This window comes from Dasypus novemcinctus, chromosome 10, assembly GCF_030445035.2.
Source record: "Dasypus novemcinctus isolate mDasNov1 chromosome 10, mDasNov1.1.hap2, whole genome shotgun sequence".
NCBI lineage: Eukaryota > Metazoa > Chordata > Mammalia > Cingulata > Dasypodidae > Dasypus > Dasypus novemcinctus.
Genome location: NC_080682.1, coordinates 88,981,730 through 89,125,908, shown reverse-complemented (window position 1 = coordinate 89,125,908; position 144,179 = coordinate 88,981,730). Strand labels below are relative to the sequence as shown.

Here is a 144,179-nt window from a genome sequence, read left to right as displayed (position 1 = left end):
GTTGTAGATACTCTTTGTTTTTTTGGATGGGGGTTGTCTATCATTATCATTTTGTTAGTTGTCCTGGGTGAGTCCATTGAACCAAAGAGTAGATATTAGCTGCAACTCTGTTGAGATTCAGGGCACAACTGGCAGATGAACAGACTGAAGATTTAAGTCTCTGGGACATATATTCAGTGGATATAGTGCTAATTGTAGGTTTAAATAAAAGGGTTAGAAGAATCAAGTGTAAGGAAATTATAAATGCATCTAAATCAGTTACATTAGGGAAATAGGTTATCATATATTCCAAGGTAAAACCCACTAACAGGGTACTGGTTTCATGGGGTTGTGTGCCTTGCCTATTGTGTTCATATGACTCTAGAGCCCTCAACAGCACCCTTGTTTGGGGCTTTGTTTGGTATGACAGTTAATGAGATCTACCTGAAATGTGCATAAGTGTAACCTCTGGAATGACCTCCTGATTCACTTTGAAATCTCTTAGCCATAAAAACTTTTTGGATTTAATTTTCCCTTTTTTGGTCAAGGTCTTTTTCCAAATGCATCTCTGGTTGGTGCTTAGTCATAATACCTCAGTGCCAGGGAAGCTCACCCCTAGAGTCATGTCCCATTCCTGGAGGAAAGTAGTATGCTTATTTGCTGAGATTGGCTTAGAGAAGGGTCACATTTGAGTAACAAAAAAGGTTTTTAGGAGGTAACTCTTAGACAATAGATATTATTAGGCTAAGTTTCAATTTTACAAGAATAAGGTTCATAAGTACAAGCATTAATATCAAGGGCCTGGCATATTGGTCTGTTCTCTTGTATTAGCACTGCCTATATACTCTAGAAATTCTTGCTGCTCTATTAGAGAACACAGGAAGACTCCTCAGAATAGGAATTTAATATTTTATTGTTTATTGTGTGGGTCTCCACCCACTGAGATAACAACCCTATTACCACATGAGCACATTCATATTCCATAGAGGCATGTCCCAGGTGCAACCTCCCCTGTTCATCCCCCCACGACCAACACCCTGCACCAGGGACCTTCCCCTGCCATAGTTGCCAAAAGAATACTCCCATGATTGTATTCTCAACCACAATCCTCTACCTCCCCAAATTCACCTGTTCCATCCTCCAACCCTCTCCCTCAGTTCTATGGATAGTGAGACCCACACCCTCAACCCTGCTCACCCTCACACTCCAGCATCATCATCCCCATTCACATAACTGCAACACCATCATCCCCATCCATTGCCAAACCTCCTCTATCCACCTTATCATATATTCTGTCCAGATTGAGCATTGGCTCACCACTCTCTACTGCCTTTCTATCTCTTGGTAACCTATCTTCCAGACTCTACCTCTGTGAGCCTGTTCAATATCCTTAGTTCATAGCAGTGAGATCATGCAATATTTGTCTTTTAGTTACTGGCTTACTTCACTCAACATTAGGTCTTTGAGGTTCATCCATGTTGTCACTTGTGTAAATACTTTATTCCTTCTTATAGCTGAGTATTCCATCATAGGTATATACTATATTTTGTTTTCCCATTTATCCACTGATGAAGAAAGTTGGCCCACTTCCAACTTTTGGCAATTATGCATAATGCTGTAATGAACATTGTATGCATATATCTGTTTGTGTCCCTGCTTTCATTTCTTCTGGGTATGTTCCTAGTAATGGGATTGCTGAACCATATAGCAATTCTATACTTAGCTCCCTCAGGAAATGCCAAACCATCCTCCAGAGTGGCTGCACCATTCTACATTCCCACCAGCAGTCAATGAGTGTCCCTATTCCTCCACATCCTCTCCAATACTTGTAGTTTTCTGATTTTTTAATAAGTGTAAGATGATATCTCATTGTAGTTTTGATTTGCATTTCCCTAATAGCTAATGATGTTGATCATCTTTTCATGTGCTTTTTAGCCATTTGCATTTCTTCTTTGGAAAACTGTCTATTCAAATCTCTTTCCCATATTGTAAATGGATTGTCTTTTTATTCTTGAGATGTAAGATTTCTTTATATATGCTGGAGTCAGATGTGTTTTTAATCTTATTCATTGTGTCTTTCATTCTCATAATACTTTTGCTTTTCTTTGCAGGTTTTCAAATTGTTCTTTATGCTCACCCAGTGTCTTCTTAGTATCCTTTTATATCTTTATTCATATTTTCATTCAATTCCTTTGTTTAGGAGATTTGTGTTATAATCATTGATTAGTTTTCCTAAGTCCTGTGTCTCAGCCATCTCTTCCTGTTTCTTAGTATGGCTTGTAATTTTTTACTAATGTTTATGCATCTGAATATGTTGGGGAATTTCCTCTGATGGTCAGTTTCTCTCTCTTGCCTAGTAGTTTTGTTTCATGGCTCTTCTTTGATTTTTGGTTCAACTTATTCTAAGTTTTTAGAAATTTCCAACTTAAGTCATCAAAATAGGGCCAGGGACTCACAAATGGGGCAAAGACCTGCTCTGAGGTGACTGGGAATAGAGAACCCTAAAAGGAGTTTTTCTCATTGCAGTTTCCTGGCCAATCAGGAAATAGCACTCATAGGCAAATCTTTCCACAGAAGCGTCTCTTTCAGCTACCACTTACTTGTGATTCTGTTCTGGCCAGAGCCCAGATTCAAATCACACTCTGCTGGCCAAATTCACTGAAGAGAAACCACTCTCCACCCTCTGCCATACACTCCCTCTTCCCACAGAGGAAGATGTTTGTTCCCCTTCTCAATTGTCTGCAGTGAGACACAAATTTTATCCAAGCTGTTTGCTTTGAGGGTTGGGGATAGGTATTGTTTCCAAACCCCAGGATTAGTAACTCACAGTTTTCATTTCAGCTTCTTCATCTCTCTGTCCCACATCCTACTAGAGAATATACAAACTGTTCTGGCCCTGCAGATCCCCAAAGCAGCTCCCTGAGGCAGCTTTTGCCCTTGCTCTTTTGCGTGTGTGTGTTTGGGTGTATGTGAGAGAGAGTGGAGCCCTGCATACCTATTTTGATCTTTCCTTTTATATCTTTAAACTCACTTTCTATGCTTTGCATCTTCTCATTTTAAAATGTCTACACCACCTTAAAACCAACAGAGCAGAACAAAAACAAACAAATAAAATCCTTTCAATTCTACTACCTATAGCAATTATAATTCTCTTTCATCTCCTTCCCAGCCAAACTTCTTGAAGGCTTTGTCCATATGGCTCACTACCACTCATTCCTCAACTCCTCGCAATCTGGCCATGGTTCTCACATCTATAGTGAAATAACTCTAAACAATCCACTGCCTCATTGTTAGTAAACCTAACTGATATTTTCCAGCCCTTATCTTCCTTTATCTTATCTCCTGTGGTGTTTGACACTGTCCCTCTTTTCTTGTTGTAATTTCCTCTCTTGGCTTTCAAGACACTAATGATTTTCCTCCTCCATTGTTGGCAGCTCTTTCTTAGTATCTGCTCATCTGCCCATCCTTTACTTGATATTGTTCCTCAGGGTTCTTGTCTTCTATTATCTCTTCACTGATGATCTCAAGCCTATATATCTTTCTTAAATTCCAGACCTGTGAGACATCTCCATTTGTATGGCTCATAGGCTCTTCCAACTCAGTGCAGTGAAGAGCACTATAATCCACCAAATTCTCCTAACTTGCCTTCTCTCTTCTCCCATACTCTGTATCCCATCAGTGACTAAGGTATCCTGCTAGTAGTTATCCAGTACTCATTCATCCTTTCTTCACTGATGGCCACCTAAACTTTATATTGTATATCTCTTTGTAACTAAGTATTGGCCAATGGGATGTCGATAGAAATAATGTATATCACTTTCCAGTGTTTCCCTTCAAAGAGCTGAGCACCATTCTCCTAGAACCTGACCCTCTCTACACTAACAATGCAACTGGAGTAGTTGCACTGTGCCATAAGTGGGAGCCAGTGCTGAGAATGAAAGTGCCTATGAATCCTTGACCACCCATTTACATCTGGACTGTTTATGACAAATAAATTTCAATCCTATTTAAGCTACTTGTTAAATTTATTTGATATTACTGCTTGACCTATATCTTAATAGTCACCAAATTCTTTAGACTCTTCCTTCCTACCTATCTCCACATATGTCCATCCTTACCAGTACTGCTATATTTCTGGTTACCATTGTTCCCTTAGATTACTTCAACTAATGTCTCTAACTTGACCATATCTTTTAAAATGTAGCTAGCAGATCTTTCTGAAATACAAATTTTGACATGCAAATGCTTATACTCTTCAAAGACTCCCCATGGATTTTCTGATAAAATCTGAACTCTGAAACATAACTTACGCTGCCTTTCATATTTTAACCCTTGCTATGTGTTCTCTTGTCACTGTCCTTCTTGTACTCCACATGTCAATCATGCAAACTTCTGGCTCCCCCACCATCTCCTATGCTTTTCCAAGGTTTTCCCTATGTTATCCTATTTATGACACACTTTTCCCAATACCCTCTTTACTGAGATAATTTTACTTCTTTAAAATAACTAAAAATATTTCTTCCTCTAGGAAGTCTCCTATGACAGGCCAAGAAGATCCTTTTACATGCTAAGGTCCACATACCTTTTATACCACTTACAAGAATTCAATTATAGTTATCTATTTATTTGCCTGAATCCCTTCACTACTTAGTATGTTTTTGAGGGCAAAATACTGTATATTGTTTACTATCATACCTCTGACTCCTATAAAGTACCTGATATAAAAGTGACAAATAATAAATAGTATTGAATAAATGGGTATGAAATAGACTTGAATTTAATCATCCTTTTATATTTGATATTCTTGAGTCTCAGAAGGAAAATGATTTGTCCAAAGTTACATCATATAATAGTTCATTTTCTCATTATTTACTAAATTCTTTTGATGCGCCAAAAATTAGAGAAACAAAGTCCCTGTTCTCAAAAAGCTCAGTGATGAAGGAAGACCTGGATTAAAACTAGCATTTTGGCTCCCAGGCTTGCATGTCTTTCTTCTGTAACTCCTTAAGAGAAAGATATTTTATGAAATTTTTATAAGTACTAGGATGGAGAAACTGTGAGCTTACTGCTCAGCAGTACAGTAGAGGGAGGGGTGGAAGAGGAAGGCTGGAATAGGGAGGCCTGCCTGTTCTAGCTCCCAAGTAGAGTCAAAGCTTCTGATTTTCCCTTCATTCTCCTCAATTTTGTTGTCAGTGTGGCGTTAGAGGATCATTGGTGCTTCCTATCTTGTTATATTCACATAATTTTAGCTAAATCCTTACTGTGAATTTCCTATTGTTTGTTTTTCTTTTCCTAGGATCCAAGAATTCTCTTCCCTCTTCTGCGTCCCCCCACCCCCAGTTGTCTGGCACCTGTCAACTTCTCTTCCATATTCAAATAACTGCTAAGTGACATGTACTGCAGAGTTCACAGGATTGGCCATAATGGCAAAAAGAAGCCACCCACTGAGTAGTAACAAATCATGATATGCTTCAGGTGGTTATAAAGTCAAAGGATTATTGAGCCGATGAAGAAAAAGATAAACCATGAGATCCACTAGATGGCAGTAACATACAAGCTATTTATTGGGACAATGCTTTGACAGGTTGCTTAGGAGGAGATCATCTTCCAAAGGCTTCAGCACAAGGAAGTCACCAAAGGGGAGGAGGACAGGAAAAATTCCCCGAGGAAGAGAAGCGAGGGTAGTGGTAGTGGTGGTGATAATGTATCTAGGTGATGTCTAAGAGTGAGCATGTGTAGATCTCTGGGTTAGAGAGTTCTGAGGGGCAGAAGCTAATGTTGGGTACAGTTTCACAGGGAATGCAAAACAGATTCATTGTAATGGCTATATGGGGTATTTTAAAAGCAATTGGATATATCAGAATTTGAGTTTGCCACTGGCCAGCTTTTGAGGCTAATAGGCCCAGGCTGCTGTGAAGACATAAAACACAGGCCATCTTTGGCTTATTCATATACAATTTCTATGGGACCAAGTGGCCTGCAAAGACTTACAGATAGAGGAAAATCCTATCTTTTCAGAAAAACAGAAAAAACACAGTAAAGCATTTAACCCAAGGCAGGATGGAAAGGACATGTAATCCCACAAGTAGAGTGAGTAAAACACATGATATTTAGTGATGAGGAGGAAAATGATGGGATCCTAGACTATTTTAGTTGAAGCAGAGAATCTGGGAAAGTGACATATCAGAGTAATGTTTTTGGAAAATAAATCTGGGGGTGAGACCAGTTTGGGTTTCATGCAGGAGATTAGGTAAGAGGTAATAAAAGACTGAGTAAGTGTGAGTCTGGGAAAATTACAAAGAGAATCATCGCGTATAGATAATAATGATAGGTTGAAAAAGAACATGGGCTCAGAATATAAGAAATATTGACAGATCTGCTTTTATCACTTGGCTGCATGACATAACCAATCACTTATTTTCTTTTGTCCCCAATTTCTCTACATGTAAAATAGGAAGTAGGTCAGGACTGGAAACAGTATTTGGGAATCAATCAAAATAACTAAAAGCATTAAATGGAATTACCATGGGAAACAGGCAGTTTTCCTAGTACTGTATTAGTTTCCTAATTCTGTACAAAGTGACTTAAAAACAACAAAAAGTTATTATTTTACAGTTCTGTAAGTCAGAAGTCTGAAATGGCTCTTACTGGGCTAAAATCAAGGTGTCAGCAAGGCTGTGTTCCTTTTGGAGTCTCTAGAGAAGAATCTGTTTTCTTGCCTTTTTCTGTTTCTAGAGGCTGCCTGCAGTCCTTGGTTGGTGGCCCCCTTTCACCTTCAAAGCCAGCAATGACTGGCCTAGTCTTTCTCACATCATATTTGTCTTAACACTCAATCTCTGCCTCCCTCTTTCACTTATGGGTACCCACCCAGAAAATCCAGGATAATTTCATCTCAGGATCATCTGATTAGCAAACTTAGTTCCATTTGCAACCTTAATTTATGCTATCTATTTTCAATATTCATCACTTAAACATTCCTGATATGTCAGTACCATGCAAGAAGCTAGATATACCCCAGGAACTCATAAAACCTAAACATATGAACTCATACAGGGTGGTAGGTGCTACACAACTGATGTAGAAGCACAGGACTCCAGAGACCAAGTTTGACAAAGAAGTTTGTGAAATGGTTTGAAGTTTTTTTTTAAAAAAGGAGAGTAGATGCCTTTATTTTTCCCATCTATCATTAGACTAAAAGAAGAAAGTAAAGATTCTTAGAGAGTTATTCCAAAATAAACTTATATGCAAAAGTGTATTCAAAAGCCCTGTGGCAATACTCTTAAAAACGTGAATGTCTGTGAGTGTTTGTGTTTATGCATGTGAATACAGTCTTAGAAAGGACAGCACATATGGAACAGACCAAGGCAGTTAATTCAAAAACAGTAAAACTTAGCAAAAACTAACAATTGGGGGCATAGTCACCAGTTGCCTGACAGTCTAAAAGTTGGTAGCAAATATGCTGATGATATGCATCTGCCCTACCAAGAGCCAAGAGAAGAGCACAGGGGCCTTTTGCCCACTGGAAGAAAAAAACCAAAGGCAGATAGACATTTGGTCTAATATTAATCTATGCACTTCATAGAGGAAATTTAAAAAAGACAGGAGAAAAAATGGTTGGGGGAAGAAAAGGAGGAGGCTATTGGAAGATGCTTCAAAGAATAACAAATTTCCTTTACATCTTCATGGATTCAAAATGGTAACATCTGAGTATGACTTCTGAATGAAAGTCAATAATTTTTGGAATCAGTAAAAGTAAAAATAATCACTATTATGCATCAGCTATTAATACTATTTATTTCATTCTTTAATCCTAAGATATTTCCCCCATGCTTGCCATTTGTTGTATAATAGAATACTGGAGAGAAAAAACTGATATGAGGATTACTTGTAGAATGTACATAATGAGACTTACACTTGACACTAACTGTAACTGTTTAAAGTTCTTTTATGAATCCCAAAGAAAAAGATGTTTTTGAACTATTCCATTCCTGTGGGTATAGGTCCCTTTTGATTGGACTACATTAATGAGGTGTGACAAAAGTTGGGTTTCTGCTCTCTTTCTGGGTCTTATATGAGTGGAGATACAGAGAGACACACACAAAAGGGAACTGTACCATTTTTGGCCCTGCCACGTGAGAGAAGGCTCGAGGATTGCTACAGCAGATGAAGCTGAAGCATGAAGCCCCAAAGAGGCTGAGCCCCCTGAGCAACTCAAGGCTAAAGAGACAAGCCCTATGCATGGTTGCCCATAGCTGTCCTCTTCTGGAGGAGATGACAGAGACCTTGGCTGAGATTGACTGCCATCTTTGCTATGTGGTAGAACATCAGGATCACCCGTAGCTGACTTTGGTGAGAAAGCATCTCTGATAGTGCCTTGATTTGGATATTTCACAGGCTCAGAACTGTAAGCTTTTACCCCTAAAAGATTTCCCAATATAAAAGCCAACCTATTTCTGGTACTTTGTATCAGCAGCCTTGTGGCAAACTAAAACAGTAAACGTTTTAAAATTTAATTTCTTGACAATTTCACTATGAACATAGTATTTAAGAACATAGAGTGCTATTGTTTAAAGAGAAAGGGAATTTCTAGGTCAACTTTCTCTTCCTACAAATCAGCTTTCACATAAAATCAACTGGAAATGTTATTTCTATATGGGACCTCTGTAAAATTTTTAGTGGAGTCTTTGCTCCTAAAACCCCAGAATTCTAAGATTTTTTTTTTCCCTTTTCTAAATGCATTTGAAAATGTTAAGTACGGTGACCCTGTCTCTTCAACAATATCCATCTCTTTATTATTATTATTATTAAAATTAATTGATCACAAAGAATGTTACATTAAAAAATATAAGCGGTTCCCATATAACCCACAACCCATCGTTTTTGAAAATTGTATTTTTTGAAGGTATATACATCTCAAAAAATGTTACATTAAAAACATAAGAGGTTCCCATATACCCCCCCACCTCCTCACCCCACTCCTCCCACACCAACAACCTCCCCCATTATTGTGGCACACTCATCACACTCAGCAAACACATTTCGGAGCACTGCTGCACCACATGGATAATAGTTTACCCTGAAGTTCACACTCTTCCCCAGTACATTCAGTGGGTTATGGCAGGATATATAATGTCCAGCATCTGACTCTTCAGTATCATTTAGAACAATTTAAAGTCCTAAAAATGCCCTTCTTCCCTCTCCCTGCTCTCAGCAACTACTGTGACCACTTTCTCCACCTCAATGCTACAATTTCTTCTATTATTAGTCACAATAGTTTTATAGCAGTATATCAGTAAGTTCACTCTAATCCATATTTTATTCTTCCATTCTGTGGACCCTGGGATGGTGATGTCCCCTCCACCTCTAGATCAAGAGGGGGCTTAGATTCCACATAGATGATGGATGCAATTCTTTTGCTTGCAGTTGTAGGCACTCTTGATTCCCTGGTATGGTGGTTGACCATCTTCAACTCCCTGTTAGCGGACCTGGGTAAGTCCAATGAGCCAGAGAGTAGGAGATGCAACTCTGCTGAGGCTCAGGGCCTAGCTGGCATGGCACATGGGCAGTCCAGAGATTCAAGTCCCCTGAGTATACACCATCCCTAGCACCAACTACAGGTGCAGTAAAAGTGACAAGAGGAGGCATGAGTAGAAAGGTCACATCTGAATCCAGCTCCATCATACTCAGGAGCACAAATTCCAAAGTAGGGCCCTCTGACATGGCACAGAACTCCAAATCCATCTGCCATGACCATATACTCTGTGGGTCTCCATAGCCTTCAGGAGAACCAGTACCTGAGGTTGTATCTACTTTGGCTTTTTCTGGGGTCCTGCTGAGGTGTGCCTAAGCACAACCCCTCTGATGACCTCCTAACTTTTTTTTGAAAACTCTTAGCCATATAAACTCATTTGTCTTTGCCATTTCCCCTTTTTATTCAAGGTCAAAAAGCAGTTTTTAACACATGACCCTACATGTAGGTTGAGATATTCTGCTGGTTTGCGTTGACCCTTTTATTCAAGGTCTCTTTCTAGTTGCACCACCAGCTAATGATTGGTTATAATCCCTCGGTGCCAGGAAGGCTCATCCCTGGGAGTCATGTCCCATGCTGGAGGGAAGGTAATGCATTTACTTGCTGAGCTTGGCTTAGAGAGTAGTCACATTTAGCAATATGGAGGCTCTCAGGAGATAACTCTTAGGTACCCTGCAGCTCCAGGCCTAGTGCATATTGCAGGCACAAGGGTCACAAACATAGTCATCAGTATCAAGGGCTCATTATTGGACCATCCTTCCTCGTTGGTCTTTGCCATTGCACTTTGGGGATTATTGCTGTTCCACTGGGGAATGTGACAGAGCTCCCCTGGGTAGGAAGTCAGTACTTCCTCAGTTGATGTTTGTAACTGTAACTACTATGAAAATACCCAACATATATCCAAACATTTTTATGTCCCCTATATACATGCCCCAGAGAACTCCCTCCCACCCATGTGCCCCCCATCAATAACACCCCACACCAGTGTTCCCCCCTTGCCATAATTGAACATCTCTGTAGTCTAAAACTTCAACAATGAAGCCTAATATATTGCCAAATTCAAGTAATAGGAAATTGAAATATAGCGATGGGTTTAAAGTTTAGAAATAGAATACATACTAATTTAGAAATACTAAAATAAAGTAAAAATAAATTGGTATATTAAAAATGAAAAAATATTTTAAAGCTTTGTTTTTAACATTTTGCCTTTCATCATTGTAATAGGTATTGCCCTGTTTGTACAGTGGCAAGGCACTTTCTTTCATTTCTTCCTCAGTGTCTACATCCCTTCTTTCTTTCTTTTTCTTCTAATTTTTAGTTTTATCTTCAAAAAGTTTTAGATCACAGTAATTCACATATATAATATAGGGGACTCCCATATATCCAACATCAAACCCTTTTCCCCTTTCCCCAGCAATGATCTTTTTACATGTTCATATTATATTTGCTACAGCTGATGTACAGATTTTGAAACATAGCTATCAAATATGGTTCCATTTGGTTTACATTATGGTTTATATTTTAGACTGTACACATTTTAAAATTTTTAGTTTCCTTATGGTTTACATTATGGTTTACATTTTAGCTTATAGACTTTTATACACTTTTGGTATAGGTTAACATATCCTATATCCATGATTTTGTGGAGCACTTCCATTGTCCCCAACAACATCCATCTCTTAAACATTTCCTGTCAGTACTGTGCTAGAAGCTGGAGACACTCCAGCAGCTTATAATAGTTAAACATACAGATCCATACAAGGTGGTAGGTGATATACAAGTGATGTGGAAGCACAGAACTCAGGAGAAGAGGTTTGGCAAAGAAGTTTAAGACCCAGTTTGGGGTCAAGATCTTGGAGGTCACTCTGAATCTGCATTTCAGCCTGAAGAAGAAATGCCTACTGACATGGGCACTGGCTGGGAATGTTTCCACAGCTATCCCTCCTTCTCTATGCAGGAATCCTCTCCTAGGAAAGGGAGGAGTAGGTAGAAGGCAGAGAAGGAAGAAAAGAGCACATGAACAGTCCCTTTTATAGTCTGAAGTGATCAGTTTTCTAGAATTGAACATGTATTATCTGATCTGGACCCTCAGCCCTCAAGATAGATCTCAAACCATCCCTCTTAGAATAAAATGTTCCCTGGACCATTTTGGTGTTCTGAGCTCACTGTTTGCAACTCCAACCTCAGCCTACCTCACTTTATTCTGGACTAAGACTAGAACTACTCTCTCTGGAAAGCATTCCCTGACTCTGTGGGAAAATAGCTTGAATTTGAATGTGGAAACCTGGCTTGAAGTTGAAATGTTTCCATAACGCAGATAAGAAGTATGGGCTTAGGAACACCGACCTTGACTAGATGGAATTCTGTCTGGTCAACACAAAAATTATTTGCATGCGGAGGCATTTGAACTCTGTATGGCCTGTTCCCTAGTATTGCAGGTGCTATAACTTCAATAACAAGCAGCCTTGAAAGTAAACATAGATAACTACTGCTTTGTAATTCCTAATAAATATGATGTGGAAACTAGGGTCGAGGCTCTCAGTTCCAGAAGCTGTTGAGTTCCCTGGTCCCATCTTTATTTTCTCTCTTGTGTCTTTCTTTCTGTCCTTTTATTTCTTCAGTTCTGTATCGCCTTCCCTTTGGGCAAACCTCTTGCTGAACTGGTCTCAGCATGACTCCCTAAAAGTTGGCTTAACTATTCTCATGGCACAATTCGAACTATATATTATCTCTAAAAGCAATCCAGGAGAAAATGTCCAAGTACTTTAAAAGTAGCTCGAATTTCTAGCATGGAATTTAGGAATCTTGAGATTCTGGGACATTTGAACCTGTCCAACTTTTTTCAGTAATCCCCACTGTGAAATCATTAATCAGGATAGGCTCATATCCTGTCCTTAAAACACTGTGCCCTCAATTGTAAGCTTTATATAAGCAATTACTCTTGCCTGTAAACTATTTTTGTTTCTTCTTTATTTATTAAAATATTACCTGAATTCCAATTTAAAAGCCACCTTCTGATATACCCTTTTTCTTCTCATATAGTGATCATACTCTAAATAAATCCAAAATTTGATTCTTTCTCATCACTTCCACAGTTAATACCCTGTCAATACCTTATCTCTCAAGGGGATTACTGTAATACCACCTAATAGGAATCTGGCTTTGATTCCATTATCTTCTACTTTCAACTAATTCTCAACACAGCACTCAGTATGAACCTATTAACATTTAAGTTAATTCATGTCATTCAAAACCTGCTAATGGCTTTTCATTTCGCTCAGAGAAAAAGACTAAGTCCTTACAATGACTTATTGAATTGACCTAATATTACCTATAATCTCATTCTCTATTTTCCTCCTTCCTCATTTTTGCAATATGCTCTTAGCCTCAAAGCCTTTGCACTTGCCCTACCCTCTGCATGGAGTACTGTTTCCCTGGGTAGCTCCATAACTCTGGATAACTTGCTCTCCCTCTGCTTTCAGGTCTTTCCTGAAATGTCTACTTAGTGAGGCTATCCCTAAACACTCTATCCAAAACTGCAAACTTTCCTACCTACCTGACACTTTCAATTTCAATATTCCAATTCCTTGTTTTATTTTTCTCACTGTTCTATCCCAGAACAGGACCTGTCATATAGTTAAGTGTACAATCAATATTAAATGAATTGTTGGAAAAGTGATATCTATGATGAAGAAATGGAGAATATGGTAGGCTACCTTGCCATAATAGCTCTTATGTCATGAATATTCCCACACATAACTTAAGACTTATTTTCAGGCTTGAAAATTTCCCCTCTCCCCTCATTATCAGGAACACATAGTGTGCCCCAGAATCTCCCCTTGTATTGCCCTTGTATTCACCTTCTGCTTCTGTATAGTTTTATCAAGATGAGTTAGAGTGAGTTGAAGTGAAGGGAATTCAAAGAATTTATCATACAAGCCAGGAAACTTTGGACATGAAAGAGGCTATCATTAATAGTTATACTAGGACAATGAGCAAAACTGAGGTTGTCTCAGAAAAACCATTAAAGGTTTTGTTTTTCTTTTCTCATACAGTCCCTACTAGGTATATTATACAAAATATGAAAATATTTTGGTGTGTCAGATAAGGAAGATTAAATGCACTTATGATTGATAGCTCATTTTGCAGGAAGTTGACAAAGAAATGACTCATCATTCTTGCTTCAAAAATGAATTTCTGTTGAAAACCTATTTGATTACATGTATTTGGGTATCTTAGATCAGCTTATTAGAACTGTTCAAAATGAATGGTTATATACTTCAAAACTTGATCTAGAGTATTTCCTTGAACCATATAAAATTTTGCCATTTTTGTAGATCAAAAACAATCGATGAATATTAGCAATTTCATATGGTTCAACCTAATAAAAGTACTAGCATAGAAGATTTTTGGTTTTGTTCCTCAGAATCATTTTTTAAAAGAATTATTTATAATCATAGGATTTTTTTTTTATAGAAAGGAAACTGGAGATAATCTAGGCCAAATTTCTCATTTTTATCATTAAGGAAACAGGTCCCTTATGTTAGGTAAATTGTTTAGGAATATACTTCCAGTTAGCAGAGACACTAAAAATTACATCCAGCCTTCTTTATAGTACTGGGGTCTTTCAACAACATCAAAACTGTTCCTTCAAGAATTAAAAATATAGAATTTTTTTCATAGTTCCAAAGTAAGAGTAAGAAAGATTTCTAAGATATTATATGAAATAGGGCTATAGGAATGAGCATTTAGACTAAAGAGAGTTTATAAATCATCTAGCTTCTGCTTATTCTATTAAACACAATAAAGTTTTGATATACTAAATAACAGGCCAACTGTATAAATCTGGAAGAAGCCTAGATTTTTATTCTGTCTTCCTGTTCACTAATGTCTACCACTTTTATCCTTAAAAATAATGCTCTGGCTTACCCTTTACTATGAAGTCTTCTTTACCCTTCTTAGACAGAATTACTCCCTTATTTGATTAACTTTGTGCCTTTATTACAAGTTTAACTTTCAACTTCATTTATCTATTTCATCTAGACTTATTAAAGCCACTGCTGGGCACCAAATCTGTCTTTTCCATCTTATAGCTCAGTGTCTAGCACATAAACCTGTTGTCAGTATATGTTAATAACAGATTATTATCTTCTAGAAGGAAGTCAATATCTTTAAAAACTTTATATACTCCTTATTTCAAAAAGGGAGAGAGGAAATGGAAAGAAAGGAAGAGAAAAGTATAGTGAATATAAGGCCTGATGAGTATATATCTATTCTGACCACCTAATTCTGAGTTTCATAGATCCTTCCTTTTTTCCCCCTTAAATTATCTGAACAGTAGGCATTACCAGTAACATGAACTGTGAAAATCTGTAAGAGCTTTGCTATTTTGATATTCTTAAAAATGAGACCTTTTTTAAATTTTCCTTTTTTAAATATATTCTTTTCTGGTCATTCCATCAATTATATCAACTAAAAACTTGTTAGAATAGTCTGGATATGGAGCCCAATAATATCCAGAAGACATTTAGCCAATTAGCAGAAGACATTTAACATGAAGGGGGTAAACTGAATAACTAACAGACAGTCTGCATGTTAAGGATCTGAAATATAATCCTGTTTGGAGAGAGTTGAAAAGTGGCCTATTAGTTTTCTAGGACTTTGGAAATGGAAACTTACATACCTAGTTGAGAGGAAATTTAAGGCAAAAGAAATACTAAGTACAGAATAACTTATATGGGCTTTAATTGCATGTGTGATACAGAATCTGCCTTATTAGGAAAAAGACCTAATCACGTAAATGTAACTTATATCACAAAATAAAATTCACACAAAATAACAGCTAATGACTCATCCTTTAATATGGTAGGCTGAATAATAGGTCCCAAATGTGTCCAAATCTTAATCCTCAGGATCTGTAAATGTTGTTTTAAAGGTAAAAAGGAAGTAAGTTAAGGATCTTGAGATGGAGAGGCTTTCCCAGAATATCTGGATGGGGCCTAAAGGTAATCACAAGTGCCCTTATGCAAGGCAGAGGAAGATTTGGCTACAGAAGAGGCACAGGTATGATGGAAGCAGAGATTGGAGTGATGTGGCCATAAACCACAGAATGCTGGCAGCCAGCAAAAACTGAAAGAGGCAAGGAAGAGATTCTCTTCTCAGAGCCTCGAGGAGGAGCCAGCCCTGCAGATACCTTGACCGTAGCCCAGTGAGGCTGATTTCAGACTTCTGATGTCCAGAACTGTAAAAGAATAAATTTGTATTGTTTAATCCACTAAATTTGTGAGAAATTTGTTATAGCAGTAAAACGAAATTGATACCAGATGACCACATGTTAAGTAAAATTTAGACAGACAGTATGAAGCCAAATAAGGAATGGACCTATGGTGGTCCTCTGGATAGAATCGAGGTGGGTCCAGGAATAATTATAAATATGTAAGGTTTATTGGCTTTGAATGGAGGAGTAAGAAACAGCACCACAGATGGATAAAGACTATCAAATCCCAGTTTCATGGATGAATAAGCATGAGAATACTGGAAGACTGAGCATTATTTAATAAATAAAAGGACATTAAAAAAGACATACCTTTAAAATGGGAACTTTGTAAAGGTTTATGAGATGGAGATGGTATCAGAGGAGATAAGCACCCCTATTTAGGGATTTTGAGGGTGATTTGCAAATACCACTGCTTGATTATGAAGACTAATTTTGCTGTCCAGGTAGGGGCCCCTTCCCCCTCACAATTCCACATATGTTCCTCCTAAAGCTCAAAGAAAATTATTTTCTCAAGTAGGAAATCATTCTTCTATCATTCTTCAACATTATCTTGAAGGAAAAAAGTGGTGCTTGTGATGTCTGTCTGCAGAGTCAAGAAATTGAAGCAGGGAAGCGGATTTGGCTCAACTGATAAAGCGTTCACTACCATATGGAGTTCAAACCCAGGGCTTCCTGACCTGTGTGATGAGCTGGCCCACACGCAGTGCTGATGTATGCAAGGAGTGCCATGTCACGCAGGGATGTCCCCCACGTAGGGGAGCCCCATGCGCAAGAAGTATGCCCCTGCAAGGAGAGCCGCCCTGTGCGATAAAAGTGCAGCCTACCCAGGAGTGGCACCACACACACAGAGAGCTAGCACGGCAAGATGACACAACAAAAAGAGACACAGATTTCTGCTGCCCCTGACAAGAATGCAAGCAAACACAGAACACACAGCAAATGGGCACAGAGAGCAGACAACAGGTGAAGGTGGGGAAGGGGGGAAAAATAAATGAAAAATAAATTAAAAACAAAAAGAAAAGAACCCATTTGTAGATTTGAGAGAGAGTCCATTAAAAAAAAAGTTGAAGCATGCACTGCATGATCTAAAGAATAGTAAAATCTCAAAACCACTTTTATACCCTTGAACAAGTTTCTCCAAACTGAGTAGGTGTTTGTTTGGTTGTTTGACCACTGATAAAACTATGAAACAGATGCATGTGGTCCATAACCAATGAGCCAGGATTAACAGATGTCACAGCCATATCACTCATGTTATCACCAAAATGTCCTTGGATCTACCTTTCTTTCCATCTCTCCTCCCCGCCTCTGTCCTGTCCTCCCTTCTTTCCTCTCTACCTTTTTTTAATAATGAAAGTTCTTAAGGCCCTGGAATGTGACCCAAGTACAATTTTGGGGTCATTACCACAGTTTTGATATGTAATATTCTCTTTTTCAACATTTTCTGAACAATGTGACTGCATTTTTATTTCTTCCTCCTTTGGTTAATATGTAATGATGATAAATAATGTGCAAATAAATTCACATTTTCTTCAGGGAACAAGCAGCTAGGAAAAAATTTTGATCAAACTCCATTAATGACTTTTTTCTTCTATATCTTATGTTGAGAGACTGTAACATAGAGCTTTAATTTTGAGCTTTGGAGGTTTTCTCAATGCTATATGATTAGATTCTGGAAATGTTCTGTGAGCACTTTAAAATAATCTTTATTATCTGTGCAGTACAAATTTTGATTTATACCTGGCCATTTAAAATATTAATTCAAAGATTAATTTTCAAGGAACCTAAGCAGGAGTCAGTAAACTATGGCCTGCAGGCCAAATACAGCCTGCCATCAGTTACTGTACAGCCTGAAAGCTAGAGTGCTGTTTACATGTATAAATGGTTGGGAAAAAAATCAAAATAATATTTTATGACAGGAAAATTAAATGAAATTCAAATTTCAGTGTCTGTAAGTAAAGCTTTATTGGAACACAGGAGTGCTTATTCATTTACTTATGTTCTACTTCTGCTGTCCTGCTACAATAGCAGAGTTGGGTAATTGCAACAGAGACCATAGAGCTCATGAAAACTAAAATGCTGTCTGGCCCTTTATAGAAAAATTGTTGACTCCTGGTCTAAATCTTATATGACTTGATCTTTCCCAATCTCAATATGTATTTTTATCAATTATCTTTATTTCTATCATTCCTAACAGTTTTTAAAATGTATTTGATTACTACATTATTTGATAATTGAAGTTTAATTGCGGTCACCCCTCCGGCTGAAGTGTGGTTTGCTGGCCTGGCGGGGGAGCAGCCGCGGCAGGCCAAGCCGCTGCCCCCATAATAGGGTGGCTGGTCGGACTCACCGCCACCCCTGAAGGGAGCTCGGCATGGGTGCAGAGTGCCCTCGGGTCTCCCCTTCTCAGCAGCCATGCTTCCGCGGCCGCCCCTCCTCCCGGATGGCGCCACACGATGCCTGTGGGGCGGCACCCTTCTTCTTCTTTCTCCCTGCGCAGGCGCAGGGCGGAAAAATCCAGTCTGCCCTTTTCCCTCCCCCCGACAGCAGCAACAGCCAGGCGTGGGCGGAAAAATCCAGTCTGCCCTTTTCCCTCCCCCTGGACAGCAGCAACAGCCAGGCGTGGGCGGGAAACTCAAGTCTGCCCTCCACCCCAGCAACAGCAGCCACCAATCACTAAACCCTGCCCCTTCCCCCAGCAACAGCGACAGCCAATCCCTAACCACCACCCCTCCCCCGTCCAGCACCGCCCACTGACCTTTCTCCGGCAACCAATCAGAACAGGGCGTGGCTTCGACCAATCAGCCTTCCCCAGCCCCTATAAAACTGTTGCCTCTCCCTCAATAAAGTGGACTTGCCTGTTTACCTTGTCTCTGCGGTAGTTCTTCTGCTGTGCGCCCTCCAGTCCTGAGAGCCCCCGACAAGGGCCTGGCCTACCTTGTCCCCAGTTCGTCGCCTGCTTCTCTGGGTGACCCCTTCGTCGCCGGCTTCGCCGGGCGACCCCGTCAGCCGAACCGCGCAACCCCTTGTGAGACCGACCCCTCATCTGCTGCCGGACCGACCCCTCGTCCCAAGCAGGACCGACCCCTCGTCCTGAGCTGGACCGACCCCTCGTCCGCAGCCAGACCCCACCTCTACCGACCGAGCAAGCCGCCGCATTTAATGTTTTAATTTAGAACTTTAAATTTGACTTTTTACTTGATACAAAATAACCTTTGGCTTCTTTTTAATTAATTTTTCTTTCACTTTCTTATTGTCACTCTTTATTTTTGGACAAGTTTGCCAGGTTTTTCTTTACTTATTGTTTGTTTCTAAACTCTGTTTCTCATTTTGAATGTCTCTACTAAGTAGTGCCTTTGTATTTTTATATATTATTAAATTTAAGAAATATGGTACAAACTAATATATAAAATGTGACATAAACGTTATCAAACTTGTAGAGAAGAGACAGTAAGGGATTAGACCTAAATATTATAGATGTCTGTTTTTGAGTTGTGGGGTTGATACTTTTATTTTCTTTTAGTGCCTATGTTTCTGAGATTTACTGTGATAGCACAATGATAAAGATAAAAAAAATAATAGTGGAAACTGCCCTCTATTGTAAAAGCTCACTGACAGTACAGTTGTCTTGTCTCCTGTATGGTCTTGTGACTTTCATTATTGATCATTCTCTTTTCCTTGCCCCACATCCATTCTCCAAACCACTGTCAGAGTCATCTTTTCAAAGAGCTTGGCAAAGGAGGTCCTTCGTGATCTGGATACACTCTAACCTCTGTTTTCACTTTACACTTTGTAACTCCAAAAATGCAAGGCTATTTGTGATTGACTGTATATATCATGTAATCCTACTGTTCTACTTCTTTGCACAATTAATACCTTCTGCATTATAACTTTAACACAATAATTCCAATGCAGAAAATTATTATAAAAATTTACCTAAAACATTGGGAAGCTTCATACATAATGACTTTGATAATAAAAAAAAACAGCCTAAATTCCTGATAATTTAGGGATAACTAAATATTATGGTACAGCCACACAATGAAACATCATGCAACCATTAAGATTCTAAATGAATTTGTATACAAAAATCATTTTTGTGAAAATAGACACCAATAAAAATTTTAAAATACAGAAAAGTATAAAGAAAGTAAAAATAAATACAAGCCATCTTACCAAAAAGACCCATTAATAGCATTTTTAAATATATCTAATATTTTTCCTATGGAAATCTCCATTAAATAAATTTATATATATAAGTAGACTCTTAGCCCATATATAAGTTCTCTATCTTGTACTTTTCACATAACATCATAAGTATATTCTTATCATTACAATATTCTTGGAAAATACATGTTTTAGTGACTGCATAATATTCTATCATGTAGAGTATTATAACTTATTTAACCGTTCCTTCTTACATTTGGGGGAGGAGATAGCATAAGTAATATTGCAATAAATGTCTTGAACACTTATCTTTGTGTATATCTAAATGTAGTTCGGAAAGCTTGGCTCAAACCACCATTTCCTGGGGAAAGCTACTTGAACTTCAGCTCTTTATGTCTGCTACATGTTTTATCACCTCACCTCTGGTCATATCTGAAGGGACCATAGTGGACATTGGTATAAAGTTAGTCAATCCAAAAGCTTACCAATAGCCTATGGTTTTGCCTGGCCTCAAAGGCTTGTCCAGAGGTAATTATAAGCTAAGCCAAGTAACTTCTCCTTCTCAGAATTTGAAGAGAGACCCAGAGAGGGGTTACAAGTTAGTTATGGGCAATGGATCTGAATAAACATAGATTCAGGACTGTGACGGCAATTATAAGCCATACACAAAGCAAGTAAATAGGAAGACAACCTTTGGAGAGGAAAGAGAGGATACCCAGAGAAAAATAGTAATATAAACAGAAAACATAAGTTCTTGAGAGAGTAGCCTCATTGTGTAATGGCTCTCTAGTGAAAGTTTCCATGTTGAAGTTTCACTGGATTTTTTGTGAGGTTTTACTATGTAATGTTATATAACCCCATTCTTTCCATGAGATAACTTGAGTAGGTCTGTTCTAAGCAAATTAAAGTGCCCCAACTACACATAACTCTGATTATTTCTATAGGATATATTCCTAGATATGGAATTACTATGGCAAAGAGTATCAGCAATTTTAAGGTTTATGAATGGCAGCCAGTGCTTTTCCAAAAAGTCTAACAATTTGACCTCAATATAACTAATGTATAAGAATACATTACTCTGTCATCTCACTGAAAACAGTTAATATTATTTTAGTTAATGATCAAAGTGGTACTTGTTTTCTGCCTTTTCCTTTTTAATTTGTGCTGATGCTGCCCCACTCTCATCAGCCACCAGTCTACTGTAACCCATGCCTTCTATTAAGTTGCAGAGTTCTTATGAAGAAATATTTGAAGTTGATGTGGAAATTGCCAAACAATCTCTGTGTGTGTGTGTGTATATATATATTTGTGTGTGTGTGTGTGTATATATATATGTATATGTAATTTTTTTTAAAAATTATCATTCAGACTTCCATGTTGGATTTTGGGAATGAATGATGAAGGAGATGATGACTTAGTTCCTCTACCAAATGATAATGCAGCAATATTTTTAAAAGGTCCCTCAGTAGCACACCCACCACAGAGTCGACCCTCCTCCTCCTGAGGGTGATGAGAACAAAGAAAAGCAAACAGATATCCTTGTTTGGGACAATAATTTCTGAAAATTGACCAGGAAACACTTTTTTAACTTATTTTGGCTGCAAACTACTTAGCCATCAAAGATTTGCTTGATGTTATAGGCAAGACTGTTGGGAATATGACCAGGGGAAAACTCCTGAGGAGATTCACAAGAACTTTAATATAAAAATGATATTACTGAAGAGGAGGAAGCCTAGGTATGCAAAGTGAACCAGTCATGTGAAAAGAAGAATTGTGCCAGACGCTTTGACTATTTTATATTTAATTTATAATATTATAATCAATATTATTTTGTCATATTTTTAAAATTTGTAATAGCATATAATTAAAATTTTAATCCAATCTGAGTTTTCAAAAAAATTTTAATGGGAGATTTAAACTATTTAGACAACATTGGTTTTCTCTCATTTTGCTCTCTGTTCTCTAATATTTTTTTTGGTCCATCTTTTTGTGTTCTTTGTATTTTGTCTTTTTTTAAAGGGACTGAATATTCTTTGCTTTTATCTTCTCTCCTGGTTTGAAAATTTATGTCTTATTTAATGTTTTATTTCTTGTGATTTCTACATTTGTAAACACAATATTTTAGACCTTTATTTCCTTGAATTATTAAGGTCAAGGAAATGTTATGAATCCCTGTGATTTAAGATCAGAAGTTTAGCACTCTTTCTTTTGCTATCATTAACCCAAGGGTTGCCAGAATTACATATATAAACACAGAACATCCAATTATTTGAATTACAAATAAACAAATAATTTTTAGTGTAAGTTCCATGCAATATTTGGGAGATATTTATACTGAAAAATTATTCCTTACAACCAGGAAGATGGTGGGAGAGTAAGGAACTGCTAAAGTCAGCTCATGCTAGAGGGCAATTAGTAATCAACCAGAGCTGTGTAGAGCACCTATTTGGGGACTCCAGGAGACCAGAAGAGCATCCTGCAACATCCTTGAAAGAATGGAAGGAGGAAACTGCCCCTGCAGAGAAGATTCATAAATAGAGCGCTCCATACCGTGAAGGCCAGTGCCCATTTTCCAATGGAGGCACAAGCCACCTCAGTAGCTATTCCGCAGCAGGAACTAGAAGCTCAACTTCCCAAAAATGGGGGAGAAAGAGACATTTGGGCACCAATCTCAGCTACTGAATTGTAAATTCAAAGGGCTAAAGTATAATCCTAAGAACAGCTAAAGTTTGAACCTGTATAAGTTGGAAAAATGCCGATAGCCTCCATTTCTACTCCACCCCCAGTGTGAGGGGAAGCCAGACTGACTGAAAATCACAGTGACAGTAGAGACCTGTTTCTTTCACCCAGATCAGCCTGCAGCCATAGCCCAGTCTTCAGTCCCACCTCTAACAGGGAGGATGCTGGCGGGCCCTGCACCAGCCTATCCAGGTAACTGCAGGAACATTTGGCTGGCACAGACTGAGTTATCAGAAGTCCATTGGGGCAACTGCACTCATCTTGGACCTGCACTGCATAGATTACTGCCAATACCTGCAGCTCCATCTCTGTACCAGGCAGGGGGTGTGAAGTTTCATCAGTCTCTGGTTAACTAAAGTCTAGGCCTGGAAGACTTGGATTATTCCACACAGCTGTGGCTCTGTCCTACCCCTGGCAAAGGATAAAGTTGGAAGAAGTTTCATTAGTCGCTGGGGAAATGAGGGCAGTTTCAGCCTCCATAGCATATAGCACCAACTATATCCTTGGCTCCTACTACACAACTAGTAAGGGAGAAGGGGCAAGAATCCCTAAACTAAAGATAAAAATTGCACCCAAAATAAATACTCTAGTAAGCCAGATGCCAAGATACCAACAAAAATTACAATCCACACCAAAAAACAGGAAGATATGGCCCGGTTAAAGGAACAAGATAAGCCTCCAGATGATATAAAGGAGTTGAGACAACTAATCACAAATGTTCAAACAAATCTCCTTAATAAATTCAATGAGATAGCTAAAGAAATTAAGGATATTAAGAAGATATTGGATAAGCAAAAGGAAGAATTTGAAAACAAACAGAAAAATAAGCAGATTTTATGGGAATGAAAGGACAATAAATGAAATTTAAAATACACTGGAATCACAATAGCAGTTTTGAGGAGACAGAAGAAAGGATTGATGAGCTCTGAAAGAAATGCCCTCTGAAAGAAAACATACAAAAGAACAGATGAAGAAAACAATGGAAAAAACTGAACAAGGTCTCAGGGAACTAAATGACAGAAAGAGTTGTGCAAACATATGTGTCATGGGTGTCCCAGAAGGAGAAGAGAAGGGAATAGGGGCAGAAAGAATATCTGAATAAATACTGGTAGAAAATTTCCCAACCCTATTGAAGAATACAGATATCCATGTCCAAGAAGCATAATGTACTCCCATCTGAAAAAATCCAAATAGACCAACTCTGAGACACATACTCATCAGAATGTCAAATGCCAAAGACAAAGAGAGAATTCTAAGAGCAGCAAGATAAAAGCAATGCAAAACATATAAGGGATACCCAATTAGATTAAGTGCTGATTTCTCACCAGAAATCATGGAGGTAAGAAGAAAGTGGTTTGAGATATTTAAGATACTGCAAGAGAAAAGCTTCCAGCCAAGAATGTTACATCTGGCAAGACTGTCTTTCAAAAATGAGGGTGAGTTTTGAATATTCACGGATAAACAGAAACAGAGAGAGTTTGTAACCTAGAGACCAGCTTTGCAGGAAATACTAGCGAGTGTGCTATAGCCTGAAAAGAAAAGACAGAAGAGAGAGAAATGGAAGAGAATCTATAAATGAAGATTATACCAATAAAAGTACCTGAAAGTGCCAAAAGAGTGGTGAAAATAAAATATGACAGATAAAACCCAAATATTCAGGAATAAACTTAACCGACAATGTAAAGCACTTGTATTTGGAAAACTACAACTCATTGTTAAAAGAAATCAAAAAAGATCCAAATAATTGGAAGAACATTCCATGCTCATGGATTGGAAGACTAAATATCATTAAGATGTCAATTCCACTCAAATTGATATACAGATTCAATGCAATCCTGATAAAAATTCTACCAGCATTTTAAAAATAAATGGAAAACATGATTATTAAATTTATTTGGAAGGTTAAGGGGTCTTGAATAGCCACAAACATCTTAAAAAGGAAAAGTGAAGTTGGAGGACTTTGATTTCTGGGTTTCAAATCATACTACCTAGCTATGAGGAAAAAACAGCATGGTACTGGCATAAAGACAGACACATAGACCAATGGAACTGAATTGATGATTCAGAAACAGACCCTCACATGTATGGTCAAATGAGTTTTGACTAGCCTGTCAAACCCACCCAGCTTGGGCAGAACAATCCATTCAACAAATGTTGCTGAAAGACCTGGGTAACGATAGCCAAAAGAAGGAAAGAGGGCCCCTACCTCACACCTTACACAAAAGCTAAAGCAAAATGAATCAAAAACCTAAATATAAAACTAAGAACCATAAAACTTCTAGAGTAAATTATAGGAAAATATCTTCAATCCCTGTTGATAGGTGGCGGATTTTTAAAGGAGATAAGAGGAGGACTGAGATAGACTTCTGATGTTTAATGCATGTAGGGGTTTTAATTAGCATTACTGTAAAAGTATGGAAATGTACAGAATTGATAGTAACACTTTATAGCGAGTAACAGCTGCTTTATAAATGGGAACTTGGCTGAAAATGGTAGTCTAAGGATGTAAATGCCAAATGACAGAATGCTAGAGAATAATCTAGGGACTGAAAAACACAGTAAACCCAGAGTTGGATGAGAATTGTGGTTGATGGTATAGTGTCCTCTGTGAGCTAGAGCAAATGTACATTACTATTGCAGGGTGGTGGGAATGTGGAGAAGCATAGGAAAAATACAACTGGTGTGACCTTTGGACTGTGATTAACAGTAATAATGTAATATTCTTGCATCTCTGCCAAAGATGTACTGTGTTGATAATGGGGGAATGTGAAAAATGTGTGCCAAATATACGCTATGGACCTGGTAATAATTGGATGATATTATTTCATAATCTGTAACAAATTTTCCACCATGGTATGGTGTTTTGTTAGTTGAGTGTTGTTTAAGAATTCTGTACATGTGCATGATTGTTTTGTAAGTTTACAACTTATGCCACAAAAATATATTAAAACAATAATAATAGGGTGGATTTGGGGGAAAATACACCAAATATAAGGATTATAATTAGTAGTAAGATTTTGACAATATTCTTTCAAAATTTGTAACAAATATCTTGCAACAATGCAAGATGTTGTTGGAGGGTTGATATATGGGACTCCTGTATGACGTTATGCATGTTTGCTTTGTAATTTCACAACTTTTACTATATACTTGTTTATGTATATTCATGTATAAATGATATAAAAATAATAATAGGGTGGGTTGGGAGAAAAATACTTTGGTCAGTAGTAATATGTTGAGATGCTCTTTAATCATTAGTTAAAATGTTTAACAACAATGTAAGGTATGATGTTATGTATATTTGTTTTGTAAGTTCACAGCTATTACTATACACTTACTGTTTATGTATGTTCATGAGTGATATACTTCAAAAAATTTTTTTAAATGGAACAGTTTAGAAAACTGAAATGTCTGGCATAGTAAAGCAAAAGTAATATATAAAAGTAATAAGCTGGGTTTTTTTCTGTTGTGATTTATTTATTTACCATAGGTAATAGAATGTTACAGCTAGGCTACTCCTTCCTCCACTATTTTGTTCATCCTGCATGGTATCTATTGGCAACCCCTGTTAAGGTTCCTTTTTTTTCTATCACATTTAATTTCTACGTCTTTATTGTGTTTAAGGATTTTACTCTAATTAACTTGGTTCAGGAGGTAATGCTGTATGCTCCTCTGACATAAGCAGATATTGGGTTGCCCATAATAATTTCATTTTCTATTAAGCAAGCTGTGTTACAAAAGGACCTGAAAGAGTGGAATACACTGATTAATAACCTAATCTCACTGTATTTTCCCAATTTGTACTGTTAGAGGAATAGAGAGGCTTGGGAATGAATTATAAATTGAATGTGCATATGCAAGTCCCATTCAGCAACATAACAAAAACAATCAGGTACTCAAGCTCTCTAATAGTTTTCAATTGCTGCAGAATGATATTATTCCCTACCTACAGTGAGTGGTTATTTTGATCCTGTTCTATTCACAACCATCTTTTTCCAAACTTCCATAACATGACACCATTCTACAGTGAATATTTTACATGAAAACACTCTACAAAGAGAATATATTTTACAATGACCTAAGACAAATAAATCCTTGCTTTTGTTTATAGTTGTTTTTGCTCTTAAAGTAGGAAAAATTAAAACCTAGTCAGAATCTCCCTTCCATACCCTGTCAGTTTTCCTTCACTTTTTTTCAGAGCCTTTCTGCAGAATCTGATGTCCCCAGGCTGTTTGTCTCAGGGCTAGCCAGGGTCCCTGTAATGTCTTATGCTTTGAAATGTATAAACTCTTGTCATCAAAACTTTTCTGTTAAATATCCATTTGTGTAGCATTCTTTTTAATTTAATAAACTTTTCCATTCTAAAAAAAATTCCTTGTTTACTTGAAATTCAAATTTAAGTGGATATCCTTCCTTTTATCTGGTAACCCTAATCTCCCCTCCAGACCTTTATATATAATGCTTTTACGCTCAGCATTTGTATATTAAATATTTTCTAGCATGAACATTTAAATTTTTAAAATTTGTGTAAGCAAATTATTAATATATTTAATATATATTAAATATATAATTATCATTCAGACTTTCCTGCATCTTTAACTAACTTCATTACTCATCACCAGTCCTTTTGACTTCCACATTGTTGAACTCTATTTAAGAAAGGCAAATATATGGTATGTTTTATTTTGTTTATCTAAAATATTTGTTATCACACATATAAAAGAAAATTTGGATTAAAAAAAACTCATGTCATTAAACTTTTTAATCTCAGAAATCTGAAGGTGTTATTCCATTGCCTTCTGGAATTTACTGTTGCAGACTACTCTATCCATTCTTCCTTTTTGGTTTTTCTAGATAACTATAATTTCTCTTACTAGGTGTTTCAACTGTTCTTATTTTCCTAAGTTGTTTCTAAACATAGTTTCTAATATTGATTCGGCCTAAAATCTAAGGGGCATTATTTTTAGCTTAAAAAAGTCTTAATTTGATTATTGAATCTTGATTATTATCTTCCTTAGAAACATCTGTAATTTTTACATTGGATAACCAGTCCCTGCTCTTCAGCTGTTTTGTCTCAGTTTCCAGTTCTTGCATATTTATCCTTTTCTTACACATTTAAGAACTGGTTTTTTTCAGTAATTGATATTCTGCAGTGTTAATTCTGCTGCTTATTGCCTTTTAATTTGATATAGCACATTTCTCTGCAGCCCTTCCTCACGTATCTTAGAGGCTTTCTCTACATATGGATTTATTGAATTCAGGTTTTCTGTAATGTTCCTGAGGACATCATTTTTTTTAAAAAATATTCTTCTGGAGACTGAAATACCTAATTTTCAGCTATAGGTTTCTAAGTCTTCAGGAAGATAGTCCCCTTTTTAAAATATATTTTTAAATTTTCTTCCTTCCCTAAACAGGCCCACGTTTTCACTCTTATTAGTGTTTCTTCACCCTTTTTCTACCTCCCATACTTTACTTAGGGAAACTAAGTATTCCATTTCTTATTACTTGGTGTTTTAACCTATGAAGAAACATAGGAAATGGGAAGGGGAGGAATCAGACTGCATCATGGTCACCTCAAAGTGCAGCACTGCTGTAACAGCAGGATGGTTCCTGAGTTTTCTGGTTGGCAGAGATTACATCTAAGATACACTATGGTGGATACAAGATTACTGTTTTCCTATCTTTTATCAGGTGGCCTTTGTTTCACAGGCAATTAAATTGTGTACAGACAGGCCATATAGTTAATTCTTCCTATTTGAATAAATTGTCTGCCAGTTTGAGTTTCAAGTTTTATGTGTTTTCATCTTTTTCTGTGGCTTCCCAGGGATTTTACAGGGAAGTAAAGAGATGCTGTTTCGGAGCTTGTTCGTCAGTTTCAAGTCAAAATTTAAATAAATGTTTTTTTTTTAAGTTAGTGAAAATGAAAAGTTGAAAATATAGTATGATTTCAAGCAAAGAAATGCAAAGAAAAAACAACTAGAATGAAACAGGATAACGTTTTCCTATCCAATTTTTAATGTATTTTATAATGACTATTACAGTTGTAGTAGAAAAAAGAAAGTAACACTTCAATTTTAAATATATAGGAATTCTCCAAAGGATCTCCTCTTGAACCAAATGATTCTTAGTGGGATTTAGAGGTGACTATAAATATTGATTGGGATTACGTGGATTATTTATAGGATTTCCTTCCCACAGCACTTATTGGATTTAAAGTGTCAGGTCTGATTGAAACTATTAACTAAATGAACAAAATTATAGGGTTTCTCTTCTGTAATTATTGTGAAGATGTGAATTCTGATCAACTCCCTTGTAATACTCATGGTATTTATGAGATTTCTCTCCTGTGTGGACTCTTTGATGAATTCGAAGAGCTGAGCTATGACTGAAACCCTTACCACATTTAGGACATTGATAAGGCTTCTCTCCTGTATGTACCCTCTGATGAATGTGAAGATTTGAGCTGTGACTAAAGCCCTTTCCACAATCATCACATTTATAGGGTTTTTCTCCTGTGTGGACTCTCTGATGAATGAGAAGATGTGAACGCTGACTGAATCCTTTACCACACTCTTCACATTTGTAGGGTTTCTCTCCAGTATGTACTCTTTGATGAGTGTGAAGCTTTGAACTCTTGCTGAAGCCCTTACCACATTCTCGACAAGTATAGGGTTTCTCTCCTGTATGGACCCTCTGATGGATACGAAGATCTGAGCTGTGACTAAAGTCCTTTCCACAGCAATCACATTTATAAGGTTTCTCTCCTGTATGCACTCTCTGATGAATTTGAAGATTTGAGCGCTGAGTAAAGCCTTTACCACAGTCATCACATTTATAGGACTTCTCTCCTGTGTGGACTAACTGATGAATTCGAAGATTTGAGCTCTGACTGAAACCCTTACCACACTCATCACACTTATATGGTTTTTCTCCTGTGTGAACTCTCTGATGAACATGAAGTACTGAACTCCGACTAAAACTCTTACCACACTGATCACACTTAAAAGGTTTCTCTCCTATGTGAAGCCTCTGGTGAAAGTGAAGTAATGAATTTCTACTGAGGTCTTTATCATACTCAAGTTTATAGAGTTTCTCTGCTATGTGGACTTGTTGATGATTATGAAAACTGGAGATCTGACTGAAGCTCTTACCACATGCATTACATATATAAGGTACCAACCCTGCATGGACTGTCTGATGAAAGTGCATACCTGAGCTCTGACTGAAGTTCTTGTCTACTTCATCACATCCATACAGTTGCTTACCTATGTGGTTTCTTGGATGTCTATATAAGTCTGATCTGTGAGAGAAGCATGCTGTGCTGATGGAGCACTGATAAAGCTTTTCTCTAAATTGATTTCTCTTGTGGAGAACACATTGTGAGTTCCAAAAATAAATTTCTTTACATTTACTACATCCACAGAATTTCTGCTCCGTGGAGCCTTTCAGTACATCATTTTGGCATATCTCACCAATGTACTCTGGAAGAGCTTCTTCTATTGGGGCATAAGAATGCTTAACTATGAGCTTGTGTTCTTTTTCCTTGGAGACATGTTCCCTCAATATAGCAAGATGGTGTCTGCTTCCCTGAAGAACATGTGAATCACTCATGTAGATTCCTCTCCCATAGTCTTGAGCATTTTTTATTTCTAAGGACTGCCAAGGTGAAAACTTTTTATATTTTATGTTCCTGGGACTTTTACCTTCAAATGTCAATTCATAGTTCCCATATCCTGGTACTTGTGCAGAGAGTATTAACCATTTTTGACAGTGGGAAAGGTCTTGCTGCTTTAGGTCCTTAGAATCTACCTCTTGAACAGTTTCCACATAATTCTGATTCTCATGTATTGGAGTGCCAGCATTCCTCCAGCCTTGCAGTAAAGAAAGTTTTTCTTGTTCTAAATATCTGAATCTTTCTTCTTGGGATTTGTAGCTTTCATTCCAGATTCCTAGGAGATTAAGAAGATAGCTCAGTGGTGAGATGAAAGCTGTGCTAAAAATTTCCAAATATCTTAACCAATGACTTCTAGAATGGCAGGAAGAGTTTTAACATTTTATTTAAGTAGGGACATGATTTGTATTATTTGTCCTTAGTGATTGGTCATTTGCATATCTGAGAGTAAGAAATTAATATTCAGGCTCCCACTTGCCATAAAAGGTTAATATTTAATTGTATTCTCCCCAGATTCTTTCAATGGAGTCTCAAAAATATAATGGACAGAAAATAATGGGAAATAACCCCCAAAATTTTGATAGGTAGGAGTAAAATAATTCATTTCTGTATTGCCACAAACCATTACATTCACAGTGATCCTTGTTGAATGAATGAAATCAGCAATATATCAAAAGTTAAGTGTGGTAAAAACAAACTCATTGAGAAAGATAAAAATTTGTATACTGAATATATGTGTGGCTGTGGGTGGGAAAGAAGAGGCATGACTTTGCTCAATTGGGTCCAAAATATAATTATTTGTTCATTCATTCATGTTATGTATTCATTCACTCCATTCATTTTACAAACATCTTGCATGTATACTACTTATTGGATACTGTTCAGAAATAAAAAAGTGAAGGCTAACTGCTTCACATAGTCTTAAAGAATGAAATTTAGTTAGATTATTTGTGGCATTATTATAAGAAATAAAATAAAATGTTGCTCCCATTTTTCTCTTCTAGAATACTATGGTAGAGTGTATGCAAAAATGGCTGCATTTACTCTCTACCTTTATCTCCTTTCACAATTACTTGGGCTTGGCTGTGCAATGTGCTTTCATCACTGGGACAATAATATAAGTGACACAAGCAGAAACTAGAAAAATGCTTCCAAATTGGGGCTTGCCCTTTCTCTCACTGCTTTTGAAAATCCTGGGACCACCACCAAGTACATGAGCCTGAACTAGCCTGCTTGAAGATGGTCAACACATCCCTGTTACTCCTGTGATATAAAGTCAACTGCCAAATATGTGGGTTAGGCTATCCAGACCTACTTTAGACCACCTAACCCAACCAAGCCATTCCATGACAGAAAAACCATACAGGTAATTAACAATAATAAAAAATAGGGTTTTTTTGTTTGTTTGTTTGAAGTTAGTAAGTTTGGAATTATTTGTTATATAGCAAAAGCAAACCCAAACAAATAGAAAGAACAAACTTAGGGCCACATAAAACCAATTATGTATGAAGATGTGTCCTTTAAGTGTAATCCAGAAAATGACTAAAAATATATAATCACCAAAAAATCTATTAATTACATAGCCCAGGTTTCTTAGAAGATGTCTTGCTCTGTTTATCTTCTACTTGCCATCTGATTTAAGATACATTTTTAAGAAAACCTCTTCCACCACCCTCAAAACAACTCCCAGATAAAGGACCAACACCCTCAACAAAACTGGTTCCAAACAAAACTAAGTCTATTCTCTAAGAGCTAGGATAACTTTACCTACTGACATGACATTTGTGTAGTTCTCCCACATGACCTCCCTGTACAGCTTCTTTTGAGAAGAATCCAGGAAATTCCACTCCTCCCAAGTAAAAATAACAGTCACATCTTCAAATGTTATTGCCATCTGGTCAAAGATCAGGCTTTCCAGAAATAAGTCTAAGTGAGAAGATGGACAAAGAAAAATACTTTCAATGGGTAACATAAGTGGCAAGCCAAATAGAAAAAGAAAGAACCAATAAGGGAAAAAAACAAGAAATGTAAGGGCATTCATGATAGTAGTCAAACAACTGAATAATGTTTCTAATCATTGAATATCGTCACCGTCAAATATTTTTAAGACATTTGCTAAACACTGGGCTAAATGTGTCACATATATTCAATTAACCCACAGTAATCCTGTTGCAGGTACTACTGTAATCCCCACTTAACAACTTGGTAATGTTGGAAGAGATTGAGTAAATTCCCGAAATCATGGAACTAGAAGGTACAGAGCAGGGATATAGACCCAAGTCTGCATACTTCAGACTAGAATCATTTGCCAACAATAACAATGTTGCTCAAAATTGCTTGTAATACCACATTTCATGGTTGATCAGACTATCTATTTACTTCTTGCTGTGACATGAGGCTTTAGATCCTACCCTCCAAACCTCCACTGATCTTTCTGATACAATTTTATCACTATATTTTAGTTAAATCAAAAGCACTTATATAATTTTGACTATGATTATATACAAGCTTTTTGGCATGATTGTCTGTTTTATATTTAATATATTTTCTAGCCTCATATTCTTAATTATCTTGAAAGGCTCTATATAAGCTATTTTATCAAGCCTCTCACACCACCACCACCACTACCACTCCCTTTTTATTTTGAACATGTCCATTTTCTTATTCCAATTTGGGATGACTACTATTTTGTGCTCCATTTTCATGATTATATGATTCTTCTTTTGTGATTTACTCCCTTATTTTGGAAAGGCACACCCACATAAGCTCAATCAAACTTAGAAATGTTAAGCCATGGACTTTTCAGTTACTCACTTATTGTGGAACAGTGCACCCAAATAAATTTAATCAAACCTATGAATGCTTAGCCCATAGCCACTGGGAAAAAAGCAATGGTGAGAAACAAGAAAGATATTCTGCAAGACACACATTTGGTCTAAAGGAAGACCTCCAAGCATGGTTACTAGGAATAAGTCCCAGGAATCATGTGAATCACTGTAGGTCTGAAGTCTTTTTTAATTAATTAATTAATTTTATTAAATTGTCCTTTTTTAAAGATACACAGATGACAAAAAATGTTACATTAAAAAATATAAGAGGTTCCCACATACCCCACACCCAACTCCCCCACTCCTCCCACATCAACAACCTCTTTCATCATTGTGGCACATTCATTGCATTTGGTGAATACATTTTGGAACATTGCTGCACCAGATGGATTATAGTTTACATTGTAGTTTACACTCTCCCCCAGTATAATCAGTGGGTTATGGCAAGATATATAATGTCCAGCATCTCACCCTGGATATCATTTAGGACAACTCCAAGTCCTGAAAATGCCCCACATCTCATCTTTTCTTCCCTCTCCCTGCCCTCAGCAACTACTGCGGCCACTTTCTCCACATCAATGATACAGTTTCTTCCATTACTAGTCACAATAGTTCTATAGTAGAATACCAGAAAGTTCACTCTAATCCATATTTTATTCCTCCATCCTGCGGACCTTGGGTGATCATATAGTGGTTAGTACTCTGTGTTGTGGCCTGAAGTCTTTTTTATCCCCCTCACAATTGGCTCGGTACAGAATTGTAGAGTTAAGTTTTTTCTTTCTCAGAATTGTTCCACTGTTTATAAGCATTCAGTGTTGCCGCTAAGAAGTCTGATTTTTAAAAAATTTTAAACCTTTGTGGGTAACATTTTGTTTGCTTCCTCTCTGGAAGTTTTAAGATCATCTTTTTAACCCTGATTCCTTGGTTTGCATCTTTTTTCATTAGGCATTCAATGAGCATTGCAATCAGGAGACTTCTGTTCGACATTTCTATCAAACTTTCTTCTATTTCTTGGAAAACTTCCTTTTCCCTCTGATTTCTCTCTTCCAGAACTCTGTCCTTATATTTGGTTCCCTATGAGTCATATATCATCCTTCTGGATGATCTCTTTAGGCTTTTTCCATTTTCTCTTATTTTTTCTTTGTACTATCATCTCAGAGACTTCCTCAATTTGATCTTCCAAAATTTCCATTACATTTTTAATTTTAGTAATGTTTTAAGAAATTATTCTCATTCTCTCATGGTTACTTTTCTTAGTATCATAATCTAGTTTTATAGATACTTTTAAAATCTTCCTGAGAATATTAATAAGAGTTTTATGGATATAATGTCTTCTTTAAATACTTTAAGAATACTAAAGTTTGTATTAAGTTCTTTTATGTTGTCTGCATTGACCTTATGAGTCACACCCTCCCCCCCACACACACATTTACCTTAGCTTCTCTCTCTAAAGTTGGAGATTTTATTCAAATATCTGATGGTTGAATGTTCATTGATATTTAAGAACAAGGCAATGAAAGGCTGACTGGAAGCTGTGCAGGTGATTTAAATGCCAAAATTTCAGAAAAATAGATGTCTAATTTCCTGTTTGGGCGGATAGGTGCCTGACTACTGCTGCCCTATATTTAGAGTGGGATTAACCATTCCATAGACAGACCTCAAGCTAATCCCTTTCTTTTCATGTTTACATCTCAGCCTGACCTCTTGCTCAACTGGTACAGATGTGTCCTCAGCCTCTCTGAAGTTTAGAGGGCTCAGCAGTTCCTTTCTGGTTTATATTCCCATGTGTGAGCATTCTAGGATGTAGTATCTTCAGCCCTGTGGCGCTTAACACATTAGTCTTCCTTTTGTCTTCCAGAATTCTGATGAAATTTCTCATTTGCTAATGGCTCTTCACTTCGTCATGGCAGGTTCATTTCTTATTTTTTTTTTTTTAATTATCATCCAAGTTTAGGAGGGAGAAGAGATAAATACATGCTTTCAAACTGCCTAAAAATATTTCTTTTAATGGAAAGAACAAATCAAAGTTGCTTATTTGACAAATTCACTTTATTTCTTTGATAACACATTCTCAATTCTAAAATTCAAATGAAAACATTCAGTAAAAAGTGTTCAGTAAATATTAAGAATAAGGGAATTAGATACTTTAATGAGTTTACAATAAAGTGGAAGGAAACTAGAGTGCTATGATATTACCATAATCACAGCACAGCTTATATTACTGAGCATTTATTACATAAACAGGGTTACATTATCTCATTAATTCTCATTAGCAATTATATAAGGTATTATTACCCACACTTAAGGAGAAAAGAAACTAACACTTAGTAAGAATAAGTACCTTGTACAAGGTCATGCTGTTATAATGTGGTGGCTTTTAAACCCAGGCCTGCCTATTAAGTGTAAGTGAGAGAAGTTGAAAACAACTTGATGAAGAGTAGTAAATCAAGATTTCCAGAGAGAGGCATACTGTGTTAATGTAGAAGGGCAAAAGTAAGATGTGCTGAAATATTTAAGAATTCAAAATATACCACACAAGTACCAAAACAAAACAACATGAAACTCCAAGCTTAAACAATGAAACATTAATCACCAATAAGAACTCAAGAATGAGAAAATTTGGTGCTGTATATTTAAATATCTAGTGGATTATCTAAAAATGCTTATAAAATAAATTTAAAACATTTAAAGATAACATATTCTATTTTAATGAACAAAATGGATACATAATAAGAAAATTGGGATGCCCAGAAGCCCTAACTAAAGGACTACAAACCATGGCATCTATATCTAAAGTAAATGACTACTCTGCCTCATTTTGTAAAAAGCACAGTAAAAATAAAACCCACTGTTACTGGCCTCGATTGTTATTAAGAATTTCTTTTAAAAATGTATTAGAGATTAAGCTTATATTTTACTGAAAATAAATTCATGAAATTTTAAAATACTGACTGAAGTAATAGAAATAAAAATTAAAAGCCTACCTTCCTCCAAACTCCCAGTCTGAAAAAAAAAAAACTATAAAATTTCCATTGTCCTGACCTTTTCTCATGTATATACACAAACATATGAAACACCTCACTGATTTTTTTTCTTAACAAAGATATGATAACTTTGCAATATCATTTAATATATAGCATACAATTTCCCATTGCAGTGCATACTGACCTATCTTATTTATGGTGGCTTTGAACTGTCCACAAATTATTTGATACTCTCTACTTTAAGAAGTGGAACCTAATTCCCCACCCCTTGAATATGGGCTGGACTTAGCAACTTGCTTCTTAGGACAAGGGGAAAAAGAGGGAGGGTTAAATAATGGTGTGTAACTTTTCTGAACAAAGTCCTAAAATGCACTGCAGCTTCCTCCTATGCTCTCTCTTGGATCACTGCTCTGGGAGAAGCTAACTGCCATGTTCTGAGGACACTTAGGCAGCCTTGTGGAGAGGTCCACATGGAGAGGAACAGCAGCCTTCTTCCAAGTAAGAACAAAATGAAACATCTTGCCAATAGCCATATTAAAAAGTCATCTTAGAAGCTGATCCTTCAGCCCCAGTGAAGCTTGCAGATGAGTCTGTCCTGGCTGACAGCTTGACTGCAATCTCATAAGAGACCCTGGGCCACAGCTACCCAGCTATGCTACTCCAAGATTCCTGACCCTTAATGTGTGGTAAAAAAAATATGTTTGTTGTTTTAAGTTGCTACAGCTTAGGCTAATTTGTTTTGCAACAATCGATCACTAATTTATTATTTGTTAAAGTTGCATTGTACTTCATCTTATGGTGTTCCAAGATTTAAGTTATTTATGGAAATTAAGATTATTTCCAGTTTTTTGGCTATCACTGTATATTAGTGAACAATTCCCCTGAATAAACAACCTGAGTATTCAGGTGAAATAATATTTCTTGAAATAATATTTTTATAAGGTAAATTTGAAATAATCTTGAAATACTATTGAATTTTTGAATATTTCAAAATATATTTTGAAATATTATTTCTTGAAATAATATTTCTATAAGATAAATTTCCAGAAATGAAATTGCCAGGCATATGCATTTTAAATTACTAAAAAATACGATGAAACTTTCCTCCAAAATACTTAAAAAGGAGTAGGTACAGTAATTCTATAGAGAAAAGTAAAAGTAAAGAAAATAATTATACAAAGAACAAAATAAGAAGACTTAATATGTAAGTTTATTAATAGAAAAAATGATACTAAAGATGAATTTTAAACAAACTAGCATATTGCTAATAAGATACACACCCCTAACCACTGGATTCTGAAACACTGAAAATAAAAGACTAGGCTATAACAGAAATACGGAAAAAAAATAAAGACAGTTTGCAGTATTAATATTAGACAAGTTACAATCCAAGATAAAGCATTACACTGGATAACCAGAGTCATTGTGTTTTACGAGAAATAAAATAACCAACCTTTAGGTACCACCACTGAGAGAACTGATTTGCAGTCATGAACATATTATGAAATTTTGCAAAACACTCCCAGAGTAAAGAAAATAGTGTAATGAACTTCCATATAGTTCTTCAACAATTATCAACATTTTGTCAATCTTATTTCAATCCTCTGCTTCCCACGTTAAGTGTGGTGGTAATTTATGTTATAATTGCTACTGGCTGGACATTTTAAAGCAAATCCCAGGCATAATGTAACTTCACTTATAATTATTTCAGTAGTATTTCAATATGTATCTTTCATTAACCTTTAAAACATAAATGCCTGAAAAATTTAATATTTAAAACTTCTAACTTCAAATTAAAATTTTCTGGTTGTTGTAAAATCCAATTATTTTTACAGTTGATTATTCTGAATCAGGATCCAAAAAAAAGTCCACAATTATATTTGTTTCCTGTTATATTTCTTAAATATAACAACACTTAAGGGGGTGTCTAGTTTGGCCCACTTTTAGGATTGCTAAACTTATCAATGGGTTCAAGTGCTGTCAGTTCAATCCTTCAATTGTAACATCCCCCATCAACCCTTCACCAAAAGTTTTAGCAGCAAATTATCATTTCTTAAGTATCATTTCATGAAGCATTGCAAATTGGTTTTCTAATTCTATCATTCCTTGTGCATCTATAAACTATAATTCTTCTATAATGAGGAATTTTCCATCACAGATTTTCTGGTTATCCTGAAAAGTTGTGCAAACAAAAATGGCAGGATGTGTGATGAACCCAGACCCTTTCAAATATCAATTTTCAGAGTAATGAGATGGGGCAAAGCAACTACCAATTATGACCAAAAGGATTTGCATTATTTTACTTTTTAGTATCTTTATAATAAAAACTTATAGATTTTTATATAATTGATGTGTTTCAATCAACTCAGTCAGTTTATTCTTTTAAATGTTCAAAAGTCCCCCATCTTAGATAGTGGATTCCTTATAGGTTGGCTCCTAATATTGTGACATGAACATTTTAGTCTTTGAGAATTTCCTTGTTATCTGGCACAAAAAAACATCTGAAGTTCATTCTTGTTGCATTTCCTGCATCAACTGGGAATCACAATTTCTCCAAGGAGTTTTATAATCAATATTTTATTCTTTGCTTCCATCATTTTTAGGGGTATATAAATTAACTCTCCCCCAAAACAATATTATATAAAATTGATATACCTTTTATCTTTCTTTCCATGAACATAGTTCTCTCTCCAAAGTTCTCTTTAATATCCTTTTCAAGAAAGACCTGTTAATACCATTCTCTATGAATCTGGAGTTTGGACTCCTTCTTATAATTTTGTCAGGAATTGTTGTATATGATTTGAAACACATTCTTAGTTACATATAAATTAATTTACCTCCTTGATGATATATTAATGGATCTTTAACATTATGTAACCATTATTTAACCTTTTTGTAGCATAATTTTAGGTGCATCTCCTATACCCAGCAAAGAGCAAGATTTTTTTTAATTTTTTCATCCAATTTGTATAACTCAGTCTATTTATAGGTAAATTCATCCATTTTTATTTATTATGATTATTGATTCATTTGGACTTATTTGTAAAATCTTATTTTTTATTTTTTTAAAATTTCCCTCATCCCTTCCTGTCTTCTCTTAGATTGATAGTTGTATTTCTTAATTCCTTTCTACCTCCACTTTTCTCTCTATGATTTCAATATTTTTTAACAATGAACCTAAATATTTTTTAAACATAAACACTTACCTCTCTATTTTTCTATCAAGTCAATTAGGAAGAAAAACAAATCCAGGAAAGGCTGCATGAGATACGATAAGGAAAGGTGATCAAATACCTTGGCAAAGTTTATTGTTATCACAAAGCAAAACAAATGAAAAACCCTATGATCAAATAAGAAAGGAAAAAAAAGCATATCTATACATACACTGAACTACAAATATTGAAAATACAAATATGATGAAGGGAAGTAAAAAAAAAGGGACATTAGAGTGTGCTAAAGTACTTGTTTTATTAGGGAAATGACCTAGAGATTAATAATTTTAAGAAATTAATAGAGGCAAATAAAAATCAATGTGAGTTTCAGGCTAAGGGTAACCACCATAAGAACCAAAACAGAATTTATAAAAACAAAATAGAAGGCAACCTATTCCAAAGAAAAGGAAAAAATGAGAAAAAGAGAAACAATATGAAAAAAATAATATACCAGTAATTATAATATAAATATAAATATCTTACCAATTAAAAGACAATTAGATTTAAAGATAAGATTCAACAATATGTGCTCTAGAAAAATACATAGGAAATAAAGGGATGGAAGAAGATATACCACCAAATAAGAACCAAAAGAAAGCTGGAATAGAAAATTTAATTTCAGTTGAGATAAAATTTATGACAAAAGCTCATAAGGGACAAATAGGGTATTTTTAAATATACTAGTAAGTAAACACAAAGACAAAAATCATATCCAAAGTAAACTGCACCTACAAATAAAGTTTCAAAATGTATCAAGCAAAAACTGTACTAAGTACAAAGGGGAAAATATATATACCATCAGTTTTAATAAGGAATATGAATGCATCCCTCTGAGAAAATGATAGTTCAAGCAAGCAAACAAAAAACAACGATATGAAAACTGCAATTAATAAGCTTCAGTTATTTTATCTTTGTTGAATACTATACTCACAAAATCCACATTCTTTTCATGAATATATGCATGGTTACAAGATAAACTGTGTAACTGTCCAAAAAAGAAATCTCAATGAATTCTAAAAGATTGACATTGTAAAGAATACAAATTCCAGCTACAGAGTAATAAAATTAGAAACTAATAACAGTAAAAATAAAAAAATAAAAAAACACACTTCTGGAACCCAAGTAACATATTATTAATCAGTTCTTATATTACAAATGAAAACAACAGTTAAGAAAAATATGAACTGAATAATAATCATTAAAATTTGGATACCCAGGTAAAGCAATTCTTAAAGAAAGTAAGAATGCCCAGAAATAACCAAACTAAGCATTCAAATCAGGAAGTTAGAAAAGAGTAATCCTCCTCCCTCTAAAAAACCAGCAACATCAACATGTAAGACAAATAAAGCTAAAATTAAAGATGTAAGAAACAAATAGATAGAAAAATGAATACAGCGAAAATATGTTCTTTAAAATTTAGTAAGACAGATTTCTGCAAGACTGAATTTAAAAAAGAGAGATGATTTTAAAGCAAAATGGGGAAATAAGTCAAGGAGTCCATGGAATGATTTCAAGGGTCCTCGAGCGTGAATTGAAAAAAGTCAACTTAATTATCTTTATTTTCTCCGACCTCTAACTGAAATTCTCCTTCACTTATGAATGTATGCAATAAATAAATTATAGCAGTATTCATTTCACCTGACTGGCAAATGGATCCAAGGAACAAAAAAAAGATTAAGAACCCCTGAACTATAGATACAAGATTTTAAACTACAAAGTTGTTATGAGATACATGCAAACACTGATGAAAATCTTATTAAGGGGACAAATACATAAACCAGTATTAAAGAGGCTGACATGGTAGCCAGATTTCTCCCTCCCACCCCCAAAATTCAAGACCTACTTGTTTTTTTTGTTTTTGTCTTTTTAATATCCTTTATTTGTACATCCATATTTTCCTTCATATCCCTTTATTGATTTAGGAGATTTTTTTCTTTTTTTCCTCACTTTATTATTTTTTTAATTATTTATTTATTTTTTTAAAGTTACATTAAAAAAATATGAGGTCCCATTCAACCCCCCCGCTCCCACCCCCCCCACTCCCCCCACTCCCCCCACAGCAACACTCTCTCCCATCATCGTGACACATCCATTGCACCTGGTAAGTACATCTCTGAGCATACTGCACCCCTAGTCAATGGTCCACATCATAGCCCACACTCTCCCATGTTCCATCCAGTAAGACCTACTTGTTTTATAGATGAATTCTAGCAAACATTCAAGTAACAGTTAATTACTCTCACAATAAAATTGTTTTAGAAAACAGAAAAAGAGTGAAAATTGCTAGCTCATTTTATGCGACTAGTGTAATCTTGAACCCAAACCAGGTAAGGACAATACAGGAAAAATCAATCACAGACCCATCTGTAAATTTTGTAAAAATGCAAAGATCATAAATAACATATTAGCTAACTGAATTCAGTAATGTGTTAAAATATGCATCATGATCAAGCAGAATTTATTCCAGGAATGCAAAAAGAGTTCAACATGAGATAATCTATCAACATAATCCATTATATTAACAGACTACAGAAAAAAACCACAATTATTTAAACCAATGCAGAAAAATCATGTGATAAAATTCAACCCCTAAAGATGGTTTTCAAAAAATATATTTTTAGCAAACAAGGAATAAAAGGAAATATCCTAGACTGGTATAAGTTCAATATATTTAGAACGTACATCAAACATTAAGCTTAATGGAGAAACTTTGTATTCCCTTTAAGATAGCAGATAAAAATGACAACCATCACTGCTAATTTCAATGAAGTACTAGAGGTCCTGACCAATACCAAAAAGAAAGAAAAAGAAATAAGAGGCACAAGTATTATAAGAAAGCACATAAAATGTCATTATTTGTATATAATATGGCCATCAACTGAAAAAAACCAAGAGTATAAGATGAACCATAAATAAGGGAGTTCAGCAAAATTTCCAGGTACAGTAGAGCAACAGCATAGCTATATCAGCAATAAAATACTAGAAAACAAGACACCATTACAACAGCAAAAAAAAAAAGAAAGAAAAAAACCTTCCTTTATCAAAAATACAAAAAAAACTTTGAAGAAAACTTCAAATTCCAATCAAGAAGAAAGATAATCTTTCCGGATCAAAGGAGAAACATGTTTCCATGTCCTTGGATGGCATGATTTAAATTTAATACATTTCCAGTCAAATTTCTAGCTGGATTTTTTGAGGAACAAAATATATACTCTTCCTGAAACTTATTTGGAAGGTAAAAGTCCGTATATACTTAAGTAAACCAAACAGCATGTCTTTCCCTATTAGATATTTACATACCACCAAATTATATTAGTAAAATCATAAGAGACAAATGACAATAGAATAGAGGGTTTAAAATTTTTAACCCATGCGCTTGTTTATATATATGGAAACATAATAATAAAAAAGGTGGCGTTGACAATCGAAGAAAGGAAGAATCACTTACTAGTGTTGCAAAAACTGATTAAGTATATGAGGAAAAATAAAACTCTTCCAACTGAATACCACCTACAAAAGAGGACACTACCTGAATTAAACACTTAAATGTTAAAAAGAAAGTTATAAGGCTAGTAGAAGAAAATGTTGGAATTGAAATATATTTGCTATTGTTAAATGAATCCAAGAGACAGTTCTTTTAGGGAAAAATAAACAATAAAATAGATTAAATCACCAGCTAGCTAATCAAAGGAATAAGAAAAAAGGAGTGAGTGCAATTAGAAGAAAATAGAAATTACATTGGGAAATAGCAAGGAGAAAATTTTTAATGAATGTTAGTTGGACATTTTACATGATTTTTAAAAATAAATTTGAAAATGTGAATGGGAAATATACATTTTCCTAGAAAATCATTCAATATGGCCCTAAGAGAAAAAAGCCTGAATAAGTCATATATTATGAAAGAAATTTGTCAAATTATCAACAAACTATGACCACCAAAATAACTGTTAACCATAGTCTGCAGGTCACACCAATTGGAATTTTCCCATGTTTCTCCATATCCCCATCTATACATCTGTATGATTGTTTTGCAAGTTCACAATATCTGTAACAAAAATACATTTAAAAAAATAGTATGGGTTGGTGGAAAAAATACACCAAATGTAAGATAAGGACTATAGTTAGTAGAAATATTTTGACGATGCTCTTGCATAGTTTGTAACAAATGTTTCACATCAATGCAAAGAGTTGGTGGAGGGCTGATATATGAGACCCCCTGTGATGTTATGTATGTTTATTTTGTAAGTTTGCAATCTTTACTATATACTTACTGTTTATGTGTGTTCATGTATGAATGATATATTTCAAAAAAAAAGAAAAAAAAACAACTGGATTATAAGCACATGAAAAAATGTTCAATATCATTAGGAAATGCAAATCAAAATCACAATGAGATACCACTTCACATTTATTGGATAGCTACACAAAAAAAGAAAGAAAGAAAGAAAATAAGCATTGGCAAGGATTTGTAGAAACTGGAACGTTCAAACATTGTTGGTGACAATGTAAAGTCATGTAGCCGTTATGGGAAACTGGTGGTTCGTGAGGAAATATAGAATTATCATATGAACAATTGAAAGCAGAGACTCAAACAAATATTTGCACACTAATGTTCATAGCAGCATTATTTACAGTTGTCAAAGGACAGAAGCAACCCAAGTGTCAATCATTAGATGAATGGACAAACAAAATGTGGTATAGCCATTCAATGGATTATTATTCAGCCATTAAAAGTTCTGATACATGGATGAACCTTGAAAACATAAGTAAAAAAAGCCAGACACAAAAGGACAAATGTACAATTCCACTTATATGCAACCTTTAGAATAAACAAATTCATAAAGACAGAAAGATTAGCAATTACCAAGAGCTGGGGGGGAAAGAAAGTTATTACTTAATAGGCACAGAGTGATGGGGTGATGAAAAATTTCTGGAAATGGTGCTGATGCTTGCATAGCATTGTGAATGTAACTAATGCCACTGAATTGTACACTTAAAAATGATTAAAGTGGAAGTTTTATGTTACATATACTTGACTAACAAAAAACAAAAATAACTGGCCCAAAACTTTTTTTCAAATGAATTCTCGCAAATTTTCAAAGAACAGATTATTTGATTCTATTAAATTGTTCCAAGGCATATACAAAAAGAAAGACCAGCAAAACAATTTTGAAAAGGGTAGAAAACACTGAGACAGCAAGTTAGAAAACCATAGATCTGTTTTACTAAAGGATACTGATGTAAACATCAGAAATAAAGTGAAATATAATGCCAATTAAATCCAGCAATATATCTATATTCATAATGTATTGCTATACAGTTAATTACTCCAAAGTATTTATTTATAAATTATAAAGATAATTATTATCTTCATGGTTTCTCTAGGTCAGGAATTCAAGAGTGACTTGGTTAAGTGGTTGCAGCCCAGATCTCTCAAGAGATAGTTGTGAGTTGTCAGCTAAGACTGCAGTCATGTAACAGCTTGATTGTACTGAAGAATTCACTTCCAGAGTAGTTGACTCACATGGCTTGCAGGTTGGTGTAGACTGCTAAGGAGAGGTCTCAGTTTCTTTCCACTAGGTCCTTTCATGTAGCCTGGATTACCTTCTCAACATGGTGGCAAGATTCCCGAGAGAGAGACAAGCAAAAGCTGCATCCTTTTTATGAAATATTTGGAAATCACATAGCATCTTTTCTGCTGTACTCAATTGGCCAAGGCAATCTCAAGCCCCAGAGATTTGAGAGGAGGGGATACAAACCATTCCCTTCAAGAGAGGAGTGTCAGTCACATTATAAGAAGAATATGAAGGATAGAATAAATCATAGGTGTAGCTTTCTTTGAAATATTCAATCTATTATAATACCAAAGCATATTATAATATGAAAGAGGGGCTTTATTCCAGAAGGTAAAGGAAGGTTTAAAATAGTAAATCTATTAACAAAACCTTCCTTATTAATGTCAAATAAGAAAAGCCTTATCATTATTTTAGTTGATACCAAAAGATTCTTCTTAAAATTCAACATCAACAAAGCAATTTAATAAAATACTAAAGACACCCAGATATATCTCAAAGAAAAATGTAAAACATTAAAGGTATTCTCAAGGGAAGGGAGAGGGAAGAAGAGATGTGATGTGGGGGCATTTTTGGGATTTTGAGTTGGCATAAATGATATTGCAGGGTCAGATGCTGGACTTTATATGTCCTGCCATAACCCACTGAATGTACTGGGGGAGAGACGAACTATAGGGTAAACTATTATCTATGTAGTGCAGCAGTGCCCCAAAATATGTTCACTGAGTGCGATGAGTGTGCCACAATGATAGCGGAGGTTGTTGGTGTGGGAGGAGTAGGCTGGGGGTGAGGGGTATATGGGGAACCGCTTATATTTTTTAATGTAACATTTTTTATGTGATGTATGTATCTTCAAAAAAATACAATTTACAATTGATGTGGGAGGTGATGTGGGAGGTGAGGAGTGGGTTATATGGGAAAAAAATAAATTTTTTAAAAAAAATTTAGCATTTGCTTCAGCAAAGGTTGTAAGAGATAAAATCCGCAAATTTTTCTTGAGAATCATATTATCTGCCTTCAAACTAACCTAGCCATATACGTATTATCAAACAATGATTCTTAATGTTATGACTTTTTAGGTGCTCAAAAGAGCATTATTGTTCAAAAGGTACTTAAAAATAAAGATTTCATATGGTATGTTTAAAAAGTTAAATAGAAGAAATACGTAAGTAGCCTGAATCATACTGTGTGAATTTTACATATTGAATTGGGAATAAACATTTCATTATGACACATACAGAATTGAATATGTACAATAAATATTTCATAACATCTCATAAAAAATTGTTTTAAAAACTTAAAAAAAGGTATTCACATTAAAACTGGAAATTCCACAAAGACATTGTAAATCCACTATTTTTAAACCATCAGTTTGAAATTTTTTACCAATGCAACTAGACAAAATTATCTGTAGAGATTATCATTGTATATCTGGGAAACCCAGGAAAATCAGTAGAACTATTAGCAATTATGAATGAATTCAATATACCAGCAATTCCAGTACTGGGTTTACCTTCGAGAAACTTACACATGTATACCAGAAGATATATAACAAGAACTTAAGAGTCTAACTGTTGTAATAGCAAAAAAAACCAAAACAAAACAGAAACAACCCAAAATGCCCAATAACAACAGGATTTGGGGACGAAAAAGAGGTTTAAAAGCATATAACCATATGAGTAAAAACAAATTAGATTTCACTTTATATAAATTTAAAATTTAAATAAAGAAATCCTTAAATGTAAAAGACATGATAAACTAGAAGAAATAGTTACAGCATATATGACAAATGTTACATCTTTAGTTACGAAGAGTACCTACTACCAAAGGAAATAAAATATTCAGGATGATAAGAAATGTCAAGAGGTAATTTATTAAAGAAAGTATGCAAATATTCAATAAATATGTTTAAAAATGGTTAACCTTACTAAAGATAAAAAGGATGCAAATGAAGGCAAAATTTTAAAAATAATACTCAATAATATGCAGTACCCTAGCAAGATAGGATCTCTCATAAAATTGTTGTAGGAGTTTAAGTTCTTTTATTTCTCAAAAAGAACTTGGCAATATTTTTCAGAAGCCTAAAAAACATTTATATCCTTTGACTGTCATTCTATTTATCAGAGTATGTCTTGAGGAAATAGTTAATGGATTATACATAAGGATATTTATGTTTATAGTAGCAAAATATTAGGGAATACTTAAAATTTTCCTGAATAAAAGAAAATTTAAATAAAGCATGGTATATAGCTAGAATAGAACACTATGTAGTCATTAAAACTAATGCTACCAAAAAATACTCAGAAAAATGTTAATTATATAGTAAATGAAAAAAACTACAAAAATTATACCTGTAACAGCCATTCATTCAACAAATATTTACTGGCCTACTATAGGCCAGCACAGTTCAATAAACTGGGAATGCTCCCTGCCCTCATGGAGGCTATTTGTCATGATTCTAATTTTTTATATATTTTAATCTTTCTATATACATTTATCTTTAAGAAACCTTTGTGTATGTATATGGACATGAACATATCTGTATTTGGCATATATATATACATATAAATTTATGCATACATACTAATGTTTGTATGGATTTGTGAGTACATATACACATTAAATATTAGATAAGACTGTAATACTTCACTTGCCTAAATGCCAATAATGACTACCACCATTTGATGTGAAGGGTACTCTAAATGGTACACGAGAATAAATAATCAATGAACACAGCTGTTCACAATGTGGTCTCATCTTATACATTCATACTTAAAAAGAAATGTTCTACTGCAACTTACTCAGTTTCCTTATTTGTCCCCTCAAATTCTGAGACTAAATGATGTCTACCTGTCTGGAGTGATGTATCCCATTCACTAGTCAAATCTGAGTTTCTGGTTCCTGTATTCTAAATGCCACTTATTCTGGCACTATTTAATGTACAGTAACTTCTGGAATTATTATTAACCTAATATGATGTAGTTCCTCAATGTTAAGGAAAGACATTCTTATATTCTTTTACCTTACAGCACCCAGAACAGTGCTAATTATATAGTAGACTTGAATGACTGGATGAACAAATGAATATACACTGGGAAAAGACACCAGGTAGGTAATGTGGGCATGCTGCATAGGAGGCTTGGAAACCTCTCAGGCCAGTGAGGAACATTTTCTGTACAGTCTGGTCCATCTAAAACCGTCACAACTTCCAGTACTCCTCTGGACCTATGGAGAATTCATTTTATAAACAAGAGAAGACAATGCTACTCACCTAGGATCAGACTTCTAGGAAAACAGTGTACTTTCCTTCCTCTCCTGAGGAAGGGTGGAGTGTTGAAAAGGCTGAGCAGAGGGAGAAGAAAGGAGGAATGAAAGACTAGGCATGATGAAATTGCCAAACTCACTAAAATGCCCACATAATAAGCATAACCCCTAAATCTCCAAAAAAGAAGTCAAAAAAAGCTCAATAACATTCAAGGATCAGAAAGAAGAGCTATCAGCATTGGTACCTTGGACTTTATTTATAATGCTTTAGAAACCCCAAAGGATACAATTCTAATTTGGGCAGGAGAACACAGAATTTGATTTCACAGTTTAGTCTCTGAAAGGATGTAGATGTTCTGTGTAACTTAACCACTTTGAGCCTCAAGGCCTTCCTAGTTTATTATTAATAACAAGGACGATAAAAATAACAGCAATACATTTAAACAGTTCTTTTCAATTCTTAAGTATATTCTTATTTATTCAATGCATTTAAGTAGAAAAATAATTCCACTGCCCTCCCCTACTTGTTGCAACAGAGACTCTATAGTTTCCATCAGAGAGTATAGGAGTATTAGAGAATCCTAGATCCCAGACCTAGGGTTTCAAGGACTTGATCATAGTCTCAACCCTTCCACCAAGATTTGAAGGACTTTGAGAAAATCCTATTTCTAGACATCCCAGGGCTTCAGTTTCCTCACCTGTAAAACGGGGGCATGAACCTTTACCACGTTGGGCCCGTCTTGGCAATCACAGGTCCCTGGGGAAAAAAGATAATTAGTTTAAAATCCCTCTTTCTCCAGAGAGAAAAACTATTCATACGTGTTCCAAGAACAGAACAGGTTTGGTCCCCCGCAACGCACCACTGGCAGCCCGAGCGTATGCATAGGATTCAGTCATACCAACAGTTCTTGAGGAGCGGGCTCCGCGCATCTCAGGGACAAGCCTCTGCGCAGCCTTTGCTTCTGCAGAGAAGACGCGCGCGGGCCCTCCTTCTGCATCCACACCCTAGGATCGAGCGCCGCTCCAATACCTGGCAAGCACGAACACTCCGGCCGCAGGGCCCAAGATGCTTCTGCCCTCCTCTCTCCTTCCCTTATTCAGTCTTAACGTGTGAAGAACGACTGTGAAAAAAACACCACCCTGGGACTCCAGGATTTCGAAGTCACTCCATTTTCGGGCACAGACCCTCCCTTTTCTGCCACTCTTTCTTCACCCACAGCTCTTCCCGCCCTTATCCCCTTCTGGTTTTGTCCTCCCGAGAGCCCGCGTCACTTACGGAGCCCCTTAAAGAGGACGGACACCGGCCAAAAGATTCCTCTCACATCAACAATGGCCGCAGCCCGGCTAGACCGAAACGGAAGTTCCTGGCCTCTGAGTAGACACTCCGCGCGTTTCCATGGAGACGGGAGGGGCGGGACGGCGCCCTGCGAGAACGTGGCTCTGGATTGGCCGGGAAGGTCGGCCGCGCAGCCCTTCCCTTAGCCGCCTGGGTTCCCCGCTGAGGGCCCTCCTGGAAGAGCCGAGAGTGGGACCGAGATAGCCCCGTACTCATGTCCTAGGACTGCTCTTGGAGCTTTCAGGTCTCCGGGAAGGGTATGTGATTGGGTTTCAGGGAAATGTAGCGACCAGCCTCGGAGAGTTTTGGGAATCGCACACAACACGCGAGTGCGGAAACCCCAATCAGAACCTAAGGAAACAGCTGTCAGGTTGTTCAGAGGCCCTAGCATCGTCCCTAAACTCGAGGTTGCGGTCACGCAGCCGATAGGAGGGGTTTTCATTCCATTTTTATCTTTGCAGGGAACCGGCCTCGCTTCTGCAAACGGTCTGGTCGGATCGGGGTTTGGTTTCCACCCTCTCCTTTCTTGCCCAGCCATATGCTGGCACAGATGGGAAAGGAGAGGAGGGGCTGAGGTGGAACCGCGGGAAGGGCCACCTCTGTGTCCTGGGAGAACAGAGAAGTTCCGAACTCTTGCTCTTCTGTTATCTAGTTGAGTGTAGTTTCGCTTCCCCGAGTCCTTTCTCTCAACTGAATTTAAGGATGTGGGCTAGTCAGTTGTAGTCAATCTTTTCCTTAGGTGAGGAACCTTTGCTAGCGTAGTGGTTAACAGCAAGGCACCCCTTTCATCCGAAGGTGACTCACTAGTGATGTGACCTTGGCTAAATTCCTTAACCTTTTTTGGCTCAGCTTCTCTACTTTTAAATTAAGTATAATCGTAGCTATTTCACAGGCTTGTCTACATTAAATGAGTTAATGTACTTAATGTGCTTAAAAAATGGCCTCTGGCACATGAGAAGTACTCTTGTTACTAATTGGTAACTAATTAGTCAGTTTTTATTTAGCCCGGGTGGGTGGCCCAGAGCTTATCCATCTGGGCCCCATCACAGAATGAGCCCTTGAATTTCTTATTCCTAAGACCATATTTTGAAAATTATTGTGCATAAACTCCTCTCTACCTTGAACATTGGGAGCCAATATGGAAAAGCGTTTAGGAATTTCGGCTTTGTTATCTGACACACCTGACTTTAAAATCTGTCATTTTACTCAGTACACAATTTATTTAACTTCTCAGCCTCAGTTTTCTCTCCTGTAAGATGAAGATATAATAATGCCTACTCTTGACTGATGTAAACAGAGATGATAGTAAAAATATAAGTGCACAGAAATTAACTCCCAAGAGCGAACACTGGAGGAATGCTGTTCTGATGTTGGGCTATTCTGTGATGTGGCTTCCAAACTGTAGAATATTAGTCCTGATTGTTAAGAAATAGATGGGATAATTCATGCAGTGTACTTTTCAGCATTTGTGGCACATAAGAACATCAAATGTTGGCTGTTGATGTTGTTACTTAATTTATATTCTCCTTTTAAGAGAAGAATGATTTTCCTCCTTCCAGCTGCAGGGGAATTAGGGGACACCTTTGAAAATTTTCTTTGATGCTGTTTTGCTAGTATTTGTTAGTAAGAAGACATATTTCTGTTGTTTTTTTTTAAAGAAGCTTTAGATAACATAAATGTTACATAAAAAATACAAGGGATTCCCATGTGCCCCACCCCTCCCCTCACATATACTTCCCACATTAACAACATCTTTCACTAGTGTGGTACATTTTTTAGAATTAATGAACACATATTGAAGCATTGCTACTAACCATGGACTTTAGTTTACATTATAGTTTACACTCTGCCCTGCACAATTTTATAGGTTATGACAAAATGTATAATGGCCTGTATCTGTCATTATAATGCCATGCAGGACAATTCCAATGTCCCAAAAATGCCCCATGTTACATCTATTATTCCCTATCCTTCCCCTAGGAATGACTGTGGCCTCTTCCTTTATATTGATGATAAAATGTTTTCCACTGCTAGAATAAAAACAAGTCTATAATAGAATAATAATAAGTCAACTTTAGTCCATTGTTCATTCCCCAATCTTGAGGATTTGGGAATAGTGATGCCCATTCTGTTTCAAACTGAGAGGGACTTAGATCCCATGGGGCAGATGGACAGAACTATCTTGCTTGCAGTTGCAGACACTCTATTCCTTGAGATGGGCATTGCCCATCATTATGTCCTTGTTAGTTGTCCTGGGTGAGTCCAATGGACTAGAGAGTAGGTGCAGCAACTCTGCTGAGATTCAGGGCTCAACCAACACATGAACAGACCAAAGATTTAAGTCTTTGTGACAAAGAGTCAACAAGTATAGTGCTAATTATAGGTTCAAATAAAAGGGGTAGAAGAGCCATATATAGGGAAACTATGAATTCTAACTCTGTTACACTGGGCCTTGTAAATTCCAAAGTAAGGCCAACTGACAGGATACCAAATTCTTGAGCTTGTCTGCACTGCTTATAGTGTCTAGCTGTCTCTAGAACTCTCAGGAGCCCCAATGTTTAAAACACTGTTTACTGTGGCAGTCAATGAGATCCTGCTGAGATGTGGATAAGCATAACCTCTGAAATGACCTCCCAACTCACTTTGAAAATTCTTAGACATAAAAACTCATTTGTATTTAATATTTCTTCCATTGGGTCAAGGTCTTTTTCCAGATGCATTGCTACTTGTTGCTGTAGTAATTCCTCAGTGCCAGTGAGGTTCATCCCTGGGAGTCATGTCCCACACCAGGAAGGGGAAGGTAGTGCATTTTTGTGAGTTTGGCTTAGAGGGAGGCCACCTTTGAGCAATGGAGAGGCTTTCAGGGGGTAATTCTTAGGCAATATATAATACTAAGCTAAGTTGCAGTTTCACAAGAAAAGGTCTATAAGTATAATCATCAATATCAAGGGCCTGGTGTAATGATCTGTATTCCTTCACTAGCTACTGCCCATGTACTCCAGAGATTCTTGTCATTTTATTAGAGAATGTAACAGAACTCCCCAGGATGGGGATTCAGTATTCTTTTGGTTATTGTGTGGGTCTCCACCACCAAGACAGTACCCCATAAACACTTGATCATATTCATATGCCTTAAAGGAATGCCCCAGGTACACCTGTCTCCACATATCTTCCCATCAACAACAGTCCACACCAGTGATCCTCTCCTGCCACAGTTGTGAACCTTCTGTGATCTAAACCTCTCCCAAAATGAAGCCAACAAAATAACCAAATAAAATTAATAAGAAAATGAAATGGTAATAATACTTTTAAAAATAACATAAAATACAAAAATTAAAAATTAAAAAATTGAAATAATATAAAAACATTTTAGATAGTATATCCTTCTTCACTGTAAGATCTGTTATCTTATACATACAGTGACAATTTCTTCCTTATACTCCCCAGTGTCTTATTTTTTCATTTTATTTTCAAAGAAGTTTTAGGTTTCAGAAAAGCCACATGGAAAATATATGGGATTCCCATTTAACCAATGCCCTTCCCATTTTCCACTCTCCCCTATTAATAACATTTTATATGTGGATTATACATTTGTTACGATTGATGTACAAATATTGAAGTATTGCTCCTAACCATGGTCAGTGGTTTAGCTTTTGCACTATACACTTTTATAGGTTTTGATGAAATTTAAAATGACCCTTATCTGTAATTGCAAGATAATGCAATTCTAATGCCCTAAAAATGCCATTCCATGTATTCTATTCCCGCTCCTGCCCACCCCCCCCCAGATCCTATGGTAACCATTAAGTTTCAATTTTTGAAGAAAAAGATTCATAGTTACTTACAATAATATTTAGGGCTTGACATATTGGTCTGTTTTCTTTTATTAGGCACTACCTATTTTCTTGAGGGTTTCTTGTCCCTCTAATTGAGAACATAGCAGGATTCCTCAGGATGGGAGTTTAATATTTTTTGTTTATTGTGTGGGTCTCTATCCACTGACAGAACGTACTATGACAAGATGAAACCTTAGATATTCCATAGAGGCATGGCCTAGGTGCACCTTATCCTGCATATCCCCCCACACCCGATACCCTACACCAGTAACCTTCCCCTGCCTTATTTGCTAAAAGAATATTCCTACCATTTTAGTTTTAACCACAAACCTGCAAAACCCCAGAGTTCACTTGCTTCTTCCTCTAAGCCTCCCCCCCAATTCCATGGATAGTCCAACCCAACCCCCCCACAACCAACTCCTCACAGACCAGCAGAGGGGAACCAGTCACATCACTGCACCACTCTCATTCCCAACCACTGCCCAACCACACACTTCCACCTTATCATAGATTTTGCCCATTGGGCATTAGCTCACCACCCTCTACTCCCTTTCTATCTCCTGTTAACCTGTCTTCCAGACTCTAGCTCTGTGAATCAGCTCATTTTTATTAAGTCATATCAATGAGGTCATGGAGTATTTGTCTTTCAGTGCCTGGCTTGCTTTACTCAACCTATGGTTTTCAAGATTCATCCATGTTATCCTGTGTGTTAATACTGCATTTCTTTTTAAACTGTGTAATAGTCCATTGTATGTCTATACCACAGTTTGCTTATCCATCCATCTGTTGATGGACATTTGGGTTGCTTCCAACTTTGACAATAGTAAATAATGCCACTGTGAACATTTGTGTGCATGGATCTGTTCATGTCCCTGCTTTCAATTCTTCTGGGTATATACCCAGCAGTGGGATTGCTGGATCATATGGGAGTTCTATAGTTAGCTTCCGGAGAACCCCCAGACTGTCTTCCACAATGGGTGCACCATTCTACATTCCCACCAGCAGTGGATAAGCGTTCCCTTTCCTCCACATCCTCTCCAACAGTTGTAGTCCTCTGTTTTTTAATAGCTGCCAGTCTAATACCTGTAAGATGATATCTCATTGTAGTTTAGATTTGCATTTCCCTAATAGTGATGTTGAGCATATTTTCATTTGCTTTTTAGCCATTTGTATTCCTTCTTTTGAGAAGTATGTATTCAAATCTTTTGCCCATTTTTAAAAAAGATTTATTTATTTATTTCTCTCCTTTCCCCCTCCCCCAGGTTTTCTGCTCTCTGTGTCCACTCACTGTGTGTTCTTCTGTGACAACTTCTATCCTAATCAGCAGCACCGGGAATCTGTGTTTTTGTTGCGTATCTTGTTGTGTCAGCTTTCCATGTGTGCGGCACCTGTTTTGGGCAGGCTGCACTTTTTCACGCTGGGCAGCTCTCTTGATGGGGCGCATACCTTGCACATGGGGCTCCTCTACACGGGGGACACCCCCGCGTGGCAGGGCACTCCTTGTGCACATCAGCACTGTGTATGGGTCAACTGCACACGGGTCAAGGAGGCCCAGGGTTTGAACCATAGACCTCCCATGTGGTAGGCGGACGCCCTATCCATTGGACCAAGTCTGATTCCCTACAAGAGCACTTTTTAATGAATTGGAAAAACTAATTTTGAAATTTATTTGGAAGGGTCAAGGGGCACTGATTAGCCAAAGAAATTTGGAAAAGAAAAACAAAATTAGAGGAATCGCACTACCTGGCTTTAAAACATACTACAAAGCTACAGTTATCAAAACTGCATAGTATTGGCACAAGGACAGATATATTGACCAATGGAACAGAATTGAGAGTTCTGATATAGATCTTCATATATACGACCAACTGATATTCGACAAGGCCACCAAGCCCACTGAACTGGGACAGAATGGCCTCTTCAGCAACTGGTGCTTGGAGAACTGAATATCCGTATTAAAAAAAAAAAAAGAGAGAGAGAGAGGATTACCATCTCATGTTCTATACAAAAATTAACTCAAGATGGATCAAAGATATAAATATAAAAACTAACAACATAAAGCTCCTAGAAGATAATTTAGGGAAGCATCTTCAAGATCTCATAGTACGAAATGGTTTCATAAACTTTACACTGAAAGCTCCATGCTTTACATAAACTTTACACTGAGAAGCCCCACACACAGGAGTGCGCCCCGTAAGGAGAACCACCCAGCATGAAAGAAAGTGCAGCCTGCCCGAGAAAGGTGCCACACACATGGAGAGCTGACACAAGATGACGCAACAAAAAAAAGAAACACAGATTCTCGGTGCCACCGAGAAGAAGAGGTCACAGAAGAACACACAGTGAGTGGACAAAGAGAGCAGACAACCTGGGGGGGGGGGGGGGGGAAGGGAGAGAAATAAGTAAAAAATAAAAAAATCTTTTTAAAAAAAAGTGCTCTTGTAATTTTTACTAGGATTATGTTCAATCTGTAAATCAATTTGGGTAGGACAGACATCTTAATGTTTAGTCGTCCAGTTCATCAACATGGAATATTCTTCCATTTATATAGGTCTTCTTTGAGTTCCTTTCACAGTGTTGTGTAGTTTTCTGCATACAATCCTATACATCTTTAGTTAAGTTTATTCCTAGGTATTTGATTCTTTTAGTTGCTATTGTAAATGGAATTTTTTTCTTGATTTCCTCCTCAGATTGCTCATTGGTGTACAGAAATGCTACTGATTTTTGCATCTTAATCTTATATCCTACCACTTTACTGAACTCGTTTATCAGTTCTAGAAGCTTTGTTGCAGATTTCTCAGGGCTTTCTGTGTATAGGATCATGTCATCTACATACATTGAAATTTTTACTTCTTCCTTTCCAATTTGAATGCCTTTTATATCTTTTCCTTGCCTAAGTGCTCAAACAAGTACTTCTAACAATATTAAATAAGAGCAGTGACAGTGGGCATCCTTGTCTTGTTCCAGATCTTAGAGGGAAAGCCTTTAGCATTTCACCATTGAATATGATGCTAGCTATGGATTTTTCATAGATATCCTTTATTATGTTGACGAAGTTTCCTTTTATTCCTATTTTTAAGTGTCTTTATCAAGAAAGTGTGCTGTATTTTGTCATGATTTTCTGCATGAATAGAGATGATTATGTGATTTTTTTTCTTTCAATCTGTTAATGTGGTGTATTACAATGATTAATTTTCTTATGTTGGGGCTTAAGATATATCTAGGGGATTTGAATCTCTGGACTGACAATATGATAGCCAGGCCCTGAGCCTCAACAGACTTCAGCTCCTACACTCTGATCTATTGGACTTACTCCACTCAGCTAACATGGAGTTGAAGAATGTCAACCAACACACCATGGAGCCTAGAGTGCCTACAACTCAAAGCAGGAGGATTACATCCAATATCCATGTGGAATCTAAACCCCCTCTTGACATAGATGTGGAATGGACACAACCAAGCCAAGGTCCACAGGAAGGAGGAATACAGTAAGGATCAGAGTGGACTTAATGATATTCTATTCATGAACTATTGTGGTTAATAATCAAGAAAATGTGGCATCGATGTGGAAAAAGTGGCCATGGTGGCTGCTGGGTGCAGGGAAGGGGAGGAAGAGAAGAGATGTGGAGGCATCCTCGGGACTTGGAGTTGTCCTGGGTGGTGCCCCAGGGACAACTGCCGATGTTGTATGTCCTCCCATGGCCCACTGGATGGAACTTGGGAAAGTGTGGGCTATGGTGTGGAACACGGGACATGAGGTGCAGCAATGCCCAGAGATGTACTCACCAGATGCAATGGATATGACATGATGATGGGGGAGAGTGTTATTGGGGGGGGAGTGGTGGGGTGGGGGTGAATGGGGACCTCATATTTTTTTAATATCTTTTTAAAAAATGAATAAATTGAGTTGAATTTGAAAAAAAATTTTTTTTCTTAAGTTGAACCATCCTTGCACACTAGGGATAAAACCCACTTGCTCATGGTTTATAATTCATTTGATATGTCTTTGAATACAATTAGCAAGTATTTTGTTGAGCATTTTAGCATCCAGATTCATTAGAGAGATTAGTCTGTAATTTTCCTTTCCTTTCTTGGTATTAGGGTGATTTTGGCATCATGGAATGAGTTAGGCAATGCTCCCTCTACTTCTATTTTTTAAGAGTTTAAGCAGAATTGTGTTAGTTTTTTCTAGGATAATCAGTAGATTTCACCTGTGACGCCATCTGATCCTGAGTTCTTCTAGGTTAGGAGCTTTTAATGACCAATTCAATCTCATTACTTGTGATTGGTCTGTTGAGTTCATCGATTTCTTCTTTCATCAAAGTAGGCTGCATGTGTGTTTCTAGAAATTTGCCCATTGCATCTATGTTATCCATCTTGTTGGCATCCAATTTTTCAAATTATCTTCTTATAATACTCTTTATTTCTGTGGGATCAGTGGTGATATCCCCTTCCCCCTTCCTCATTTCTTATTTGTATATATTTGCATCTTCTCTTTTTTTTTTCTTTGCTAGTCTAGCTAAGGGTTTGTCAATTTTATTAATCATCTCAAAGAATCATCGTTTGGTTTTCTGGTGTTTTCTTATTTCAAATTTCATTTAGCTCTGCTCTAATCAATGTTATTTCTTTTTTTCTATTTGCTTTGGGATTAGTTTATTGTTCTTTTTCTAATTCCTCCTGGTGTGCAGTTAGGTCTTTAATTTTAGCCTTTTCTTTTTTAATCTAGTCATTTATGGCTATAAATTTCCCTCTCAGCACTGCTTTTGCTGACTCCCATAGGTTTTGATACATTGTATTCTCAATTTCATTTGTTTTAAGGTAGTTAGTGATTTCTTTTGCAATTTTCTCCTTGATCTACTGATTTTTGTCTAAGAATATGTTGCTTAACTTCCATATCTTTGTTCCTAATCTGGTTCTCTGCCTCTTACTGATTTCCAGCTTCATTCCATTGTGGTCAGAGAAATTACTTTGGATAATTTCAATCTTTTTTAATTCATTGAGAGTTGTTCTGTGGCCTAGCATGTGGTCTATCCTGGAGAATTATCCATATGCACTCAAGAAGAATGTATATCCCACTCTATTTGGGTGTAATGTTCTGTATATGTCTATTAGGTCTAGATCTTCTAATGTATTAGTCAAGGTCTCTTTCTTATTGATGCCCTGTTGAAATGTTCTGTCTAATGGAAATAATGGTGTATTAAAGTCCCCCATTATAATTATAGAGGTATCTATTTATTCACTTAGTTTTTCCAGTTTGGGCCTCATATATTTTGAGGTGCCCTGGTTTGTGATTTTTTTTTCTTCTTGATAAATGACCTATTTTATTAATGTGTAATGTCTTTGTTTGTCTCTTACAAGAGTTTCGCATTTAAAGTCTATTTTGTCCTATATTAATATAGCTACTCCCACGCATTTTTGGTTATTGTTTGTATGTAAAATCATTTTCCAACCATTCACTGGCAACCTCCTTGCATCCCTGGATCTAACGTGAGCTTCTTGTAGACAACATATAGATGGGTCATATTTCCTTATCCATTCTGCCAACTTGTGTCTCTTCATTGGAGAGTTTAATCCATTAACATTCAATGTTATTATTGTCAAGGCATTACTTACATTAGACATATTTTCTTCAGGTTTGTATATGTCATATGTTGTTTGTATTTCTCTTATATGTTTTTAATTATTCTTACTAATAATCTTCCTTCCTACACTCTCCTTCAACCATTTCTCTCCTGTTTTTTTCCTTTCAACCTGGAGAATGCCCTTTAGTATTTCTTGAAGGGCAGGGTCCTTGTTGACAGACTCTCTTAATTTCTGTTTACCTATGAATATTTTGAGCTCTCCCTCATTTTTGAATGCCAGGTTTGCTGGAATTCTTGGCTGACAATTTTTTTTTTTTTTTTAGCAACTTAACTATGTCTTATGATGGCCTCCTTTCCTCCATGGTTTCATATGAGAAATCAGCACTTAATCTTATTGAGCTTCCCTTGTATGTGATAGATCTCTTTTCTCTTGCTTCTTTCAGTACTCTCTCTTTGTCCTGAGCATTGGACAATTTGATAACTATATGTCTCAGGGCACGCCTGTTAGGATTTATACTGTTTGTAGTACAGTATGCTTTCTGGACATGTATGTCCATGTCTCTCAAAAGATTTGGGTATCTTTCAGCATTATTTCATCCAACACTCCTTCTGCCCCCTTTCCCTTTTCTTCTTCCTCTTGGATGTCTATAATTGTATGTTGGTACCTTTCATGTTGTCATTCAAATCCCTGAGTCCCTGCTGAGTATTTTCTCTTTTTATCCATCTGTTCTATCTGTCTGATTTCAGATGTACTGTCTTCAATGTTACTGATTCTTTCCTCTCTCTGTTCAAATATGCTGTTATGTGCTTCCAGCATATTTTTTATTTCTTGCATTGTCCCTTTCATCACCATCACCATCAGATCTGTTAATCTTTTTTGTATGTTTATGATTTCTTCAGTATGTTCCTTTAGTGTCTTCTTAATATCTTTTATTTCTTACTTGACTTCATTAAGCTTATTCATGATATTTTGGACAGCCTTGATTAGTTGTTCCACATTCTGCACACCCTCCTGTTTTTCAGTTTGTCCATTACTCTGGGCCATGTCTTCCTGTTTCTTGTAATTTTTGTTGGTTTGTAGGCATCTGTTTATCTCAGTGGTCTTATTCAGTTGGTTGGCTTCTCTTTCTACTCTAGGGTTTTATTTTGTTGTTATTGTGTGTGTGTGGGGGGGGGGGGTAAGGTTCCTTTTTGACACTTGGTTCCTCTTATTCTATATCCTAATAGTTGTGGTTTTCCTTTGGGCTCGTTGTCTCTCTGTCCCTCTTCCTCCAGGATGATGTGTAGCACTTCCCTGTTCCACAGATCCCCAAACAGCTCCCTCAGGTAGCCCCCTGCCTTTCCTCCATTGTTTTTTGTGAAAGGATTGAACTCTGCCTACCTACTTCAACACCATCTTTCCGAACTCTACGTTTCTGTTTTGTTATTTATTATTTTAAGAAAGAGAAAGTCTCAAAAGTTAAAATTTGTTAAATGTAAAAGAGGAAAGGCAAAACAGAATTTTCTTTAATAATAAGGCAATAGAGGCAAGCAGTGTTCTTCCTCACAGGGGCTGCTTTTAGAAGGGGAGCTAAGTCAAATGGAAAAGAAACAAAAAATGCATGGCATTATCATTTAAGCATTTATGTAAAATTAAATTTGGTCAGGTATATGTAAATTAAATAAAATGAAAAAGTGTCTATTTCCATTTTATTAAGGTAGAATTTTAGGGCCCTCAACTTTGAAAACTACTTGTCTCCTGAGTTTTTTATTTTTCAGGAAATAAATATGTTCTATTTCATGATTTTATAGGCATATTAGAAATGGTTGTAGATCCAAAGACTGTAACATTTACAGCTCTCTAACTATTCCTCCTACCCTTTATTGTAAGGGAATAAATATGGTTCTTTTCATGATTTACCAAATTAAGGTTTTTTTTTGGTTTCACTTTAACTCTGTTCATTTACAGAAGGAGTCCATATATTTTGCTTCTCAGAGAAAGGTGAGAAGGGTCAATTGAAAGAGTCTTTGTATCTGAAAGTGTATGGTATATGTCATAATTTTCAACTCATTACTTGAATGGTTATTATGTACCTATTAATATAGTTGGCTGGTTAAAAACCAGGAGTTTACATTGTCTTCTGTCAGCCCCTTTCTGTTGATTATCCATTTGAGTCAGTTTTTATATGAGGCTATATAATCAAGGTCTCTCATTTCTGACTGTGATCAAGGTTGTTGACTCCATCTTGCTAGCTAGCATGTCTGAGCCCTTAGTATTAGTTGCCCAAGAATGTAGAGATTGCTTGATGCCAATGAATATTGGCTCCTACTTTGCCAAGAAGATTTGAAGCTCTCCATAAGGAATCCAGCTGGATAAATGCTGCCCTAAATGAGGTGATGGACAAGTCTAGAATCTCTCAAATTGTGCTGCTATTTGAATAGGAAAAGCTATTTAGCATGGGTAACCCTGAGATAGGAAGCTATCCTAACAGGACACCCATTTGATCCAGAGGCCTTTTATCTGAGAGGTCAGAAGCTCCTGAAGCTTCAGGACCTATTAGGCTAAGCCCAGTAGGGGGATTTGGTTGAAATTACACTATCCATAAATTAGCACAGAGTCATGGTGACAATCATGGTTGATTTGACCCAGATGTTTGCAGAATATAGAGTTTAGGAATGTTACCAATAAGGAGAAGGATGACTGAGGAAGAGAAAATCATTCTAAGAGTGGAAGGGGAATGCTGTATTATAGTAGTTAATTATATGGGCTTTGGAAACAGGTATATTGACTTAAATCCAAATATTACTTTACCATTTACTGTTTGTTTGGGGGCAACCTAATTATCTTCTAAACATCAGTTTCCTCATCTGAAAAATAGGGGTAGCAGTATCTTTCTCATATGGTTACTGTAAGAATTAGAAATAAAGAACTTTGTATTAGCCAAACAGGTGCTGATGCAAAATACCAAAAACTGGTTGGTTTTTATAAAGGGTATTTATTTGGGGTAGGAGCTTACAGAAACCAGGCCATAAAGCATAAGTTACTTCCCTCACCAAAGTCTATTTGGAGCAAGATGGCTGCCGACATCTGTGAGGGTTCAGGCTTCCTGGGTTCCTACATTCCTGGGGCTTGCTTTACTCTGGCTTCAAGGTTCCTTCCTTCCTGGGGCTGGCTTCTCTTTCCTCTGCATACTGACTTCCCAGGGCTCTAGTTTAAGTCTTCAGCATCAAACTCCAACATCAAAACTCCAACATTCAAAACCCTCAACTCTATTCTTCACCATACCTTTTATCTATGAGTCTCCACCCACCAAGGGGTGTGGACTCAACACCCTAATCATAATTCATTCATGCCCAGGTACAGATCAGATTACAAGCATAATCCAATATTTCTTTCTGAAATTCATCAATTATATCAAACTGCTGTAGAACTTAAGACATTTCTTGGTATATAGTAGTATTTAATAAAGGGTAGCAATGATAGTAAAGACAATGGAAGAAAAAGTAGGAACCTCTGTGAAAGAAGCTTTTATAGAGGGAGGAGGAGAGGGGAAAGTCTCCAAGATTCAGATTGGGTGTCTGGCTATTTTAAATTCATGATATTGTTTGCCTGTTGTGGTGGGTATCAAGCTAGGGGTGTGAACAAGGAGAACTTCTTTATCTGTAATATTTGATTGTTTTTTTAAAAGAAAAAATATGACATAACACTAACAATTGTTAGTTTTGTTACTAAGTACATGGGTAGTTTTTGTAGTATGTTTCTGAATTTTTTTCATTTTGCAAAATTAAAATGAAAGAGCAGAAGTGTGCTGGTTTGAGTCTTCTGTGGACCGCAGAACATTATGTTCTTAAGCTAACCATTCCTGTGCATGTAAACATATTTGCATGTGAGACCTTTTGGTTAGATTCATTTGAGACCTTTTGATTAGATTGCTTCTTTTTTTTTTTTAATTAAAATTATATATTTATTTTTAAAAATTACATTAAAAAAATGAGGTCCCAATCAACCCCACCGCCCCCACCCCCCACTCCCCCCACAGCAACACTCTCTCCCATCATCGTGACACATTCATTGCACCCTGTAAGTACATCTCTGAACATCACTGCACCCCGTAGTCAATGGTCCACATCATAGCCCAGACTCTCTCACATTCCATCCAGTGGGCCCTGGGGGGATCTACAATGTCCCTTAATTGTCCGTGAAGCACCACCCAGGACAACTCCACGTCCCGAAAACGCCTCCACATCTCATCTCTTCCTCCCATTCCCCAAACCCAGCAGCCACCATGGCTACCCTTCCCACACCCATTCCACATTTTCTCTGTGGACATTGGATTGGTTGTGTCCATTGCACATCTATGTCAAGTGGGGGCTTAGATTCCACATGGATACTGGATGCACTCCTCCTGCTTTCAGTTGTAGACATTCTAGGCTCCATGGTGTGGTGGTTGACCTTAGATTGCTTCTTTTAAGGGCCTTCGATTAGATTGCGGAACTCAGGGTGGGTCCTAATCCTTTTACTGGAGTCCTTTTTAAACAGCGGACTAAAAAGCTGCAGACACAGAGAAAAAGCCATAGAGACAGTGAGAAGGAATCTAGGAGCTCAGAGAGGAACCCAGGAGAAAGGAAGCCACAGACAGAGCAACCAGAGGCTGAAGCAACAAGACCTGAAAGAGAAACAGTTGCCTCCGTGTGTCTTGCCACGTTGAAGGGGTCCAAGATCGCCAGCAGCTGACCTTTGGCGAGACAGCATCTCTGATGATGCCTTGATTTGGACATGTTCACAGCCTCAGAACTGTAAGCTTTTAACCTAATAAATTCCCATTACCAGCAGCTTTTGCAAACTAAAACAAAAGGATACCTCATTCACACAGCATCAGAGTCCTTTCCTAGTCCACCCTGCCTTCTAAGTTGACTTTTCCAGCTCAGAGCCTTTCTGATCCTTACATTTAATCGCACATATTACGCTGGGACCCTCAACCTAGGATCCTAGCCTTTGGAGAGGAAAAAGCTCTCCAAGTATATAGTTGAAGATTCTTTCCAGAAAGTAATATTTTGGATTTTATAATTTTTTGGATTATATTCCTAGTAATGCTTTCTGTGATTATAAGGGATTTGACAAATTATCTTTGGGTTGTTTTGTTTGCTTGTTTTTGTCCAGCAATACTAAGAACTCATCAAAAGCAGAAATTTTATGTAGCTGTTTGGCATTATTGATGAATTCCAAAAAGAAATATCAGATTATGTTTGTAAACTGGTCTTTTCCTTGGGGCATATTAGAGTGTATTGGAGTCAGAGGTTTTACTTTTACTTAATTAAATAATGATTAAGACTTTGATTGGGCCACATCGGTAGGACTTGAGTCCCCGTCCCCTTGGTGGGCAGGGACCCACAGCAAAACCGCACTGCAGAGTAGGTAGTTTTGAGTTTTGAGCTGACACCGCCCAGGAAGTGAACATACAGAAGAACAAAGAGGAATAGAGATGGCTCCTTAGACACAGCAGAAACTCCAGGGGAGAGAGACAGACCCGTTCACCCAATAGTCGACAGCTGGCCTTGTGGAGAGAGGCAAAGCCTAGAGAGCCTCATTATCTACAGCTGACCTTGTGGAAAAAACAGAGGTATTAAACCCAAAGAGAAATGAACCTCAGAGAGAGAAGAACCCAGGAAGCTGATGGCAGATATTGGCAGCCATCTTGCTCCAACATGTGGCACAAGACTTTAGTGAGAGAAGTAATTTATGCTTTATGGCCTGGTAACTGTAAGCTTTTAACCCACCCAAATAAATACCCTTTATAAAACTGATTTCCGGTATTTTGCATCAGCACCCCTTTGGCTGACCAAAACACTTTATCTTACATATCTTTTATTTTCATATACTTTGCTTCAATGCATTCAATAAATATTTAAGTCCATCAGACAGAATAGGGAACCAAACAGAACCTCCTATAGGATGTCTGACACATATAGCCATCTCCTATCTGATGGAGGAATGACCCTACTTCTCTCCCCTTCCCCCATAGGCAGGCATCCCTCCCCATAACTCCATGTAAGCATGTGAACTTTAGTTTCTGTAAACATGAATGTTGCCCACCCCAAGCACATCTTGTTTTGAAAAAAGAGCACATACCCAGATGTTTCCTCAAAGTTCCACAAATGTCTCTGGCATTCAGCCACCTTTGTCCCCCAGGCCTATTTAATTTAAAGAGCAGTTGCTATAGGAGCAGACATACTTGACTGAACTTTTGCTGTCTTGCTATCTGTTGTGAGGTAGCCATAGTTCTCTGTAAGTTCATCTAATAAATTCCTAAGGACTGATCATTATCAGTGCCTCTTTCTGTGGAATTGCAACAGATCCCATTTGTGGGGTGGTTTGGGGCAGTGCCTGCTGGGTCTCCCTCTATTTCTTCTTTCAGGAAAGTTTTGATACTGGTTCAATGGGACACAACACAGAAAAAAATATTAGAGGTGCAGATGCCAGATAGTTTGGTTTTTTGCATGATGAATGTAACCATCATGTTACATCATGTCTTTCCAGTTTTTCTTTATACATCAAATTCACATTTCAAAACCCTAACTGCTCTATCCTAAAAGTAGCAGATATTTTCCCCCACCTGTGTACTTTTCATATATTACCTCATAATGTTCTTGTCCTTATTGTCTGTTATTATTTATTTAGCAAAAATGTGTTGAGTCTAAACTATTTGTCAGATACTAAGATTATGGAGATGAAAATGATCCCAGACCCCAAGGAATTCCAGTCTAATAGGGAAGACAGACAAGATAATAAGCAGTGTCCAAAACTGAACTTATTATTTCCCTCAAGATCATTCCTACCACTCATGTTAACTATCTCATTAATTACTCTACCATTCACCTAGTTGACCTGCCAATAAATATGAGTCTATCCTTTGATTCCCTCTTTCTCATAAACTCTATAGGCCAATGATCAAATTTCTCTTTGGTATTTTTCAAATTCAACCATTTCTCTCCATCCATAGTGTCACCACATTAATTCAGGCTACCATCATCTCTTGTTTGGATTGCTTTAGGATTCTTTACTGTTCTCCCTGCCTCCAGTATTACTCATGACTAATTTCTTTCCATACTTATTTTAGTTTGTTAAGAGCTGCCAAGGCAATATACCAGAGATGAGTTGGCTTTTACAATGGGGCTTTATTAACTTATAAGCTTATAAGTTCCGAGACCCTGAAAGTGTCCAAATCAAGGCATCATCAGGAGATGCTTTCTCCCCAAGCTGCAGCTGTGGACAATCAGGCACATGGTGGTGTCTACCAGTCTCTGCCTTCTCCTCCAGGCTCCATTGCCTTCAGCTTCTATTGCTCCTTCTGTGGCTTTCTTTCTCTTGGGTTTTGCTAATTTCAGCTTCTGGCTTCTGGGACTTCCTCTCTTAGCTTCTGGGAATTTTTCTTTGTATTATGGTTGTTATTCTCTGTATATCCATCTTGGTTATAAAAGACTCCAGTAAGAGGATTAAGTCTGATCCTGGCTATACCTTACTAGAGTAATCTAATCAAATGGTCCTTATCTGAATCTAATCAAAAGTTCACAACTAATTCACAGTCACAGGAAAGGAACACTTTAAGAACATAATTTTCTGGGGTCCACAAAAGACACAAACTACCACAATACTAAACCCAAGTGATCTTTTTTTTCTTCACTTTTTGAAAAAAATCAATTTTATTGATACACATTAATAAAGCATACAATTCATCCAAAGGGTACAATCAATAGTATTTGGTATAATCACATAGTTGTGCATTCATCTTGAAAACCAGGATTTCTATTTATATAGTAAGCCTGCTTATTTTTCTCCACACTATTTCAAGCCCCACTAAAACACTAGTTAAAAAGGATGTCAAGAAGCATAAATTGACAAGGACAATGAGAATGGGAAAATTGACACAGCAACAAAATTGTAGAAATAGAAATCAGCTGGATGAGCAGTAACTAGCTAGTAGACCTGAGAAAGCTAAATGCTTATCTGAGAGTTGTAAAATCTTAAAAACAACCACTGTTGTTCAGAAACCCTTAAAGTCTCAAATCAGACACCAGATACCTCTGAAATCGATAAAAATAGAGGATTAGTTAAAATAAGTTTAAAAAGTAGACAACAAGATCCCTTTCCTTACTCTTAGGTTCTGCTCCAACTCTGACATGGCAAAACTTAGAAATTTGCTAGAATAAAACAAAAGCCTCTGCATTAAGAGACAACAGGCAGAGGAGAAGGTGTGGGCATCATATTGAAAACAGAGGGATCAAGAGAAAAATCTGCAGAATGAAGCCAAGTTTACACCTTGTAGATAAGAAGTTAGAAAGTTCTCTCAGAGTCTGATCATCTCAAGAAGACTAAACTGAGGGGTTCTCCTGTGGATAGATTCAGTCACAGGAGATCACAATAGTTTGGGGATGAATTAGTGATGTTATAGATAAACAAAACAAATGGAAAAAAAAACAGGAAATTATTTAATTGATGGGGGAGCATCAGGTAAGGTAATGTCATACTATATGTCATACTGTATCAAGCAACTCCTCTAAATAGAATTTATGGTGTCATAAAAATTTAAACAAAGTCAAGGAACTCCTACTGCAGAAGCCCTGGAATGTCTGTGATTCTAGTCCTTTACACAGCTTGGTTTTTCAGTTCAATTACATGAAATACATCAATATCCCTCTGATAAATTTCTTTAACATTTTTAATTTAAAATTTTTATTTATGATACCCAGAGTAATTCACAGTTACTGTATTCATTAGCCAAAGGGGTGCTGATGCAAAAAACCAGAAATCTTTTGGCTTTTATAAAGGATATTTATTTGGGATAGAAGCTTACAGTTACCAGGCCATAAGGCATAAGCTACTTCCCTCATGGAAGTCTGTTGCCACATGTTGGAGCAAGATGATTGCTGACATTTAGTCTTCCTCTTAAGGCTCCTTGGTGAGCCCATCTTCTTCCAATATCAGCTGTAAGCTGGGATAAGTCTTCTCTCTCTCCTGGGACTCATTTCTCTCTGGCTCAACTCCTTTGTTTTCCAGCAAGGTCAGCTGTAGACTATGGGGCTTTCTAGGCTTTGCCTTTCTCTGAGACTTGATTCTCTCTGGGCTCAGCTGCTCTGCTCCCTCCATAAGGCCAGCTGTGAACTATCTGGCAAATGGCTCATCTCTCTTCCTGGGACCCCTACCATGTCTAAGGAGCTGTCTCTATTCCTCTGTGTTCTTCTGTGTGATTACTTCCCAGGTTCCAGCATCCAAAACTTCCAACTCTGGAACTCTGCCATGTCTTTTCTCTGTGAGTCATGCCCAGCAAGGGGGCAGGGATGCCCAATCAAAACCTTAATCATGGGGAAGCAGACTTGGCCCAGTGGATAGGGTGTCCGCCTATCGCATGGGAGGTCCACGGTTCAAACCCCGGGCCTCCTTGACCAGTGTGGAGCTGGTGGCCCACGTGCAGTGCTGATGCACACAAGGAGTGCCCTGCCACACAGGGGTGCCCCCATGTAGGGGAGCCCCATGCGCAAGGAGTGCGCCCCATAAGGAGAGCTGCCCAGCACAAAAGAAATTTCAGCCTGCCCAGGAATGGTGCCACACACACGGAGAGCTGACACAACAAGATGACGCAACAAAAAGAAACACAGATTCCCATGCTGCGGACAAGAGAAGAACATGCAGCAAATGCACACAGAGAACAGACAACTGAGGCGGGGAAGAAGGGGAGAGAAATAAAAATAATAATAATCTTTAAAAAAAAAAACCTTAATCATGAACCAACCCAAATACCCATCAACAGATGAATGAATAAATAAAATGTGGTATATACATACAGTGGAATACTACTCAGCTATAAGAACAAATACAGTACAAACACATGTGGTAACATGGATGACTCTTGAGAACCTTATGTTGAGTGAAACAACCCAGGCATTGAAGGACAAATACTACATGACCTCTCTGATATGGAATAAGTAAACCAAGTTGTCTCAGAGAGCTGGAGACTGGATGATAAACTTTAAGGTAGTTGGAGGGAGGTCGTGAGCTGACAGCTACTTGGCTGAAATCTATGATAAGCGGGAGGTAAGTATTTGTACAGGGAAGGGATAAAATGGGGGCATAGGGATAACTTAGGGTGGGGCTGTGTGGGCTTTAGGGGTGCTAGGAATGGGAGGATGGGTCAGATTGCCCAAGAAATTGGGGCGAGGGTGAGGGGAACATTTGATCATGGGAGATTGTCAGGTATGTGATTGAAATTGTGGTGCAGAGAAAACTCTTTAGAGAATGTAATGTGGAAGGTTGCCTGTTTGGGATGCTTAAGGAAGGGTGGGGCGTCTGACATAGGGCAAGCTTCTAGGGAGTGTGTGAGTGCTCATTTTGTTATAGTGGATTATATCATTGGGTGGAGACCCATACAATGAGAGTGAAGGTATACCCACATCCTGGGGAGGACTGATGTTCTCAAACAGAGGGAATTGTATCTCTTGAGAGAATCGGTGGCTCCGAATGGGTTAGGCCAGTCAAGTATGTGAAGCCCTCAACATTTTTGCAAGTATCTCTGAATATGGTCCCTCAAGTAATGAAGATTGATTGTCATGGTGGGCCCTGAGGGGAGGGGGAAAGAGGTGTTGAATACATGGAATCAGGGTAACTGGGGCCAAGAGAGGAACTCCGCCCATGTGTACAGAGAGAGTGAGTTTTCCCCAGCAGTTGAAGAAGGTGGATGTTCCGGCCTGATGTTTGGGGAGAGTTTTGCTGCCTCAGGGTACAGAGAGTGAAGCACATTTCCCAAGGATTAGGGAGGTTAAAGTCACCACCCTAAAAGGTCTGAGAGTGGTGGACCTTCCTCCATGGATTAGGGAAGGCCAGGTCGTCAACATGTTGCTCTGAAAGGGTTGTGCCTGTATGCCAAAGGTTAGGGAGGATGTCGTTTTCACTTCACTGTACCTGGAGGGCTAAGACTCTAACCCAAAGAATGTGTAAAGTGTGGCAATCACCCCAGTGCTCTTATAATGTACTGATCTAAGGTGGGTTTTTTTTTTTTTTTACTATTGTAATGTCTTTCTGGAATTCGGAGGGTGGAGTGTAGCAGTTTGATATTGTTTATGAATTCCAAAAATAGATATTGGATTATATTTGTAAACTGGTCTGTCCCTCCAGGCATATTAGATTATCTTGAATTCAGAGGTTTCACTTTTACTTGATGAAATAATGATTATGGTTTTTTTTCTTTATTTTCTTTTAAATGTTACATTAAAAAATATGAGGTCCCCATATACTCCCCACCCCTCCCCCATCAACAAACTCTTCCATCATTGTGGCACATCCACTGCACCTGGCAAATACATTCTGGAGAACCACTGCAGCACATGGACAGTGGTCCATATTGTAGTTCACACTCTTGCCAGTCCACCCAGTAGGTCACATCAGGCCGGAACATCCACCTTCTTCAACTGCTGGGGCAAACTCACTCTCTCTGTACACATGGGCAGAGTTCCTCTCTTGGCCCAAGGTGATGTCTTAATTCTAGATCTCAGCTTCCATGGTTTTCCTCTTAAAATTATTTCTCCTTTAATCTCTCCCTTCCATGTCCCTGTTGGTCCAAGCTGACAGTGGTTTTGTTCATATAGTGCTCTCAAAAAGCTTGTTGGTTTAGCATGCAAGAAAAGGTGTTCAAGCCATCAGACAGTAAGGCTTTCTACAAATCTTTCCTAGATAACTGCATCTTCAATCCTTATCTACAAGTTCCAAGTTTAGTTAAGTCCTTAAATGGGGCACTATTATCTGGGGGCTTGATTTCCAGAGTCTTGGAAGTTCTGGAATCAGTTTCTGTTTTCTTTGTACCCAACAGTTCTGTTTTCGGCTTACCCTGCTTATCTAGCATTTTGCTATAAGATGCAAGGACAAGCCAAGCCACATTCTCCAAGTTTACTTTGGAAAGTTCTTCATCTAAATGCCCAGGCTTGCAAGTTTCAAATTCTGCCTTCCATAAAATACCAGGAGTTAATCTTGCTAAGTACTCTGCAACTTTAAAACATGGATTGCTTTTCCTCCAGTTTCCAATAATAGTTTCATCATTTACTTCTCAGGCATCATAAAAAGTCTCTTTAGCATCCATTCCCTTCCAACAGTCTCTTCAAAGCACTGTAGGTTTTTTCTATGAAGCATCTCACAATTCCTCCAAAAAATACCCTTTACCCATTTAAAAAACCATTCCTGCTTTTTGGTAATTGCAAAAACACAACCCCACTTCTGGTACCAAATTCTGTATGAGTTAGCCAAAGGGGTGCTGATGCAAAATATCAGAAATATGTTGGCTTTTATAAAGGGTATTTATTTGGGGTAGAGACTTACAGTTACCAGGCCATAAACATAAACTACTTCCCTCATCAATGTCTGTTGCCACATGTTGGAGCAAGATGGGTGCTGATGTTCAGTCTTCCTCTTCCTCTTAAGGCTTCATGGTGGTCCCAGCTTCTTCCAATACCAGTTGTAGGCTGGGATAAGTCTTATCTCTCTCCTGGAGCTCATTTCTCTGCAGGCTTAACTCCTTTGTCTTTTCCACAAGGTCAGGTGTAGACTATGAGACTTTCTTGGCTTTGCCTCTCACCGATCCTCAATTCTTTCCAGGCCCAGCTGCTGTGCTCCCTCTACAAGGTCAGCTGTGAATTATCAGGCAAATGGCTGATCTGTCTTCCAGGGGCCTCTGCCACATTTAAGGAGCTGTCTCTATTCCTCTGTGTTCTTCTCCTGTGTGTTTACTTCCCAGGGTTCCAGCATCCAAAACTCCTATCTCTACCCTTTGCCATGTCTTTTCTCTGTGAGTCCCTACCCAGCAAGGAGGCAGAGATGCAGTGTCCTACTGACGTGGCCCAATCAAAACCTTAATCATTATTTAATCAAGTAAAAGTGAAACCTCTAAATCCAATATAATCTAATATGCCCAGAGGGACAAACCAGTTTACAAATATATTCCAATATCTATTTTTGAAATTCATAAACAGTATCAAACTGCTCCAGTTACTTTCCACAATAATAATGACTTTACTCTTATATGCTTTAGTAAGTGGGTCAAGGAAATCCAGCCTATAAAGACATTCAGAGGGGAAGCAGTGTCCCTTGAAAAGAACCAGATTTTCAATTAAGGAAAGAAGATAGGCAGTTCCTTAGATTTTAAAAAGTTGAGCAAGTAAGAAAATAGGCCCAGATAGCTGGGTAACTGGAGTACTGCAGCAGCTTTGAAGGAAAATAATAAAGAATAAGACAGCTGAACCAAGCATAAGAGAAGAGAGCAAGTCCTACCTTGGCTAATTCCTTCTGCCACATGAATGAGCAAAAAGATCTAGAGAGAACTTGAACTGATTTTTTTCTCTCAAAATACACAATTTTATTTAGAAACTGTTTAAAGTAGGAAAACTACCTTATCAAGAAAGACCATGTGTTAAATGGGTTCCCAATAAAATGGAATTTTAGGGCAACAGAAGACTAAAAAGCCACAAAAGAGAAATAGCACCATTATAATTTGAACAATGGCTAGTTGCTTGCATTTTTTGGCATTGTTAATCACTGAATCTGGGTTTTCCTCTGAATTTCACACAAAGCATGCACTGCCCAACAATTTTATCATGAAATACCTGCTTTCTACACACATTTTAGGACAAGCAACCACCCAGAAACAAATCAATACAAACACATCAGGGCCTGAACAATCTCAGTAGTGGGTAACATATTTTGCAGAATTTTGTGAAACACAGGTACTTAATAGGTTGTGGGCAAAAGCAAAGGAGGGAAAGTTAAAGAATGAAATACTTTAAACATTAATAATGAAGTTAGTCATGGTATTTTCTGCAAAATAAAATTAACATTTAGTAATATGCTAATGAATTTATCTCCAAAGGCATTAGTGTACTGGCAAAGCATTCCAATAGCAGTGGAGAGCTGTGGACAGCAGATACCAGAAACACCCCAGTCTTGAAGATCCAAGGCAGTGATGGCATTCACTGATCACTCCCTTTGCCGGAAGCCCAGAAAGAACTTGCATCATGATGACCTGCCTGCTGTATTTCCATTCAAAGCATCAAACTTTGAGGAACGTCCCCAGTGGGCAAGGGGAACAGTTAATGTAAACTTAAATGTTAAACTTAAAAGACAGTAAAATGGGACACAATCCCCATTCATTTGGCAATGTGGGTATCTCCAAAAGTAGCTGTTAGTTTAAAAAACTGGGTACACTTCATTTCCCAAAAGCAATGCAGATAAATGTATGGGATAATTGGAAAAATTGTCATAGAACTGCTCAGAGAAAAGTTAGCTCTTTAATTCAGATATCTCAGGGTTGTAACACATTGTATTTATCCAGTTAACAATGCCTCTTGCTTTTTAGAAGGGATGAAATTAGTCAGTGACAACAAATGGCTTTCTAGAGAAACTTTCCTTTTGGGCCAATGTTTAGGCCTACAAGGATTCAAAGAGGCCTTCAAAGCCTTGTAAATAGCAGGTTCCAAAGGTTTTCAGCACTAGCCCTTCTGTCCTAAACACAATGTCAAACTCATAAAATCTGTCATGTTACCTTTTATATTTTGAAATATGGAAACATATTTAAAATAATCTTTTTTTTAAAAGATGAGGACATACAGTCATGCTTATATTTTTTTATTTTTATCTTTTTAAAGATTTATTTTATTTATTTCTCTCCCCTTCCCCCTCCACCCCCACCCCAGTTGTCTGTTCTCTGTGTCCATTAGCTGTGTGTTCTTCCTTTTTTGTCCACTTCTGTTATCAGCGGCACAGGAATCTGTGTTTCTTTTTGTTGCGTCATCTTGCTATGTCAGCTCTCCTTGTGTGCAGCGCCATTCTTGGGCAGGGTGCACTTTCTTTCATTCTAGGCAGCTCTCCTTACAGGGCGCACTCCTTGCGCGTGGGGCTCCCCTACGCGGGGGACACCCCTGCGTGGCAGGGCACTCCTTGCGCGCATCAGCACTGCGCATGGGCCAGCTCCACACGGGTCAGGGAGGCCCGGGGTTTGATCCGCGAACCTCCCAGGTGGTAGACGGACGCCCTCACCACTGGGCCAAGTCTGCTTCCCTTAAATATTCTTAAGGTATTTATTTATTAAAACCTTCTTTACCAAGATTTCACATTAGCTTAAAATTCAGTTCAGTCTTTCTGTTTCTCTATGGAGATCTCCACTTCAATGTATTATATTAAAACACCTTCTCCAGCAATAATTGTTTCCAGCAACCACACTCTGAAACCCATGGTCAGCCTCTTTGTTCCCTAGGTGAACCAACTTGATGTTAATACTGCTGTGCTACAAGGTAAAGGCTCCCAACTCATAATTAATGGGAAAGGAGTGAAATTTCTGCAAAGTGTACTTTAAAAAAAAAAAATGTTTAATGAAGGGTATTTATTGGGGTAGAAGCTTACAGTTACCAGGCCATAAAGCATAAGTTACTTTCTTTTTTTTTTTTTTTGGCATTTTGATGAATAAATTTTATTAGCATTTATTTATGTAAACAAATAGTTTCCAACAAAGGCATAATCTCACAACATAAATATAATAAAAACTACATTTAATCATATGCACTATTTCTTGGATAACATAGAAAATATTTCAGTGCCTGAAGCTCTTACTTCCAGCAACACTTATTGTAACATAGACCCATACTCCCTCTGCTATTTCAACTTTTCTCTCTTCTCTGCAACCCCAGGTACCTGCACTGCATATACATATTTATATAACCTGGTCTCTGGTTAGTTGCTTTCTATCACAAAGGTAAGGAACATGTAGAAACAGTCCCAATATAAAGCTGCACATTCATGAGGAGAATATTTGCTGTCAAATTTCTCCAAATATTTTTAAATAGACCATATCCATGCTTGAAGGTGGAATTGAGTCAGTCTTCAAAAGATGGCTCTGAGCCCACCTTTGAGAGATAGATAAGCCTTCACAACACAGAGAAAACTGTGAGCAAAAAGAGAGGGCAAGAAATTATAAATTATGTAGTGCTGTAGAAAGTAGTTTATTTTTTCATGGGTGTAGAGCACAAGTAAGAAAACATAAAAAATAAAATTACAAAGGAAACTTGCAGGTATCCAGTATCCTGTGGAAGAGTTTGTGTTCTAGATGATATAAGTTACTTTCCTCACCAAAGTCTTTTGCCACCTGTTAGAGCAAGATGGCTGCCAACACCTGCCAGGATTCAGGCTTCCTGTGTTCCTCTCCTCCTGGGGCTTGTTTGTCTCCAGTCTCAGGGTTCCTCTCTTCCAGGGCTTGCTTCTCTTTCCTCACAACCAACCTCCTCTGTGTGCTTCCTTCCCTGGGCTCCAGCTGAAGACTCCAAACTCCCTTCTCTCTGGTGCAGTTTCTCTGTGAGTCTTCTCCTAGTACTAATGACAATGCCCAATCAAAGCCTTAATCTTTATTTAATCAAGTAAAAGTGAAACCTCTGAATCCAATATGCTATAATACGCCTGGAGGGGCAGACCAGTTTACAAACATCCAATATCTATTTTTGGAATTCATAAATTATATCAGACTGCTACACCCCACCCTCTGGATTCCAAAAAAAATTTACATTATTAAAAAAAAAACTTAAATCAGTAGCAATGCTAATTATAGAATCACATTGCAATCAGTTTAAAGAAATAAAGTGCACTTTTTAAAAAAAATAATATATTTATTAAGATTTTATTTATTTCTCTTCCCTTCCCCCCAACCCCTGTGTGTCTATTTTGCTGTGTGTTCTTTCTTTGTCCGTTTCTGTTGTTGTCAGCGGCACGGGAATCTGTGTTTCTTTTTGTTGCATCATCTTGTTATCTCAGCTCTCCGTGTGTGCAGCGCCATTCCTGGGCAGGCTGCGCTTTCTTTCGTGCTGGGTGGCTTTCCTTACAAGGCACACTCCCTGTGCGTGGGGCTTCCCTACATCCCTGCATGGCAGGGCATTCCTTGCGCGCATCAGCACTGCGTGTGGGCCAGCTCCAGAAGGGTCAAGGAGGCCTGGGGTTTGAACCGGGGACCTCCCATGTGGTAGACGGATGCCCTAACCACTGGGTCAAGTCCGCCGCCATTAAGTGCACTTTTTAAGAGGTACTTTTTGCTTATGAAAAGAAACCAGTGAGTCCTCTAAGAATAATAAAAGGCAGTATTTTACAGCTGAGCACATGATTTGGAGTGAAGAATTCAGATGTTGCTCTACTGGTCCAGGTTGTTAATACTCTTCTTGCTCCTGGGGCTACCTTCATCGGGTATCACAAAGCTGTCATGTGTGGCATGGAGAATGTCCATAATCCTCTGCCATACAGGGTCATTTCCCCCCCTATTCTCCTGGCAAATCAATTCAATGTTTCTTAATTTTCCAAAGTAGAAATCTGTCTCCAAGCCCTCAATGGTAAGTTTCAATACATTGACCTACCACATCAATTCAGCTGCTTCATCATCCCCATTTCCCACACCAGGACTGGTTCTCACCACACCTAGGCCAGCCTTAGGAGATGCAGTAATTCTCTGTTGACATGGGCCTCTGTGGAGCTGCACTGCTAAAGCTGAGAAGTTTCTTCGGTTTATTCAGAGCTGGAACAACAAGGGAGGGAGCATTGCCATTTCTTGACTTTGTCCAGCAGCGATAAGATCAGAGTCTTTTTCATCATAGTTTGTACCGAAAAACTTCTTGAACCATGGAATAAATTCAAAATTGTCCTGAAACTTCCCTTTTGCTAATTTATTCACAGGAATTATTTTGTCAACACCCATTCTCTTAAAACCTGCTTGTAGTATTTTGAAGTTCTGGATATGTTCCTGTTCTAACTTATCTTGGAATTTCACGTTCTTCAAGGCAATGGAGTCAGGAAATAGCATGTCCATAAACTGACAATAGGCAGACTCTGGGCACAAGTGTTCAATCTTTGTCAAATTCAGCTGCAGAGTCTTGTTAATCCATGTCAGCATATGTTGATTTATTTTATCGCTGGTTATTGATGTCACTGCCATCTTCAGCTCTTAGTAGGACAGTGTCTATTGCCCATGCCCAGCCATCATTATTACATTCTTAGCTGATGATTTCTGATTTGTCATTCAGGTGAGCTCAGAGCAGAGCAGAGGTTCAATGGATTGATCAGTCCAGCTAATTAGTTTATCCAAATGTCTGCTTGACAGCTTTCACTGGGATGTCTAATACACATCTCCAATATGTGATTCGAAACAAAACTGATCTCTTTCCCCAACCCACCAGCATTCTCTCTCCGCAAATCTGCCTCTCCAGAAGCCTTCCTCATCTCAGTAAGTGGCAATTCCAACTTCTCAATTACTGAGACCAAAAACCTGAAGTCATCTTCATCTCCTTACTTCAAACATCTAATTATTCAGCATATTCCTCAGCTCTACCTGCTACATATATACCAGTAATCATGCTCTTTCTTACCATTCCACTGCTATTACTCTAATCCAAGTCATCATTTCTACCTTGAATTTTTACAGTGGCCCCTTAAATGGTCTCTCTATTCTTGCTCCGCCTCCTCAAGTTTATTTTCAACATAACATTGTTATCACTACTTCTGCAGCTCCATCTCCTACTGCTCTTTCCTTCCCTTTGTTCCAGCCAGCCTGGCTCCAGGCTAATCCTCTAATGTGTCAAGGGGAGTCTTGTGTGAGGGCCTGTGCACTGGGTATTTCCTGCTCTCCCAGCTGTTTACATGGCTCACACTGGCATTTTCTGCAAGTATTACCAAAACAGCGTATTTTCCTTTTCCACCCAAAGAGAAATAGGACCCGTCACCCCTGAACCATGTCCATTACCCCACTTTGTTCTTTTCCATGGCAATGATCACCACCATCCTGATATACTAGAGATCATTATCTGTGTTCCTTTAATAGGATGTACATTCCTTGGAGGGCAGGGAGGAGAGGAGTCTGGGTGTTTTGCTCACTTTTGTATTTCTAGGGCCCAGAGCACTGCCTGGCACAGGATAGGTGCTCGATTATTTGCATTATGAAGGATGCAAGTCAGGAGTTCTGGGAAAAATCATCAGAAGACAAGGCCCAACTCCCAGAGGCCCTCTTACCCACACCTTAATGGAAGGATCCTGAGCACCCCCAGAAGGGCTGCACACCTCTTCTATATTGAACATGTCTGCTCCTAGCAGAAGCACATGGTAGCACCAGTCCTAGTGAGGTGTAGGCGCCCAGGGGAGAACGCGAGCCGCACCACAGAGCCTGGCCAGTCAAGGAGAAGAGACTCTCCGCAGGTGGGAAGGATAAGCAGGCCCGTCGCCCAGGAGTCCTTTTCCCTTTTTTCGCTCTGCTCCCAGGCGGATGAGGAAGAGTAGGGGTAAAGGGCCAAAGAATGGGTTCCTCTTCTCATCAAGCAGCAAGTACTTGCTGAGCCTTTCTTTTTGCTTTTTGATTCAAGGCTTTCAGCTCTGGGATTTAACCTTTGCCACTGTGACCAAAGGTATAGAATGATCCTATTAATACGCTTTACCCTCTATAAAAGAGGAAGTTGGATTCTGTGAGAGCGCTGCCAGCGCCCGTATTCTGTGTTGAAGACAAGAAAGGGATGCAGAACGTGGCCCCAGGCCTGTGAGGCAGATCCAAGTGTGGGGGCGGGGATAACGCAGCCGGCTGCCCTGGCCTGGACGCGGGCGGTGCAAGTGGCGCCTTCGGGTATGTGTTCCCCGGCTACCCGGGAAGGCCAGAGCCGGAGTATGCACGTGGGTAATGGATACACTCGGATTGGAGAACTAGCGCTGTCTTTAACTCACGTGCAGTTCCCACTTCTTAAAGTGGTATGAATATAGGCCCTTTAACCAGAGGTCTGAGGGTATAGAAATTCTAACCAAGTTGAGGAATGTGTCTCTCGTCTCAGCCCTGGAACAGGTTTTGTTAGTCCTTCAATCATAAGCTATTTCCTCCACCTGCTCCCAGCCGCTATTTCTCCTCGGTAAGTCGTCCGACCCCACTCCCAACTTGAAAACGAAATAAACCACCCAAATATATTTCAGACCCTATGCACCACGCTACAAGTTTCTCTCTACCCACTTCTTCTGGCAAACCTCTAGAAATAATAGAGGGCATGTTTGCTCACCACATTGGTCACCTTCTAACCCCTAGTAGGGAGGCTTTGCCACTCCCACACTCTTCCCCAGCAGTGACATAAAATTGCTCTTTCTGTGGAGGTTACTGGTGACCTCCTGCATGCTAAAGTCGAATACATTTGGCGGGCATTCATTTCTTTATCTCTTTGGTATTTGACAATTATTGCCTTCCCTTTTTTCCCTTTTCTATTTTTTCATTTATTTAAATAATGTATTATGATTAATGAAAATTGCCATAAACTGTCCTGAATTCAAACTACGACTGTGGTTAATATTTTGATGTTTTTTTAATCTGTTTTTTTCTGCATAGGTTTTAACTTCTTAGTTGTAATTTTCATATTCCTGCCATCTTTTATTGATCTTCCACTTGTGGTATCTTCATGAATAGACCATTTTAATGATGGGGAAAAATCAAGAGAATGTGCCTTCATTTTCTTAATCCTAATTGTATTAAGCTGTGATAGTTAATTGCTTTTCTAAATAAAAGCCTTTGTGCACAAAACTTTCTTTTCTATATTTGAGATTCTTTTCATTGGATAATTTCCCAGAGAAGAGGTTACTAATTGAAAAAAATGCATGTTTTTAAAGTTTTCTATAGTTATGGACAAGCAGCTTCCCCAAAAGTGTAGCAATTAACATTTATACCAACAATATCTACTTCATTCCATTTTCATCATCACATAATATTTTTAAAGCTTATTTTTATCATTTTAATAATTGAGAAGAGATATCTCCTGGATTGTATTATTTTTTATACCTGCTAAGTTTGAAATTTTTCTGAAATACTTGTTAACCATTTATAATAATTTTTCCTCTATGAATATGCTATTCACAAAAATACGCTTTGTTGCTTTTCTTATCTATTTGTATTATATCTTTCTGGTGATATGAAACTTTTTAACAAAAACTTTTTAAAACCGTATTTTAGTGTGAACTATAACTCAGAATAAATGTGCAGCTTAATGAATGTGATGTGATACACATCAATGTAAACCATCACAAGGTCAAGGACTTGAACATCCCCAGGGCCCTAGAGGCCTCAGGTGCACCTTCTTGTCAGTGGCATAGGAATCTGTTTCTTTTTGTTGCACCATCTTATGTCAGTTCTCCGTGTGTGTGGTGCCATTCCTGGGCAGGCTGCACTTTCTTTCGCACTGGGCGGCTCTCCTTAGGGGGCGCACTCTTTGTGCATGGGGCTCCCCTACACAGGGACACCCCTGCTTGGCAGGGCACTCCTTGCGTGCATCAGCACTGCAAATGGACCAGCTCCACACGGGTCAAGGAGGCCTGGGGTTTGAACTGCAGACCTCCCATGTGGTAGACAGACGCCCTAACCACTAGGCTAAGTCTGCTTCCCGCATTACTTCTTTAATCCCTACAACTCTAAGAGGAAGTTACTATTGTTATTCCATCTTTACAGATACGGAAATTGTATCCAAATGCTGTGCTTATTGGCTTTAGCAAGAGGGTAGTGATTGCTGAGAGTTATCTCGTGGTTGTGGTGGCAAGAACTTGATTGCATTAGATCGAGGAGGTTTAATAGGAGGGAAGGTACAGAAAACTCTGAAGGAATTTGACTATAAAGATGGGATGAGGAGAAAGGGGATGATATTTGAAAGAATGAAGTAGATTTGAGAATGTTAAAATGTTAATGAGAAGGTTTTGGAAGAGTGAGTAACTGAAGATAGGGAAGGAAAAAGGGATCATAAATGGATTAAGTCCCTGTGGGAACAGTTGCTGAATGAGGTCCAGATGCCAGGTAGAGGGACGAGAGCCCTCTTTCTTTGTTACAGGAAAGAAAAAGAAAAAGACCTGCATTTGGTGATATCTATCTGTAAATTTCTGGATAGGAAGTTGAGAGAGTTGGATGCTGTACCTCATTTTTCCTCACAATATTCCATTATGTCCTGAAGAAATTTCAGTATTCCTTTCCTTTAAGTTTCCTAAAATCTATTCCTCTTGCTTCATTTTAAAAAATACTACAGAATCTGCTTTTGTTGCATCCTTATCTGTATTCTACACCACGTCTTCAGTGATAGATCAATTCCTATAGAATAAGGTCCTGAGATACTGTGTAATTTTTGAGATAATTCACTTTGGTTTGAGAAGTAATCTCTCCCTTTTTTACATGTTTATTTTCCATATACATATTTCCTTTCCAATCCCACTAACACGCATACGGGAAAGTATCATGAAAGAGGGGAAAGGGCAGGGGCTTTGGAGAAAGTTTTAGGTTGACTCTCAGCTGAATTACTTGGTTTCTCTGTCTTGTTAGGCAAACCACTAAAGAGGAGATGAACTTGAGGATGAGGGGGAGAGGGTAGTCTGAGTGATTAACTAGAGTGCTCATGCTGGATAAGAAGTGGAATGAGGTCTTAAAATAGCTGGTAAGGGAGAAATGCAGGGCTCAAAAGACTAGGATTTGATGGGGTTTGAAGAACTGTAGTGGGGAGAGCGGACATGAGTCTACTGAATAGATGGGAAGGTATTATTAGAGAATTGGTTATAGAGTTTGCAGTTTAAGTATTTGAGCAGTTTGAAATAAGAGCATTGGACTGAAATCTTGGAGTGAAATAACATCATGGGAGTTTGGGTCAAGGATATGAAACACTGCTGTTTTGGATATGGACTTTAAACTTGAACTCAACCAGAATTACTGTAATGTTAGGGAGTGGGTGTGAAAGGAGCTTGGAACACAGAACCTCAATGACTACATATGGATTTGTGACCAGAGATGAGGTAGAGGGTGACCTATTCCAATTGCATGTACTTCAAGAGTAATATGTTGGGAGACATGCAATAACAATGCTTTCTAGGCTATGAATATATGTTGGTTGTTGGTGGAGGAGGGAAGGGAGGGATGAAAAAAGTTACCAATACTTAATAGGAACCTGTTATGTTCCAGGTGATATATGAACTCTGATTCTCACTACAGGTATCTGAGGTTGGCTCTGGTATCCCTACTTTACAGAAAAGTAAACTGAGATTCAGAGAATAGAAGTGATTTATTTATTTCTTACAGTTTATAAGTCATGCAGATGGGAGTAAATCCTGGGAGGGTGGAAGAAATTACACAGTAGAGTTGTCTATATTAGAGAAATGGTTTATGATAGAGGACATTAGATCAATGCAGAGCCTATTATAGTTGGCTTTAAGAAATATATGTTGAGCAAACCTATACTTTATAGGTAATTCATTTGTTATTCTTCCACAGGTCCCATTTATTCCTTGTGATTCACATTCTTATGGTTTTCCTCATTGAAGCCTGAGGACTGATCCTTAGGACAAGGATTTGTTGTCTTCCTTCTTTTCTGATTTTGGACTGCTGCTATATTTGGAGGAACTGGACAAAGAGGAATTAAATAAATTCAGGTTGCTTCCAAGGAATGAGAACATGGAACCTGGGTCCTGCCAGATATCCTGGACTGAAATGAAGAATGCCAAGTGACAGAATCTCGCTAATTTGATGATCAAGTATTATCCAAGAAAGCAGGCCTGGGGTGTGGCCCTCAAAATCTTTAGCAAGATGAACTGGAAGGATTTGTGTGAGAGATCTAAAGCAGAAATGAACTGTGAATGATGCTAGGGAGGAGTTAGGATTTCCTGTAATCCATTGGAATAATGCTATATAAAAGACACTTTGGGATTAAACTACTGTGGGACAGAAGCCCATGGTGGCCACTTATATTAGGAGCTTCTTGGATCATTTAAGGACCGCTGGGCAAGACAGTTTCGAGTTCTGTTATTCAGTCTGGCTCTTTAATAGGGGGCAACTCATCCATCTTGTGCCAGTCAGAGTGATTAAAGGAGTTGAATGAAAGAAATTGTCCCATCTAGTGTGCCTTAGCCTAAACTCTAGCTAATATCATAGGTTAGTCTAAATATTGAACAATCTCAAATATGATATAACTGCTGAAATATGAGGAATGGTCTATAAATAATTAAGGAGTATAAGATAAGGCAGTGTTTTTAGTCATTCCCTGGTATGGAATTTTGTAGACTCATTGTACCTAAAATTCCTTACTCATATACATGTACACCTGTGCAGAGTAAAGCCTCACCATAACCCTGTGAGATCAGTGTAGACAAGGAGGCTTAGACTAGACCATTTGACTTAGAGTTACAGACTGAGGAGCATAACGAGTTTTCCTACTTCAAGACTGTTTGGGTACCACATCATTTGTTCCCTCAGCTGAACTAGTAATGTATGAGACTGTTGGCTGTAGTTTTACCAGACCTAGTTGGTCAGAATTGAACCACCAAGATAAGGACACTGGCCACCATTCTGGCCATCACCAAAGCTCCTCCCCTTGTTCTTGGTAAATCCATGATCCTGTTGGGGTGGGCTCTCCTTTCTCACATTGCAGGGACAACCCAGACTGTGGGACCAGAGGACACCAAGTCCAGAGATGCACAGGGAGATCTGGATGCAGTGCTGGGTGAGTAAATGGGCTTTTTGTCAAATTTGGGAGGAGTTCAAGCCTTTGTTCACCTCTGGTTAACAATTTATAATATATTACCTATTCCCTAAACACCTCTCAAAATGAGTCAACACAACCGACTCTTTTATCAGAGTCATAATCAAGACCATGTTAATTCATGGTCTCAGGCAAACAGTATTTGAAATTCTCAGGTGAAAACTGACAGCCTAATGAACAAAGGTGTATTTATGTCATGTCTGTTCTTATATACTAAAGTCCCTGAGTTAGCAGGACCATTCGTTTTGTTACATCTATTCCCTCCCTGTAGAGGTGCTGCTATAATTGAGTTCCAGGGGTGGTATCAACTAGCCCATATAAAATCTACTTTCTTAAACCAGGTCTTCTTGGTCTTAATCTAATACCATTTCCATTTTCTCTACTTGGTTTTGAATTCTACATAATTGAATTCCAGTTTGTATATAAGTGGACTTAGAGTAGAAAGAAAACCTTCATTTTTAACCCAGCTATACTACCTTTTAGCTGGCCACATTTATTCATTGAATAAATAATTAAGATTCTACTTCATTAATAAATAAAAACTGCTTATTATACTAAATGATATTGAAGATAACTTCCAACTTTTACCTTAATTTTTGATTCAATATAAGGAAATTTATTCTTGTAGTAGAACTGGCCATAAAATTAGAAAACCAGGCTTCCATTTATATAGAAATTTACTCGTAGAAAATTGAGAGGACAGGTAAAAGCATATAGAAGAAAGTAAAAACCACATTTATAATCCCAAATTTCTTTTAAGCAATCAGTCTCTACTAAGGCCCAGTAGCATGAGAAAAGCTGTTTCTCAAAAGGAAAGTAGTTATCTGCAGAGAATGGCAGGGCTTTGCTCCAAAATCCTGAGTCTTCATTGTAATTCTCCTGTAGGGCCAGCCAGAGGCTACGAATGCCATCTATATTTGACACTGACACTCACTTCCAGAACCATTGTATCTGCTGGATCATATACCCAAGTAGAGCAGCTTGCTCAGCAGTCTGGACCTGTCTGCGAGCCTCCTCTTGTTCCAATACCTACTCAAAACTAGGAGCTTCTCTGGTCACTCAGTGAGTGGGCTGGAGTAGCACAACCAAATGAGGAATATGTTGTCTTAAAAATCCAGAGAGGCTAACTGGGCATTGTGCCTCTTTTTTGGTAGTAGAAGGGGCCAGATGCAAAAACTTATCTTTCACTTTAGAAGGGATACATCAATATGCTCACACCACTGGACACCTAGAAATTTCACCAAAGTGGAAGGCCCCTGTATTTTTTGGGGGGTTTATCTCCCATCCTCTAACATACAAATGCCTTACCAATAAGTCTAGAGTAGTTGTCATGTCTTACTCACCAGATCCAATCAATATATCATCAATATAATTGACCAGGATGATATCTTGTGGGAGGAAGAGATGATAAAGTTTCCTATGGACAATATTATGACATAGGGCTGGAGACATGATGTATTTTGCTGGCCTTGCTAGCTGAAAGCACACTGTTTCTGGTGGTCCTTACTAATAGCAATTGAGGAAAAAGCATTTGCTATATCAAAAGCTGTGTACCAGGTACCAAAGGATATGTTGATTTGCTCAAGCAATGGTACCACATCTGGAACAGCAGTTGCAATTGGAGTCACCTCCTGCTTAAGTTTATGAATATCCACCATCATCCTCCAAGTTCCATCTGTTTTCTACATAGGCCAAAAAGGAGAATTGAATGGGGATGTAGTGGAAATGACCAACCCTATGTCCTACAAGCCCTTTTTGGTGGCACTGATCTCTCCAGGAATCTGGTATTGGTTTTAATTTATTATTTTGCTAGGTAGGGCCAATTCTAGTAGCTTCTACTTAGACTTCTTTTTTTTAAAAAAATTTTTAAAGAAGCTTTAGATTACATAAATGTTGCATAAAATACATGGGGGAATCTCATATACACCATCCCCTCTCCCTCCCCTACTTTCCCACATTAACAACAACTTTCATTAGTGTGGTACATTTGTTACAATTGATGAACACATACTGAAGCATTGCTACAAACCATGGTCTATAGTTTACATTATAGTTTACACTTTGCCCCACACAATCTTATAGGTTGACAAAATGGATAATGGCCTGCATCCATCATTGCAATGTCATGTAGGACAATTCTAATAGCCCTCACTCCACAAGTCAGAGAACCAATGTGGGGATTCTGTGAGTTGCTGAGTATGCCCATTTAAATTATGCATTCTGGAACTGGGGAAATAACCACAGAATGGATCTGGGGACCCACAGGACCCACTATGAGGCAGAACTGAGCTACAAATTCATTGATCACCTGAACTCCATAAGCCCCACATTGACTGGTGGACTGGTGATGTTTTGGAATGACCGGTCTCCTAGAATTAATGTAAATTCTGAAAATTTAGCAATTCCTGAAATGTGTTATCACTTCCTTTTCCCCAGTGCACAGTTACCCTGGTAAAAGGCCATAGGTATCTTTGGGGAAGTCTGAGATGAAGATTATCAGTATAGATTTTTGGCAGGGAAATAGGGTCCTTCCCCAAGGGAACAGATATTTCCCCTCATTTAAGGTGCTCTGGGTCTGTAAACTGCCTGAAATCTGGGAATTGATTAAGGGGCTGTGGTTGTCTCCTCTGACAAGATTCAAAGGCACTAATGACTTTATTTCCAATGATCAAGATGCCAATGATAGTCAATGGCATGCATTGCAATAGAGATACACAAAATATCACCACTGGATATGGCTACTCACATGTGTAAGAGGCAAGGCTGTAGATGAGAGTGTTTGTGATACCTTAATAAGGTTTTGTGGAATTAAAAGGTATGCTGATGTTGGCTGGTGGTTTCTAAATAAGATGGATAGAGTTATAAAAAAAAGGGATGAGCTGAAAGCTTCAATTTGCAACTTAAGGGCTGCATGAAGGATGTGAAAGTTTCTGTGTGTACCCTGAAAAAAAATCGTTTCCTGCAGCCACAGACTTGAGATCTCTGAAAACCAAAATCTCATTGTGCAAGTAGCAGAGTTAAACCAAAAACTAAAATCTCAGTTTTGTAGGCTGTCTGCTGTTAAAGTGAGGGCATTGATTGGAAAGGCATGGGATCCTGAAAACGTGAATGGAAACATATGGATTGATAATGATGGCAGTGGGGACAATGAAACCCTAAATTCTGCTGACACTTTGAGAGATAACTGGTAATGGACTGTCCTGAGGAAATAGCTTCCAGACCACCAGTCTGATATGTTTTCATTTTCATTCACCTCCAGTTATTTATTGATTTCTCTCACAATTTCTTCTTTGACCACTGAATATTTTAAGTGTGTTGTTTAATCTCCATATATTTGTGAATTTTCCCTTTCTATATTTCCAGTTTTATTCCATTATTTTCAGAGAAGGGCTTTGTATAATTTGGATTTTGTTAAATTTATTGAGATCTGTTTTATGATCCAATTTTATGTATGATTTATCCTGGAAAAAGACTTATGAGTACTTGAGAAGAATGTATATCCTGCTGTTTTGGGGTGCAGTGTTCTGTATATGTCCATTAGGTTTCATTCAGTTATCATAATATTCAAGGTCTCTGTTTCGTTATTGATCCTTTGCAAGATGCTCTATTCAATAGTAAGAGTGGCGTATTAAAGTCTCCAACTATTATTATAGAGGCATCTATTTTCCCTTTCAGTTTTGCCAGTGTTTGCCTCATGTAAATGGGTTATCCTGGTTAGATGTATATACATTTATGATGTATATACATTTATTTCTTCCTGGTGAGTTGACCCATTTATTAATATACAATGTCCTTCCTTATCTCTAATAACATTTTTAATTTAAAGTCTGTTTTATCTAAGTATAGCTACTCCAGATTTTTTTTGGTTACTGAATGCATGGAATATCTTTATCTAGACCTACACTTTCAATCTATTAGTATCCTTAGGTCTAAGGTGAGTATCTTGCAACAGCATATAGATGGCTTTTACTTTCTTATCCATTCCTGCAGTGTCTTTTGATTGGGGAGTTTAATCCATTGACATTCAATATTATTACTGTAAAAGTTCACCAATTTTGACCTTCTGTTTTATCTACCATATCTTATTTTTACCACTTTTTTTTAATACTTTTAATTACTTTTACTATATAATCTTCACTTCTAGGCTCTCTTCCAAGCCTCTCTCTCCTGTCTTTCCTTTTCAGGCTGTAGCACTCCCTTTAGTATTTCCTGCAAAGCTGGTCTCTTGGTTACAGACTCTCTCAGTTTCTGTTTATCTGTGAATATCTAAAGTTGCTCTCATTTTTGAAAGAAATCTGGCTGGATATAAGATTCTTGGCTGGCAGTTTTTCTCTTTCAGTATCTTAAATATATCATACCACTGCATTCTTGTCTCCATGGTTTCTGAGGAGAAATCAGCCCTTAATCTTTCTTGGTATCCCTTTATGTGTTGCATCACTTTTCTCTTGCTGCTCTCAGGATTCTCTTTATCTTTGGCATTTGACATTCTGATTAGTATGTGTCTTGGTGTAGGTCTATCCAGATTTATTCAGATGGGAGTATGTTGTCCTTCTTGTACATGGATATCTATGTCCATCAATAGATTTGGAAAATTTTCTATGCTATTTCCTCAAATATTCCTTCTGCCCTTTTTCCCTTTTCTCCCTCTGAGACTCCCATGAAATGTGTGTTTCTACATCTCTTGCTGTCATTTAGTTCCCTGAGACCCTATTCAGTCTTTTCTATTCACTTTTTTCTTGTGTATTCATTTTCTGAGGACCTGTCTTTAAACTCACTGATCCTTTCTTCTGCCTCTTTAAATCTGTTATATGCCTCCAGTGTATTTTTAATTTCAAACATTGTGTCTTTCCCATAAGATCTGGTATTTTCCATGTATTCTTTTAAGAGATATAGATTGCTTGTAAACTGGTCTGTTCCTCTGAGCACAATACCCTTTGATTAATTTAAATCATTTGATTAAATCAAGGTAGGGCTTTGATTCAACCACATCACTAGGGTGACTCAATTTTGAGTCCCTGCAGCCCTGGGGAGAGATGAGCAATTTTGCCTGATAGTTTACAGCTGAAGAGAACAGGGCAGCTAAGCCCTATGTCAGCCTACAGCTGAGATCTGAAGGAGTGAGCTCACAGAGTCTTAAGAAGAAAGAGGAAGGTTGAACCCTCGTAGTTATTTCCCATCATCTTTCTTCAACATGTGGCAACTAACTTTAGGTGAGAAAGTACCCCTTATAGGAAGCAGATGTGGCTCAAGCAATTGGGCTCCTGTCTACCATATAAGAGGTCCAGGGTTTGATTCCTGGGGCCTCCTGGTGAAGACAAACTGGCCTGAGTGGAGAGCTGGCCCACATGGAGTGCCAGTCTGCACAGAGTACTGGCCTGTGTGGAGAGCTGACCTGCATGGTGTGCTGACCCATGCAGGAGTGCTGGCCCATCCATAGAGCTGATGCAGCAAGATGACACAACAAAAAGAAACACAGGGGAGAGATAATAAGAGACACAGCAGACCAGAGAGCTGAGGTGGTGCAAGAGATTGAGCACCTCTCTTCCATTCTAGAAGGTCCCAGGATCGGTTCCTGGTGCCACCTAAAAAAGAAGACCGTCAGACAGAAGAACACATAGCAAATGGACACAGAGAGCAGACAGCAAGCGCAAAAACAATGAGGGGTAGGGGAAGAAATAAATATATCTTAAAAAAAAAAAAGAGCACTAGAAAGTACCTCTTATGGTACCTTGAGTTCGTCTCTTTAGGGCCTTGTAACTAAGTTTTACCCCAAATAAACACCCTTTATAAAAGCCAACAGATTTCTGGTACTTTGCACCAGCATCCCTTTTGGCTAATACAGCTTTCTAATTTTTCTTTGTGCTCATCTACTGTCTTCTTAATATCCCTTATCTCATTAGCCATCTCATTTAATTTATTAAGGAGATTTAGTTGAACATCTGTGATTAGTTGTCTCAATTCCATTGTCATCTGGAAGCATAGATTATTTCTATGACTGGACCATATCTAATTTATAAAAAGGCTAATCATTTATATAACTCATATTTTAAGCCATATATTTATTCACATGCCCTTAAATATTAATATAAGTAATAATTATGTGACCTAGAAGGCAAGTGTAAGAGATACTGGAAATTCAGACTTCTTGATAAGAAAATAGAAAGCCTTGTGTATTCTAAACTGCCATATTTGCATTTTTATTTCTCATTGTGATAAAGCCAAGGAGAAGGTATATAGCCATCTTTAAAATCTCAAATTACAGAGCAAATTAATTTATCAAAGAATTTACCTTGATTTAGAAAAGGCCCATGAAGCCTATCCTATTAATCTAAGGTTCTTCTCTTAGAAACACTGTTCTTCCATTCCCTGTGTTATGTTCACATTGATTCTCAGGGAACAGACGGCTTCTGCAACCATACTGCTGCAGTAGCAACTCCCTCCTACCATCTCTCATTTTTAATTCATATCAGAAAAATCTCAGCCTCAATAGCAGAAAAAAATTATGAAATTCTTGGGCAACCTATAAATAACCTAGCAGACATTATGAGAAGAGAAAAATCCATGCATACAGTAGTGCTGAGCTCCTAGAGAGAAGAGCTCATCCTCAGGGCAGCATTTCTTCCTTGCTGAGGAACGGCAGCTTTCTCAAGTACAAATAAACAAACAAAAAAATAAATATATAAATGACTGAGCCTCAGTTCTCTGATCCTACCTAGTCCACAAGCAGCACAAAAGAGCTCATCCTGCTGGGCCTCAACTCATAAAGAAAATTCAAGTATTTTGCTCAGACCAAGAGATGCTTATTCAAGGTAGATGGAATGTGGTTTCTTCCTCTGAGTCAACTGCCAGGGATTCATCCTTTAGGACCACCTTATGGACCACACCCATGATGGCTGAGCAGAACCACAGGCAGCAATCAATAAGAACAAAATCAAAATCATAATTCACTTGCTTTTAAGTGACTTTGTAATCCTTCAAAAGGCCTTGTTTTAATAGTACAATTAAGAGAGAGTTTGGCAGTTAGTTTTGTTGGCTCATATTTAGAGTCAGTGTGGAAACACCATTCTCAGCTCTTACCTCCCCTTTGATTTAATCATTGATAAATGGTGTTATATATTAATATAAATGAGAAAAGACCTCAAAATTCTAGAAATAACAAGAAAACAGTTATATTTATTACCTCATATATGTAAAAGAAGGGGAGAGTGCCAATGATCTTTTTTTCTGATTTGATAAAATTCTTCTCATTTTAACATTCAAGAATTCAGAAATGGCAATTTAAATTTTACAAAGCTAACAATGGTAGATTGAGTGATAGAGCCAGAAAAGATATGTTCTTAATCTTAATCTCATTCCTGTGGGTGTGAACCCGTTGTAAATAGGATCTCTAGAAGATGTTATTTTAGTTGAGACATAGCCCAACAGAATGACAGTGGGCCATAATCTGATTATTGGAATCCTTTATTAACAGAAGAAATTCAGATATAGAAAAAGCCACAGGGAGGAGCCAGAAGCTAGAAGTGAGCTGGAACCTGGAGAGAAGGGAGAAGACATAGTCATGTGAAGGGAAAGCCAAGGAACCCCAAGGACTGCCAGCTGGTCAGAACACTTCCAGCCTCTGAAACCATGAAACAATAAATTCCCATTGTTTAAGCAACCCAAAGCAGTCTGAAAACTAAGATAGTAACATTATTAAGTAACAGTTAAGAATTGTTTCACAGGATATAGCTACCATTTCCAAAGTCCAGGTATCTTATGAGAACTTGTTTATGATGAGACAAAATAAAACAAAAAATCTGTTCTTGCAATATATTTCCTAACTTGTAATAGTATCAGCTTTTCTCTGCAGCTGCAGGGTTAGAGGAAACACTTTGTTCTTCTGAGGCTGAGATTTCTTTCACCAAAAGTTAGGAGGTCCCTCTTGACATAGATGTGCAATGGACACAACCAATCCAAGGTCCACAGAGAAAATGGGGCATTGGTGTGGGAAAAGTGGCCATGGTGGCTGCTGGGTGCGGGGAATGGGAGGAAGAGATGAGATGCAGAGGCGTTTTCAGGACTTGGAGTTGTCCTGGGTGGTGCTTCAGGGACAATAACCGGACACTGTAGATCCTCCCAGGGCCCACTGGATGGAACGTGGGAGAGTATGGGCTATAATGTGGACCATTGACCATGAGGTGCAGCAATGCCCAGAGATGTACTTACCAAATGCAATGGATGTGTCATGATGATGGGAGAGAGTGTTGCTGTGGGGGGAGTGGTGGGGTGGGGGCAGTGGGGTTGAATGGGACCTCATATTTTTTGAATGTAATATTTTTTAAAAATGAATTTAAAAATTAAAAAAAAAAAAAAAGTTAGGAGGTCTATAGCTGAAATCCTGTTAGTTGGCCCTGAGGAAGAAAACCTGAGAAGCTCAAACTTATAATATAGAAAGGAAAAGAGCAAAATAGATTATGAGCAAATGGACTACAGGGTATGGAATAATAGTATCTATAGTAGAAAACATTTAAGATGTTTTCACTATTTTTATTTTTTCCTTTTTAATAAATGGGTTAAAATTTGCAAATAATATTGCCTGTTTTTAATTGCTGATTATTAGTTATTACCTTTCAGATTTGCCCCAAAATATATGCTTTGAATTATTAAATTCAAAGGATCAAAACATTTAAAACACAATAATTAATTCAGTAATTTAATTTACTGTAAGGCAATAAATTTAGCCTCTTGTGTGAAACCTTGTATGATACCTCTCACTCCTGTCTTTCCTTTTCAGGCTATAGCACAGCCTTTAATATTTCTTGCAAAGCTGGTCTCTTGGTTACAAACTCTCTGTTTCTTTTTATCTGTGAATATTCTAAACTTGCCCTCATTTCTTTAAGACTTTCTTGCCAGATATAAGATTTTTGGCTGGAAGTTTTTCTCTTGCAGTATCTTAAATATATCATACCACTGTCTTCTTGCCTCCATGGTTTCTGATGAGAAATCGGCACTTAATCTTATTGGGTATCCCTTATATGTTATGCATTGCTTTTCTCTTGCTGCTCTCAGAATTCTTTGTCTTTGGCATTTAACATTCTGATTAGTATGTTTCTCAGAGTTGGTCTATTCAGATTTATTCGAATGGGAATACGCTGTGCTCCTTGGGCATAAACATCCATATCCTTCAATAGGGTTGGGAAATTTTCTACCATTATTTCTTCAAATATTCCTTCTGCCCCTTTTCCCTTCTCTTCTCCTTCTGGGACACCCATGACACATATGTTTGCACATCTCTTGCTGTCGTTTAGTTCCCTGAGACCCTGTTCAATTTTTTCCCCTTCTTTTCTTCATCTGTTCTTTTGTTGTTCACTTTCAGAGGCCATTCCTTCAAGCTCACCAATCCTTTCTTCTGCCTCCTCAAATCTGTTATTATATGATTCCAGTGTATTTTAATTTCATTTATTGCACCTTTCATTCCCATAAGATCTGCTATTTTTCTATGTATGCTTTCAAATTCTTCTTTGTGCTCGTCCAATATCTTCTTGATATCCATAATCTCTTTTGCCATCTCCTTGAATTAAGAAGGTCTGTTTGAACATCTATGATTGATGTCCCAATTTTATATCACTTGGAGGTTTATCTTGTTCCTTTAACTGGGCCATATCTTCCTGTTTCTTGGTGTGGGATTGTAATTTTGTGTTGGTGTCTTGGCATCTGCCTTACTATTTAATCTGAATGCAATTTCTCTCTTTCATTTAGGACTTTCTTGCCCTTTCTTCCTTGCTGTTTGTGTATTAGGAGCCAAGGATGTAGTTGGTGCTGTTAAGTTGTGGAGGCTCAAGCTGCCCTCATTGCCCCATGCATCATTGAAGCTTCTCCCAACTTTCTCCTTTGCCAGGGGTTGGAATAGATCCACAGCCTTACGTAATAATCCAAGTCAGGCAGGCCTAGATTTAGTTGCCCAGAGAGACTGATGAAGCTTCATGCCCCTTCCTCCCCTGCCTCGGGTGGTGATAGAGCTCCGATGTGAGCAGCAATCTATGCCATATGGGTCAAAACTGACCACAGTTGCCCCGGTAGACTTCTGACTATTCAGCCTGTGCCACCTGAATGTACCTGCAATTATCTAGAGAGGATGGTGCAGGACCTGCCAGCTTCCTCCCTGCGAGAGGTAGGGCTGAAGCCTAGGCTAGGGCTGCAGGCCAATCTGGGTGAAAGAAACCAGTCTCTACCATCACTGTGATTTTCAGTCAGCCAGGCTTCCCCTCATGTTGGGGGTGGAGTCAAAATGGCAGCTACCAGCCTCTTTCCAACTTGGACAGGTTCAAACTTTAGCTGTTCTTAGGGTTATACTTTAGCCAGCTGAATTTACTAATCAGTAGCTGAAGTCAGTAGCCAACCAGCTCTTCCTCCACTGTTTTGGGGAAATGGTGCTTCAACTCCAGCCACAAAATAGCTCCTGTGGCGACTTGTGCCACCAGAGTAGGATGATCACTGGCCTCCACTGCATGGCCTGTATTTTCCCAGATAGGCTGGTGCAGGTCCCCCCAACTTCCTCCCTGCCAGAGGTGGGCCTGGTGCTTATGCTAAAGCTAAAATCTAATCTGGATGGAAAGAAGCTGGTCCCTATCAGCACTGTGATTTTCAGTCTGTCCCGCTTCCCTTCGTGCCAGGGGCAGAGTTAAAAACTACCAGCCTCTTTTTGACTTGGACAAGTTCGAACTTTAGCTGTTCTTAGGATTAGCCCGCGGAATTTACTAATCAGTAGCTGAAGTTGGTGACCATCTCTTCCTCTCCCGTATTTGGGAAGTGGAGCAATTCCAGATGCAGAATAGCTCCTAGGGTGGCTTGTGCCATGAGTGGAGAATGGGCACTGGCCTTTGGGGTGTAGAGCAGTCTACTTATGAATCTTTTCTGCAGTTCCAAACTTCCAAACTTCTTAAAGCATGTTCTTGAAAGAAGAACATCCTTCTTTCAAGGATGTTGCAGGATGTTCTTCTGCTCTCCCGGAGCCCCCAAAGAGGCACTTTAGATAGTGCTGTGTGATTATTAACTGCCCATAGCATGAGCTGACCCTAGGAGTTTCTTACTCTGCCGCCTTCTTGCTGATTGTCTCCAGTTATTTAGTTCCATGATTTAATTTTAAATATTTTACTGTTTAAGTTATCCAGAATTTATTTTGTTATAAGGCTTAAATTAATTTTGCCCCATATGTCCAATCTGTTGTCTCAACATTGCTTGTGGCATAATCTGTCTTTTCTCTACTGATTGGAAATGCTACCTTTATTATGTACAAAGAATACTTACCTTTATTATGATTATCCTATCTCCTATATTTGCCTACTCCTCTACTTCATATAGCACTCCCCCTTCAGGGTATTATATTTATGTACAGTATAAAGAGGCTAACATTTGATTAGAATTAAGGAATATCCTGAAGGACCTGAGTTCAATTTGTATATAAATTTCATGCCAACCTAAGATTCCCAAGTGAGACAGCCAAATAGGCAATGAGGGAAAAGGATGTGTGATCTGTGATGGAAGGGTTATTGGTGTTGGCAAGTAGATAACATTTATAAATCTATGGACAGTAAAACAATGATTCCATCTTTTCTCACACTGTCCTTCCTATAGGCTGAGGTATTGCTATTTCACTTTACTGAGCTAACTCTTAACTTTATGAAACAAGAAACTAACACATCTGGATCTGGGGTCAAACTGGTTACAAGATGGAGTAGTTTCTGTGTGATGTGTTTGACATAAAAGTTGTAACCTTCAGGACCTGGAGTAATTTTTCTGTGACTTTACTTTTTCTGTAGTTTCAACTATAGGGTGTTTTGGGGAACATGGGAAATATAGTAAGAAAGGCTGAGAGTTGAGTACCTGTTAAAGGAAAGAGTAGACAGTTGATTCTCTAATTCTTCCTGAGACAAACTGGGGAAGTCTGTTCAACAGACTATTTTTTAATCAATCGCTAGACTATTTGTAATCAATTTCCCTCAGTTATGGAGAACCAGAGACACCAGACTGAACAGCGGGAACGGATTATCCTGCTAGGGCCAAGACAGTTCCTTATGACACTAAGCAATTTTACAAATATTCTCCTCCTACCTCTGTAGTCATTCTATTTTTTCCTTGTCTGTGTCGCAGTGAGTCCATGGTGCATCCTAAATTGTGTCTATTAGTTTTTCTTTCTTAAATTCAGATTTATAATTGGGTTAGCTTTTGAACTATGGAGGGAATTTTTTTAAAGTCCTACAATCCAATCATACTTCAATAGCAACTGTTTTTATTTCTATTATGTCCTCTCTTAAAACTGTGAGGGGAGTGTATACATACATATATATATATGCATGATATGTATATATGTCATTGTGATTATTGTAGAGGCATATCTCTGTGCTTTCCTTTGCATGTGATAGTATTTCAAAAACAAATTTAAATGTTTTCATATAACTATATTCATTATTTTAATAACTACATGATATTTACTATTTCTTCATATAATATTGCAGTAAGAGTGAGGCAAGATAAAGTTGTCACTTAGCAATTTCAGCTCACTTTCCCACTGGGATCTACCTCAGATAGCAAAGGACTGTTAGCTTGAGTGACCCATTAAGATTCTAACTCAGCATTGCTTTTAGAATTATAAGCTCAAATTCCTTGGTATACTTAAAGATATACTTTGGCTTTGAGTGGACCGACTCATGATAGCTAAATTTCCAAATGACTTTAATAGTTGACTGTGACATCTATAAATACTAATGTGAGTGAATTCCTGGGTTTCCAATAGCACCTATACTTACTTTTTTTAAGGAAAGTGCATATGATATGGGTGGTTACTATGTGATTTTCTGAAATTTGTGTGATGATTATTCAGCTAGAAGAGAAAGTTATACCCAATAGACATAATCATTAAATCCATTGCCTTCATTTCAATTTCAGGGATGTAATTTCTAAGTGACCTATACTCTCAAAGTCTTGCTCAGGACATGTTCTCTCCTTAGCAATGCTGTAAATACACAATCAAATTTGTGCTTTTTGATTATATTTCATTGCCTCTATGCAGTAAATGCCAATTATCTCAGCAAATATTTATGACAAATATGAGCTAGGTGCCTGGAAAACTAAAGGTTACTAGGTAATACTCTTTTCCTCAAGGAGCTCACAAAATGGTAATAGCAGGAAATTTAAGCCAAATATGATATATTCCACATGTTAAGGATATGGCAAAAGTCCCACAGGGTAAAGAAGAGGCCTTACAGAGAAGACTGAGTTACTCTGAGTTTGAAAGATGAAGTGGATCCTGTTATATGGAGGTGTCCTAGGCAGAAGGAAAGAAGAGAACAAAGAAGGGGAATGATGACAAATTTGGTCTTTTTGGAGAGAAATTGAATCTTTATGATTAAGGAACAGGGTGGGGAGCAAAGTAGGGAAAGAGAAAGGTTGAGGACAGATAGTGATCTTAATACCATGAAAAATGTCTGGGAGAATTAACTTTTTCTAAGTACGTTTCTTCTTTCATCTTTGGAGACAGCATTTTGAGAGAGAAATTGAAAGCAAAGAGACCTGTGGGTTCTGTGGAAAAGATCATATTTTTTTATTTTAATATTGGCAGAAATAAGTGTTTATACCATTGATTTAGGAAGCTTGGTAGATAACAACCTGTTTGTGGGAGAAAGCAATTGTAATTGCTTGTTTCTTTTGCTCATTAATAAATTCCATTTGTTTCTCCTGATAATGTTAGCTCTTTCTGTATGCACTATGGATTACAGATAGAAATGAGTCAGAAAAATGGTCCAAATACCTGAGCATCTCTCTTGATAGACTCACTTCTTTCGTATCTCTTATAGATTGATGAGCTGTGTTCTTACCAGTGCATATTGTCTGGATCTGGCTTCTGCTATTTTAAACAACCCAACCTGAAAAGCCTGGATAATCAGGTGGAAATTCTTTGTGACGCTTTGAGACATCCAAACTGTAACACTTGGCAGCTTGAGGCTGTTCATAGTTTTCCATTAGGAAAATGATACTTATTTGATGCTAGTATAGTTAGAAAAAGTTTACCATATGGAGAGAGAATGAAAAGTAAATGAGGCTGCAAAGTAAGTTATTTTCAGAAATAAACTGAATTTCAGATATATGGATCAATGATTGCATGTTCTTTAGTATAAAAGCCATATGTCACATTTCTTTTTGTGTACCTTGGCAGGGCACGTATTAAGTAAGTGGTGCCTGATTTGGGTCCTCCCTGTTCTATCATCCTTAAGATATTCCATCTGTCCTTGAATTAAGTTTACTTTTTAAATTGAAGACTTTACTAATCAACTTCAAGTTGGAAAATGTTACCTATAATCTTAAGGAGCTTGCAATCTAATAAAAATCTCATCCTATGTTTTAGGTACTTTTTATATGCAATCCTATATTCTAATTTTTAAAATCTTGAGCTAATAGTGGCTAGTACATTTTCACTTATATAACATGAATTATTCAACTCTGTGCCAAGAATCATACTCTATATGTGGGAAGCCCAGGCACAATGATATGTCTCATTCTTTTGGAATTTAACAGTCTCCTGGAAAACTCTTTCCTGACTCTTTTAAACAAGTACTGCTTTTCCTGGTTCCCTTAACTGTTTATATATTTTTATCATAGCAATGATATTGTAATGATTGGATCTGAGATTTAATTTTATTCTACTTAGAAGTGAATAAATTAGCCTGTTATTGTTGCATGCTGGCACAAGATACAAGACTCCCATCAGAGACAAGGGACTTTATTGCTTTTAGCATAGCAAGCAGCAGCGTGAGATCAGCATGCTTTTGTCAGTTCCCCTCGCCCTCCAAGTCCCACAGGGTTGACAGAGAGGACTCAGAGGGATGCCTGCATGTGCAGTGGGTTACATCACAGGAGAAGAACACTGAGCTTGGGGACCTACTATTTTATACCAAGCACAGTAAGCAATCCTCCTCTTTGTCCTGGAGGGAGTTATGATCTTATCCCTCAAGCTTCCTCATGGAAACACAACCCTGACAAATGGCCCAGGTAAAGAGTGGTCAGGACCTTGCATTCTTGTCTCCAAACATGTAGAACAGTGAAGGACTCATGGAAGAGAGTCTCCTGATAATATTGACACCTTGTTTCTACACAGTATTGGCACCTGGTGAATTTTCACATGAATATGCCATTCCATTTGCCACTCCAATTAATATGACTAACAGAGGCTGGGACCAAATCAGTTCTGGGTGTCCCATATAGCATTTAACTAAGGCCCTCTCAACAGGACTCCAAGCAGCAGGATGAGGCTAACCTGCAGTAATGATTTCAACAATACATCAGGATCCCATGACTCTCTGCCATGAAACTAGTTTGTCTCATTCCAGTGTCTGTAACTTTACTTTTTCTCCAATCATCCCCTACTTGCACCTTTAGTCCAGAAGGGTCAGGGGCCAGAGAGACAAGGCCATTTTTATAATATTTAAAAAGACCCATTATATCTTACACCTTAGTCAATGGGGGACTTGTTGAGCAGTGTACTCAAACATGTAGTAATTATTTTCACAATATTGGGCTTGTTAATCCAATAGGGAATCCAAGTTTCTGATCCAGAATTGTTTGAATCCCCCAGGTCACTTTTGGCCATCCTGCTACCTCCAGGGTATACCAAACCAGCTGCTGTTAGTGGAATAGTCATGAACAGGAATGGTCAAAATGCAGTTTCAAAATTTCAGAATAGATTTATATAAACTTTCATCCATTTTACCCTGTCATTACCTAGGAGATGGCCACATTTAGTGACCAAATTGCCCTACACAATTATGTAGACCAGGAAGAGGTTATGAAGTCTGTGTAGAGTCAGAAATCTTTCTGGATCGATCTTTGAGAGTCATTCAAGAGCTCAACAGTAGATGCCTGTGGGTGATAGGGAAAGAGGAATGTCCATCAAAAACCTTGACTATTGGCCCATTGGTTTTTCAAGATGGGGGTCATGGGTACTACATTCCTGTATTTGTTGGATGTTTGAAAACATCTTAGTTTTTTATAAATTTGAATGGCAGCTTGACTGCATTCATAAATACTTGGGTTATCCTTCCTTTGAGAGTTTTGCAGAAGATGCACTACTGCCTGCTAGCATTCAATCTAGTTGTAGGAAAGTCTAAAACTAGCCTGCTTCTTCCCCTCACATTCAATGTCCTTATTGCTTAGAAATATGTTTTTCTGAAGGAGGGGCTTAGATGCTTATAGAATTGGTCCTTAGATCCAATAATTTTTTAAGGATATGGCCTATGTTGGATTTTTTTTGTTGTTGTAAGATTTATTTTTATTTATCTATTTCTCTCCCCCCCCCACCCATTGTTTTGCACTCGCTGTCTGCTCATCTTTTTAGGAGGCTCCAGGAATCAAATCCATGGTCTCCCATGTGAGAGAGAGCCACCTCCGCTCCCTGTTTGTTGTGTCTCTCATTGTGTTTCCTCGCTGTGTCTCTTGGTTGCGTCATTTCACTGCATCATCTTGTTGCATCAGCTCTCCATGCCAGCAGGTCTGTCAGTTCACCGACTTGCTTGCCTTCTCTAGGAGGCACAGGGAACCTAGCCCACAACCTACTATGTGGTAGGCAGGAGCCCAGCTGCTTGAGCTACATCTGCTTCCCCTATGTTGGATTTCATAGATTAATTTTTTATGGGGAGTGGTGTGCTATTTTAATCTGTAAATTATGAATTCTTCATTTTTGTAGGATTTCCTAATTTTTAATTTTTTAAGGGTCACTAATTTTGCTTATGTTGGTCTCTTTTTTGTCTTCCTCATATATAACTTTCTTTAGTCTTTTAGACTCGTTCTCCTTTTGCTCAATTTTTCTCTAACTTACCTTCCATATCTGTGTATTTTCAGCAGTTGTGATTTCCTTTTTATTTCTGATGTAACATTCATCCTTTAACTTTTTTCTCTTCTGATATTTGTTTGTTTTTGTTTTAGGTACCAGGGGGAATTGAACCCAGAACCTCGTATGTGAGATGTAATTGCTTAACCACTGAGCCACATCAGCTTCCTTGAGTTGAGTTTTTCATTTTGCCTTTACTTATATTTGTTTTTTCAGGAGGCACTGGGAACTGAACCCAGGACCTCCCATGTGGGAGGTGGGAGCTCAACCACTTGAACCAAATCTGCTCCCCTCTTCTCATATTTTTAAGCTCTGCCAAGTTATATTTTTTAAACCTTTTTATTTTCAACTAATAAATATCTAAAGGAATATCTAAAAGAATGACTAATCTTTAAATAAAACATGTATCTAACCACACTTAGGTCAGGAAATTGAACTTTCTGGTAAACTAAATTCCCCTCAGTTATCATTTCCAAATTACAACTACTTCCCTTCTCCCTGAGAGGTACACATTTTCCTGAATTCTTAAAATTATTTTTTTCACATGGTAGTTCTATACTTCAAATTTTCTTATACTATATTTTGCTGTTTAATATATTAATGATTGATAACGTTTACTTTAAATTTTCTAATATGATGGGTAAACTTGCATATTTTTGATGTAGTTCTTTAAACATTTGCTTTAAATATATTGAGTTTATGGTACTGGGTAAGTCTTGTAGAAACATGTCCCAGGCAGCGCTGAAAGTACATGATTTCAGCTTAGCAACAAAGCAAAAAAGATATCTTTTATTTCCCTGCTTTATAATATCTTCCAAAGACTCTTCATGGATAGGGTATGGATTAAACAAAGCAGTTGAAGTATAATTTTCAAGGATTTCAAAACATGGATCTCGTACAAATATAGAATGAACACATGTCAATAATTTATTATTAATTCATTAATAAGTGAACCAGTAAGATGATAAAGCTAGTTTAAAAAAACATTTGAGGAAAGAGGGTTTAAATATTCTACTGGAAGAGACATTTTAAAAAATGTCAAAATAAGATTGCTAAGTAGGTACAAAACTGATTAATGCCCTATATGGCAATAAATAATAACCTTTGGAATTATCTTTTCTATCAGACAAATAATTTGTCCTTCTAGTTGATAAAATCATTTGTATTGCTGTTATTTTTCTACAAGTTAATGTCCACACTTAAAGAGATTATCACAATGATCTTAAAAATGCTCAAGGAGTAAGACACTGGGGAATAAATGGAAGAAAACGTCACTGTACATACAGGACAACAAATATTACAGTGATGAAAGGCAAAAATGTCAAAATTTTAAATATTTTTCATTTTTTAATATCCAAATTTTATTTTATCTTAGTTTTAGTTTTTTTAAACTTTTTATATTTAAACCTATCATTATTATTTCATTTTCCTATTAATGGTATTTGGCTATTTTATTTGCTTCATTTTTGAAGAAGCTTTGGATCACAGAAGGGTTACAACTGGGGCAGGGGAGGGTCATTGGTTAGGGGTGTCAGTGATGGGGGATTCATGGGAGGAAGTTCACCTGGACATACATATAAGTTATATCAATGTGTTCAAATGTGTTCATATGTTCATGGGTTCACTCCACTGTGGGTGGGGATTCACAAAATAACCAAAGGAATAATGAATTCCCATCCTGGAGAGCTCTGCTACATTCTCTAATGGAACAGCAACAATCCCCCAAGTTAAGAGGCAATGACTAGTGAAGGAGAATGATCCATTGATAGGCACTTGATATTGACAACTGCGCTTATGAGCCTTTGCTCTCGAAATTGAAACTTAGCCTAGTAATATACGATGTCTAAGAGTTACCTCCTGAGATCCTCCTTGTTGCTCAAATATGGCCTCTCTCTGAGCCAAACTCACCATATAAATGCATTACCTTCTCCCCAGCATGGGACATGACTCCCAGGGATTAGCCTCCCTGGCACTGAGGGATTACTACCAAGCACCAACTAGCAATGCAACTGTAAAAAGACCTCAAATAAAAGGGCAGAAAGGTAAAGACAAATGAGTTTATATAGCTAAAAGACTTCAAAGTGAGTTGAGAGTTCATCCCAGAGGCAACACTAATGCATGTCTCAGCAGGATCTCATAGACTGCCAAAGTAGATATTACTCCAAATAGGGGGGCTTCTGAGGGCTCTGGAGATACCCAGATCCTATGGTGAGGGCAGATAGCTCCAGAGTTTGGTGCCTTGCCAGTGGGCCCTAGTTTGGAATTTGTGCTCCTGAGAGTGACAGAGTTGGGCTCAGTAATGGCTTCCTTACACATGGCTCATCTGTCCCTTCTTTTGAACCTATAGTTGGTGCTCAAGTTGGTAGGTATACATCCAAGAGACTTAAATCTTTGGATTGTCATCTGCTAGCTAGGCCCTGAGCCTCAATGGAGTTGTAGCACCCAATCTCCAGTTCATCAGACTCACCCAGGACAACTAACAGGGAGATGAGGATAGACAACCACCATACCAAGGAAACGAGAGAGCCTGCAACTGCAAACAAGAGAGTCCCCTTCATCAATTGTATGGGATTGAAGCCTCCTCTCATTTAGCGGTGGAGTGGACATTACCATCCCAGAATCCTCAGGATTAGGGAATGAACTATGTATGGACTACAGTGGACTTACTGGTATTCTACTATAGACTTATTGTGATTCTAGCAATGGAAGAAATTACAACACTGATGCGCAGGCAGTGGCCACTGGAAGCTCTGAGGACAAGAAAAGGGAAAAACGGGTAATACGGGGGCTCTTTCAGGACTTGGGAGTCATCCTGAATGGCTTTGCAATGACAGATATAGGCCATTATATATCTTCCCATAACCTAAAGAATTGTGTGGAAGAGAGTGTAAACAATATAAACTATAATCCATGCTCAGTGGCAATGCTCCAAAATGCACTTATCAATTTCAATGAATATACTACACTAATGAAGGAAATTGTTCATATGCGAAAATGTGGGGGTTGGGAGTAGCAGGGCATATGGGAATCCCTATATTTTTTATGTAACATTTATGTGATCTAAGGATCTTTTTAAAAATTAAAAAAATACATTAAAAAATAAAAAATGTTCAAGGAGAAGAAGGAAAGTACAGAGAAAGAACTAAAGGAGATCAGGGAAATAATGAAAAATAGGAGAGTCTAAGTGAAGAGACAAATTTTAAAAAGGATCCTAAAAGAACTACTGAAGACCACCATAAATGAAATGCAGAAATCCCCAGGAGGGTTTCAAAAGCAGATTGAAGCTGTCAGAAGAAAGAATCAGTGAAAAGGAAGACAAGACATTTGAAATGAGTCAGGCTGCAGAGCAGAAAGAAAAAGGAAATATTAACAGTGAAAAATAGCCCAAGACAGATACAGGACACCATCAAGCATACCAATATATGCCTTGAGAGTCCCAAAAGGAGAACAAAAAGGGAAAGGGGCAGAAGGAATAGTCAAAGAAATAATGACAGAACTTTCCAAACCTAGAAAAAGATGTGAATATGCATATCCAAGAAACTCAGAGAACATCAAAAAGGATAAGCATGAAGAAAAACACTCCCTGTCACATTGATTACACCATCAAATGCAAAGGCCAGGGAGAGAGTTCTGAAAGCTGCAAGAGAAAAGCAACACATTATGTACAAGGGAGTTCCAATTAGATTGAGTGCTGATTTCTCATCAGAAATCATGGAGGGAAGAAGGCAATGGGGTGAAATACTTATCATGGTGAAAGAAAAAACTGCCAACTGAGAATTTTAATCTAGTGAGATTTTCTTTCAAAAATGAGGGACAGATTAAGATATTCTCAAATAAACAAAAGCTGAGAGATTTCTTTATCACTAGACCTGCTCTACAAGTAATGCTACAGGGAGTTCTTCAGATGGAGAGAAAGGACACTTGACAGTGATTAAAAGCAGCATAAAGAGGGAAGTGGACTTGGCCCATGGTTAGGGTGTCCATCCACCACATGGGAGGTTTGCGGCTCAAACCCTGGGCCTCCTTGACCTGTGTGGAGCTGGCCCATGCACAGTGCTGATGCACACGAGTGCTGTGCCACGCAGGGGTGTCCCCGCATAGGGAGCCCCACGCGCAAGGAGTGCGCCCTGTAAGGAGAGCTGCCCAGGGCGAAAAGAAAGTGCAGCTTTCCCAGGAATGGTGCTGCACACACGGAGAGCTGACACAACAAGATGACGCAACAAAAAGAAACACAGATTCCCATGCCGCTGACGACAACAGAAGCGGACAAAGAAGAACACACAGCGAATAGACACAGAGAACAGACAACTGGTGGGGGGGGAGGGAGAGAAATAAATAAATAAATCATAAAAAAAAAAGCAGCATAAAGAAACAAATACCTGCAGCAAAGATAACCATCTAGGTAATTATAAATGCCAGTATTATTGTAGTGTATTGTTTGGTATGTAACTCTACTTCTTATTCCCTACAGGTGCTAAAATTCAAATGCATAAAAAGGAATGATAAATCCATGTTTTTGGACCTAAAGTATACAAAGATATGTTTTAACAAATATAAAAAATGTTGAGGAGAGAGAGGGTATAAGAAAAGTATATGCACATGGTACTGAAGTTAAATTGGTATCAAACCAAATATGATTGTTATATATTTAGGATGTTAAGTGTTTTTTTTTTAAGATTTATTTATTTACTTTATTTATTTTTATTTTATCTTCCCCTCCCCCAGATGGTTCTTTTGTTTGTCTGCTCATTGTTTGCTCACCTTCTCCAGGAGGCACCGGGAACCAAACCTGGATATATGGGAGGAGAGTGCCCAACGGCCTGAACCACATCTGCTCCCTATTGGCTATGGCATCTGCTGGATTGTGGCATCTTCATTTAGGTGTCTGCTTGTTTCTGCAGTGTGGCCTTTAGTTTGTTGCAGCAGGTGTGGTGTCTAGCTCGTTGTAGCGGGGTTGCAGCATGATGCAGTATCTAGTTCATTGTGGTGGGGTGTGGCATGGTGTGGTGTCTAGCTCATTGTGGTGGGTGCAGGCATCTGCTGGTCTTTAGGAGGCACCAGGACCTGAACCCAGGACCTCCCATGTGGTAGGCAAGCGTCCATATGGTTGAGCCACACCCACTTCCCAGGATGTTAAGTTTTAACCCCATCATAACCACAAGGAACGCAGATGAAAAATATATCCAGATTGAAATGAGAAGGTACTTAATATGGTACAACACAAAAAAGCAAATACATATCAAAGTAGGCTAAAATAGAAGTGAAGAGCAAAAAAGGTATAAGACAAAGGTTAAATGGCAGAAGAAAACCCTGTATTATTAGTAGTGACTTTAAATGTAAATGGATTAACCTTCTAGTCAAAAGGCAGATTGGCAAAATGGATTTAAAAAAGCATGACCCAACTATATGCTGTCTCCTGAAGACTCACATTAAAGTAAAAGTTGAGGTTGGTGGTGAAAGGATGGAAAAAAATATATCATGCAAGTAGTGAACAAAAGAGAGCTTGAGTGGCTGTACTAATATTGGATAAAATATACTTTAAGTCAAAGATGGTCATTATATACTGATAAAGGAGACAATCAATTCAATAGGAAGATGTAAAAATCATGAGTATAAATGCATCTAACAGCAGAGCCCCAAATATATGAAGCAAATACTGACAAATTTGAAGGGAGAAAAAAATCGATGGTTCTACATTAATAGCAGGAGACTTTAACACACCACTGTCAATAACTGACAGACCATCTAGTCAGAAGATCAATAAAGAAGTACAGGTTGTCAGTGCTACACTAAATCAACTAGACCTAACAGACATATCTAGAACACTGGGCCCAACAAAAAAAGAATACACAGTTTCTCGCATGCACATGGATCATTCTCCAGGATAGACCATACACTGGGTCACAAAACAAGTCTCAATAAATTAAAAATACTGAAAGCATATAGTGTATATTCTCTGACCACAATGGAATGAAATTAGAACTAAATAACAGCAGGAGAAATGGAAAACTCACAAATATGTGAAAATTAAATTGTATACTCTTGAACAACAAATAGGTTAAAAAAGAAATCAGAAGCAAAATCAGCAAATATCTTGAGGCAAATAAAAATGAAAATACAACCTAACAAAACCTGTGGGATGCAGAAAAGGTAGTGGAAAGATGGAAATGTATAGTTATAGCTCTAAATACTTACACTAAAAAAGAAGAAAGACCTCAAATCAGGCATCTAACCTTAAAACTGAAAGTATAGGAAACTAAAATGCTTTAAGAGGAAATTTAATAAACTAAACCCAAAGTTAGCAGAAGGAAGGAAAAAACAAAGATTAGGGAGAAGATAAATAGCAAAAAATAACAACAACAAAGAAACAATAAAACAGTAAGAAGAATCAACAAAACCAAAATTGGTTCTTTGAAAAGGTCAATAAAATTGATAAACCTTTAGCCAGACTGACAAAGAAAAAAGAGAGAAGATACAAATAATAAAAATCAGAAATGAAAAGGGGGAACATATCTACTGGCCCTGCTGAAATGAAAGGGACTATAAAGGGATACTATCAACAACTCTATGCCAATATTAGATAGCCTAAATGAAATGCACAAACTCTTAGAAACACACAAATTACCTACATTGACTCAAGATGAAACAGATCTCAACAAACTAATTATTAGTAAAGAGATTGAATCAATAATCAAAAACCTCCCAACAAAGAAAATCCCAGGACCAGATGGCTTCACTGGGAAATTCTACCAAATATTCCAAGAAGACTTAACTCCAATTCTGCTCAAACTCTTGGCAAAAACTTGAAGGGAGAGGGAACACACCCTAACTTATTCTATGAGGCCAACTTTATCCTCATACTAAAAGCCAGATAAAGATATGACAGGATGAGAAAACTACAGACCAATGTCATTATGAATATAGATGAAAAAATCCTCAACAAAATACTAGCAAACTGAATCCAACAGCATATTAAAAGAATTATATGCCATGATCAAGTGGGATTTGTCCCAAGTTAGGCAAGGGTGGTTCAAAATAAGAAAATCAATCAATGTACACCACATTAAAAGAATAAGGAAAGAAAAAAAAAAACCATGATCATCTCAATGGATGTAGAAAAGGCATTTGACAAAATACAGCACCCTTTCTTGATAAAAAACACTCAGAACACTAGGAATAGAAAACTTCCTCAATATGATAAAGGGTATATATGAAAAGCCCACCACTAACATCCTACTTAATGGTGAAAGACTGAAAGCTTTCACTCAGGAACAAAGCAAGAAGGCCTACTGTTATTCAACATTGTACCAGAAGTTCCTACCACTGCAATTAGACTAGAAAAAGAAAAGGCATGCATATTGGATAGGAAGAAGTAAAATTTTCACTATTTGCAGATGACATGATCCCATATATAGAACATCCTGAAAATTCCACAACAAAGGTCCTACAGCTAATAAATGAATTTAGCACAGTGGTAGGGTATAAGATCAGTACCCCCAAATCAATAGTGTTTCTATATACAAACAATTGGAAGAAGAAATCAAGAAAAATTCCATTCTCAATAACAACTAAAAGAATCAAATATCTAGGAATAAATCTAACCAAGGATGTAAAGGACTTGCATGAAGAAAACTGCCAGTTTCTTTTGAATAAATCTAACCAAGGATGTAAAGGACTTATACAAAGAAAACTGCAATTTCTTTTGAAAGACTAAATATTGTTAAGATGCCAATACTATCCAAAGCAATGTGTAGATTCAGTGCAATGTCAACCTAAATTTCAAAAACTTTCTTTGCAGAGATGTAAAAGCCAATCATCAAATTTATATGGAAGAGTAAGGGGTACCAAATAGCTAATGCCATCTTGATAAAGAAGAATGAAGTGGGAGGACTCAAACTTTCTGATTTTAAAACTTACTACAAAGTCACAGTAATCAAAACAGAATGGTTCTGGCACAAGATTAGAAATATAGACCAATGGAATAGAATTGAGAGCTCAGAAATCAACCCTCACATTTATAGTCAAATTGCTGATTTGTGACAAAGGGGGAAAGACCACTCAATTGGGAAAAAATAGTCTCTTCAAAAAACTGGGCTGGCAAAAAAAAAAAAAAGGAAACCCCTAGCTAACAACATATACAGAAATCAATTCAAAATGAATCACAGACTTTAATATAAGAGCTAGAACTGTCAAACTCCTTGAAGAAAACATAGGGAAGCATCTTCAGGATCTTGTGTTAGACATTGTTTCCTGAGATTTTACACCCAAAGCACAAGCAACAAAATAAAAAACTTTGAAAAATGAGCCCTATCAAAATTAAAAATTTTTGGTACTCAAAGGACTTTATCATGAAAGTGAAATGAGAGCCTACACAATGAGAGCAAATATTTGGAAACTATATATTCAATAAAGGATTAATATCCAGAATATATAAAGAAACCCTTCAACTTATCAATAAAGAGACATCCCAATTTTAAAAATTGGCAAAAGACTTGAACAGACAACTCTGCAAAGAAGATACATAGATGGCCAGAAAGCACATGAAAAGATACTCAACATCATTAGCCATCAGAGTAATGCAAACCAAAACTGCAATGAAATACAATGCCACATCTATTAGAATGGATGCTATTTTTAAAAAAGGAAAAAAACAAGTTTTGGAGAAGATGCAGTGCATTAGGGACACTTATTCATTGCTGGTGAAAATATAAAATGATGCAACCACTGTGAAAGACAGTTTGCCGGGTCCTCAGAAAGCTAATTATAGAACTACCATGTAATCTGGCAATCCCACTACTAGATATATGCCCCAAAGAATTGAAAGCAGGGAGTAGATCGGATATTTGCACACTGATGTTTGTAGCGACATTATTCACATTTGCCAAAAGATAGAAGCAAACCAAGTTCATTAACTGATGAATGGATAAACAAAATGTAGTCCATACATAAAACGGAATATTATTCAGCCATAAAAAGAAATGAAGTCCTGACATATTGGACAACATGGATGAACCTTAAAGACATTATATTGGGTGAAATAGGTGTGACACAAAAGGACACATATTTGTATGACCTCACTGTTTTGAAACAGTTAAAATAAGCAAACTCATTTGCATCAGAATCTAGAATATAGGTTACCAGGGACTGGGGCAGGGAGAGGGAATAGGAATGGGAAGTTAAGGCCTAAATTGTACAGGGTTCCTATTTGGAATGCTGGAAATGTTTTTATAATGGATGGTGGTGATGGGAGCACAACATCATGAATGCAATGAACAGCTCTGAAATATATATCTGAATATGATTAAAAGGAGGAAATGTTGGATTGTATTTACATATTTATGGTAACAGAATAAAAAGTAGAAATAAAATCCATGAAATTACACTACACAAACAGTGAACCCTAATTTAAACCATGGACTTTAGATAATAGTTAAATTATAAAAATGTGCTATCAACAATTACAATAACTTTTCCACACCAATGGAAGGTTTTGGTGGTAGGGTGGTATATGAAAATTCTGAATTTTATGCATGTTTGTTCTGTAAACTCACAACTTCTGTAATAAAGGGGAAAAAAAACAACACTTGATAATCCCTTTAGCCGATTTTCACAGCTAATTTTTCTTAACAATGCTCACATCTTGGGCCAGTGGTTCTTATTCGGGAGTTGGGGGTGGTCTGGCCACCTAGGGGGCAATTTTGGTTGTTCCAACCAAGTGTTGTTCCTAATCATCTGGTACTTAGATGCCAGAATGCTGCTAAACATCCTGCAATGCACAGGACAGCTTCCCTCAACAAAGAAGTATCCAGCCCCAAATCTCAATAGTCCCAAGTTAGAGAAACCTTGTCTTAAACTAATCATGGTGGTGAAAGAATTGAGATTTTATGATCATTTCAACTTGTGGGGGAGAGGTTAGAAGCACATTTAGCCTCCTCCATATAGCAGGTCATGGAGGAGCTGAGATCTGAATTGTGTCTAGTCAGTAAGTAGGACTGTAACAGTTAAAAAATAAAGGACTAGGTGTGAACCAGCAAGATGGTGGCAGAGTAAGGTGCTCCGAGAGTCAGCTCCTGCTACAGGGCAGTTAGCAAACACCCAGAGCTCTCTGGAGCTAGCTGAAGCACCTGTTTGGGGGCTCCAGGAGACCAGAAGAGCATCCTGCAATGTCTTTGAAGGAGTGGAAGGAGGAGCTGCCCATCTGCAGAGAAGACTCGTAAGTAGAGCACTCCATACTCCGGAGGCCGGTGCCCATCCTCCACTGGAGGCACACGCTGCCTCAGGAGCTGTTCCGCGACAAGAATCGAAAGCTCCACTTCCCCAAAACGGGGGAGGAAGAGATAGTTGGGCATTCATTTCAACTATGATGAGAAAATTCAGTGGGCTACAGTATGATCCTGAGAACAGCTAAGGTTTGAGCCTGTCCAAGTCAGAAAGAGGCCGGGAGCCATCTTAACTCCATGCCTGGAACGAGAGGAAGAAGGGCAGACTGAGAATCCCAGTGCTGGTGGGGACCAGCTTCTTTCCATCCAGATCATATTGCAGTCTAGCCTAGGCCTCAGTGCCACCTCCAGCAAGGAGGAAGCTGCAGGGACCTACACCAGCCTCTCTAGGAAATTACCCGCCAAGCCAGGGAAGCCAGTAATCATCCTACTCAGGCGGCACGAGCCGCCCCAGGAGCTGTTCTGTGATGTGAATTGGAAGCTCCATTTCTCAGAAACAGGAAGAGGAGACGGTTGGCTGCCAATTTTGGCTACTGAATGGGAGACTTGGCTGGCTAAGAAATAACCCTGGGAACATCTGGAGTGTGAAATAGCCCAAGTCAAAAAGAGGCCAGTAGCCACCATTCCGACTCCACCCCCAGCCTGTGGGGAAGCTGGGCTGTCTGAAACTCTCAGTGTCAGCAGGAACCAGTTTCTTTCACACAGATCAGCCTGCAGCCCACCTAGGCTTCAGCCCCACCTCTGGCAGGGAGGAGGCTGAGGAGCCCTGCACCAGCCTATATAGGTAACTGCAGGTCACTTTGGCTGGCATAGACTGAAAATCAGAAGTCTACATGGGCAACTGTGGTCATCTTGGACCTGCACTGCATAGAATGCTGCCCACACCTACAGCTCCATCCCTGTCCCAGGCAGGGGAGAAAGGGATGTGAAGCTTCATCAGTCTCTCTGGGCAACTATAGTCTAGTCATGCATGTGGTTTATTCCACATAGCTATGATGCTGTCCATACCCCTGGCAAAGGAGAAAGTTGGAGGAAGCTTCATTGGTCCCTGGCACAATGAGGGCAGCTTGAGCCTCCACAGCTTATAGCACCAACTATGTGCTTGGCTCCTACTGCTCAACCAGTAAGGGAGAAATGATAGGAAGCCCTAAACTAAAAAGAAAAACTGCACCCAGAAAAAATACTCCAGTATAAGCCAGATGCGAAGAAACCAACAAAAAATTACAATCCACACCAAGAAACAGGAAGCTATGGCCCAGTTAAAGGAACAAGATAAGCCTCCAGATGACAGAGGAGTTGAGACAACTAATAATAGATGTTCAAAGAAATCTCCTTAATAAATTCAATGAGATGGCTAAAGAGATTAAGGATATTAAGAAGACACTGAATGAGCACAAAGAAGAATTTGAAAGCATACATAGAAAAATTGCAGATCTTATGGGAATGAAAGGTGCAATCAATGAAATAAAAAAATTGGAATCATATAATAACAGATTTGAGGAGGCAGAAGGATTGGTGAGCTTGAAGAAATGGCCTCTGAAAGTGAACATACAAAAGAACAGATGAAGAAAAGAATGGAAAAATTGAACAAGGTCTCAGGGAACTAAATGACAGGAAAAGATATGCAAACATACATGTCATGGGTGTCCTAGAAGGAAAAGAGAAGGGAAAAGGGCAGAAGGAATATTTAAAGAAATAATGGTAGAAAATTTTCCAACCCTATTGAAGGACATAGATATCTCTGTCCAAGAAGCACAATATACTCCCATCCGAAAAAATCCAAATAGACCAACTCCAAGACACATACTCGTCAGAATGTCAAAGGCCAAAGACAAAGAGAGAATTCTGAGAGCAGCAAGAGAAAAGCAATGTGTAACATATAAGGGATACCCAATAAGATTAAGTGCTGATTTCTCACGAGAAACCATGGACACAAGAAGACAGTGGTCTGATATATTTAAGATAGTACAAGAGAAAAACTTCCAGCCAAGAATCTTATATCCAGCAAGACTGTCTTTCAAAAATATTCACAGATAAAAAGAAACAGAGAATTTCTAAGCAAGAGACCAGATTTTCAGGAAATACTAAAGGGTATGCTAGAGCCTGAAAAGAAAAGACAGGAGAGAGGAGCCTGGAAGAGAGTCTAGAAATGAAGATTATATCAATAAAAGTAAGTAAAAGTGTCAAAAGAGTAGTGAAAATAAAATATGACAGATGAAACTCAAATAGGAATAAATTTAACCAATGATGTGAAGCACTTGTATTCAGAAAACTGCAACTCAATGTTAAAACAAATCAAAAAAGCCCTAAATAACTGGAAGAACATTCCATGCTCATGGATTGGAAGACTATATTATCATCAAGATGTCAATTCTACACAAATTGAAATACAGATTTACACACAGCTCAGGCAGCACAATCCATTCAACAAATGGTGCTGAAAAAATTGGACATCCATAGCTGAAATAAGGAAAGAGGACCCCTATCTCACACCTTATTGAAAAATTAACTCAAAATGGATAAAAAAAAACTAAAAATAAAAGCAAGAACCATAAAACTTCTAGAAGAAATTATTGGAAAATATCTTCAAGACCTGGTGGTAGGTGGTGGATTCTTAAAGGAGATAAGAGAAGGACTGAGTGGACTACTGATGTTTAATGTATGTAGAAGTTTTAATTAGCCTTACTGTAAAATTGTGGAAATGTATAGAGTGGATGGTAACACACAGTGAGTAATAGCTAGTTTATAAATGAGGATGTGACTGAAAATGGTAGTCTAGTTATATAAATGCCAACTGACAGAATGCTTGAGAATAATCTAGGAACTGGATAGCACAGTAAACCAAGAGGTGGGTGAGAATTGTGGTTGATGGTACAGATGCAAGAATGTCCTTTGTTAGCTAGAACAAATGTATATTACTACTGCAGGGTGATGGGAATGTGGAGAAGAACGGGAAAAATACAGCTGAAGTGACCTATGGACAGTGGTTAGTAGTAATAATATAATATTCTTGCATCTAGGCAAAAGATGTGCTGTGTTGGTAATGAGGCAGTATGGAAAATGTGAGCCAAATGTACACTATGGACATGGTAACAATCAGATGCTATTATTTTATCTGTAGCAAATGACACAACATGTCCCCGTCTCCTTCCCGCCCAGTATTGGCAGCCGGCGCTGCCCCTCCTTCTCCCCTTCTCCGTCTTCCGCCTAGCCGTTATCTAGACAGCCCACACTTTCCCCTTCCCCTCCCTTGCTCCTAACCTCTTAGCCAGCTTACTGCCCAGTAACCACCTACTGTCCAGTAACCGCCTACTGTCCAGTAACCGCCTACGCAAGCAACAGCACCCGCCGGCACCAATCAAGTCCCTTTACGTATCCCTAGACCCGATAAAACCATGTCCCCTTCAACAATAAAGTAGACTTGTGCCTAGACCTTGTCTCCGTGGTGTTCTTGCTTGCACCACGCGTCCCCCGTGCCTGAGCGGAGAGAGCGAGGGCCCAACGGCTTCGTGTCGAACCCCCTCCTCTCCTTCGACTGTGAGGCAGCCCCCGTCCGGAGAGCCCGCCCGGCCAACCGCCAACCCTCCCGGAGGCCCACCGCTGCCCGCAACAACACATTGTGGTGTGTTGATGGAGGGGTGTTGTTTGAGAGTTCTGAACATATGCATGACTGTTTTGTAAGTTTACAACTTCTGTCATAAGAAAATATATTTAAAACATAATAATAGGGAGGGTTGGGGGAAACACACACACTCAATGCAAGATAAGGACTATGATTAGTAATAAGATTTTGACAGAGGTTCTTTCATAGTTTGTAACAAACGTCTCATGACAATGCAAAGTTTTGGTGGAGGGTTGATGTATGGGACCCCTATATGATGTTATGCATGTTTGCTTTGTAAGCTCACAACTTTTACTATATACTTGTTTATGCATGCTGATATATAAATGATATAAAGATAATAACAATCAGATTGGTTAGGGGAAAACTACTTTGTTTAGTAGTAATATTTTGACAATGCTCTTTAATCATTAGTTTAAAAAGTTTAAAAACAATGCAGGGAAGCGGACTTGGCCCAGTAGTTAGGGCATCTGTCTACCACATGGGAGGTCCGCGGTTCAAACCCTGGGCTTCCTTGACCGGTGTGAATCTGGGCCCATGTGCAGTGCTGATGTGCGCAAGAAGTGCCATGCCACGCAGGGGTGTCCCTACATAGGGGAGCCCCACATGCAAGGAGTGTGCCCCGTAAGGAGAGCCACCCAGCGCGAAAGAAAGTGCAGCCTGTCCAGGAATGGCGCCACACACACAGAGAGCTGACACAACAAGATGACGCAACAAAAAGAAACACAGCTTCCCGTGCTGCTGACAACAACAGAAGGGAACAAAAAAAGAACACGCAGTAAAATGGACACAGAGAACAGACAACTGGCGGGTAGAGGGGGCAGGGGAGAAATAAAATAAATCTTAAAAAAAAAAAGAGCAAAAGTTCTTCAGATTACAGAAAAAATAAATTTACTTAAAAAAAGAAAAAAACAATGCAAGTTATTGGTGGTAGGGTGAGGTCTTTGTTTGATGTTATTATATATGTTTGTTTTATAAGTTCACAACTATTATACACTTATTGTTTACGTATGTTTATGTATGAGTGATATATTTCAATAAATTTTTTAAAAATAAAGGACTACAGAAGGAATTGTAAGCCTCTGAATCTAGAATCAAAATTTTGGGATTTAGTATGTGATGTTGAATAAAATATTTTATATTTTCCTACTTCAGTTATCTACAAAATAGAAGCTAAAAAATCTTATATCTCAGTAACACCCTTGATTCTTACTTTGAGAGAAAATGTATCTTAGGGATAAAAGAGGATGGAGAAGGCAGGGTAACAGAAGGTTCTTTTGCTGTTAAAGTTGTCTACACACTTCTTTAGAGTTAAAGAGAAATTGTAAGAGAAAACTAGATTGAAAAGATCTCTTCTTTCCAATTTCCTTGCCACAGCTTTCTCAGGTCCTCATTTCCTTTCTGGTCTTCTGGTTTCCCTCTAGTTCCATTCTAATCTATCCTTCACTGACAACACTACTTTCAGATCAAATAACACTCTGTTTAAATCCCCATTTTGTTCATGTTTTCCTTTGTGTATGTCTTCCCTCTGTAATATATTTCTTTCTTCCTTATTCATTCATTAATTTTATAGATCATTATAGATTTTCTACCAGCAAATAAGGATCTTTCAACAGCCAAGCAAAGGGAGAAAACTAGATTTCTTTATAACAACAAGGGGGAAAGACTATTAACACACATATTGTTAGTATTTTTGCTTCTTTCAGATGTAGTTTTTTTTTACCTATACAGCACCACCACCACAACCATTTGTTGTTTTCACCTCGGAATCTTCAACACTTTCTACAGTGCCTGCCATATGGTGGATGTTTAATAAATGTTTGTTGAATGAATGAAAGAGTAAATAATGCTAGAGCTGGACCAAATTCACCTAATTCAAAAGGCTGTATAAATTGGCTCAGCTTTCTAAAATCATATTAAGCAACACCAACAGTTCCTTCTTCATTCCTTGAACGTTCCACTTTTTGCAACTGAGACCTTTGCAGAGCTGATATTCCTACTCCTTTTCACAGAGCTCGCTCAGGACCATCCTTTAGTCTGCAGTTTAAACATCACCTCCTGGTGGATTCTGAACACTCTATCTTAAGCATCTTGTTTCTTTCCTACTATTATCACAAATATTTAATTATTTTATTTCCTTATTTTCTGTGTCTTTCACCCCACTGTCATTTCAGTGAAGACAAGGAGCATGACTTTTTCTTTAACTGTATTTTCAGCCCACAGCACTGTTTTACACATTTTGGGCTCTCATTAAGTGGTGGGTGGGTGAGTGAATGAATGCATGAATGGAGGGATGCAAAAATAATATACACCTCCTGAGAACACTTGTATTACTTTGCCACTTCCTAGTAACTCTGCGCAGTAGGGTCTTGTGATCCTGGGAAAACCGGCATACTCCTGCTGCTGGAGAACACCACTCCCGGGAACACACAGCGCTCGGGCGGCTTCTGGAACCGTAGCCTACACACAGAATGGGATTCTATTCCAGGTGAAGGCACGGCACGCTTCTAACTGGCTTTTGAAAATTATTAATTAGGTGTGGCAAATCGGCCTTTAAGTCCTCTGACACCGTCCTGAAGCGAAGCGGGGTCAGGAGAGTTGTGCCGGGGCGCCCGCAGTTCTGACGCTTCGGGAGGCCGGGAGATGAGGCGCCGGGAGCTGCTGGGCACTGGGTGTTCAGCGCCACTCGGAGCCTGGCTTTCAGGGGATTGGAGGTCGGGGTTCTGCGGTTGTGGCGCGGGCAGCCAGGCGAAAGGAGGGCTCGGGCGTTTTGCTCCTGCAGCAAAGCGGGTGCTGCTGGGACCCGCCCTTCTGTTCCGGCTCTTCAGTCTCTGAGCCGCTCTGCTGCTGCGCGCGTCCAAGCGCGTCCAATCCTCTCCTCAACCAGACAAAGCAGGACCCTGGACAGCGCTTAGAAGCCGAGTGCACGCATCCTTCCTTCTTCATAGAGTTCTCTGCCTGCCCAGGCAGTTCTGTGAGGACACTTTCCCAAAGACCAGCAGATATGGATTTCCCAGAAGTGAACGCATGTTATCATTCATTGAAATAATACACGTTTGAATTCTAAGGAAAGTAAACATGATAAGGAAAGGTTCGGGTAGTTTTTAGGGTACGGCTGGAGTGAAAGATGGATGCCAGGGTCAAAGAGAAAGAAAGATGAGTAAGTTAGGCCAGAGCCCAGGCGGTGTTGAATGGTTTATCCTGACATATGGTGAGCTATTGAATGTAATAAGGAAAAAAATTTCATAAATGATGCCAGGGTGGGGAGATAAAAGTAAAGTGCCAGTGATTGCTTGGTTTCTACCAAGTAAGGACAGACATAGCTAGGTGGCTATATCCATGAAAGTAATAGAAATAGTGGTTATTTATCATTTGGAATTATAAAACTTAGTTTGAGTCCTGGTTCATTAGTTGTGTGACAGTGTGTATTTTACTTCCATAAGCCTCAGTTTCCTTGCCTTTAAAATTGTATTATACAAACAGCTTGTCCAGCTTGACAAAGGATTAAAGAAAATTCTTTTTTTTTAATAAAGATTTTTTAAAAGTTATTTCTCAGCCCCTCACCCCACCCCCCAGTTGTCTGCTCTTTGTGTCCATTTGCTGTGTGTTCTTCTGTGACCGCTTCTATCCTTATCAGTGGCAACAGGAATCTGTTTCTTTTTGTTGCGTCATCTTGCTGTGTCAGCTCTCCGTGTACGTGGTGCCATTCTTGGGCAAGCTGCACTTTCTTTCACGCTGGGTGGCTCTCCTTATGGGGCACACTCCTTGCGCGTGGGGCTCCCCTACGCAGGGGATACCCCTGCATGGCAGGGCACTCCTTGCGCGCATCAGCACTGCACATGGGCCAGCTCCACACAGGTCGAGGCCCCGGGTTTGAACCGTGGACCTCCCATGTGGTAGGCAGATGCCCTATCCATTGGGCCAAGTCGGCTTCCATTAATAAGAAAATTCTGCACATGAAGTGCTTAGCCTGTGCCTGGCATATACTCAGATGAAAAGTCATTCAGTAGTTTTTATTATTCAGTCCCAGCTTCATACAGGGTGACTAGTCTTTGAAGCATGCAATTAGGGAAGGTAAGTAAAAATACCGCCTGAGGCAGTTTGAAAATATTTTACGAATTCCCCAAAAAGAAAGATTATGTTTGTGGGATGGTCCACTTCTTTGGGTATGAAACCTTTTTTCAGTTGGACTACCCTCAGTTAGGTATGAATCAGGTTAAGTCTCCACCCTCTTGCTGGGTCTGATAAAAAAAACGTAGACACACTGGATCCTGCCATGTGACAGAAAGGAGAGACTCTAGCAGCTGAAGCCCTGGGGAGAGATGAGCCATTTTCCTGATATCTTACAGCTGAAATCGGGAAGAAAGCAGAGCAGCGAAGCCTGCGAGAAGAGGACCAGTAAGAGACAAGCCCTAGGCCTTGTTGCCCTTAGTTGAGCTTTGGGAGATAATATAGCCTGGAGGGGAAGACAGACACCAGGCAGAGATCGTCTGCCATCTTGCTTCAACACATGACCTGGGTGAAAAAGCACCTTTCATAGTGTCTTGAGTTGGACTTTTCACGGCCTTGGAACTGTAAGCTTTTACCCCAAATAAATACCCTTTATAAAAGCCAACACATTTCTGGTACTTTACAGTGGCAGCCCTTTGGCAAACTAAAACACCAATTGACTTTTTTTTTCTTGTTCTGTGGAACACAGATTCAGTTATCCCATAGTATTCCAGTGTTGAGTGTGTGGTGTGTGTGTGTATATGCTTATACTGGCTAGAGAATAGGAGTCTGGGCATTACAGACGCCACTGTGTACCTTATATATAGGCTTCCCTCTTGAACCTTTTAAATAATTTAGGTCATAATCATCAGGATAATGAGAATTCCCTTAACATCTCTGAATGTGAATTTATGGCTGGAAACTGTGCTACATCATCTGGGGAAGTCCTAGACACATCCAGCAGCCATCTCCCCACCCTAGGCTTTCCACTGCATCCTTTTCTATTGTGCACAGATGTTTCAGTCTGTTTCTTTTCCACAGCCCAGGGAAGATGTTAGGTCTAAGGAAAAGGCTTGACCACACCTGGAACCTGGAACCTGGGAACAAACAGCCCCGGATGCGTATCAGACCAGGAACTCTCAGTGGCAGGACTCCTTCCCCTTGGGGTGGATATATTTTCAACACTCAAACAGAATAGATTGGTTTCTCCTCTCCTATACTAAGTGGGGTGTGCAGAGCTGCCATCTACAAACCATGACCTGAGCAGCTGGCCTCCCTGGGAGACTGGCTGCAATGGTCTCTCTTACCCTGCTCATGTGGCTCCTTTGTGCTATGTAAGTAATAAATTAGACACTTGCTAAAAGTTTCTGTTGTGCCTGAACCTGTGATCCTTGAAGTACCATACTGAACTCTCTCCACAACATCTTTACGTATATTACCCTACTTAATTTTCACAACCTTATAAGGTAGGTACTTTTATCCCCATTTTACAGAGGAAAAAACTGATGCTTTAAGAAGTTTAATAATTTTCCCAAGGTCATACAACTAGTCGTTGGCAGAGATGGAGGAGGTATTTGAACAGAGGTCCATTTGACATGAGGGCCTACATTTTGTAATTTATACACTATAGAGTTCTATTTACAGACAAATTCCTAAGCCTTTTATCTTCATTCTTATCTGGCCTCATCCTCATTAACCTTGTGTGGTGTGTTGTTGTTTTGGTTCAGATTTTTGCTTAGCAGTTAATCACGATTCTCCTCTACAGTCTTGCATTTTGGTGAAACATCAGAAAAACTAGCAGAGATTTTAGGACAAGTTGCAGTCACCCATTAAAAAATCACTGGCTCAGGAGAAAGACTACAATTGTAATAAATTTCAGGAAAACTTCAGGTTTAGATAAAATGTTACACTACAAAAGATCCTGCACAAAATACACACACACCAAATAGCACAGAAATGGAAAGAACTTACCGCATGATTCAAACCTAGATCAGAAAACTCATCCTAACAAGAAAATCTTGGAAGGTAATGAATGCTGGAACATGTCAGTCATTGTTCATTCGTAATTAAATCAACAAAAACTCCATGGTTGAGAGCATCCCTACAAATGTAATGTATATGGGACATCTCTTAGCCAAAATCTATATGTTAGGTTACATCAAAGAAGACAAACAGAAAGAAACCTTATGAATGCAGTATATATAGGAAGTCTTTGAGCCAAAGTACACCTTTTGGTCCATTTTTTTTATCATGCTTGTTCAAATCTCTTGCTCATTTTTCTACTTCATTTTAAAGTTGATTTGTAGAGCTCCTTATATATTTGGATATGAACCCTTTGTCAAGTTATAGCTTGAAAATTATATATTTAATTTTAGATTTCTTAATGTTATTGTTTGATAAATAGTAATTCTTAATTTCTTTATAGTTCATGCTTGTTATGCCCTGTTTGACAAATCTTTTCCAAACCTGAGATCATGTAGATATGCTCCTATATTACCTTCTATACAGATTTTGTTTTTACTTTCACATTTAGAGCTGCTGACCACCTGAAAATGAGCTGTGTACTGTGTTAAGTTAGGGGTCAAAATTTATTTTTGTCTATATGAATTGTTTCACAGAACCATTTATTGAAAAACTATCCTTTTCTCACTGATCTGTTGTGCCACCTTTGTCACATATCACATGTCCACATGTGTGCCAGTCAATTTCTGGGATCCTTATTGTATTCTACTGGTCTCTGCCTGCCCTTATACCATATCACTCAGTCTTAATTACACAGCTTATAAGAAGTCATCTTCTTATCTTATTTTTCATCTTCAAGATTGTCTTGGCTTTCTGGCTTTATATACATACATACATGCATGCATACATGAATCAGCTTATTAAATTCCACAAAAAAACTTCTTAGGATTTTGATTGGAATCTCACTGAATCTATAGATCATTTTAGGGGAAAAAGACACGTTTCCAAGGTTGTATGGTTGTGTTTTCTAATCCATGAATATGGTGCATTTCTCCATTTATTTAGGGTGTCTCTGATTTCTACAAATAATATTTTATAGTTTTCTGTAACAAAAAAATATTTTGTTAAATTTATTCCTGTTATTTAATAAATTCATCTATTTATATTTAAAAAGTTTTAACGTTTTTCTATTTTATTCCTTAATCACCTGTAATTTATTATTTGTGTATATTATGAGGAGAAAGAGATTTAATGTTTTTCTGTTCAGAAAAAGATTGCTCAGCATCATTTTGGAATAGGTTCTTCCTTTCTCCCAATGCCTGGTAATGGCAGTCCTCTCATAAATAATTTCCTGTGTGTTCTTAGCTTTATTTCTGGGCTTTCTATTTATTTCCATTAAACTATTTTACCTTTGTGCCAAGTACTATATACCATTTCAAATACTGTTTGCTTCATAAAAAGTCTTGCTATCTAGTAAGGCATGTATATTTCCTTATTTGCTTTTTCAGATCTGCCCTCTCTATTCTTGGGTTTTTACTCTTTTCATGAGTATTATAGATAGACAGAAAAATAGATATAATGTCCATGAATTATAGAATTATTTTTTAGTACATGAAAAATCAGGTTGGGATATTGATTGTGATTGCATTGAATTATAAATTAAACTTGGGGAAACATATCTTTGATATTGATTCTTCACATCCAAGAAGTTTTGCCACTTTCCATTTATGCAATATTTATGTCTTTTAATACATAATATTTTATAATTTTCTCCATTAAAGTCAAGCAGAACTTTTTTTACTTTAATTCATCAGTTAATTCAGGAAAGTAAATAAATACTTTCAGAAATATTATGAAGAACCACAAAGTTTTACTATGGATGGCTTCATTCAGGAAATTATATTTGAGCTTATATAGGAATATATATTTTGAAAGTCATACAAATATGTGGGGAGGGGAAGAGGAGGCAGCATGTCCCAGGCAGAGGAAATAGCAACTGCAAAATGACAGTTAATGCAGGAGCAAGCTTGGTGTTTTGGAAGAACCTAATTAGGGAGGGTGTGGAAAGAGATGGAAATTGGCAGGAAGTGCCTAGAGGACCATGGAAAGAAACTGGATATTATTCTAAATGTAACAGGAATCTTGCAAAAAGCTTTAAGCAGGAGAGTTATATAATTTATCTTATAAAAATGCATTCTGTCTGCTCTATGGAAAATGAATTGTTTAGGGACAAGAGAAGGAAGTCAACTGGGAGGTTACTGCAGTAATGGAGGTGAGAGCCCCATAGAGTGTGATAGTTTGGCTGAAGGTGGTAGCAGTAAAGAAGTAGAGAAATGGATGGATGCATGAAGGGCCAAAGGGACTTGCTGAATAATTGTATTGATGGAGATGGGGGTGGGATTAGGAAGTAGGAGGGCACTGTAGGAACTGGAGGAAATAAGAACCTACCAAACTGAAAATAACAGATACACTGACCAACAGGAAAATGAAAAATTAAAGTGTGATATAGTCATGCAGTGAGTGCTACACAAATAAAAAAAAAAAAGAGCAACTACTGGTACTTGCAGTGCATGGATGAATCTCAAAAATATTAATATCATACTGAGTAAAAGCCGTATACAAAAGACTACAGGATTCCATTTCATATAAAGTTTAAAAACAGGCAAACTAATTTATGGTGATATGAGTTAAATAGTAACGACTTCCTCTGGGAGGAAGATACTGTTTTGAAATGAACACCAGGGAACTCTGAGATGATTTATATTACATGGTTAGGGTATATACATATGTAAACATTAGTCATGCAATTAACTTAAGGTTTTACACTTTTCTGTCTATAAGTTAATGCTCAATAAAAAACATTAAAAGTGATCAACATGGCAACATAGGACATCCCCTGAAAAAGCCTCCTCAGAGACTTAGCAAATGAAAGGAAAAATCCCAATTGCTTAGAACTCTGGATGAGGGCAGAGACTGGAGAAGGTCGCCACAAATACTGAATGGAAGGAAGAAATTTCTTAGGTAGGAGAATTCCATCCCTGATGCCAGTCTGATCCCATTCCCCTCCCCCTCACTCGGTCCCATGCAACTTGCAAGTCACAGAGAGGCAACACAGCACAGGCGTCACCCACTCTGGACTGAGACTGTAGAGCAACTCAGCAGCAAGTCAGAATTCCACACATACCCAGGCACAGGGATCTAAGTATACAGGGACCAGGGCCGAACTTAAGCTGCTAAGGAGTGCTGCATACAAAAGGACCTCAGGGGCAAAAAAAAAAAAGAGAGACCCCAAAAGAAAGGCTGATAAGAACTGTTGTGCTGTTGTGCCTTTACTCAATCCAGTTTCATTTGGCTGAACACCTAATGGCAAAACAGACTTTTCCACCTTTCTGGATTGACCCCATCTGGCTCCCCAGGGTGAGGTAACCTAACAGGGAATAAACAGGAGGCAGAAAAGCCTCACAGAAAATTAAAAAAGGGGGGGGGGGGGGGGGTTGTTAAATTGAACTGCTGTAAGATAGGATGGGTCCAAGACCTGAAAAGTAAGGAAAATGGGACACAAGTGAGAGATAATTTGAACAAATCATAGAAGCTGGGAAGAAAAGCGCACAAAAACAAAAAACAGATCAAGATTCCTAGAGAATGAACAGAGGAAAGGAAACTCTCTCCTGAGGTGAAAGAGTTGCACAAAAAGCACAATCTTAAAAATTGCATTGTGTATCAAGGGCAAGAATCAGATGACAAGCTGAGAAAATCTGAATGGTCAAACACAGGCTATTCTAAAGGCCTGGAATAAATTAGACCAAGCATTAAAGAAAAGCCTCAACACAAAGCCAATTACAATAAAACCCCAGACAAGAGGGAAAAACAGATCTTCAGAGTTAACTCACAAGATAATCAAATGCCTAGACATCAGTAAAGAACTACAAGCCATACTAAGAAATAGGAAAATTCAGGGAACAAATTAAAACTTCAGAGATAACTCAGAAATTGAAACAATTAATCAAAGATGTTCAAACAAATCTCCTAAATAGATTCAAGGAGATGAAGCAACATATGTATAAAGAGTTAAAGGATATTAAGAAGACAATGTGTGAGCATAAAGAATTTGAAAGTATAAAAAAAAAAATTAAAAGTTATGGGGATAAAAGGCGCAAGAGTGGAGAGTAAAAGTACAATAGAGGCATACAACAGCATATATGAACAGGCAGGAGAAAGAACAATCGAATAGAAGACAACAAAATTGAATCATACAGTCAGAAGAACAGATAGAGAAAAGAATAGTAAAAAATGAGCAGTGTCTCAGGGATCTGAGTGACAACACAAAGCACACAAACATATACATCATGAATATCCCAGAAGGAGAAGAGAAGGGAAAAGGAGCAAAAAGAATATTTGAGGAAATAATAGCCCAAAACTTCCCAACTCTTATTAAATACACAAAAATATATGTCCAAGAAATTCAACATACTCCAAACAAAAATTCTAATAGATCTACTCTGTGACACACACTAATCAGAATGCCAAATGCCTCTGCTTCAGTAAACAGTGCCTCAAGCAGGAGGGGCTTCTGAGGGCTGTAGAGACATCTAGATACTATAGGCAGGGCAGACAACCCAGGAAATTGGGACCCTATCAGTGAGTCTTACCTTGGAATATATGATAGCCTATTCCCCCAATGTATCAGAGTTAGACTCATTTATAATTTTCCTATGTGTGGCTCTCAAGCCCCTTTTATTTGAACATATAATTAGCACTATGCCTGTTAAATATGTGTCCCAGAGACTTAAATCTTCCAGTTGTTCATATGCCAGGTAAGCCCTGAATCTCAGCAGAGTTGCAGCTAAACCATACCTATTCTCCAGTTCATCAGACTTGCCCAGGCAACTAACAGGAGGATGATAACAGACAATACCTATCCTAAAAAACAGAGTATCTACAACTGCAAGCAAGACATTTCCATCCATCTGCCCCATGGGATCTAAATCCCCTCTCAATCAGAAACAGAGTGGACATCACCGTCCCCAAATTCTCAAGACTGAGGAATAAACAAACATAAGGGGGGTGGGGTGCAGGGAATGCAACTATGGACCAAAGCACACTTATTATTAGTCTATTAATGGAAGAATGTATAACATTGATATAAAGATAGTGGGCACCAGAGGTTCTGAGGGGAGGGAGAGGGAAGAATAGGCATAACATGGGGCATTTTTGGGACACTGGAATTGTTCTGCATGACATTATAATGATGGACACAGGTCATTACATATTTTGTCAAAACCTATAAAATTGTGCAGAGCAAAGGGTAAACCATGATGTAAACTATAGACCATGCTTAGTAGCAATGCTTCAATATGTGTTCATCAATTACCACACTAAAGAAAGATGTTGTTAATGGAGAAAAGTGTGGAACGGGGAGAAAAGTGTGGAAGGGTATGGGGTATATGGGAATCACCTATATTTTCTATGTAACATCTATGTAACCTAAAGCTTTCTTTTAAAAAAATAATGTCAAATGTCAAAGATAAAGAGAGAATTCTGAAAACAGCAAGAGAAAAGCAATTCATCACATACAAGAGGTTCCCCAAAATATTAAGTGGTGATATCAAAAACCATAGAGGCAAGACAGCAGCGGTATGATATAGTTAAGGTTCTGAACAAAATAAACTGCCAGCACAACATTCATTTTTTGGCAACACTGTCCTTTAAAAATGAGGGAAAGTTTAAAATATTCACAGATAAATAGAAACTGAGAGAATTCATTAAAAAGAGACCCACCCTACAAGAATTATTAAGGGAGTTCTGCAGGTTGAAAGGATAAGACAGAAGAGGATGGTCTGGAGTAGTTTGAATAAATGAAGATCATCAGGAAGGATAATTAAAAGGGTTACTGTAGTATAATAGTACTGTATCCCCAATATATCACTCGGCTCTTTAATTCTTATAAGAGTCAGAATACAATTGAACAAGAATGGCATATTTCTTGATAATGGACACGCAAAATACAAAATGGTAAGGTGAGACAAAAACAACATAAAGGAGGAAACGAAAGGATACAGGAGCAGAGAACATGTATGCTCTAGAAGCTAAGGTGATATCTTTTCAAATTAGTAGGTTAGAGATGTAGGATGTGTAATATAAACCCCAGGTTAACCACAAAGAAACAATTTTAAAAATATACAGAAGCAAAAATGAAAAACGGATCAGTCATATATCACAAAAGATCAACTATATGGAAAAGGAAATTGCAATAAGGGAAAAGAGAGACAAAAACGAAAGATATGACATATATAAATCAAAGGACAAAAGGGCTGAAATTAGTACTCTCCTTACAGTAATAACATTGAATGTTAATGGATTAACTCCCCAAATAGCACAGTTGGGCAGAATGGATAGAAAAGAATGATCCAACTATATGCTGTTTACAGGAGACTCACCTTAAACTCAAAGATACAAATATGTTGAAAGTGAAAGGTTAGAAAAAAATATTCCATCAAATAGTAACCAAAAAAAGGGCTAGGATAGCTATAGTAATATCAGACAAAATAGAATTAAAGTCAAAAGCTATTATAAGAGACAAAAAGGACACTATGTATGAATAAAAGGGTCAATCCACCAAGAAGAAATGACAATCATAAATATTTATATACTTAACAGTGGTGCCCAAAATACACAAGGCAACTGACAAAAGTACAGGTAGAAACTACAATAATAGTTGGAGACTTCAAAACATCACTTTCTTCGATAGATAGACTCTCTAAATGGAAGATCAATAAGGAAACAGTTAAATTCAAAAATATGATAAATGAACTAGACCTAACAGATATATACAGAACCCACAAACAGCAAGATACACATTCTTCTCAATTGTACTTGGATCACTCTCTAGGACAGACCACATTCTGGATCACAAAACAAGAACACAGTATACTAAAACTTGTGGGATGCAGTGAAGGCAGTGCTGAGGGGGAAATATGAAACCCTAAAGTCTTATGTTAAAAAAGAGGAAAGAGCTAAAATCAAAGACCTAACTGCACACCTGGAGGAACTAGAAAAAGAACAACAAACTAACCAAGAAACAAGCACAGGGAAAGAAATAACAAAGATTAGAACAGAAATAATTGAAGTTGAGAATAAAAGACAATAGAATTTTTTTAAAAAAACAAAAGCTGGTTCTTTGAAAAGATCCATAAAATAAACTAACCCTTAGCTACACTGACAAAGAAAAAAAAGGAAGAAGATGCAAATAAAATCAGAAATGAGACAGTGAACATTACCACTGACCCCACAGAAATAAAAAGGATCATAAGAGGATACTGTGAACAACTGTATGCCAACAAAACAAGACAACCTAGATGAATAGCACAAATTCCTAGAAACACATGAACAACCTACATTGACTCTAGAAGAAACTAAAGACCTCAACAGACCAATTACAAGAGATTGAATCAGTCGTCAAAAACCTCCCAGCAAAGAAAGGTCTATGATCAGATGGCTTCAGAGTTGAATTCTACAAATCATTCCAAGAAGAATTAATGCCTATCCTGCTCAAACTCTTCCAAAAAACTGAAGAGGTGGGAACACTACCCAACTCATTAGGTAGGCCAACATCACCCTAAAAGAAAAGCTTGATAGAGGTATTACAGGAAAAGAAAATTACAGGCCACTTTTTCTTATGAATATAGATGGAAAAGTCTTCAAAAAAATACTTACAAATAAAGTCCGACAGCACATGAAAATAAGTATACATCATGATCAACTAGTTTTTATCCCAAGTAAGCAAGGGTGGTTCAACATAAGAAAATCAATGAATGTAATACATCATATCAACAAAATGGGCAAAAACCATATGATCGTCTCAATTGATGCAGAAAAGGCATCTGACACAATTTAGCATCCTTTCTTGGTAAAAAAAAAAAAAAAAGAAAAGTAGTAAAATGGTTTTTTGTGTCTCTTGTGCCATTTTTATTTTATTCTCCGCCCCCCACCCAGAAAAGAAGGAAATCTTCCCCAACATGACAAAGAAACTATATGAAAAACCTACAGCCAATACCATACTCAATGGTGAAAGACTGAAAGCTTTCCTCTAAATTCAGGAATAAGACAAGGATGCCCACTGTCACCACTGTTATTCAACATTGGACTGGAAGTTTTTAGACAAGAAAAAGAAATAAAAGGCATCAAAGTTGGAAAGGTAGAATTAAAACATTCCCCATTTGCAGCTGATGAGATCCTATATGCAGAAAATCTTGAAAAATGCGTAACACAGCTACTAGGGCTAATATTTGAATTCAGCAAAATGGTGGAGTACAAGATCAACATGCTTTCCATACATAAGCAATGAACAATCAGAAGAAGAAATTAAGAAAAAAATTCCATTCACATAGCAACTAAAGAAATCAGATATCTAGGAATAAATTTAACTAAGAATGTAAAGGACCCGTACACAGAAAACTATAAAACATAGCTAAAACTAATCATAGAAGACCTAAATAAATGGAAGTAAAATCATATTCATGGATTGGAAGAACTAAATTTCATTAACATGTCAAGTCTACCCAAAATGATTTACCAATTCAATACAAAATCAAAATTCCAACAGCCTATTTTGCAGAAATGGAAAACCCAATTATCAAATTTATTTGGAAGAGTAAGGGGTCCTAAATATCCCAAAAAAATCTTCGAAAATAAGAACAAGTTGTAGGACTCACACTTACTGACTTTAAAGCATAGTACAAAGCTATAATGGTGAACATGGTCTTGGCACAAGGATAGAGATATCAACCAATAGAATAGAATTGAGAATTCAGAAATAATATTCTCACACCTATGGCCAATTGATTTTTTTAAAAGGAGATACCAGGGATTGAACCCAGGATCTCATACATGGGAAGCAAGCACTCAAACCACTGAGCTACACTCATTCCCCTGGCCAACTAAATTTTGACAAGACTGCCAAATCACTCTATTGGAAAAGAATAAACTCTTCAACAGATGGTGGTGGGAGAACTGCAAATCCATATGCAAAAGAATGAAAGAGGATGCCTACCTCATATACAAAAACTAACTCAAAATGGATCAAAGACCTATATATAAGAGCCAGGACTACAGAGGTATTACACAATGGCTTCTTAGACACTATACACAAAGCATAAGCAAGAAAAGAAAAAGATAAATGTGACCTCCTCAAAACTACAAAGTTTTGTGCATCAAAGAACTTTATCAAGAAGGTAAAAAGACAACCTACTCAGTGGGAGGTAATACTTGGAATCCACATCTCCAATAAAGGTTTAACATCCAGAATATATTAAGAAATCTTAGAACTCAACAATAAAAAGACAACCTAATTAAAAAATAGGCAAAAGACTTGAATAGACATTTCATCAAAGAACATATATACAAATGATTAAAAAGCAGATGAAAAGATGTTCAACATCACTAGCTATTAGGGAAATGCATCAAAACCACAATGCTATATAATTTCACACCCACTAGAATGGCTATTAAAAAATAGAAAATTGCAAGTGTTGAAGAGGAATGTAGAGAAGAAAACTCATTCATTGCTAGTGGGAATGTAAAATGGCACAGCTGCTGTGGAAGAAAATTTGGCAGTTTCTTAGGAAGCTAAATATATAATTATCAAATGACCCAGCAATCCTGCTAGTGGGTAGAACTGAAAGGTGGAACTCAAACAGCTACTTTCACACACATAGCAGCAATATTTACAATTGACAAAAGATGGAAGCAACCCAAATGTCTATTAACCAATGAATGGATGAAAAAATGTGATATATACATATGATAGAATATTATTCAGCTGTAAGAAGGAATGAGGTCCTGACGCATGAAACCACATGGGTGAAACTTGAGGACATTAAGCTGAATGAATAAGCCAGGTACAAAAGGACAAATATTATATGATCACACTAATATGAACTAATTATAATAAACTCATAGAGTTAGAATCTAAAATATAGGTTACCAGGGTATTGTCTCAGGTAGAGAATGGGGAGTTGATGCTTAATTTGTACAGAATTTTTATTTAGATTGATTAAAATTTGGAAATGGATGGTGGTGATTGAGTACATTATTGTGAGTGTAATTTACCACACTGAATTATTGTTGTGAATATAGTTGAAAGGGGTCGTTTTAGGTCATGTATGTTAGTAGAATGAAAGAAGATAAAACATGGGGCTGTATAACACAGTGAATCTTATTGTGAATTATGGACTGAGGATAATAGTACAAGTATTAAGAATGTTCTTTCATTAATTATAACAAATTTATGACACTAATGAGGTGGTAATAGAGTACTATAAGGGGGAAATACACCTAATTTAAATGAGGGGAAAAAAACCGTTATTTGTAGGTGGGAATTCCATTAAATTTTTAAGAGGAATTCTTACATAAAAATGATCATTGGATGAATCTTCTGCAAAGAATTTATTTCTTTCAGGGATCAAACAGATGTCTCTCAAAAATGAAGGTCTAAAAGGCTCTTCATCCATCCATATGGTAACGACATAAATTTTCTTTTCTTCGTTCTCTAAAGTCATCACAGAAATTCTATTATATAACAAGGGAAAAGGTGATAATGACAGAAGCAAAACTTTTAATCAGGGACTGACAGACCAACAAGGCTATGGTGATGTTATTTCTACCAATAGAAATCTGATAATGTATACCTTACATGGAAACACAGGCTCAGTAAATGTATACAACTTCCCCATCAGATAATATTTATGGGATCTTCCAGGTATATCTCTCAATCCCAGTCCTTCACAATGATTAGTCTACTGAACTCACAATGCAATATCAAGCTGAGCACCTGGAGAAGAAGCACAGTATCTTGGTACTGTAATGTGCCTCTTGTCCAGCCTTATCCTTTCCTTGATAAAGACTATCCAGGCCCTATTTTCATCCTGCACCAAACTCAAAGCTGCCTGGACCAGCAAATCAAAGTTTTAGAAATTTTTTTCCTCGCACTGAGTTAAAACTGTCTCCTGGTAACATGTCTCTACTGATCTTTATCCTCTATCTATTTCACCAAGAATCGATTTGAGCATATTTGGGCCAGTTACTTTGCTATATGCTGCAAATACAAAAGGGAACAAGATAAATGCCAACTTTTCCCTCAGTATTCTCTTTTCAAATTTGGGAAGAGAGCCATCACATCCCTAAATTTACTCTGTTCTAGTAAATTTATTGGTTCTAGGGACCAGATAATTTTTCACAGCTCTTTCTCCCTTGACATGGCTTTCAGGACTTTCTTCTATCTGACTGCTTTCTTTTAGAGACCTTTTGGTTTGTCAGTGACACAAAGCAGACCACTCTGATTGGATATAACGCTTCGTATATTGGTTGACCAACATAAAGAACTGTGGGATTGCAGCTATTCTGGATGTGAGCAGGTAACTTTTACCAAAGCAAGCAGAGATTCCACTTACTATACGAATTTATCAGTCTCAACAACTTGTCGGGGCATGATGCTGATGTGGCTGCCATGTTCCAGGAATGATAATAACCCTAAAGAGCAGAAACCTGTAAATCTTTGGCATGTGTTGCTCTGCCAACCTGTGATCCCCTCTTCATACTCATGTTTGTTTTTACATTTTATCTTTGCTAAATTGTAGCTTTTGGGATTTGTTCCAGAATATTATACTGTCAAAATATATTTTTGCATTCACGCACTGTAATCCAATGTATTGACTATCCTCTCTGATATTTAGCACCTATAAAAAATAAACAGACATGTCTTCTAATTCTTAAAAAAAGCATTAATTTTTAAAATTAATTACATCTATTCTTTAAAGAACTTCCAAATTAGTAAAGGAAAAAGAAAGGAATAAAGACAACTTGATTGATACCAGAGTAGGCAAGTAAGGTGGAAAAAAAGGAGAGACGAGAATGGCATGGTTAATAGAAAGCGCACAACAATCTGGAAGAAATAAATCTGAATGATTCTGAGAATATAGAATATCAGACAAAATACAGTTAAGGCAAAAAAACTTTATTATGAATAAAGAGGACTACTAGATAAAAGGTACTCACAGGAATATAATTCATTAGGGATATAATTCTCAATTTTTATATATCTAACAATATAGATTTAAATCACATGAAACAAAAAACTGACACAAAAACAAAGACACATGGAAAAATCCACAATTATTGTGGGAAATTTTAACACAGCCCTCAGTGACTGTTAATTGTATCAGATAAAATAAATAAATAAATTAGGATATAAAAGATTAAGCATCACAACATAAGGAAAGAATTTTACTCCCAACATTTAAAGCATACATTTTCTTCTCAAACACAATTGGAACATTAAAAAAACAAAACAAAACAAAACAAAACACCATAGTAAGTATCAACAAAAACAAAAGATGGGTATCATACAGAGCATGTTTAAAATATAATCAATAATGTCCATATGTTTGAAAATTTAAAAACACATTTCCATATAATTCATGTGCCAAAGAAATGGGACAATATTAGGAACTGAATACTGAAAACATCATGTGTCATAGCTCAGTTCATGCTGTTAAACCAATACTTAAAAAGTTTTAGCCTTAACTATAAAAATTAGAAGAAATCTGTTTTAAAACTCTTAGTGAGCTAAATGTCCTACCTAAGAAATTAGAGGGGAAAAAACAATGCAAAGCACAAATCCAAAGAATGAAGAAATAAAACAGAGACACAGCAGCAAAGCAAACAGAGGTGCAGCAAAGCTAAAAGCTGGTTCTTTGACAAGACCAGTAAGATAAAAACTTCTAGCAAGACAGATCACACACACAAAAAATGAGATAAAGCAAAGCAGGGCATATTTAAAGATACAACAGAAATTGTCAAAATCATAAGAGAATTCTATGAACAACTTTATGCCAATAAATTGGAAAATTTAAGCAAAATGATAACTTCTTATTAGAAAAAGGTATCTTACAAAAAATGAGCCAAGAAATAAAAAACTGAATAGATTCAAAATTAAAAGAGATTGCATCAGTAATAAAATATACTCAAAAACCAGACCAGATGGGGCTTTCAGGCAAGTTCTTTAAATCTTTTAAAAACTAAAAATTAATCCCTGTGATATATGAACTATTCCAAAGACGACAAAGAAAACAAGACCAAAACCCTCCGTGGCTTAGTATGAGAAAGAAAATCATAGGCCAATAACCTTTATGATTAGAAATGTAAAATTCTAAATTATTAGCAAACAAAATTAATATATTTTAAAATGAATACATCCCAAACAAGTTTACTTACCTTAAGAATACAATAGATTTAATAATAAAATCTATTAGTGCAATTCATCACATGAGCTGAAGAAAACACATTTAACTTTAACTTCCATTCATACTAAAAACTCTTAAAACTTTAAAGTCAAATAAAGCATTAAAAGGTCAACTTTCACTACCTCGTCAGCATTCTACAGCTAGTGCATTAAGTCATATGTAACACATACTTGCACATATATCTCTACACACATATAGACTTCATATGATTGCTTAGTCATCAACTTTTTACCCTATCAACTCTTGAAATTTTATCGCTTTCTGAAGGAAACCGAAAACGATAAATATAGTAAAGAAATGGCTGATATTACAATTTCAAGCAAAGATGAATTTACTCTTCGCACTTATTTCCATTCAGAGACAAATCTGTAAAGAACAAATTTGAATTACATAATTTTGAAAGAACCCAAAAAGTTTCGCTTTGCTGAGGTTGCGCCAAAGAAAGAGCGGAAGAGGGGGGCTCTTTGGTTTGTCGTGTGCAGGCGCTACTTTGACAAGTATTCAAGTAGTCTTCTGTTTTGTCTTTATTTCTCCCTATGCTGAACACAACATAGCTATGAGCACTTTTTGAAGGTTGAAAGCTTGAAGAAAATTGTGCAGAAGGAAGATTGTATCTTCTATAGAACGACTCCCTCTCCTTCCCTATTCACAACCACGCCCCCTCCCATCAAGTGTTCTTTCCCCTTTCGCGAGCGTAAGAAATCCTAATTTTAGTACATTTTACGTTAAAACTGCATTTTTTTAAACTTTCCGGTTGTTACTTATTTCATTTTTTCAATTAATAAAATTGTATTGTCAGAAAATGGTTTGGGTAACTTGGGTTGGAATGCATCCTAATGCTTCCCATGGAGTTTAAAAGATTTTTTTCCCTACCGAACGGCTTTTCACTTAACGGCAGCGCTTTCAAGAATGAATTAAACAGGTAAGCGAGGAACAGGTTTATAGTCGAAGATAAAAGACTAGAAAGAAAACGGCAAAACCGCCTAACATCCTAGACGGCGTGACAGCGCCCCAGAGACAACCAACCAATCACAACTAGTCAGAGCCGGTCAGGCGGCGGGAAGAGGACCCAGGAGGCACAAGGCGCGGCGTTCCGCCTGCGCAGCAGGGGCCGCAGCCGCGACTGCGTTTCCGGGGACTCGACAACGACGCGCCGCCCGACCGGTAGGAGCCGCCCTCAGCGACTGGGCTCGGCGGCCGCGACGGGCGCGTCCTCTTCGCCTCCCTTCACGACTTACCGCACGACCCGCCGACATGGTTGAAGCAGACCGCCCAGGGAAGCTTTTCATCGGTGGGCTCAACCTCGAAACCGACGAGAAAGCCCTCGAGGCCGCGTTTGGCAAGTATGGCCGCATCATCGAGGTGCTCCTGATGAAAGACCGAGAAACCTCCAAGTCGAGGGGCTTCGCGTTCGTCACCTTCGAAAGCCCCGCAGACGCCAAGGCCGCCGCCAGAGACATGAACGGCAAGTCCCTGGATGGTAAGGCCATCAAGGTGGCCCAGGCCACCAAACCGGCGTTTGATAGCAGCCGGCGGGGCCCGCCGCCGCCGCCCCGCAGCCGGGGCCGTCCGAGGGGCCTGCGCGGGGTCCGGGGCGGCGGCGGCGGCGGCGGCCCCCGGCGGCCCCCTTCCCGGGGCGGACCGGCAGACGACGGCGGCTACGCGGGGGATTTCGACCTGCGGCCGTCCCGGGGCCCGATGCCCCTGAAGCGAGGGCCGCCGCCGCCGCCGCGCAGGGCGGGGCCACCTCCCAAGAGGGCCGCGCCGTCGGGCCCGGCTCGCAGCGGAGGCGGTGGAATGCGCGGGCGGGCCCCGGCCGCGCGGGGGCGAGACGGCTATGTGGCCCCGCCGCGCCGGGAGCCGCCGCCCCCGCGCCGGGATCCCTACCTGGGCCCCCGGGAGGAGGGCTACTCGCCCAGAGACGGCTACTCGAGCCGAGACTACCCGAGCGCCCGCGACCCCAGGGACTTTGCTCCGTCGCCCAGAGAATATACCTACCGCGACTACGGCCACTCCAGTGCCCGGGACGACTGTCCATCGAGAGGCTACGGGGATCGAGACGGCTACGGCGGCCGCGACCGCGACTACGCTGACCATCCGAGCGGAGGCTACCGAGACCCCTTCGACAGCTACGGGGACCCGCGCAGCGCCGCCCCCGCGCGGGGGCCGCCGCCATCTTACGGCGGGGGCGGCCGCTACGAAGAGTACCGGGGCTGCTCGCCCGACGCCTACGGCGGCGGCCGCGACAGTTATGCCAGCGGCCGAAGCGACCGCTACTCCAGGGGCCGCGACCGGGTAGGCAGACCGGATCGCGGGCTTCCCCCGTCCATGGAGAGGGGGTGCCCTCCCCCACGTGATTCCTACAGCCGGTCAGGCCGAAGGGTACCCAGGGGCGGAGGCCGCCTAGGAAGCCGCTCGGAGAGAGGGGGAGGCCGGAGCAGATACTGAGCACTGAAAGACTTGGGACCAAAATCCATTTTGAAAGAAATTAACGAAAAGAAGAACCAGTTCTATCCTAAGTACCCAAGGACTAGTGCAAAGAAGAGTTGTTTGTGCCTTTTAAGAATTTCCTGTTAAGTTCCTCTCCGTAATTTTTATGCTTTTGGGAGGAAAAAGTTAAAACTCGTTTAATTGCGTTTTGGAATTGTTAACGTTTCTTTCAACAAGCTCATGTTAAAAGTATAAGACTTGAACCTGCGTACTAGTGTTGTTATATTTCCACGTAGAAATTCTCTTAAAGGCTTCTTACCTTCTAAATTTTCCTGATAAATGAGACAAGCAATTCTAAGATCTTTCACAAACATCTACCCACCTAATATGGAAAGATGGATCATTTTGGCCATTCAAAACAACTAGTTATTTTGGGGGAGAGTGGGAAGGATTGGTGTATGCTACTCTTAAGATTTCAGGGTGTCTTCTTTCAAACTGAGTAACAATATTAAAAAATAACCAAAAACAAAAACAACCAAAACCACTTAGAGCAGATGTGTATGTAAGGAAATTTATGTTCACTGTAGTAAATCTAAAAAAGCAAATGGATAATGCTGGTCCTATTTTGCAATTCTGCCAATTCTTTGGGAATCTGCAGAATATCCTGTCCCCTCTCTCCCAATAATACCTTTCATATATGTTGAAAAAGATGGAATACTAAATTAAACATTGGGCCAACCGTCCACAAAGCTACAAAAAATTTAAAAAACAATCAGTTGATAGCATTCATTTTCACCATCAACAAATTACTAAGAAAAAAGTAGGAAATATATCAATGATGGATTTTGGGACCATGATGACTTCCATTTTAACAAAAAGCTCCTTGTCCTTGACTTGAGCCAGGTACTGGCTCCTGTGAAAAGAATTGGGCTTCTTCCCCTAGGTGTGGAAGAATCAAATGTGAGCAGCACCAGAGGTCAGAGAATTCCTGAAAGAGCTTGGTATTGCAACACCCGAGGATCTCAACCTGGTATGAGGGGGCTGGGTCTTCCTGTACTCAAAAAGACAAGGAAATGGGTTGAGTGTTCCACACTCTTGAGTTGGGGAGAAGGGCTAGAGCAGAGAAAATCAGAGGCTTCTTCCAAGGTGCCTCAGGAAAGATATAATGGTCTCTTTTCACCTGCAGCTCAGGGCAAGAAAGACCTTTTCATTCAGCACCTGTGGAAATACCCCACAAGTGTTCACTCTTAACTCTCAGACTTCTAATTATTTGAGAGAAAAGTAACTACAGCCAGGGGACTCTAGCAACCAGAGAAAGAAGGATCAGGCGAAAGTATCAGGACTCATGTTCAGTGTAATATAATTGCTGAAGGAAATATGAACACCTAAACTACAACAAAAAAGATCTGAATTCAGCACACACACAACTTTTTAGAAACATAATTTTCCAACAAAATAAATTAGGTGAACTAAAAGAAAGGGCATAGTAGTGGCCCAGAAGAACAAGTTCCAGAAATAGCTCAATAAAACATCAGGAATTAACCTAGTGAAAATGTAAGACCTTTATGGAAAAAAAAAATGTTAATCTTTACTGAAGGACATAGAAGAACTAAATAAATGGAGACTCGTATCATGCTCATGGTTGGGAAGGCTTTATTATAACTATTCTCAACCTCACCAATCATTTGGAAAATGAGTACAACTTCAAATGAAGTTTCCTCAGAGCTCCCCTCCCCTCTTTACCAGTAGTTTGTGTTAATCGGCGATGGAATACTAAGTAAAGGATTTGGCCAAGCAACCACACACATAAAAAAAATAGCATTCATTTGACCACCAACAATGATTAAGAAACAGGTAGAAAAGACACTAATGGGAGATTTAGCTTATCCTAAAACCCACACAGTATTGTGGAATAAAGAGCAAGAAAAGAAAAGCAACTTTTTTTTTTTTTGAGGTACTGGGGCCAGAGATCGAACCCTGGACCTCTATGTGGGAAGCTGGCACTCAGCCACTGAGCTATACTGGCTCCCTTAACAGCAATTTTGAAAAACAAATTAGGAAGACTTACTCCACCAAGATCTATTATAACATTGTAGTAACTTAAACTGTGTGATATTCAAGAGACAAGGACAGACAGATCAATAGAAAAAAATAATGAGCCCAGAAACAGGCCCACTTGTATATGAAAGCATATGACAGAGGTAGCTTTAAAAGTTATTGGTGAAAGGATGGACTTTTTAAAAATACTTATCTTTTTGCAAAAAGAAAATGATATCCCTACCTCACAGCATACACAAAAATACATTCTAGATGATTTGAAGACATAAATGTGAAGAGAAAAAATTTAAACACTTAGAAGAATATGAAGAGACATTTACAACACTGGGGTAGAAATTTTCTTTTTACAACATAAAAAGCACAAACCTAGAAGGAAAGTACTGATAAAATTTTCTACATTATTAACTGTTCTTTGTGTTAAAACAGTGAAATGTCAAACTAGATTGGAAGACTATATTGAAATACCTTCCAAAGAAATGCCTAGAAATTAATTTTAAAAAACATCAAAAAAAAAAAAAAGGGGGGGGGGCAAAAGAACTGATACCTTTCTGGTAGATGTATCAATTCATACAGTCAAATTGGAAATAATTGTGGCAATGCCTAGTAAAACTGAAGGGTACATACCTTATGATCCAGAAATTCCATTTCAAGGAAAGAACCTAGAGAAAGTTTTCACATGCACACAAGGAAATATGCACCAGATTGGTCATTACTGCACTCTGAATGTCAAAAAAAAAAAAACCTACCTGGAATGGAGCATCTAAAGTTTTGCATATAAGGAATTTCTATGTAGAAGCTAACAGGAATCTTCCAGATCCACGTGTATCAACATGGGTAAATATCAAAATGTTTGTGGAAAAAGGTTAATTGCATAACAGTAGGTATGGTTAAAATATGATTCGATGGATACACAAAATATCAGGATAATATGTATCCAGAACAGGAAAGGAAGAAGTTTGGGGAGACAGCTTTAGCTGAATCTGTAATATTTTATTTATTTAAAGGAAACAGATTTAGCAAAAATGACAAAATATTAACATCTGTTAAATTTCTGTGGTGCACATCTTTATTCTTTTAATTAGGTTCAGAATATTTCTTAAGATAAATTTAATATGGAAAATAAAGCCTAGCACAGAATCTAGCATATAATGGCTACTCAAAAAATGTTAACTATTATTGTTTTGAAACTCAGCTCTAACTTCCTTTTTTTTTAACTAATAGACTGGTTTAGCTTGACAATGATTCTCTCTCCAGGCTTTGTTCTGTCATCAATATGGGTGGTGCCTTATACTATTTGATGCAGCTCACAGATCCTTCCTATCCTAAACTGCTCAAACCTAGCTTTCCATAACCTCAAGGGTAGGACCTGCACATCTGGGAACCAAGTTAGGAAAATCTCTTTGTCATTCCTTTTGGAGAATAGTAGCAATGGGGAAGTTTATCCTATTAGCAGAAAAGCTATTTCTGAAGAGAAATTTCCTTATATTGAAGCAATTAATAACTTTTTTAAAAAGTTAAAGAGGTTTGGATTTGCCATGTACATATATAATACAAAAGCCCATATTTCTGTTTTGGAAATTAATGTATTAAAGTTATCTTTGTAGGAATATATACAAGAGATCTAGTCTATAATAGCTTTCATAATGATGAGATAGCGTATCAGATGTTTCGAAGGACTCACACTCTCAGTAAAATATAAGGAGTGTGCATCACATAACCAAAGCTTTATATTCTTTATCTTGAGCTTTTCTCAGCCTACTCCTGAGACCCCATCAACTCCACCTTCCTTCTCTCCAAAATGGTTCCAGGCAACTTGACAATAGTGACTATTTCTCTTGCAGATGAGGCCCAAACATCTTCCATCTCTGCTCGTTATCATCCACTGTGGCCATGGGACGATCTTTAAAATTGCTGGTGGTAGAATTCATCTTATTTTCTTATAGGACAATGACTCCTCTTTTTACTCCTTGCCTTAGGCCAGTGAGATAGGAAGGACTTTTTTTACTTGTATTCTTCCCACCTGGGGCCTCTGTGACACTTCTCAGTCTTTAAATTATGGATCCCTGCTGCCTCCCTTTTAACATTTACCTTAAAGGTGCTGTGACCTCATCCTCCACAGAAATTCCCTCTTTGGGGACTGTTATTATGCTAGCCTCAGTGTTTCCTCTTGGTCATATTCAGGAACTCATCAGGCAGATCAGACTGTGTTGCTTTTACAATGCCCATATGGAATCCAATTGATTTAGAAATTCCTTTCAGAATCTGTTCTATTTACAGTGAAATTGTTTCTGAAGGTAATACTTTTTACAATGCAGCATATCTAAGAACTCTTCAAAAATAACCCAGTCTAAATATTTTATGGGTGATACTGAACATACTTAGGCATCAAGTGCAAAAATAGGATTAGGTCGAGAGCAGGGATTCTTAACCAAGTGTCCATGGACCTCTAATGGGTCCGAAGAAAGATTTTAGGGGATCCGTGAGCTTGAATTGAAAAAAATCATCTCATCTTGTTTTCTCTGACCTCTGAATTCTAGCATTTCTTTCACTTATGAATGTATGCCATAAATTACAGTAATATTCATTTCATATCACATTACAGTTGTTTCGTATCTCAAAAAATCACTTACACTCATCCATACTTCAAAATTATGGTAGTTGTTACACCCGATGCTAGTTGAGTGTCATAAAACTACCTGCAGTTGCATTCTGAGAAGGGGTCCATGGTTTTCACTTGACTGACAAAGAGGTCCATGGAAAAAAAACGGTTAAGAATCCCTGCTCTAGAGGAATTACAGAAAAATGATGACCCTATGGGATACGTCCCACTAGTATCATACTTATTAAAATACTCAAGGTGAAGGAAAAGAATTTTTAGGGAAAACATTTAGAAAATAATAGTGAAGCTTCCCATAATATTTGGAAGCTGCTTGTTATACTAGAGAGAAAATGAATCTTTCGGTCATATGTTTGCTTTCTCATTCTGCTGTTTACTATTTGTGTGGCTTGGGAAATTTTCTTAAAATTTTTGACTCTTCTTGTGCAAAATGGTAATGATAATTATCATTTTGTAAAATTTTTGAAAGCTTTAAATAAGATAATGCATGTAAAGCACTCAGCACTCCGTGCTTGGAATGCAATGGGCTTCATTAAATGGTAGTACCGTAGCATTCTATACACAGCAGTAGTACAGAAAAGTTCAACTTGAAAATTTTATTATGATTATTCAAGTTGTACCCACTAAGTTTAAAATCTTGGAGACATATTTAATTCTTTAAAGCTCCCATTTATATTCTGCTGCCTCTGCCCTTTCCAGCTCTTAACAGCTGGGGTGACTAAGAACTTCCACCATAAGGCTCAGTTTTCCATTCCTAATCACTGTGTAGTAAGGCAGATGTTATTATCAAAGCCTCAACTTGAAATCCAGTAGGGTTTAAAATTATTACTTGCTTGCATAATTGGCTTAGACTCTAGCCCATAAGTAGAGTATCTAATACAGTGCCTGAATTTTTTTAAAGTGTGTTTTTTATTGCTATTTTTATTTACACTTGACCTAGGATCTGGTGCACCTTGTGAAGTCCCTGAGCTGTAGCAGAATGTAGTAATTTAGAATAAGTAGTATGGAAGATGGTAGACCTGAATTCAAATCTTGTATCCATCACTCACTAGCTGCGTGATCTTGGTCAGGTTGTTTAATCACTTTCTGCCTTGTCTCCCATACCTACCAAATAGAGTCAAGAAGGCTCACTTCATGCAATTGTTAGTCCATCTATCCATTCATCCATTGGTCCAATCCTTTGAGCAAATATTTATGTGTAGTACCCACTGTATATGTCAGGCACTGTGCTAAGATTATGCCAACAAGGCAAATAAAGCAGCACATATACACAGTTATGGGGTTTGTATTAATTAGGGAAGATCCACAGAGACAGAACACTATCAGTTGGTAGTTACCCCAGTGCTTACTACAGGAATGCACAGATATAACAGGATTTAACATCAGCTTTAGGAGAGGAATGCCTTCATTTGGGCTGTGGGACTTTTAAACTGTATCATATAGGAAGTGGAAGTGCCATCCCCTATACAGGCCTGATCAGGAGTTAGGGTACAAAACAATATATCCTGGCAGAGCCTTAGCCCTAACCATCCTATCATTCACTGCCCTTGGGTGGAGGTATTTGAAGGAGTTGAGGCCTTGATAATAACACCAATCTGTGGCGGCGGACTTGGCCCAGTGGTTAGGGCGTCCGTCTACCACATGGGAGGTCTGCAGTTGAAACCCCTGGCCTCCTTGACCTGTGTGCAGCTGGCCCATGCACAGTGCTGATGTGTGCAAGGAGTGCCCTGCCACACAGGGGTGTCCCCCATGTAGGGGAGCCCCGTGTGCAAGGAGTGTGCCCCATAAGGAGAACCGCCCAGTGCGAAAGAAAGTGCAGCCTGCCCAGGAATGGTGCCGCACACACGGAGAGCTGACACAACAAGATGACACAACAAAAAGAGACACAGATTCCTGTGCTGCTGACGACAACAGAAGCGGACAAAGAAGACGCAGCAAATAGACACAGAGAACAGACAAGAGGGGTGAGGAGGGGAGGGGAGGGGGGAGGGGAGAGAAATAAATAAATAAATAAATCTTAAGGAAAAAAAATAACACCAATCTGCCTTACTTTAGACCTGTTAGGAATGGAACACTGAGCCTCCTACTGGAGGTTTTTAGTCAGTTCCACTGTCTAGAACTGGAGAAGACAGGGCCAGCAGAATATAAAAAGGAGTTATGACTAACACCTTTTCTAAGATATTGGAGGGCAAACTAGTTTTAGGGTTTGCTACATCAGCATTCATGATTGGAAAAGCACTAGCCCTTTTCTAACATGATGGATGTGGGGGCAGCTGTGCTCCCAGCCTTACAACTGATCGCAATTGCCTGCCTTAAGAAATGGTCTAGAACCATTTTCCACTGAGTTTTGCAAAATGCCAGCTCTTTCTCTGAGATCCTGGGAATTAGTTTTGAACAAGGTAATACATGTCTTGTAGCTGAGCAATGGAGACACTGTTGAGCAAAGGAGACATTGTTAATCTTCAAGGGGATTATTAGTTAGAAGGCAGTATTTTCATAGAAAAATATAAAATTTTCACTAGGACGAGCATTGTGAAAGAGTGTAGGATAGGACCTTTAAAAATGTATTTCTTAAGGCTGTGATTGAAATAAAAGTAGATTGCTATGAAAATTAAATGAGGAAATATATAAAAGCATGTAGCACATAGTACATGCTCAATAAATGGAGGCTATGGTTTCCTTATTACTAGTCTCTTTGACATCAAGGTAGATTTTTCTGGGAGTTTAAGCCATGTAGATAAGAGTGAAGGAACACAGACAAATCACTAGCAGATATTAATTTAAGGGGACATACTTGAGACTGGTTACCAGGAGAACAGAAATGAGGAACACCAAAATGTGAATTAATGAAAAAGAAAGGCAGAGCATATGAGACCATTTCAAGGTCAAATCAGTAAGAAAAAATGAACAGGGAAAGTATAGAAGCTAGGATATAAGCATAACTTGTCTAGATTAATGTCTTGGAATGAACTGTGTGTGTTTTGATACCTCCTTTAAATCTCAGAGCCATTGTCACAGAGAAAGTCAAAATTCTTAAAGATGTTAAATTTATTTAAATCTGAGATGAACCACTCACTGTCTTCATCTGTAAGGCATTTGCAGTCTAGTGACTGTGCAGACTGTGCAAACTACCTAGAATGCAAGGCAGAAAGAGGTCAGTGTTAAGAGATAGGCAATATACTAAGGGAACAAAAGAGGAAGAAGTTAATTCTGATTAGAGGAACGCTTTCTAGAGGTTGTGAATTTTGAGGTTTCCCCTGAAAGATGAGAGGATTTCAGTTCTTCAGGAACAAGGAGAAGGCTTTCCAAGTTGAAGATCAGGGACAGTACATGGAATAATCCCATCTCTGCTAAATTACATGTTCTCAACTCTATTGGCAGTTGGAAGCCATATGAAATCTCCAAAGTGAGGAGGTATGACCTGAGCTCTCTTGACCATTTTATCCATGGTGCCTGAAACACAGACCCAAGAGAAAGTTTGGAGGCAGAGGACAGTCCTTTACATGATAGGGCTTAAAATTCTTAATTTAAAATCGCCTAGTGAATTAAGAAGCTACATGAGGGAAACGGATTTTGGCCCTGTGGTTAGGG

The 144,179-nt window shown here is 38.1% G+C and overlaps 2 protein-coding genes, 1 long non-coding RNA gene and 2 pseudogenes across 5 annotated transcripts; 3 read left to right on the top strand and 2 right to left on the bottom strand.

Annotated features, from left to right (window-relative positions):
- Positions 1 to 21,160: 21,160 nt before the first annotated feature.
- Positions 21,161 to 21,763, top strand: LOC101416661 (S-phase kinase-associated protein 1 pseudogene; annotated as a pseudogene).
- Positions 21,764 to 28,683: 6,920 nt separating this feature from the next.
- On the bottom strand, positions 28,684 to 49,605 carry ZNF214 (zinc finger protein 214). Of its 3 annotated transcripts, XM_071218224.1 has the most exons (6): positions 49,501 to 49,592; positions 48,923 to 48,981; positions 48,232 to 48,302; positions 39,382 to 39,433; positions 32,131 to 32,289; positions 28,684 to 30,640 (listed from the first exon to the last, which is right to left on the bottom strand). In XM_071218224.1, the coding sequence occupies exons 5-6, from the start codon at positions 32,255 to 32,257 to the stop codon at positions 28,947 to 28,949; spliced, it is 1,821 nt and encodes a 606-aa protein (XP_071074325.1). In that variant the 5' UTR covers positions 32,258 to 32,289; positions 39,382 to 39,433; positions 48,232 to 48,302; positions 48,923 to 48,981; positions 49,501 to 49,592; the 3' UTR covers positions 28,684 to 28,946. The 3 variants fall into 3 exon arrangements, with proteins under 3 accessions (XP_071074325.1, XP_058161787.1, XP_012379475.2); XM_058305804.2 differs by lacking the exon at positions 39,382 to 39,433 and having other exon boundaries at positions 49,501 to 49,605; XM_012524021.4 differs by lacking the exons at positions 39,382 to 39,433; positions 49,501 to 49,592 and adding an exon at positions 49,255 to 49,449.
- LOC139439874 (uncharacterized) lies at positions 49,493 to 114,043 on the top strand. The gene is made up of 3 exons (XR_011649947.1): positions 49,493 to 49,817; positions 82,270 to 83,494; positions 100,487 to 114,043. It is a non-coding gene; the product is annotated as an uncharacterized lncRNA (long non-coding RNA).
- Positions 76,159 to 76,953, bottom strand: LOC101417107 (microtubule-associated protein RP/EB family member 1 pseudogene; annotated as a pseudogene).
- Positions 114,044 to 134,647: 20,604 nt separating the features above from the next.
- On the top strand, positions 134,648 to 136,176 carry RBMXL2 (RBMX like 2). Its single transcript, XM_058305808.2, has one exon. The coding sequence runs from the start codon at positions 134,738 to 134,740 to the stop codon at positions 135,929 to 135,931; it is 1,194 nt and encodes a 397-aa protein (XP_058161791.1). The 5' UTR covers positions 134,648 to 134,737; the 3' UTR covers positions 135,932 to 136,176.
- The last annotated feature ends 8,003 nt before the right edge of the window (positions 136,177 to 144,179 follow it).

Excerpts from the sequence above, each read along its gene's own strand:
- ZNF214 (XM_058305804.2), bottom strand. Across the intron at positions 32,290-48,231 it reads TCCTAGAAGTCTGATCCTAG|ACTTATTTCTGGAAAGCCTG; the intron begins GTGAGTAGCATT and ends CTTCTCACTTAG. Across the intron at positions 30,641-32,130 it reads CACAAATGTCATGTCAGTAG|GAATCTGGAATGAAAGCTAC; the intron begins GTAAAGTTATCC and ends TTAATCTCCTAG.
- RBMXL2 (XM_058305808.2), top strand. The coding sequence starts at position 134,738 with ATGGTTGAAGCAGACCGCCCAGGGAAGCTTTTCATCGGTGGGCTCAAC.